Source organism: Chionomys nivalis, chromosome 3, assembly GCF_950005125.1.
Source record: "Chionomys nivalis chromosome 3, mChiNiv1.1, whole genome shotgun sequence".
Taxonomy (NCBI): Eukaryota; Metazoa; Chordata; class Mammalia; order Rodentia; family Cricetidae; genus Chionomys; species Chionomys nivalis.
The window spans coordinates 9,216,201-9,360,379 of NC_080088.1; the positions used below are offsets into that span (position 1 = coordinate 9,216,201).

General features: G+C 36.8%; 8 protein-coding genes across 8 annotated transcripts; 2 read left to right on the forward strand and 6 right to left on the reverse strand.

Moving 5' to 3' along the window:
* The first annotated feature begins 2,719 nt into the window (after positions 1–2,719).
* On the forward strand, positions 2,720–116,903 carry LOC130871708 (keratin-associated protein 20-2-like). The gene is made up of 5 exons (XM_057765269.1): positions 2,720–2,779; positions 29,045–29,159; positions 31,062–31,130; positions 115,481–115,564; positions 116,622–116,903. Exon 5 carries the CDS (start codon positions 116,718–116,720, stop codon positions 116,901–116,903), a length of 186 nt encoding a protein of 61 aa, XP_057621252.1. The 5' UTR covers positions 2,720–2,779; positions 29,045–29,159; positions 31,062–31,130; positions 115,481–115,564; positions 116,622–116,717.
* LOC130871706 (keratin-associated protein 20-1-like) lies at positions 85,892–86,083 on the reverse strand. The gene has a single exon (XM_057765267.1). It carries the CDS (start codon positions 86,081–86,083, stop codon positions 85,892–85,894), a length of 192 nt encoding a protein of 63 aa, XP_057621250.1.
* LOC130871705 (keratin-associated protein 20-2-like) lies at positions 93,354–93,545 on the reverse strand. The gene has a single exon (XM_057765266.1). The coding sequence runs from the start codon at positions 93,543–93,545 to the stop codon at positions 93,354–93,356; it is 192 nt and encodes a 63-aa protein (XP_057621249.1).
* On the reverse strand, positions 97,310–97,498 carry LOC130871707 (keratin-associated protein 20-2-like). The gene has a single exon (XM_057765268.1). The coding sequence runs from the start codon at positions 97,496–97,498 to the stop codon at positions 97,310–97,312; it is 189 nt and encodes a 62-aa protein (XP_057621251.1).
* Positions 106,167–106,328, reverse strand: LOC130871709 (keratin-associated protein 20-2-like). The gene has a single exon (XM_057765270.1). It carries the CDS (start codon positions 106,326–106,328, stop codon positions 106,167–106,169), a length of 162 nt encoding a protein of 53 aa, XP_057621253.1.
* LOC130871711 (keratin-associated protein 20-2-like) lies at positions 108,866–109,021 on the reverse strand. Its single transcript, XM_057765271.1, has one exon. It carries the CDS (start codon positions 109,019–109,021, stop codon positions 108,866–108,868), a length of 156 nt encoding a protein of 51 aa, XP_057621254.1.
* A 5,474-nt stretch (positions 116,904–122,377) lies between the features above and the next one.
* Positions 122,378–122,578, forward strand: LOC130870724 (keratin-associated protein 20-2-like). The gene has a single exon (XM_057763471.1). The coding sequence runs from the start codon at positions 122,378–122,380 to the stop codon at positions 122,576–122,578; it is 201 nt and encodes a 66-aa protein (XP_057619454.1).
* A 12,280-nt stretch (positions 122,579–134,858) lies between these two features.
* LOC130870725 (keratin-associated protein 20-2-like) lies at positions 134,859–135,014 on the reverse strand. The gene has a single exon (XM_057763472.1). It carries the CDS (start codon positions 135,012–135,014, stop codon positions 134,859–134,861), a length of 156 nt encoding a protein of 51 aa, XP_057619455.1.
* Between the last annotated feature and the right edge of the window lie 9,165 nt (positions 135,015–144,179).

A 144,179-nucleotide genomic window follows, 5' to 3' on the forward strand; every position in this document is an offset into this window, starting at 1 on the left:
TTTTCTTCTTGAAAGGGAAGAATTTAAACAAAGAAACAAAACAAAACAAAAAAAAGTGTGTGTGGGAGGAGTGTGAAGACAAAAGAGGAACCTGGTATTCAAGCTAAGGAAAATTCTTTGCTCCCTTCTAGGCAAGACACCCATGTTTCTCTTCAACACTCAGAAGGATCTTAGTCTGTATTTTTAATTATTATTTCAGTCCTCCAAGAAATGGGAAAATAAATTTCTATTACTTACAGTAACGTAATACCTAGAGGATTGGATGTTGTCAAAATACAGTGTTTTATTAAAATTTATCCATTTATAGAATTTTCCTGAAATCCATAAAAAGAAGTGGTTAAGAAATATTTGCAGCTTGAAGAGTAAAAGTGCTTACTAATTCCATTTGTATAAATTTTATTAAACTTAAGGCAGAAAAAATACCTCAGAAAGATATAAATTTTTCATAATGTTTGTTTTTTCTGGTTGTGACTCTAATGTTTCATCACATTACTTTTATAAACTACAGAAAATTTAAACAAATACCCAACCATAAGTTTTACCAACCAGAGGAAATTACCATTTCAATTTTCTTATCTATGTTTCCAGTATTTCTAGAATTAAAGATGTATATGTGCATATATTTCTTTTTGACATTTTTTTTGGGAGAAAGGATTCTGCTAATTTGCTTTCATTTTAAAAACATAAACTCACACAGTGCTACTGAGTTTCACGTTATTCTCCTATTTGATAGTATATTAATGTACCTATAACCAATAGCTTATATCTTAAAAACAAATGCATTTTATATTTTACGTCTGCCATTTGCCTTAAAGCAGATGTCTTTAAAGAGGAGAGCATGCTACCATTTCACTTAAAGCATTTTATGTGGCCTGGAACATAAAGCAGCCATCCAAATGTGCTTCATGTGAAGCCTCTAAGGCAGCCCTCCCTTGCAGGGGCTGTGGAGTGGTTTTTAAAAGCTTGACAAATGCTTCAAAACAAAGCTTTGGTTCATAAGCCTGTGGCTCCAGGCTGAAAGGTGACCTGATTGTAGTTGCCCTCTGAAGGCCAAGGGAAAGAACTGAAGACTCATTACTAAGACCTTTTGTTTTCCATGTAGTCCTCAGAATGAAATGTGCAAAATATACAAAAACCCACCCCAAAACAAACAAACAAACAAAAAACCTTTACCTGTTGCTAGTCATAAATACAGCAGCCCCCCCTCCCCCGACTTAATTGTGCTTCCTTTTAGGATTAACAGTCGTCAGAAGGATGTGACTATATGTGTTAACGGTATTTCAAATCTCTATTTACATAAAAGACTTCTAGATTTAGCAATAGAAATGCAGAGGCTCTTGTAGGAGGAGGGAGCTTGTTCTTCCCAGCTGCGCAGCTAGCTTAAACCTGAACTAATCACACAGAAACTGTATTAATTAAAACACTGCTTGGCCCATTTGCTCTAACTTCTTACTGACTAACTCTTACATCTTAATTTAACCCATTTCAAGTAATCTGTGCATCACCACAAGATCACGGCCTACCAGCAAAGTTTTAGCACATTTGTCTCTGGCTCCTTCCTCCCAGCATTCAGCCTAGCTTTCCCTGCCTACCTGAGTTCTGCTTTGTTCTAGGTCCAAAGCAGTTTCTTTTTCATTAATGGTAATCACAGCACACAGAGGGGACTGCTACATGAGGCTCTTTGTTAAATTACAATGTTGCATATAAAGAGAATAAAATGCACATGTATATCCCAAATATAGTATAAATAGATATCCAAATATGCTATAGGAAATATCCTTCTAGATCAAAGTTGGCATTCTGTATTCACATACCCCAAATTCCAGAGGAGCATGTACTTATGTGATCATTACTAGTTGAATTGAAGAATTAATTTTCTGTATAACCAGTTCACATCAATTAAGGAGAAAAATCTATCTTCTCTAGCATAGACTTTTTAGATAAGCTGAAGAGAATAGCAAAGAAGACATTTTTCTCGGTCTGGATATTATGTAAACTACAGTGTTCCTGTTTAAAAATATCAAGTCCCAAACCACTAATTCTACTTAATTGCTTATGAGAAAATATCCACCCCAAATAACAAAGAGAAAGTCTGAACATTCTTCAGAGCTTACCACGGCCACTCATGTGGTAACTAGAGACTGTATGGGCTAATGGTGACATTGATAGTAAAGAAATACACTGCACATTTCTGAGGAGCTTGGTTGCTCACTTTCTATCAAATAATTAAAATTTTAATGAAAATTATGTATAAAATTGATACAGACCCAGGGGTCATTGTGGTATTTTTTGGAAGTGGAGTCTTATTATTTTTGGAGGAAGACCCTGATAGAAAGGTTCTGGTTCGGTATCATGAAATTGAACCCTCATGACATATGTGGAAGATTAGGAATGACAAAACAGACCTGGAGGTTCACTGATGACAATGTAGTCAATGGGGGTTTTAATGACTGAATTCCTTGGAAAATAATAAGTGTGTTGGCATATGTTTCTAGATTCTAATCTTAGATACTTTTTTTACAACTTACAAATATTGGAATCTGATAAGTGTAAATGATATAAGTGCCTTTTAAAATATGAAGATATAGAGTGATGGAGGTGGGTCATCTTTCTATCTGTTATTTCATTGGTTAAGTAATAAAGAAACTGCCTTGGCCCATTTATAGGCCAGCCCTTAGGTGGGTGGAGTAAACAGACAGAATGCTGGGAGAAAGAAGCCGAGAAAAGGAGTCGCCATGATTCTCCCACTCCAGACAGACGCAGGTTAAGATCCTCCCTGGTAAGCCAACTCGTTGTGCTACACAGAATATTAGAAATGGGTTAGATCAATATGTAAGAGCTAGCCAATAAGAGGCTGTAGCTAATGGGCCAGGCAGTGATTAAAAGAATACAGTTTCCGTGTAATTATTTCGGGGCATAAGCTAGCCATGCGGGCGGCCGGGTGCCGGGGACGCAGCCCTGCCGCTCCTATTACAACAATAGAGATGAAATGAAAGTAAGAAATAGTAAATATTAAAGATTCCCGATTTTTCAGGCAAACGATTTGGAGGAGTGGGAGGGATGAGGCAGAAGGCATGGATGTACTAGGATTTCAACTTTGAGACTGAGGATAACACACAGATTAATTTAAAAATGAATTGGCTTTAAATCAACTGTGAGTAGAAAATGAATAATGAAGAGGCAAGAAGCCAACTTTTGGTTTAGGAGATACAGCAGTAAATTCAACACAGTTTAAACTTCAGTACAAGATATAATTATAGATTAGTGGAGAGAAAGGCAACGCGTTATTTAGAACCCTGACACTTGTGGAATATGTATTTGTGGTGTTGTTTCCTGAGAACACGGGCACGGATACTACAAGTCACTTCTGACAGTGTGCGGCTGTTTGGAGTAACTGAAAACCGAGGTTCATAAATTGAGAGGAACTTTTATGACAAAATGAAACAACAGCAAGCTTTTGTGAGATGAGTTTTTATGTGAGAACAGGAAGACAAAATGCGGGTGAACTGCCCAGTTCAGACCTCTGGTAACACAGAAAGCCCTAGATGGTGTGCTATGCTTCAGTCCTCAGAGGTTCTTTTATGAGCCAGCTGCCTCTTCATCTCCTGACCCTATACGTTCCCATCACTGTGGAAGTGTGTGTGGGAACTGTGGTTATGGCTCTTGTGATGGCAGTGGCTGTGTCATATTAATGATTTAGGCTGGGGCTAAGATGGTTTTATGGCTATGTGACTAACAAACATTTGATTATGGAAGATTTGGAGATTTGCTTCTGGAGTATCACCACTGATTATTGACTCTTATTTAGTTCCTTAAAGATCCATTGTATATCACCCTCAGTCCTAACAACACACCACCAAAGAAGTGGTAAATCATTGCATGGTACGAACCTCTTTGACTTTAAAGTCCCTGTAACTCCTGACTTTGATGTACTTCTCACAGAGACTGGACATATGATTGATGATTCTAAGATTTTGAAATGTGAAAAGTCAATAGGTGTGCTCTCATGTGAAATTACATCTCTTTTGAAATCCAGGTAATAGAGTTGAGCCAGATTCTTAGATATTGGCTTGTAAATGAAGTGATCACTGAAATGATCACTTTTGTCTTTGATACTGTACATGAAAATTTGAGTTAATTTTCATATTCAATATATTTTCTCTTTTAAATGAAGACCAATTGATTAGCTATATATTTTTAAATACAGAAAAATGAACAAAGGTGGTTTGGGAAATATCTCAGAGGATGTGTTAGTGTGCAAATGTGACCATGTTAGATCTCCAGAACCCACCATCCTGATCATGTCAGAGACAGAGACAGGAGAGCCTCTGGAAGCCCACAATCCACCTACCTCAGTTATACAGTGATGAAAAACAAAGATCTTTTCTCTAAGTGGAAGGGGAGGAATAACAGCTGAGGTGTCACTCTGACTTCCACACACATGTTGTGGCATGTACATCACATGTTTATACACTCACACATTTATACATACAAAAATTGATAAAGGATATATAATGGTGTCCATCTTACTGAGAGAAAGTAGATCATTGTTATATCTCACAAATAATGTTGTAATCAAAGGACCTATGGGTAAAATGAAAGTTCCTAAACCATGGTAAGGTTATGACATTAAACAATAGTTCTCAGTAAAATATTGTTCCTTTATAAAAACCTCAAAAATCTTCCATCCTTCAAAATGCTTGGTGATTGGAAGAAGGCTTCATAAACAGAACATAATGAAGATTACACTTAAGTTGGAGAGCTTTTAATTATAAGAAAATAAAACCTTCAGCAAAGTTAATACAACATGTAGTAATATGTAAGCTTGTAGCGTATTATACAACTGTGGTTCATTAAAAACAGATATTTCAGGTGTTTAATTAACCAAACAAGTTAATTATTTTTCTTTTTAATGTTTTTATAATCCAAAGTCTAGAGGTATAGCACCAACAAAAATTTAAAAATCAAGTAGAAATGCTGAGTGCAAATATTGATTTATCATTTACATAATATAAAATTGATTTGAGTTGGAATCCAGATTTATTTAAAAACTAATTCTTTTAAAAACTAATTCCTTTAAGTTGGAGCAGAGACTTGTTGGGAAATAAGGTTTACTGGATAGGCGAGTGGGTAGGGATTGTGAGTGGGTAAGGGTTGTGGGTGGGTAAGGGTTGTGGGTGGGTAGGGATTGTGAGTGGGTAAGGATTGTGAGTGGGTAAGGGTTGTGGGTGGGTAGCTGGGTGGACAAGAGAATAAGAGGGTATTGAGGGAGTGAAATGATCAAAATTATCTATCATCTATCTATCATCTATCTACTATAAAAGAATGAAAAAATTTAACTATGATGCCATGAGGTTTCTAGAAGAAATGATTTGTGAAGATTACTCATGCTAGAGGGCAGCATTAGATAAAAATTTTGAAACAATTAAATGCATAAAAAAGCAATTTTTTGAAGTAAACAAAGATTTTTTATTATAAAAAAATACAGCATGCACAATATTTGATGCTTGGATTCAAAGGTAAAAGTATCTGAGTATACTAAGTATTATTAAAAATGAAAGACAGTCATATACAGAAAGAAATGTGTTTTCATATATATCTGAAAAAAGTTACTTTAGAAAAGTTAGTGATTAAGACAAAATTTAGTTAAAAATGAAAAAGTACTTCTTTAGAAGATATGTTAATGGACAGAGGACATTTGAAAAAGTTTCCTGTATTGCTCATTATTATGGAAATGCAAATTTAAATGTTGTGATGAGGATCACACACTCACTAGGATGCTTAAAAATAATCAGAATTAACAATATCTGGCAGTGGAACAAATGTAAGAGCCATCAGATGATGCACATTTTGAGTGGGCATAAAAAATATCACTCTGGAGAACATTACAGTTCTTATTAAGCAAAACAGCTTAGGATTGAAAACGTTTGCTCCTAGGTATTTATTCAAACAATGTTGTAAACTATGTTTAAAAAATCTTGCATATCTCAGCTCTCTCATGTGGAAAGTTATTAAAAATATTAAAGAAGCAACCTACTAGAAGCAACTATTATCCAGAGGAAAATGAGAAAAAGGAGCACTTTGAGATACCAAGACACACGGAGAAGCTCAGCAGTGTCAAGGAATCTTGGAACAGCACAGGGATTAGTCACAATGGCCAGAAAAAAGTAAAACTATGTTTACATGATAGTCTAGATGTGCAAATACAGTTTCTGGGAATATCAGCAGAAAGTCATGGTCACTGTGGTACAAAGTGACCTGATAAAGGTCTGAGAGAACTCTCTAGGGCTTTAAAAAATTTATGTTTTGATGATTGTACATATTATTGGATTCAGGTGCTACTGACCTTCATCAAAAATGAATATTTAAGACATGGGCCTTTGTATGTATGTGATACTACATCAGTACAACCATAAAGAGGTTTAGATTGACTTAACTGTTCAAAGAGATCACCATTAAACTGATAATGCCCCTGAAATCAGTAAGGTCCTCCCGCTTGAAGCTCTCAGGGTCTTTCAGGGATCATTGCACTGATGTCTTAAGATGTGCTCCTTGGTGAATTACAGGGGAGGTCATTTAGGAGAGAGTTAAATCATCTTAAAAATAGCAATCTTTCCCATGATAAGAATGGGAAATATGATAAAGCAGGGAGTTAGGACTCTACATAATGGTACTATGGATGGCTTGAAAAAGAAAAAAAATAAATGAGGATATTAATGATTTAGCTGGGATTAATACAATGCCCATTGTGATTACTATCAGTTTGGTAATTCATATTTTATTCTTTATAAAGTGGGTTTAGAAATGTACAAAATATGAAAATTTAACTAATAATATATAAGCTTTAGAAAGACTTACTACTGATAATACACAAGCCTTAGAAAGATTTAATAAAGAAAATAATAAAAATACTCAGACACAGACAGAGTAATTCAGACAAGAACTTTTCACACCAATGCATGATAAAACTGAAGGGTGTAATCCAAAATTATTATAAAACCAACTTTACTTTATCCGGTTACTATATAAGAATGGCCAGCAGACAATAGGCACTCCCTGAGATTATGCAGAAATTAAATGGAATTCTATAGAAGTATTAGATTTGAGGAGATTTAAGGAAGTGGATCATTTCATATGGAATGCATTCACCCTATGTGAAGCATATGTTAAGTTCATGGGCAACTCAGAGCAGAATTATCCTCCAGATTAGAAAGATTTGGCTAGAGTAATATTGGAAGCTGGTCCTCTGTAACAATGGTAAACATGATAGACAGAGGAAGCTAGGGCCACATAACAATGAAATAAGGCTAGAGACATTACTATTCCCCAAGATCAGCTGCTAGGTGAAGGTCAATATACTGATTTGCAAAGACAGTTTGAATCTAATGATTGCACCTTGACCTTATGTCATTTAGCAGCCTTAAATATTTGAGACAAGGTTGAAGAATCAGGAAAGAAGTCTGAGTCATTTACTAAAATTATGTAAGGCCCAAAAGAAGCGTTCACTGTTTGTTTGTTTTTTTTTTTTAACAAGGATTTATTTCTGCTGTAAATAGAATAGTATCAGAACCATAAGTTAGATGAATATTACTTAAATCTTTGACTTTTGAAAATTCCAATTCAGAATGCAAAAGGGTGACTAGGTCTTTCTTTAAAGGCAAGATCAGCCCCAATAGATGAGTGGAATAGAACTGCAGCTGATGTTGGATCTCACAAAATGGAGCTGCTTTGATAGGAGAAGTAATTTCAAGACTTTTTAAGAAAAATCAAAATGTCAGATGTTTTTCATTGTGGTAAGCAATATCATTTGAAAAGGGATTGTAGGCAAGGTATTACTAGAAAAAAATGTTTTCTCTAGAAATAGCCTAAAAGAAGGTCTTAGCCTTCTGAAATATGCAGACTGTGTGACAAATAAATGCAGGTCATCAAGGGATAGGCAAGTTAACCCTTTGCCACTGGGGGTCATCCACAGGTCTGAATAACAAATTTGTTTCAGTCATTCTCTGCCATCATCAGAGAAACTCAAACATAGAGTTAATACTTGTTGCTAAAAACCATACTGCTCTGGATGTGATCAAGGATAGAACAGCTTCAGCAGATAAGACAGAGAGTTCAGGAGAGACAAGAAAGCAAGTATTTTGACAAATGCTATAAATTATCTGAGTCCAAAGCTAAAACTACAAATAAATGGCATTTAAATGGAACGTTTAGTAGGCAGAGGAGCTGATGTAACAATACTTTCACCCAAATCTTGAAATCTCAGATTGGCCTCTTCAGAAGACAAATGTTCAGCTTCTAGAGGTTGGAACTTTATCTTGAAAGACCCCCGTGCCCATGTACTATGTTAAACTCTGCTGAAAATTTAACTGGGCCCCCGGGCTCAGCTGATGCTAAAACTGGATATCTATGGGTTGCAGACTCACTGACTAGGCTAAGGAGAGAGACAGAGTGCTATATCTAGCTTTGTGGTTTTTCGGGACTAAGGAGAAGGGATACTCCACCCCCCCCCCCAAGATATCCTATCTAAACTGTCAACTCGCTGCAGGGTGTTTTATCTGTCTTTATGGTTTTTTGGGGAAATTTGAGAATAGACATGGGGCCATTCCCAGGATGAGCTAAGCCCACCAATTTGAGAGCCAATGAAATGCTTGTGCTATACTACCCTCTTATGTAATCATTTTCCCCTATAAATATGGCTGTTTGAATTTGCCCGGGGTGTGCAGTTGGTGTAAGCTACTGTTGCACCCACAGGTGCCTGTGTAATCAATAAAGACACCTCTTGCTGATTGCATCTGTTGACCTGAATTATTGAGACTGGGGGATTTCTCCTACCGCCCTTGAAAACGAGGGTCTTTCAATTTCAGATAAAGTTAAATGCAAGATGGGTCATGTGTTTAGTACCAGAAGGACAGGTAGGGAAAGTAAAGACATATGTGGCTAACATAGCAATGAATTTTGGGGACATGATTTGTTACAATAATGGAAAACATTCCTTCAATCTCAGAAACAACCCATAAAATAAATAACATTTAAATAAAATTTAAAATGTATTGTCAAGAACAGTCACAGACTATTCAGATACTCAAGCAGGACACAACTGTTTGGTAGGAAGCATCACCTCAGCTTCCTGGCACCCCTTTATACAAAGAGTCTGGAATAGTTAGCTGGGAGCTTCTCCCAGCTCATGCCATAAGCTCTCTCCCATGGGAATTGTCTCATTTCAAACTCCACCTCCGAGAAAGCCTGCCTAATAGTGACCCCTCCCCAAGGAGGATTAGGAAACCCCTCCTCAAGAGAGGTCAAGACCACTCTCACAGGCTGTTTAAACTGCCCCCCAGAGGATGAACATGTGGTCTCCTGGTTCCCCATGGTCTCCCCCTTTTCTTCTGTTTCTCTTAGTGTTTTCCCAGGGTCATCCAGGAGTGCTGGCAGCCATTAAACAAGGGTACCTTTTAATTAGGTCTGATTGGGATTATTTGCGTTGGTGGAGAGGTTGGTCGTTTAACAGCAGCTGTGGTCTTTCAAAGGTACCAGGCAGAACAGGAAGGTAACAGTAACAGACTGCAGAAAGTCACTTATTTTTCAGAATTTTTTCTATCTTTCATAGTTTCTTCCTTCTGTGTATTATACAAATATAGCGTGTTTATTCAGCCTTTCCTAGATTCTATCTGGGAACTTCATGGTAGAGAAAGAAATCTTAAAATGTCAACCCTGAATTGGATTCTGACCTCCTGTTTAATGTTATCATCTTAACTTTCATTTTCCTTTTATTTCCTGTATTTTGTTATAATGCCTTCAAGACAAATTCAGCATAAAACTCAAATGCTGTTGGCAAAGTAAATTATACAGAAAGTATTCACATCATTTCTGTTTTGTCCTTTACCAATACATAACCACAAAGAGCACTTTAGAAATCACTCTCAATAATAAAGAGCATACTAAGTTCCTGTACTCCACTGCAAAGAAATCAACTTGAGAGCATCTGATCACAACTGTTTTTTAATTTGATAAACACATATACTTGTATATAACATGATATGGAAATCACTGGAAATAAAAAAATGTGATGTTTTAGCTATGTACCTATAATCTATGAATTATGATATTCACTATTCTTTTGAAAATATTAGAAACAATAATGATAAAAACTTCCACTTTAAATAAAAATATAAGCAGTCTACAAATAACACCTTTACCAAATGATATTTACTATTCATCCAACTTAAATTACTAGTACAGAAATATTATTCTTCCTGTTCAATCACATATATTATTCTCTCTACTTATTTGGGAAGCCATATTATCAATGAAAGTTGATTGAAATACCAGATAAAATAAGGGACTTCTTATGTATAACCCAACCCATACACACTGTTTTCTAATGTAGTTCTGTACCCACATTTTTCATTGCATGGCAACAATCTAAACAAAATGAAGTTCTCCAAAGCAGAAATTGTTTAGGCCTTAACACAGAAATGCATTTGTGTTATTCATATTGAAAACTATAACTGTGACCTCTTTGTTATGAATCTTTTAATAAGATTGTAGAGGAAGCATTGTTGGAGAACAACAAAGTAAGACAGACAGTAATAAATAGGATCAGGGATGTCTCTGCTTTTTATTTACTTTGACTCTTCTCTGAGATTTTTATTTCACAAAGCAAAAATATCTTTCTTACTAAAACATGCTTCATCAGACATTTTATGAAAGAAAATTTTACACAGCTCCAAAGCTGTGCCTGGTGTCCAATTTCTTCTCTGCACCTCGGTGGCTCCCTATTTTCTTCTTTTCTCTCCATATGTAACTTCCTGGATAAGTGGAGTCACCACATAATACCATGCTGGGAAAAGATGGTACTTCCTCTACTCTCTGACACCTAAGAGCTCCAACCCTCTCTTAGCTAGAGGGCAGGAAAAATGGAAGCTATTTGGGAAAGAGGAAGTGTGTGGGAGGCGGAAGTGGAGAGCGAATATAACTGAAGTTCCTAATAAAGTTGAATGAAGATGTTTTTTATGAAACCCCTTCTCTGTGTACACTGAATATATGCTAATAAAAACTTGATGAAAGAAAAAAAAATCACTTCAAGGTACAAATAGGAACCCAAAGAAAAACATATAGGCATCCTCCTGAATATTAATCTTCATCAGGCGATGAAAGGAGACAGAGACAGAGACCCACATTTGAGCACCGGACTGAAATCTCAAGGTCCAAATCAGGAGCAGAAGGAGAGAGAGCACGAACAAGAAACTCAGGACAGCGAGGGGTGCACCCACACACTGAGACAATGGGGATGTTCTATTGGGAACTCATCAAGGCCAGCTGGCCTGGGTCAGAAAAAGCATGGGATAAAACCGGACTCGCTGAACATAGCAGGCAATGAGGACTACTGAGAACTCAAGAACAATGACAATGGGTGTAGTAGGGAGCTGTGGGCCTCTTCCCACAGCCCGGCTCATGGCTGCCTAGCTAGCTTATGACACGAAATAAAAACACACAAATTGTATTCTTTTAAACACTGCTTGACCCATTTCTGTTCATATGTGTAGCACCCAAGGTGCGCTTACCGGGAAGATTCTAGCCTACGTCCATCCTGGGTTGGAGTTTCATCGCGTCTGCTCTGGAGAGGAGAGCATGGCGTCTGTCTCTGAGAGGAGCTGCCTTGCATCTGAGCTCACTTCCTCTTCCTCCCAGCATTCTATTCTGTTTACTCCACACACCTATGTTTTAACCTATGAGGGCCAAGCAGTTTCTTTATTACTTAACCAATGAAATCAACAGATTGATATGACACTCCCACATCAAATGGGTTTTTGATCCTACTGCACGTACTGGCTTTGTGGGAGCCTAGGCAGTTTGGATGCTCAGCTTACTAGACCTGGATGGAGGTGGGTGGTCCTTGGACTTCCCACGGGGCAGGGAACCCTGATTGCCCTTAGGGCTGACTAGGGAGGGGGACTTGATGGGGGAGGGAGAGGGAAAAGGGAGGTGGTGGCGGGGAGGAGGCAGAAATCTTAAATAAATAAATAAATAAATATAAAAAAAGCCAAAATAAAGAATATGACTCAAAATAGGGAAAGACATGGCTTTAACAATCACAAAATATGAGTCAGAATCCAACAAGTTTACTTCCATCAACCCTAATAGATGTTAGGAGGACAGACTGTGTTTATAGCTTTTTCTCTCTCCTCCTGAAGGATTTGTTGCTTGAGGTACAACAAAATGGAGGATGTTGATTTGATATTTACTTTTTTTTTCAGACTTTAAGTATTCTATCCTGAATCACCTAACAGGTTGACTTAAGAGAACCATGAAGAAAATTACTGGGCCCTTCGATAGCTCAGTTGGAAGAAAATTACTTTAAAGGAAGATGTACCTTCAAATTTTAAAAGTTTTTAATAAACATGAATTTCTTAGAATAAACTTTTGGTGGTTTTAATATTATTACCTCAAAGTCTTCTTTAATACAAAATCTGAACTTGTTTATTCTTCTCAAGGATAAACAGTTGGTTAGCAGTAGTGTCTGGAAGGAAGAAGCATTAGTTCTCCAGTGCTAGTCAGATGAGAACTTCACAAAAGCTGCAGTGAGATTAAATGCTAAACACATATGCTGAGTGTGTATGTGGAGTACCAGGGAAACAGATGTATATAAAACATGTAATCCTCAGCCAGAAAAGTGCAGTCCTGCAGCGAGATTTAAACTTGAGCTGAGAAAGGAACACAAATTGTCACCAGTCCTCATAATATGCACATCCAGAGACCATGCAGGACAAGTTCACAGCCACAGAGTGCAAATAACACTTATTTTTTCAGAAGTATTTACCATCTTTCATAGTTCCCTCCTCTGTACGTTATATGAATATAGTGTGCTTATCTAAAACATGGCCAGAGCTATGAATTCTAGGGGCTCCTGTGAAAGCCCAATGCTATGAATTCTAGGGGCTCCCATGAAAATTTAATGCTATGATTTCTAGGGGTTTCTGTGAAAACCCAATCCAAACAAAGTACAAACTATAAACTTCTCAGTTAACATTTTACCCATATATAAATTAGTAGATAAGAATTAGTATTTTTATCTGGACGGTGTTGGTATACACCTTTAATCCCAGCAGGAAGATCTTGGTGAGTTTTAAGCCAGCCTGGCCTACAGAGCTAGTTCCAGAACAGCAAGGGCTATTTTACCCTCTCTTTAGAACACAACAAAAAATTAGTCTTTAGTCTTCTTAACAATTAAGGTGTATTAGAAAAACAGTTTGGATATTTGTTTTATATTGAGTAAGTATCCAAATCTTTACCCTTTGGGCTATTGGAAAATTCTACTATCTATGAAGATTCACACCTTTCTTATGCAACAATAATAGCAAGAAAATCTATGCATTTTGGAAAACAGTGATGATTGAAGACATCCTCATTGAGTGAAATCAACAGAGCCTTGATACCGATTGGCTAAATTATCTAGGACAATTGTAGAAGGCAGAGACCTTTGCTAAAGGTAGAATTCAGTGTTTATTCTGCCTTTGTTTTTAGAACTTACAGGTATCTTCAGTATTACTTGGGTGGTGCCCAGATTCTTGCTGCTCGAGAGACTCACAGAGCCCATGCACTTCTTTTTCAAGGACATGAAGTGAGACTTCTGTCTCTGATCTTCCCACTCTTTCTTCCTGTGTCACCCCCTTAGTAATGTTATGGTGCTTTATTCTTTTCTAATACTGAGACACATAGATTGCAATACTAAAATAGGAGATCTTGCTTAATGTACAGTCAATGTTCTCCTTCTGACTATTTTTAAAGAAAGAAATAACTCAAAGGTAAATTCCTGGTGACTTTTTTTTTTTTTTTTTTTTTTTTTGGTTTTTCGAGACAGGGTTTCTCTGTGGTTTTGGAGCCTGTCCTGGAACTAGCTCTTGTAGACCAGGCTGGTCTCGAACTCACAGAGATCCGCCTGCCTCTGCCTCCCAAGTGCTGGGATTAAAGGCGTGCGCCACCACCGCCCGGCTTCCTGGTGACTTTTTCCCCTTGCATCTTTCCTTCGACCATGTACAGTGTTCTTCCTACCTGGGATACTGTGGGAAATGGCACTAGGCAGGGTTTCTTCTTTCAAGTGAAGGTAGAGAGCTGATACTGGGGAATGCCTGACTGGGATAGGCCACTATGCAGAGCAGATTGTGGTTAATAGGAAGGTTCTTCATGATTTTTCAGACAGGCTCAGCCAGGTGGCTCCCTAAGTGCCAAATTACAGCCTTTACCTGTACCTTCTAGGCTCTCTGTCCATTTCTGTTGTCTGCTCTCACAACACATATGGCTGCACTTGACCTGTCAAAGTTCCTCAAAAAAGTATTTGGAGAAATAATACGTCTGAATTCCACCATTAATTTTTACAGACTTTACCACTCTTCTTCCTTCACTCAAAGAAACTCCCTCACCAAAGGAAACCTACACATCATCTGTGTATACATACTTCTTTCCTTTTCTTAGCTTTCACAGCATCCTGCCTGTGATGGTTAGTTGTTTTTTTTTTTTTTCCCAACATGACACATGGTGGTATCATTTGGGAAGAGGAAAAGAGGAAACTTTGAGAAAATTCTTGCATCAGCTTGGCCTGTACGCAAATGCGTATTTTTGGTTGGCGATCCAGGGGGAGGACTCAGCCCTCTCTTAGTAGTTCCACCCTGTTCAGGTAATCTTGTATTGTATAAAGAAGTAGGTTGAGTGAGCATTGGAGAGAATGCCAATGCACAATGCCCTCCTTGGCATCTGCCTCAGTTTCTGCTTCCAGGTTCCTGCATTGACTTTTCTTCATAATGGGCTATAAGATGAAACATGAAATAAATCCTTCCCTCCCCAAGTTGCTTTTAGACATGGTACTTATCACAGAAGTAGGAAGCAAACTAAAATACTGAACTTAAAATCCATATATTTATTTTCCTTCCATTGGTTTCTCTTTTCTCCCTTCCTTTTAAAATGTGGACCCATATATCCTTTGTATCAAATGGTAATCTTTGCAAGTATAGAGTCAAGAGCTTGAGAAAATATAGTTCTATCTGTTAAATAGGCCTTTGAATTAGAAGATTGATAAGTAGGCAAATAGCAAACCAAATGGTTTTTTGCTGAATGGTAATCTGAGTTATGTATTAAAATTTGAAATTTTAAAAATCCCTTAACTTGCTTGCATCTTTGTTCATCAGTTGGCTAGAAGCTCTCAATACAGAAAGTAAAATAGCAGAACAAAACTAGATCAATTTTCCTGTATTATCTTTGTTACTTTTTTTTTTAAAGCTTAATGTTAGGATCTTTTTTCTCTAAACAAAGTTATCTATGCAATCAAAATGAAACAAGTCCTTTTGGTTAAAACACATGAAGCTGACTAACAGCAGTAGAATGATAGAATATTAGCTAATTTTTGTTGTGATAAAATACTGTGGCAAAAAAAGCAACTTAAGCGGAAAAAAAGGGTTATTTTAGCTCATGGTCCAGAGGGATTGTAGTAGGAACTGTGGGCTTGCTTTTCGTCCTGCCCGACTCCTGCACGGCTAGCTTTATACTCGAAATAATTACACGGAAACTGTATTCTTTTAAACACTGCTTGGCCCTTTAGCTCTAGCCCTTACTGGCTAATTCTCATATCCCGATCAACCCATCTCGAATAATCTTGTAGCACCAGTCTTACCGGGAAAGATTCAGCATGTCTGACCTGGTGGCTTGCTTCATCGCTTTTGCTCTGGAGAGGAAAGCATGGCGTCTGTCCCTCAGAGGAGCTGCCCTGCATCTGAGCTCACTTCCTCTTCCTCCCAGCATTCTGTTCTGTTTACTCCACCCACCTAAAGGCTGGCCTATCAAATGGGCCAAAGCAGTTTCTTTATTAGCCAATGACCTTCCTCCATCATTTCCCCTTTTTCTGTTTAAACAAAAAGGAAAGGCTTTCACTTTAACATAGTAAAATTACATATAACAAAACAGTTATCAAGTAAGAATTACAGTTACAATATTTACATCTATCTTATCATTATCATAACAAAGGAAAACTATAACTACAACTAACTATTCTTCAACTCCATCAAAGACTCGAGAAGGATACAATATTACCCAAGCAAACAAGAAATAAGCAACTTTCAAACTCTAGAAATGACAGAGACATTTCGCTGCCTTGACAGTCACCCAAAGTTTCTCTGTACCATTGGGGCATCCATCTTCGGCCTACAGGCCCATAGTATCCAGAGACATTTCCATGAAGCAGGAAATTTCAAAGTCAGTTCAGTCACTATCTGCTGCATCCTGCAGAATGTCTCGCAGACTCCTTCATGAATCAGGAACCCCAAAAGGTCATCTCACCTTTAGGCAAGTTCAGTAGTCCTCTCTCTGTGGGTTCTCTGTGTCCAGTTTATGCAACAGTCCAGGCAAGAGCAGTTTCTTGCCCAAATGGCTATCAAACTCCATAAGCTGCCTCTTCAATGCCCATCTTCTTCTTGAAGTGGATTGGTGCTGCCAGGAGCAGAGTGTCTCATTGTCATGAAAAACCCTAAGTTATTAAAACATTTAAAATACCATATTCTCTAGCCTTTGAAAGATATGATGAATGCCTATCTGAAATATATGCATACACATCTGGAAAATCTAACTAACATGACTACAAACTTGACTATTATTGATAATTATCCATTAACAACCTATATACATTACATTTTTGAGTGAACTACACAATCACAATACCTTAATCAATATCAGAAATACATATACATATAATAAAATTGACCTTAAATTAATATCAGTAAACCAAGATTCATATCAATGCAAATTATTCACATCTATATCATCTCCCCCTTTAAATGTAAAAGAACATTTATAAACAATATATGGGAACATGGGCGCAGTTTTTTCTCTCCAAACTGCTTCCTGCTGAATGGGGGCACTGTTATTCGGGTCTTTTATGGGATAACCTGTCTGCTAGGTTCATCTCAGTTGGCAGTTGAGCGAAGCAATTTTTTAAGGGTGTTCACAGCAACCCTTCAGGAGGGCGTGGTCTATCATACCATATTGTGATCAAAGAAGCAATCCATAGAGTCTCATTCTCTGTGAAAACAAAAGAAGAATCTCTTTTCCAAAGTATCATATCCTTAGATCCAAATTCTGAAGTCAAGGTATTTTGAAAATATCTATCTTGGATTAGTTCAGCAACATTTATAAACAAATATCTTTTAGCATCTATTGCTCCTTCCTCAGCATTCAAACAATTCAAACAGAGCATAATAGCATATAGTATCAAGATTCTCATCGTATTTTCCATCTTCATATGGCTTTATTTTAACCTCTATTTCATTTACTTTTACTTTTATTTTATATTTTCTGTATATCTTCGTCCTGGAATAACTCTTTAGACCAGGCTGTCCTTGAACTCTCAGAGATCCATCTGTCTCTGCCTCCCAGGCATCGAGATTAAAGGCATGTGCTACCACACCTTGAAGTCACAGAGGTCAATCTCCCTCTGCCTCCAAGTGTTGGGATTAAAGGTGTGTACTACCACACCCAACTACTCTCTTTCTTCCTTATTTTTTTAAAGAACTTTAACATTTAGTCTGCATATATTTTTAAGTACATTGTAAATCATTTAAAGTTTTCTTTGTCTTTGAATCTCTCTTTACTGTATCTCTCTCTTTTTCTGACCACACGAGCCTTTAAATTACTGAACAATATGGCTAGGATTAAAGCCGTGGCTTTGCCGGCTAGATCCAGCCCATTCCTTAGCTTTCCAGCCTCATGGTGGAGGTACCGGCTGTAGCCATGTTTATCACCACAACTTTGTGGCGTTTCAAGGTCCTTGCCAGCAAACAAGCTACAACACTCAAATGCTCTCTCTGTAGCTGACCTCCTGCCTCAAACAGTCAGAGTTTGCCCTGGCAGGACGACCCAGAAAAACGGCATTCTTAAACAGCTCATTTTTTCCTGCTACGGCTGAAAACCGAAAAGCATGCGTTCAGCTTTTATCAATACCATTTAAGTGTTTTGTGGCAGGACCTCTTAAGAGAGCTGCATGTTTTTGCAGCTAAAGCTGAGTCAGGAAGCCTCTCTTAGATGAGAGCGCTTGCTTGCCTCTAGCAAGCAGAACAGAACCCAGAAATTGCTGCTACCAAGAAAATATGCTTTATTCTTTCCTAAGCTTTCTCAGGCTTTCTGTAGATTCAGTGCCCCATGTCTGGGCGCCATTCTGTAGTAGGAGCTGCGGGCCTGGTTTTCGTCCTGCCCGGCTCCTGCACGGCTAGCTTTATACCTGAAATAATTACACAGAAACTGTATTCTTTTAAACACTGCTTGGCCCTTTAGCTCTAGTCCTTATTGGCTAATTCTCATATCCCGATTAACCCATCTCGAATAATCTGTGTAGCACCAGTCTTACCAGGAAAGATTCAGCATGTCTGACCTGGTGGCTTGCTTCATTACTTCTGCTCTGGAGAGGAGTGCATGGCGTCTGTCCCTCAAAGGAGCTGCCCTGCATCTGAGCTCACTTCCTCTTCCTCCCAGCATTCTGTTCTGTTTACTCCACCCACCTAAAAGCTGGCCTATCAAATGGTCCAAAGCAGTTTCTTTATTAGCCAATGACCTTCCTCCATCAAGGGATAAAGTTCATTATGATAGCAAGAGTATGACAGGGTAACAGAAACAGGAAATTGGCTGATTACATATTCATTTACACAGTTGAAGCAGAGAGTGAGAACAGAAAGTACAGCAAGGCTACAACCTCCCATAGTCCTACCCTCTAGTGATATACTTCCTCCAACAAGGTTCTGCTTTCTAAAGATTCCACAATCTCTCTAAACAGCACCAACAACTGAGATCAATTGTTCAAATGCATGACCCCATGGTGGTGCTGGAGGTCATTCTATACATGTGTTGCTTTTATTGGTTAATGAATAAAGCTGCTTTCAACCAATGATTTAACAGAGTAAAGCTAAGCTGGAAATGTAAACTGAATGCTGGGAAAAAGAAGGTGGAGTCAGAGAGAAGTCATGTAGCCACTGATGGAGACATACCCTCCACTGGCGCCTGCCAGAACTTTGCTGGTAGGCCACAACATTGTGGTGGTGTACAGATTAATGGAGATGGGTTAGTTTAGGATATAAGAGCTAGCTAGAAATACACTTAAGTTATTGACCAAACAGTACTGCAGATAATATAGTTTCTATGTGATGATTTCATATCTGGGCAGCCAGAAATGAATGAACAGCCTTTCCCAACACCCATGGGGAAATTTCTCATTAAAACTATCATAAAGAGGAAAGTGTAACCCAATGAGATCAGACAGAAATAGAATTCCATGTCAATTTTAGATCAGAACAAGGAAGCCTAAAAACAGCATCCAAAAGGGAGATGAGTGACCAGGAGTTTCAAGATCAGTGAGAAGACACATTTATAAGTTTTAAAACAAACTACTGTATTTTCTTGTGATATCAACATATGACAAAATAATGAAGACTTCTAATAATGATTTGAGAGTTCTTTAAAAGTTTTTAATAAATGAATTGGTTCATAGACACTTTTGGAGATGTATTACTGCATGCTCACCATGCTATCACTCTGCATCCTTACCACCCCTCTTACCCACCTTTAACCACACAAGCATCTTTTTCATGTTTTTCTATGTTTGATTTTAAATTTTATAAAGGTTGGATGATTAGGTGGAGAACTTGGCTCACATAAAACATCCCTTGAACTTTATTCACTTTTTAATAGTCTAAGTTATAGTTAAGCAGCACTTCCAAAATAGCATGAAAATATCACAAATAATTCCCTAGGTACATAGTTAAGGAGAAAGCACCAGTAGCAGATGAAAGAAAAATTTCATGTGTTTAATTTTTTTAGTGTAATATTAATTAAGACCACTCCTGTGCTGATGGTTGTATTTAGTGCTCCACAGTAAAAATGGAACAGATGTGTCCTCGACCTTATGAATCACAGGACTAAAACATATGGCAGTGCTTCCTATTAGTCCAGAATGGCAAGGAAATAAAATGTAACGTGGTGCTTAAAAAACAATAATTACTCAGCAGAAAATGACTATTACCACCAATTACTTCCTATGTAGGCAATATGCTTCTTCTTACATACAACCGATTGGTATATTTATATCTACAGAATACAGAATTTCAGCTTTCTGTCCAAAAGCTTTGTGGTATTTTGGATCCCTTACAGCAGGGTCTAATGGTAATGGTTCTGGGAAGCCTTCTCTTTTTGAGCTCTGGATTCATAGGCATAGTTTACATTGTAGCAATTTGATGGGAAGAAAAGTGCCGTGAAGTGCCATGGTAGAGAGCTGTGTGTTATTGTTATGTAGCCATTAAAAAAATTCTTTTGCATTACATTAATACAAGAATGATATCAGGGGCATATAAAACAACTTTTTCAACTGACATATAAACCCTTTATTACTTTTAATTCTATGGGTGAACATGTTGGATCACCTTCTACTAAGAATGAACTTTTGATTCTTAATTGGAACAGTCCAAAACCAAATAAACCCCAAACCCCAAATAACAAAAGGAATAATCCAAGAACTACACAAGGAGAAAAATCAACATTTGTAATTTGTATTTTTACATTTTCAAATCCACAAATTCAAGGATTAATGAGTTTAATATAGTTCTATTTAAAATATGCTATCAAGCATCAATATATCAATCAAGAAGGCAAAATAAAAAATATACACTATCTTTAAAAAGCAACAAAATATTTGGAAACATGATTTTCACAGCAATAACAGAACAAATATTGGTTTAAAAATACCTAAATACTGCTATATGATTCTCTCTCTCTCTCTCTCTCTCTCTCTCTCTCTCTCTCTCACACACACACACACACACACACACACACACACACACACACACACACACACACATACTACAGAGTCAGTACAACACAGCCAGTACCTTAAACTTGGCCCAGATTTTGGAAATTTTAGAAAAGAAACACAATGGGTGGTGGTCTCAGATACCAGCTTGAGATAATACAAGTTCTCTATTCTGTTATAAAAACCTGAATAAAAGCTTGGAGGGTAATTAGAGCTGAATAGCTCCTAGACCGAGCTCCTAGACAATTCAGGTGAGATATCAGTTCTGAAACTATATTTTCATTTCCCATTTTATTTGTTCCCTATTATTTCATACATATTAAAAATTATCATAATTTTAAAACCTTTTATAAATAAGTTATGGAAAATCTAGAATTAAGTAGTTCATAATATTAACATGTTGAGTTGTAAGACAAGACATTATTATAATAAAAAAATCCAGATGTCTACCAGAAGATAACATACATAGAACCTCTGTACTTACCCGTTTTACCTTAGTACCTGTCTTAAGTATATTTTTTCTGTGTGTTGAAAAGCATTCAGAATCTTTAGCTTACCTAGAGGGCTTATCTTAAAGTATTCTCACTAGACCTTTCCCTGGTAGGAATCAATACAACTTTGCTCTCATTGTTTTGCTTGCTATGGATCAGAGGTGATACTGAGGCAGGAAGTGCCCTTGAACAATGCTCCTATGAGGGATAAGTGGTCATCAGAGTCCAGAGGAACAAAACTGGGTTTTCAGAGTGAAGTTGACAGCCTGATGATAATTGTAAAAAGTAAAACTTACATTTGGAAATTCATTGGAAAAACATATGTATTTTAAGAAGACAAGAACCACTTAGCCTCTTCATTAAAATTACCCAAAGAAGCAAAACTCAGCAGAAAATGAGATGCTATTGTATACAAAGACTGAATGTAGGCGGAGACTGTTTGTTCATTTCCCAGCCACTCAGACCCCAAATAAGTACACTGAAACTGTATTAATTTAAACACCACCTTACCAATCCCTTAAACATATTGATAACTAGCTCTTATATCTTAAATTAACCCATTTCTATTATTTTGTGTGTTGCCACATGGTTGTGACCTACTGGTAAAGTTCCGTTTGGCATCCAATGTCTGTCTCCTACTGCAGCTACATGGCTTCTCCTTGATTCCACCCACTCTCTCCTCCTTTATCTGCTTGGAATTCCCATGTTGTCCTGTTTTGCACTGCAGTAGGCCCAAAGCAGCTTCTTTATTAACCAATGGTATTCACAGCATACAGAGGGGAATCCCACATCACCTGAATAGTTGAGTGAAATGATTACTGGTCTATGACTTGTAACTCACCACAGTTAGTTTTTCCCTTTAGCACCCAGCTGATTGCATACTGCATTTCTGTCCTTGAGCTAAATCCCTAGATCTATATTCCACCCTCAGCTCACTTGCCCAGTCATCAATAATTAGTAGGCATTTTAGTTTCTTGTTGCTGTCTTTTTCCTTTAACTGCATGAATCCCATTCTTTGTCTTCCCCTACTTCATAGTTCATCTCTCCAAGACTCCCTTCTCGTGGCTCTGCCTTTTGCTGCCATTGTAGTGCCACCATCTCAGTTCTGGAGTCTCTTGACTCTTCTCAGTCTGGTTGCTTCTTGATCACAATGAGAGTTCATTTGATTCCTTAATGATACCCATCTTGTTTTATATGTAATTTTACTACATTAAAATTAAAACCTTCCCTTTTATTTAAATAGAAAAGGGGATGTGATGTGGGATTTCCCTCTGTATGCTGTAAATACCATTGATTAATAAAATAAAAACTGCTTTGGACCTATAACAAAGCAGAACTTAGATAGGTGGGGAAAACTAAACTGAATGCTGGGAGTGAGAAGGTGGAGTCAAGGAGAAGCCATGGAGCTGCCAAAGACAGACTTGCTGAAACCTTGCCAGTAGGCAATGAGCCTCTTAGTAAAATATAAAATAATGGGTTAAATTATATGTAAGAGTTAGCCAATAAGAAGCTAGAGCTAATAGGCCAAACAGTGATTTAATTAATACAATTTCTGTGTGGTTATTTTGGGACTGATCAGCTGGGAACTAACTAGTGGCCTCCTACAACTCTCAACTTCTTGAATAATTTACAAATCTAGATTACTTGAAATTTTGAAGTTCTAAGTATGTATTTTCCCAGTTTATGTAGCCAACTGCCTGTTTGAAATGTCCACAAGGCTCTGATCAATAAAAAAGAACTCATAATTTCTTTTCCCTAACCTTTTACTGCCTAATGTCATCTCTTTTTTAATTTATGTAACAAGCTGGTAAAATCATAATTCTCCTTCATGTCCAGTTTATCAGGAAACAATATTGACTGTATTTTTAGACTCTGTCTACTATTATTATTCATTGCTGTGTATCTTCCATCATCTAGGTGACTGTTAAGATCTGTACAAGGCCAGGAATCGCCTTCTACTCCATGCAGTCCAATTCTAACACAACAGTCAAAGTGAAATTCTAGAATATAAGTCAGTCCCCATGTCTTCTCAAAGCCCTGAAGCTTTTTCATCTAACTCTAAAAATGGAAGTTGTACAATTGCCTGCAAGGTCCTTATTTTGCTTATCTCCTAACTGTGCCTATTGCTTTTTCCAGCACTTTTTCTATGGTGGCCATGATGGGTCCTTTTACGTTTCAAGAACTTAAGGAGGATCTTCCTCAAGAATTCTCTCTTGCAGTTTTTCTGCTTACTGAAAACTTTCCCTGCAGATATAAGTATAGCTCACCCATTTTCTTCCTTCCTTAGGCTCAATGAAGACCACTCCAAGAAGGTATTCTAAATATTACTTTTGCTTTTTGTCCCCAACCCCTGGAACCATAGTCTATGGCCTACCACATCATTTATTATCTTCTAGTTTACTGTGCCTTGTATATATCACTAAGTGAATTGCCTGTTTCTAGTTTCATGTAGTAGATGGAATAACTATAGGAGGTTAAATAATAGTTCTCCAAAGAATTATGTTCAATATTTGGAGCCTGTCAATATCCCTTTATTTGTATAATAGTATTTTTAGATGTTAATCTAAGCTTGAGAAGATAAGATTGGTGTGTATTATGAGTATGGGTTGTAAACATGATCATTACTATTCTTTCAAAAGAGAAACAGAGGGCTTGGTGGGTAGAAGCAGAAAAGAGAATGTGCTCTATATGCAGATAGGCGTTTTTAAAGTCCCAAATTTAGAATTCTGTAGTCTTCAGAAAGTATAAGTGGCTAGACCCAGGCCTCACAGATTTAATTTCACCCCGTGCAAGAATATGAGACTTCTGGATTCTAGAACTATGATGAAATAAATGTGGTGATAATTCCTTAAAACACCCAGAGGACCTCAGACAATTCCATGGAAAGAATCAGCTTGTTATTCAGTAGCTGATTTCAAATGTCTGATACAATGCTTGCAGCCAGAAAGTATTAGCTGAACAGAATAATAATATCTGGGTTTTTTTTAATGTAACATTAACCATGACCACTTCATAGGGAAATTTCTAAAATCTATGATAATCAGTATACTTACAATTAACAGGCGGTTCTTTGACATTTCCTACTCAGCAGTAGACTTTGGCAAAAGGCAGTGTGGATGATTTTTAAATGTTGTCATACTTTCCAAACACTGTAGGCAAGAACCTCAGCATCCCTTATCAGAAAACCTTGTGATGAGAAGCATTTCAGGTATTTATTATAAAAATTAAATATATAGCTATAATAAGGTATCTTGGAGCTGAGGCTTGTCCAAACATTTATTTGGGTTTTATACACATCTTAAAGATAATTTTATACAGTGATTTTAGCAAACCATTATTGTGAAAAGTCACATAGAGTGAGGCATGAAAATTTGCACTTGTATTACCCGAAAATTTAAGGGTTTTGTGTGGCATTTCAGAGTTTTTAATTAGGGGATGTTAAACTTATAATTGTTTTGTACTGTAGGTTTATTATTCGGTAAATTTGTTAAAACATTGTTATATTGCTAAATTAAGAGTACAGGATTGCTGAAATTTCTTGATTGTCTTCTGAACTGAACAGCTGAGAAACTCACAGAGAGGTAATTTAAGCACCATTGTATTTTAGACAAAGATGGTATCCAATTTTGAGCAAGAATGAAGAAAACCTACAACCTATAAGGCAGAACTTTTCCTGCTAATTTTCAGCATTTGTTAATAATTGCTTTGAGTAGCCTCACATCGCTTTTGTCTGGGCTTGACCTCATCTTTCTTAGAGCTGAGGCTGTGATTGTCTTGGAGCTTGGAGATCTCTGTGAGCTATCTGCCTGAAGTCCTTTCACGGAGCTTCAAAGAAGACTTTTATCTTTTCCTAAGTAAGGAGATTCTGTCTGCCTACAACAAAGGAAAGTTCCATTTGTCATCTCAAGTTCTCTGATTATGTTTCTATCTCCTCTTGCAGACTCCTATTTCAAGTACCTGACAAAATTAAGAAATGAAGCTTCCAACACTGTGATCATGCATCATCTCCCTGATTTCCTGATTCAAAACAATGATTTCCCTGTGAGGTTCAGTTCTCCTCTGTGTGTGTCTATGCTCAAGTAATTCTTCCATCTGTATTGAACACTCTGTGGTCTAGTTACTCTCTTACTCTGGGATCTGAACACTTTATGGACTTACTCAGATTTATGGACATTTTCTCAAGGAATTTTGATTTTACCAAATGAATTTATAAGCTCTAGTATCTTTTAAATGCCAAATAAAATTGAAATGCTTTTACAAAAATGAAAGCACTACTATTTCCATATCACCCTTTTTTATTTTATATGTCCTTTTAATGCATATATAAATAAATGAAACTATAAGTCTATGCTTTATAATAATTATTATATAATTTAAAATAAAACTTGAGTGAACTAGAGCAGTTTTACTCCAGTTATTATTTATACAACCTCATCTTAATTTTTATCATTTATTATGCTGGTCCTGTGCAGTACCTATTGTCAAGATTCTTCTTGTCCCCAGTTATCTTCCTCATCACCTGTGCTTCTCCATTCCATCCTCCACAAAGTGCTAAGATGACCTCTCTAGGAGACCTAAAATCCTTGTTCCTCATTTGCGTGTGTGAATGTGTGTGTAGGTATATGGGCATGCATGTACTGTGGCATTGTATGGAAGCTAGAAGACAACTTGTAGGAGTCAATTTCCCTTCCATCATGTGGGCCCCAAGGAATTATAAACTTGAGTTTTCAGGTTTAGTGACAAACTTTTGATGAGCAATCTTGTTGGCCCCAAGAATGATCTTTTTGAAACATAAATTGGCAGCGTGAAGTCCCTTCATAGCTATAGAAATAAGCTCAACTCTTTAAGTTGGCATAGAACTCTAATTTCTTGACCCTTCCTATCATTCCTTCTCAGTAACCATCTATTTAACACACACTACTGTGTGCCAACCAGACATATGCACCTCTGGGGTACTGATGTATTTGCCTTAGCATACCCTTTGAGACTATGAAATTTATTTCGTTAGCTAACTGATAGTGAAAATCTCTCTGAGGGCACACATCATTTGATAGCTGAAGTCCTTCTTGACCCCCAGAGCATCCAAAATATCCATGTCCAAGGTTACATTTTCAGCGTAAGAGCTAGTGTCTTGCTCTGTTGCTCAAGCTGTCCTCCGGCTTCCAGGTTGTGTGATGCACTTGTTGTTACATCTAGAGTAACTGGTACTGTAGTAACATTCCATCTTACTAGGCTTCCAACATCACAAGGTTGGATTAGATTCACTTATCTGCCTTTCTGTATGTATATGAGTCATATTTTAAATTAAAATTTTAATTAACATGTAATTACATAATTTTCCCCATTCTTGTTCTTCTGTCATATCCCTCTCATGCTTTTTTCTTTGATTTCCTCCAATGTCCCCCACTCACTTCCTCTCAAATTGATAGCTTCATTTGCTTTATTATTGTTACACACTCACAAACACAAATATATAAATAAAACCTACTGAGTATGTTTAGTGTTTATGCTTGTATATGAATTTAGGTTTGACTGCTTTGTATTATATCACACACACATATATTATATAAACACACACAAACACACACACAACACACACACACACACACACACATATATAGTTTATCTCTGCACTGTTGCTTTCTTGTTATGGTAGTACTCTGTCTTGGTGTAGCAACATTAAGGAAGTAGATCTTGCTACAGTGTGAGAGCTCTGTTTGCTGCAAATTTGCAGATGAACATTCAGAATTATTCTATAACTTAACTATTTTGAACAGTTCTACAATAAACATCGATAATCAGGTTATCACTGCTGTATATTACTTTAGAGGAGTCTTTAAAATAATATAGGACACGAAGCAGTATATTGGGGCAATACTGTAGTTCTAGTTTTAGTCTGTGTTGAGGATTATAACGAAAATTGCATTGAATTCGGGAAAATTGAAGACATTTCTATTAAAATCAGGAATCAGACCAGGCCAGGGTGTGCATTTTATCTACCTGTATTCAATAGCAGCTTCGAATTCTTAGATAGACCAATGGGATAAGACTAAGAAATAAAAAGAATACAAAGGAAAAGGAAGAAGTGGAAGTTTTACTTTTGCAAAAGATATAATCTTGTACATAAGAGACCCTGAAGGCTTTACTACTCCTTTGTTAGCAAGTTTTATGCACCTTCAACACGCTCCCCGGGATTCAGTTGCTTTTCAAAACTTTTGCCAAGACAAAATATCTGTCTTTGTTGCTCTCACAAAAATAATTCATTACAAAAAAACTTTCTTCTTCCATGTCATCTACAGAAGATCCTCATAAAATATGGAATAAGGAGGTAGAAATTGTCTTTATGAACTTTAGGAAAACACACAATCTTTAAATTGAAACTCCAAGGAAAAGTCCTTATAATGCCCCTTTCTCTTCATTTTTCAGAGATTTATAAAACCAAGGACTTGCATTTTAGTGACAACTTTTGAGAAATATTAATTGTGGCTTATCATTTTAATGCTTTACTTAGATCTATTCAATTTTAATCATTTATTGGAAAATTAAAGTCACATCTTTTTATATGTGGAAATCCTCAATTGAAATAGGTTTGATATTAGGCAAAATTTGTTATAAAATTTGATTTTCAGTTGAATCAATTTTCTACCAAATCACACAATTTTTTGTTACTCTTTTTTGACTCAATGACACATACTGATATATCACATTGTTTTGCTCTGGTCATCTGTTGATAGACACAAAGTTGATTTCATAACGGATTGTGAACAGTGTTATATCAAAGATGAATGTGAATATATCTGTCATGTGTGTACTTAGAGTTCTTCAAGTACACACTGAAAAAACAGTGTAGGGCCTGCAAGGATGGCTCACTCATAGCACTGGCTGCTGTTTCAGATGAAACAGGTTCAATCCCCAGTATTGACACTGTGATTTGCAACTCTCTGTAACTACATTTCCCAGGGGGATTAAATGTCCTCTTCTGGCCTCTGTGGGTTCTGGGTGTGCATGTGATACACAGCAAAGCATTTGCACACAACATAAAATAATAATAATAATTTTTAATCTAGGAGGGCTCTGATGTAGGTAGTCCGTCTTCCTTTTCATCAATTAGAGACACATTTTAGGTAGGAGATAATAATGTTCCATGTTGCTTCAGTAGAGCGTGTTTTCTAATGTGGTATCTATGTGCAGGTAATTTAGAAAAAATTGACAGAGAATCAGCATCTAGTGACTCATTGGTCTCCTTGTTAATGTCTTACTATCTTATAATTTTTGTGAACATTAATTTGTCTCTGTATTTCTAGTTACAAAAAATAACACGATGCCTTTAATGAAATACAGCTAGTAGAATGATTTGATTTACAAGCAAAATAAAATTCTTGCATCTCTTTTGATTGTTCTGATGTAAAATTCTGTCCCTGGTATACAATTTGCCTGGTGATCTCTCCCTCAAGTACTTTATAAAGATGTAACATTGGCAATCAAAGATTTGACATTGATAAGCAGAAGATCTCAACGGATTTTCAACATCTTTAGAGTCTTTTTTTTTTTTCAAATGAGAAATTTTGTATTCAAGACCAAAAAGAAGAATGAGAGTACATTTATAAAAAGTTCTTGTTATATCATACTTGAGAGGGGACTGAACAACATTGGCCTCTGGGCAGCTTCTTTATTTTCTAATTGGTTGAATTGTCCAAAGGATGACTTAAGTCTCTTACAGGTCAAAGGAGTCTAAAGATCCTGAAATCATCTAAAGGAAATTCCATGCCTCCTGTAAAATGAACTGATTCATCTGAGGAAAGTGCCTGTGGATTTTTCAGCAAGTATATCAGGAAGTAAGAATGATGACTCTATTTTATAGACCTGATGATTTTGGAGGCAAATTACTGAAGACTATTAGAATAGTGGTAGTAATAGATTGCCAACCAAATAATTATCATGCACTATGCTTCCATAGAAACATATAACAAATGTGTTTAACTCTAATTACTGTATTTATTGTAAGTTATTTGTTTTGAAAATTAGTTTTCTACTGTAGTTATATTTGTTGCTTTAAAACAGAAAACTAATTTGCACCAGCTACATTTATCCATGGGAAATATATCTTTACTTACAATGACCATATTTTTTTCTAGTATAATATTTTTCTTCTTTGGGGTTTTTATATATGCATATGATGCATTTGAACATATCTATTCCCACTCCCACCTTTAAACCTTTACAGATGCACTTCTAAATCTCCACCTTCTCCAAATAGCACATGATTTTTTCTTGTAACCCACCAAGCCCAATTTGTCTTGTGTATACTCATGGAGCCATGCCTGAAGCTCAGTCAGACTACCAGGGACTGTACTCTAAAAAATCCTAACGATCTCTTTTAAATATTAAGTCATAATTTGCCTCACCTTATTGAGGCATTACTGGTAGTGGGTAGCTGCTGAGGGTGTGGTTACTAGTCAGTTCCCCTTACTCCAGTGAATGGATCCATAAACATGCACATATAAGCAGCACTAATTGGACATAGTGGGTTTTTACAAAATAAAAGAAGAAGAAATGAATTGGGGAGGGTGACATGTTTAGGAGACAGCAAAGTGGGGATTTGGTTAGTGGGGGGAGGAAATGGGAGAATGGCTATCATCATATTTTATCATATTTCTCTGTAAAATTCTTATGGGGTAAATATCTTAATGAAGAGAATATAATGTGTTATTATCATTTAGATAATATTTGCTTTTTAGGCAGGATTTTATTTAGCCCAGGCTCTTCTTTAACCTGTTATATAGTGGAGGATGGCCTTTAAGTCATTATCCTCCTTCCCGTACCTTTCCTATTCTCAATCCAGTAACATGCACTACTAAGCCTGGCTCGTTTAGACAATCTTTACACAATATTTTTGCAAACCTCATCTAGATAAGGACTATGTCTCATACATCCATGTGTTGTAAGCTTGGGCCTTTATAGGTCAATGATGTAGTGAAGTCATTAAATGTATGGACCTGGGAAGTCCTCTGCTATGAGATGATTTGATGTAGTTCTCGTTAGATTTGAATGTCTTGCCAGACAGTTAGGTGATGCGTAATTTCCCTCTGTATGCTGTGAATACGTTTTATTGCCATTGGTTAACAAAAATGTTGCTTTGGCTTATGGCAGGGCAGAATATATGCAGGCATGAAGTCAGAATAGAAATATATACAGAGAGAGTAGGTGTCAAAGAAAGTCAAAGAGACACCATGTAGCTGTTGAAGGAGAAAAACACCGGAACCTTACCAGTAAGCCACAACCTCGTGGTGATACACAGATTAATAGAAATGGATCAGTTTGTGATGTAAGAGCTAGCTAGAAATATACCTGAACCATTGGCTAAATAGTGTTGTAATTAATACAGTTTCTGTGTGATTATTCAGGTTTGGGTGGCCAGGAAACAAAAGTACTATCTCTGCTCACAGTTAGGTGAGAAAGAGAAAGCCTGACTCCTCATCTTTTTGGCTTGCCATTTTGTTATCTCATGATGTAGTCTTCCAAGAGGTGATGTAGGCTGCGTGGCCCTCACCAGATTTGGTTTCATGATACTTGGACCATCAGCTTCTACACTATAAGCTTAGTAACATACAATAATGAAAAGGTAGCTCAGTACACTTACTAAGACTAATCTTTTTGAGAGGATACAATTTTTAGAGCAGTTACACTTAAAATAATCCCCAGATCTTTCATCCAGATGCACTTTCTTTCTCCCCCAGTGTTAATCGGCAGGCCCCTGCACATGCTCATGAACCTGACAAGTTTTCCTACAGTGTACGCTCAAGCTGGTAAGCCAATACTTGCATGCATCTGATCACATTTCTTTACTGTAGATCTTCTTTAAAATGTTTGTCTTAAAAATATCACTTGGTGACTCTCAGTTGCTTATCATGTGTCTCCGTTTCTTCTATTGAATAATCTCTCAGTATGTTCTTGCTTGATGAGTGATGGAAATAATGAGTGCATGCAGAGAAACGCAGTTGGTTGAACAGCCAAGTATCCCGTATCAGAGTATTCATCATCTAGCCCTGGCAGTAGCACTAATTATCATGTCACTTGAAATAAGCCTCTATAATTGTTAATATTTTAACAAGGGGCTTCATGCTAAATCAGTGATTTCCAATCCTGGTTGCTCGTTACAATCCTCCGGAAAGCTGTTTTAAAAGCATTTAATTTTAGGCTGTATCCCAATTGAATTAGGTTCTTTTTGTGTGAGCACCTGGCGTGGCAGATACATAATTTAGCCATTCCAGGTGTTTCTGCTGAACATTCAGTTTGGATAGAAAGAATTTCTTTTGTTTCCAGATTGATTATGTTGCTTGTTTTCCTAGAAAGGAGAATGCTCTGCTTTATCTGAGTAGGTGGAATGTTCTCTGCTCAGAGGAGCTCTGGACATGTTTATGGTTACTGAGCATGAAATGGTTCTCAAATGTTGGAGATGGCTCTGGTTTCTGTATTGATACGTTAACCTCTCTCCTTTTATAGTATATTCAGATAAAAATACTTACCAAACTAAATGGAAACAAATGACTTTGCTCTAATAATGACCAGAAACTGGGTCTGAGACTGAAAGCAAAAGGCTCTCCTAAAAAAACTAGAAGTCACATATTAAATCCTCATACATACAAGGCAGGATTTCAAACATTTCTTACGTACAAAAATAAGTAAGTCCCAAGAAGACTTTACAATAGAAACCTTTATGACCTAGATGACTGACACATGAAGAATAAAGTATCTAGATAAAGATGGAACTATATTTGAGTCAATCAATTTGCGGGTACCAGTCTGCTCACCATTACTTTAGAGTGGTGGGATAGATTAATTCAGTTTGGACAAAGAAAAGTAACAGCCCCTGTGGGAAAGCTGCTTTGGGATATGTGGCCTCTAAAAGAAGTTGGCAATTACCCTCAAATAATTTAATTTTTGTTTTCAATCTGAAATTTGTGGACTTGTTATCATAGACTTTAACTACCAAGACATTTCAGTTACCTATCATATGATCAAACAAAACCTCAAAATGCAATGACTTAAAGCCACAAGGCTGTTATTATCATTCTATGATGTGGTCAAGAATTCTAATATGGATTTTCTGGGCTTTTTGCCTGAGAATTTCTTACAAGACTTCAGAAAGGGATTAACTGGGAACAGTTCCATAGGCATCTGAATTGGGTGAGGACTGTCCTCAAAACTTAATCACATGAGTGTGGAAAGAAGTCAAGTCTATGCTTCGTGTTGGATTGATTGCTGTAGGAATTCCTACCACCAATAGCCTTTATGTTCCCCACCCACTTGGGTTCGAGAAGAAGATTGTGACCTGTGAGTTTACCCCTAAATAAATAACCCTCTATTATACTCAATTCTGAGCTAGTGTGGGATTTCTTTCAAGCGTCCTTCTTCATTTGATGGCTTGCCTTCCCGGTAAAAGCCATTTCTTACAACTTGGGCCTTCCACCTAAGGGTGTATAAAAGGAGTCTAAGTGTTAGCAAGACAAACGATATACTCTTACAATTTGATTATGCAAATGACATTTTGTCACATTTTCCAATCCATTAGAGACAAGTGATAATTTTGGTTTAGATGAGAACCAAAACAAGAGTGTGAGATGCAGAAGATGTAGGTCATTTAGCATCTATTTCAGAAGAATGCTTGCCACTTATGAAATATGTATGGAAAACATACATCTGGTCATGGCTATTAATTTTCTTTTCCTTGTGCCCTGCGTGTCCATGAATTCCTTAGTTGTCTGGTTGTTGTTATGGCTCTAGCTCTGGCTATTATAGCATCTAAATTTCTTGAGGAGACAGATTATCATTTTCCTACTTTATAAATTATGTGGTCTTGTTTACATTCAGCTCATGATATACACTAATAAAACTTTCACAATGTAGGTGATGTTCCAATATTTCTTATCAGCTTTCTCTCTCCTTGACATCATTTTATCAGGTGTAAGGAGTTAGTCTATGACCATAATCTTTCACCCAGTCATACTTTGAAATCAGAACACTTGACGGCACTATTCTTAAATAAGGCATTTATAAATAATGACATTGGTTTTTATAACTTCTGGTGTTGTGTTGGTTATATAATTTATCTTCTATTACCTCCACAAGGAAGAAAATGCAAATGAGTTCTGTAATAAACTTACTTAGCTAAGCAAACCTGCTATTTTTCTTCATTAACACACATCACGAACTTTATAGTCTTTTATACTTTATTGGACCTTGTGATTCCCACAGGGATCTGGTCTTTTATGCCACATAAAAGAACCACACTGGATGATGAAACTTTATAGCTTCACACCACGCATGTCTTATTTATATAAATATGTACCACTGAATTAGGAGAGCCCTGAGAAAGTTCTGTGCTTTTCTTTCAACTCACAAGTAACAATACAATCATCACTCAGGCTGCTTTCAGATACAGCACAAGCTGATGATAAGGCAGGTTATCTTCAGCTTCACAAAGAGAAGTTGTCAGTGCTCAGATCATCCTTTCAGGAAATAGTTATTAGGTCAAAATTGTATTAAAATAAAGACCAATCAGTAGCAGCGTGTTGGTAAGTATTATTAGATTTGAATAATTTCATGATTTCCATTCACATAGTTAGAGATTTAAGGAAGGGGTTGTCATGTGTGAGTTATCAAGCAACATGCAAGGTCATATGCTGAAGTTATTTTACATAAACTTTATAAGCACATCGATAAGGTAGAAATAACAGTTTAATTTATAAATGAAAAATAAGGACATAAATCACAAAGTTAAGTTTTCAGTCCAAGGTGATAAGATTTTATAGTAGCTGCCATGTTGCTGAGGTTCTGACTGGGTTCCTTTTGCAGGATATTTGTACACTGTGTGAAGATGTATTACTGTTATTGATTTAATATAGCTACATGGGGGGAGGTTAGGCAGGACTTCTGGGCAGAGAGAAAGATCCAGTGGGATGAACGTAGGCACACAGGAAAAAACAGGGAGACACTGAGGAAGTCGGACATACATAATGGAGGAGAGGTAAAGAGCCATGTGGCAGAAAGTAGATTAATAGAAACACATTAGTTTAAGTTATAAGAGCTAGTGGGACAAGCCTAAGCTAAGGCCAAACTTTCGTAATTAATAATAAGTCTCCATGCCATTATTTGGACCTTGTTTAAAGTCTTTGCCATACCTTTCAGGCTTGTGTGAAATTTACTATTCTGGTATAACATAAGCCATTCTCAGAGTTTGTCTTTTCAGATTTTACAGACAGTGAGAGAGTCTGCAAACAGGCAATTAGCTCAGCATCCACACTCTGGGATTATGAATGACACATATCTATTTTGTCTTGTAGCTTTTCTGTTCCCTTGAATGAATTTTCATCTCCCCCTCTTTAAAAAAATTATTTTATGTATGAGTGTTTCACATGCATGTATGTGTGTCTACCACATGAGTATCTGCTGCCCATGGAAGTCAGAGGAATGCACAGATTCCTTGAACCTGGATTTATGTATGGATGGTTGTGAGCCACAATGTAGGTACTAAACCTAGGTTCTCTGAAAGAGCAACAGTGCTCTTAAGTGCTTAGCCATCTTCCTAGCTCCTAAGAATTTGCAGTTTATTTGCCCTGGATTTAAAACTGTGCTGCAAGATAGGAATCATATTCCTGAAGAATTCTTTAGTCTTTCTCATTATATTTTGAAATGCCAAAACCTCAGCTTCAAAGATTGAAAAAAATGTATGGTCTTTTTTTTTTCTATGCATTTTATCTTTCATTTTGACTTAGCTTTCTTCAAAGAGTAGAACACCTGCCTTTACAATTTGTTTGTTCTTAAATTTAATAATCCATAGAGAATGGATTATTTCCATTCTTTCGTTTCCTGGCTGCCCGGACCCAAATAATCGCACAGAAACTATATGAATTACAACACTGCATGGCCAATGGCTTAGGCATATTCCTAGCTAGCTCTTACATCTTAAATTAACTTAATCCTTTAAAATTTATGTATTGCCATGAGGCTGTGGCTTGTCAATAATGTTCTGGCAATCTGTGTTTGAACTTCCTGCCTAGCTTTACTCTGCTAAGCCATTGGCTGAAACAGCTTTATTCATCAACTAATAACAGCAACACACACAGATATATATATATATATATATATATATATATATATATATATATATATGAACATCCTACATCTCGACCCCATATGACCCCATATGTTAAGGCTGGGCAATGTGACTCAGTATGAAATGTAGGGTCTGAAAAGTCAGTATAAGAGTCAGGGACAGTCCTGCTCCCACTGTTAAGAGTCACACAAGATGACCAAGTTACACTACTGTCATATATATATATATATATATATATATATATATATATATATGTGCAGAGAGCCTTGGTCAGTCACATGCAAGATCCCTGGTTGTCAGTTTATTATCTGCCAACTCCTATTAACCTAGGTTGATTGATTCAGTGAGTTTTCTAGTGGTGTCCTTGACTCCTATGACTCCTACAATTCTTTCTCCCCTTCTTCTATAGGAATCCCTGAGGTCTGCCTAATGTTTCTCAGTAAGTCTGTATCTGTTTCCATCAGTTGCTGGATGGCCAGTTCCTGATGATAATTAAGATAGGCACCAATCTATGAGTATAGCAGGATATCATTAAGCATCAGTATACTAAGACTTTTTTTCCTCCAGTCAAGTTTGGTTCTATCCTTTGTTTCTGTGTCATCCAGTCTGTAAGTCCTAATGCTCCAGACAGTGTCAGTGGTGGGTTTACTCTCCTGGCATGGGTTTTAGCAATAACAGATATGTAGCTTGAATTACCTGTGACCAGGGAAGGCTTCAAGTAGAGGGAATGGAACACTATCCCAACCACATAACATTTGACCTGTGATGTGGGATTCCCCTCTGTACGCTGTGAATACCATGGGCTAATAAAGAAACTGTCTTGAGCCTGTGCAGGGAATAGAGGTGGTTAGGGAAAAATTAACTGAATGCTGGGAAAAAGAAGGGAAAGTCAAAGGAGAAGCCATGGAGCTGCCACAGAGACAGACAAGCTGAAACTTTGCTGGTAGGCCATGACCTCGTGGTGATGCACAGATTAATGGAGATGGATTAAATTAAAATGTAAGAGTTAGCTAATAAAAAACTCAAGTTGCATGGAAACCTTGTGGGAGGGCTGAAGGGGAGGGGAGGAGTAGGGAGGGAAGCAGAGAAAAATGTAGAGCTCAATAAAAATCAATAAAAAACAAAACAAAACAAACAAACAAACAAAAGCTAAAGTTAATGGACCAAGCAGTGATTTAAATAATATAGTTTCTGTGTGATTATTTCAGGGCTGAGCAGTTAGTAGCCTCCAGAAACTTACCTGTAATCTATTGTGTTTATGGGATATGCTGGTATAAGAGTAGCCTAGATATTGTGGGAGTGGCAAACCAATGACTGGTCTAGCCTAAAACCCATGATGAAGTTTCTTAATTACAGTGCACAGATAACTCAAATTGGAACCAAAATAAAAGCTTTTGGAGGAAAAGTGATGGTCTTACCTAGCTGTGAATACCTTGAACAACTTTCTAGGTAAGATAAGTTCAGTAGTGTCTCATCTATTAGGGAGCAGTTAATTGTTCTTCCTGGGTATATTAATACCTAGCACTGTAAATCCAGCCCAAACTCCATGGCTGAGGAGATCATAGGCCCTAGGGGTGAACATACTATTGTTGTTTAACTAAATTGTCATGGTGCCAACGTATCTTCTAAATATGTATGTTTTTACCTGCAAAAAAGTACAGCTCACAGACTTAATCAGAGACGCATCCCTTTGCAATGACGGGTGCTGATATAGAGATGCATGGTTGCTCAAAATGCTGAGAATAAGTCAATTCTTATAGAAAACATTAATACCACCATGTCTAAAGCATAGAGGTAGAATGAATGTAAGAGCCAGAAGACAGAGAAAAGACTGGAATGATGACTCCTGGGTATGACACAGTTAGTGCAGTGACGGTCCTTCAGTAGCCCGCAACAAACTTATGCAAGACTGAGTGCACCAATATTAATCAGTGATTGAGAAGGGACAAATAGAGCCCTGCTACTCCGTACCAAAATACTAGCTGCTGCTGGGTTTGGTGTGTGTATGTGGCAGTGTGTACATGTGTGTATGTGTGTGTGTCTGTATGGCAGTCTGTGTGTGTTTGTGTAGTCACTGTTCACTGTTCTCAGTTATATGCATACTAGGTACTCATCAAGCTGCAATGTGTAGATCCAAACCCATGCCTACACAGATGATTTTGCTTAAACTCAATAGGTCTCAAAACAAAACAAAAAACCCAAAACATGGAGATGTGAATGTTTGAACGGGAGCTGTAGGAAACAACAGGAAGGCTTAGAAAAGGCTGTGGGTTAATCAGAATGCACCACACTAAACAATATGTCTAAACTTCAGAACAAGTCTACTTTAGTCCAAAATCAATGATCTGATGTAGGAGACTAGAGAAAATGTTGTGTTCTTTGGAACCACAATGACTGAATATTCCTGTCATTTTATCTTAGCATTGTCATTTTTCAAAGCATATATAGAGAGTGTTCTTTTCTTTCTGATGTGTCAGAATCTGTATTTGTTGTTCATCAATGTAGACAAAAGTTTTTGTCCCACCTGGTCCCACAGCCGTTCAGTCCTAAAGAAACACACAGAAACTTTTATAAACTGGCCTCTTATCTCAGGCTTATTATTAACTAGCTCTTACAAATTAAATTAACCCATAATAGTTATCTATGTTTAGCCATGTGACTTGGTACTTAGTAAGGCATACTCATCTTGCTTCCTCTGAGTCTGGCTGATGATTGCATCTGTCTTTCATCTTCCCAGAATTCTCGTAGTCTTATTGCCCCACCTATACTTCCTGCTGGGCTACTGGCCAATCAGCATTTTATTAAACCAATATGAATAACAAATTTTTATACTGTATAAGAGCATTATCAGACAACAGATCAACAGGCAAAGGATTCTAAAACTTTAAAATAGTTACAAATAGAAACAGGGGTCACCTTATCTCTTATTATTAAATCATTAAAATCTGAATTTGTAAGTTGTTGTGGTTGTGTCCTAAAAGGGCATGTGGATGCCATAAATACTAGTACCTTAGAATATGAACTTATTTGAAATGAGTGCCCTGGTGTATATCAGTAGGTAAGATGAAGTCACCTAATGCTATGATGACTGATATCTTGATAAGAGGAAAAGAGATACAAAACTAATTAAGAGAAAATGTGGAAAGACAGAAGCACAGCTGGAGTTAAGAGTCCAAGAATCAACGGCTGCAAATGGCTGCCAGCAACAATAGTAACCAGCAGGGAAAGTAGGGAACAATTCTTCCCTGGAGATGCCATGGCCCAACCAACATCCTGACTTTGGTGACTTAGCTCCAAAATGAAGTGGATAGATTTTAAAACCATCCAAGTTATAATACTTTTGTCATGTCTGTCTTGTGAAATTAATAGATTACTATGCTTTTTATTTTGTTTTTCCTAGAATTATCTCTGGCTGTTTTGTTTTTAATTGAGCCTGAGTATCATGCAGCCAGGCTGGCCATCAGTTCACTAGGTGAATGACTTTGAACTTAGATCCTCCTGTTTCCACCACCCAAGTACTAGGATTACCGCTGTACAAAACCATGCCTCATTCATAGGATGTGGGGAGTTAAACCTGGGGCTTTGTGCATGCCAGGAAAGCACTCTAGCAACTGAGCTACAGCCCCATTCTTATCTCTGGTATTTAAGTTCTGTTCATACATTGTGTCTAGAAGTCAGGGTGAAAGGAAAATACATTTAATCATGAAAGGGAAAAAGTAAATAAAAATCGAGATCTTATTACTTATTTCATAAAAAGTTAGAATATATTAAGTGGCTCATTTTTTTCTCGTAAGCATATGTCCATTCCTATGGGATATATAAGCTATAGTACAGTAAAATTTACTTTTGGATTCTAAACGATGTACTTATAATATTTATAAACTTGAATGGAGGAATTAAAAATATGAACAATGTTTAAGAGGATTAATTAAGCAATTTTTTAAAAAACGGAAATGTAAACCTTCTAAAATTTGAAGTACCATAAAAGTCATTGATAACAGAGCTAAAAATAAATTTGACAAGAGGGGCTGGGATTTAAATGCTGAAATTTGCAATTTAAATTTTCAAATCTGAGGAGTTGTAGGCAGAAGCTGCCTCACCCATGGTGGTCAGCACAGAAGGGCTGCCGAGCAATGGAGACACTACCACTGGTTATAGGCAGTGGATGGCAAGAGTAGGCTCCTTATCTGTTGAAAGTGAGTTGACGAATCATGAATCGTTAGGTACCTGCTTTAACTTTAGCTTTTTAATAGAAGCCACAGGATAGTTCAACCATAGTAAAATGAGTGTCAGAAGAAATATCAGCCCCATGGTAACTGTTCATTAACTTGGTGCAGGCCTTAATAATCCCCACCATAAACATAGCCTGGATGTCCAGAGTTTTATCAGCTACAACCATTGCCTCCAGTGCAACATCAGTAATTGCTATGGTATAGAGTACTGAGGTATAAATACAGGCTATAAAATAATTCATAAATGTCCAAGTTTACTGTTACTATATCTATGAGTTGTCTATACCACCAAGACCTGGTGTGGAAAACTATAGGACTCCAATTTTTCTTTTCAGATTTATTTATTTAATGTATGTGAGTGCCCTGTGCATGCATATCAGCATTCCAGAAAGGGCACTGAATCCCATTGTAGATGGTTGTGAGTTACCATACATTTGCTGGGAATTTAACTCAGGACCCCTGGAAGAGTAACCAGTGCTCTTAACTGCTGACTCATGTCCCGTCCCAGGACTCTAATTTTTAATCTTACAATTTGTGTCAAAATAATAGTAAATTCTTCTACATGTAAATGAAGTTTTTAAACAAATGTATACTTATTTATTTGTATGCCTGCATGCATGCCACAGTATGGATATGGAGATCAAAGAGCAATTCATGGGAATTAGTCCTCTCATTCCATGCTGTGCTCCTGGGGATCAAGGTCAGGTCATCCAACTTGGTGCTAATCATGTTTACCAACTGCACCATGTCATTGGCCCTGAGTGCAAGCTTTTAAGGCAGTTGAAATACTTTTCTTAAAAATATAATTTCACAGTCAACTAAACACCTTTGTTTACTCAATGACTCCAAATGATAAATACACAGCCTACATGGGAGTACATAGTTTCATATAGGCATTGAACATATTCATTTTGGGGGATGAGGAATTGAGTTAACTACACGAATGTGCCATCAGTTTCCTTTATATTCTAAGCATATGCAATGTGTTTACTGTGGTTGAAAGATGGACATTTTCAGTATAGTTTTTCTCATGCGGCTTCGTGACACATCTTCATGACATCAGGCTGAAAGCAATCATCTGAAGATGCAGTATAATGTTTTTCTCTGAAGAGGTTTGGATTTCATTTTTGTTGAGATCCCATTCTCTAAAAATAATGATTCCAGCTCCACACAGCAGAATTCAAGTATGTAGCATTTTTAAAACTATACAGAAACATATGAAAAGAATACAAAATCAAGCATTTGCAAACAGGGATGTCGGGAACAAATGTTGTTCTGTAAATAAGCCTAAAACTGAATCTCAAGACAAAGTGATTTAACCTAAAACCCCTCAGATATACTTTGGATTGAGGGCACATCAAAGCCACGTTCATCACACGTTTACTAGGATCTTGGCAACTGATATGCAGAGTTGCAGCAACACTGGGCTTTGCAAAATGATAACTACCTATAAGCTTACAAGATGACAGGCCATGTCAGAGTTTATGTGAACTTTTCATCATCGCTTACATGACACATAGATAAATGGATAATAAAACTATTCTTCTGGGTGGAAAATAGTCAAGTATGTGACGAGAAAATAAGATTTGTTGTTGTTGCAGGAATCTGATTTAAAAAAAATGATGGGGAAGTTTTTGAGAATGAATTCCACGTGGAACTAGCATCTCTAATCTTCCAGAAAGCTCGGCAGAGCAGAGTGGAAGGGAGAGGAGCCAAAGTTGCTGTAAAATAAAGTGCTCAACACTGCAAATTTCTGTCATTAATGAGTCAGACAAGGTACAAGGCATTGGCCATCTTAGTGATAACTGACTGGAATAAATTTAAAAGAAATAACATGATGTTTTAAGAGGGAAGAAAGAAGAAGAGCAAGAAACGAATGAAGAAATCAGTGTGCAAAGACTGAGGGATGTGACTCATCCTACAATGAAATCTAATTATATTCATTTCTCAAAACAGAGCCTGCAGTTAATAATGGATCTCTTTACAATGCACTACTAATGATGGATCAGGATACAGTTAAGATTTCATTGTGTCTGTATTGAAAATCACTAACCAGAACAAAGCAATTGATTTTGTGCTACAAACTTTGCATCATATCCTGATTTTGATGTAAGACCAAGACAGGGACTATAATCAGCTGAAGCCAGTAACTGTTAAACTCCTTGTGACTATAGAAAAAAACTTAAGTCTGAAAGTCAGCTGAAATGGCTTATTAAATATGACCTATCTACATTTTTGGGTATGTGACTTGTACATACTCTCAAGTATGTAAGGGTCTTGGCCTTCCAACAGGAGCCTGTTGTGGCCAGATTCTGGGGTTTGGCTTAGGAAGACATTTTGTATATTTGCACAAAGATGTAACTCAAGTTTCTTTTAATTTTGTTTTGCTGTATGAGACACTTGCTCATATTCCACCTTAAAGAACAAAGATCTTTTATTTGACTCAGTTGTGCTCATCTATGCTCCACTAGGAGTTAGCTGACTGTTTGCCTCTTGGTGACTAGAGACCCTGGGAGCCTGCTTGCTCTTGCAGTGGTGGATGCAGGAGGGCACTGCCATGAGCAACTGTGACCTTGCTTGTAAAAAGGGTTGGAGTTTTTCTTTTGTTCTGACTGCTCTGTCCCAGATAAACACACAGGAACTTACATTAATTACAAAATGTTCCGCTTATTGCTCAGGCTTATTACTAACATGCTCTTAGAACTTAAATGAACCAATCTCTATTAATCTATATCTTGCTACATGGCTTGTGGTTTTGCCTTTCCTCTAACATCTTGCTTCTCCAGTGACAGGCTACTATCTCTCTCTTCCCCCACTCCCCTTTCTCTCCACTCCACCACCCTTCCTTCTGTATTTTCAGTTTGGTTTTCCCACCTAGCCTTATTCTGCTTTGCTGTAGGCCAAAACATCTTCTGTATTAATCAATGAGAATAAAACTTATTCTCAGCGTTCAGGATTAGCACACAGCATTTGCTATTGGTATATCTGTTCAGATTTGCAGACAAAGCTTCAGTAGTTGTGTTCTTCTGGGTATTTTTTCTGTTTTATCTTTATTATCTAACATGTTAGCATGCAGTTGTTCATGGCATTCCTCATAGTCCCTATACTTCTTTAAGTAAATTGTAAATGTCTCTTCCCTCAAGTATAATTTTAGTGGTTGCAGTTTTTTCTTTGTACTTTGTTTCTGCAACTAAACATTATGCCCATTTCAATGATTTCTTTCTCCCAGAGAGATAACCTTGGTTCCATCAATTTTCTCTGTTGATTCCTGTTTTTTTTTTTCTTTTCATGAGCAAATACTATTTATTTTAAGACATCTGCCTTCCTTGGATTGAGAAAACATAGTTTCAGGAGTGGAGATAAATTAAAAGAACATTACTTATACTTAAATGTTTTCAGAAGATTGCTGGTAACACAGACTGTGGCTGCAGATATGTTCTAAACACCAGTTCATGCAAAGGAAGAGTCATCATGGCAAGTAGCAACCTCAGTGATCCTAGAGATTCCTGTTTTGTATTTTATTTATTTCCATTAATTATTATTTTCTGTTATCAACATTATTCAGTTCATAATTTTTTCTTTTAGCTTTAGTTTCCTAATATTTTCTTTTAGAGTTCAAAATAGTATTAAAATACATGCTTTTGACTTTTGTAAATTTAAATCAAAGTTATTTGTTTTCTGGCAAGCATGTTATTGTATGTATTAATGGTTTAATATGTATTTCAATACATATATACATTAGGTAATGCTTAAGCAGTCGGTTGAAACAGTATCTCTCCAGTAATTTCTTTATGGTGAAACACTGAAACTGTTCCTTTTGGGGTTTTACACTACACCATCATATGCATTTGTTTGCAGTTACCTTTATGCAATATGTCAATGGAGCTTTCACCTATGGGTGACTTAGCAGTCACTAGTCACTCTCCCATCTACAGCCTCTGGAGACCACAATCCCATTCTCAGGTTCTTAGAGACCAACTTTTATATTCCACATAGGGACAGGATGTCTAGTATTGGCCTGTGCTTGGCTTCCCAGCCCCTCTCTTTTCCCACCTCTCTTTGCCTGATTCTTTCACCCTTCCTCTCATTCCTCTCTTTCCTTCTTTCCCAATCTTAATTTTTCCACTCTCACTTTCTCCGTTACTTTTGTTGTGTCTGTGGTAAATTCCTTTACATTATCATTGCTTCAAGCTGCTTCATATGGTTGCTGTTTTTCTCCTAGGCACAAAGTGCCTCTTTATTCACTGTATTGATATTTCCACCATATATATCTATCAAGAGACTAGTAACATCTCTGGGAAGAATTTTCTCACTTCATAGTCAAATATGTACAGGTGTTTTTATTTCTTTCCTTCTCTCTAGTGTTCTGATTACTTACTTTATGAAAGATGTATCAATCATAAATAGCTTAGTGCTATTTAATTTATATGAAGCACTCATGATTTCCTTATCTGAAGATGTCAAAGATCAGCAGGCAAGTACAAGTAACTTCCTGCTCTCTATTCTATACTATTGTTCTATATGTCTGTTCTTTCATTCATGCCTTACTAACTTGATACCTATGCCTTAGTTTTGAAGTTCATATGTCTTTACCACATAAATTTGTTCTTTGTCATTATTGTTCTAACTATTCTGAACTTTTGTGTCACAATCAGCTTGTTGCCTTAAAGAAAATAACTTGCTGGAATTGTATTGACTTTCTATTTGTGTAGACATTTTTCTTTCATCTGAGTTTTATTGTTTTCGTCCTTTAGATTCTGTGCATGTTTTGTTGTATTTCTACCTACTTGCTTCAGTTCTGAGAGATGCTAATGGAAGAAATATTGTACTTTCTATTTCAAATTTTCCCTGTTTCTAGTTGGTACATAGAATGACTATCGACTTTTGTATATTGACATTATATCTTATGACCTTTCCATAATAATTTATTTGTTTGAAGAATTTGTTTAGTCTTTTATATCTCCTATCTAAAGTTGACATAAAAGTCTATAAACAGACTTTTATTTTTTTCCTCTCTAATCATATGTGTTTTACTTTCATTTTTTGTCTCATTATTCTAGCTACAAATATAAATATGATATTGAAAAAAGTCATGTAAGAATCTTGTCAATTTATGCTGACTAAAGATCTTAGGTGGGTATTTGTTACTTTTTGTCCAGAATGTTCTCTTTCTCCTCCATTTATTACCAGCAGAGTTTACAGAAGCAACACAATACAGTGTGCATCCACTCTGGTTATTAGCCTTCCTCACTATGAAATCGAACAAATAAACAATTCTGCTCCTCCACCTTGATTGATGACATTGGAAACTTTTGGAAGGTTCTAAACAACATCACACTTTGTTTTGGCACAGCATAATATAAATTCAACTACTGTGGTGTGTTTTCTAAGATAATCTGTGTCTTCATTATATACCAGTGTGTGATGGTAGAAGCTTCTGATAACAAAGGAAAGAAATTTCTCCTGGAAATAGAATAGAGAATCCTTGTTAAAAAATAATGATAATGCTGCCATTACATTTTACATTACCTCATTAGATTGAATTTTATGTGCAATGTTAGCAGTGCTTTAGAGAACTCAGGATAAATATCATTTCTTCTCAGGATATGTAAACAAGGTAAACTTGATAAATATCAGAAATTAAGAACAGAGTATGAGCTCCTCACAATTTGAAAGCTCCCCCATAGTAAACACCATCAAATAAATCACAGACGAAGTTAGGGAAATTAAAGCATACTCCAGAGTGGCTCTTATCTCGTGTCTATGATTCAGATTTAGACTGTCTACTGAATTTACTCAATTTCTAAATGTTCCCTTCATTTTATCCTTCGTTACAAAACAGTGCATGCCTATAATAAGTAACCAATCTGTAGAGAAATGATGTCCTTCATCTTTGATCTGACTCCACACATTAACCTGTTTTTACTTCTATTTTCCTCATGGACAAAAGTAATTTATCTGTATTCATTTGTTAGACAGACATGGTGGGCTTGGAGTTCATGGTTTTAAACAAACAAACAAAACCATCATACTGGACCTTTAATATGTACTTCTGTTATCCAGTGAGTCAATAGTCAGTTTTTATGAATATTACATGTAGCAGAATTCTAAGCATTTATTTATGTTGTATGTAATATTGTATTTGCAATTGTCTTAGAGAGTTTCTTTTTTATTGCAAAGCTTTTTCTTATTCTTTTGTCTTCTGCATTTCAGCATAATGTATCAGATCCATCTCCAGGCAAGAGAAAAAAGGGGGGATGAAGAGAAATTGGTCTGTTGTTTCTTTACACATACACACAGACATATATATGTATGTGTATATATACACAAGTGCATATATGTGGATATAAAAATTTAATATGCAGGTATAAATGTTTCATTTAATGTATTGTAATATCTTTTGAGCCACAGAAATACTGGATTCTTTACAGAATTCTTGAATCTTTATAGGGAATTTGAATAAATCCCTTTGTTTAGAAATAGATTTGAGTCAAATCGAATGACATTGACTCACAAAACCTATTAAAAGGGATATCCAAAGTAAAAATGACCACAGAATGGTTAAAAGGAAAGAAGTAAGAAAAACCCTTTCCCCAAGCAGGCATCATTTGCTTTACAGACATTACGTCCACAGAAGGAATAAATTTCTGTAATTTAACATTCCTTTTAAAGCTTGAATTCTTTTGGACAGTCTCTCCTGCCAGTTGTGTTCATTCTAGGCTTACTCAGTTCTCACTGCTGGCGTCACCTCAGTCTTGCTTATCTTCTCCAATGCTTCTTTCCTTTTGGTTCCAAAGTTTCAGTCTGATTAACTTCAGTGGACCAGTCCCCTTGTCTTTAACGTGCACCGATGTTTTCCTTATTCACAAATCCATTCTGTGCTAAAATAAAATGGTCTTTGCCTTTATTTTGGCTTCATCTATGACTCCTTGCTTTGCAAAAGGTACCTGAAAGAATTGAATCTTCCAGGTGTCTCCAGGGCTTATTATTTCAGCTTTCAACATCGCACAGAGGAACTTTTGCAATTGCCTTTAGCTACCAAGCTAGACAGTTTGCTCTCAGTAATAATATGTTGGTGTAATTTTCTTCACAGAACTTTCTCAGAATGTCCTCGCTGCCACCACTTTGTGTGAGTGTCCCTTTGACATCTCATAATGCTCTATTTTTATAGCAGTGGAGTTTCCTTCAACAGGTTACCCTGGGGAATTTGTGAGGACTGAGGGCTATTTATATGCATTCATATAAAGGAAATCAGGTTGAAGGTTTGCAACTCTGAGATAAGTGAACAAGGAACCAATAAAGTGCAGATTCCATGGTCCATCAGCAGGCATAGACAGTGGTAGTCAGTTTCAACTTCACCCACTTGTTCAGCTTTAAGATTTTTCTTTTTGGTTCTGGAAATCAAACCCAGGGTCTCATGTATGCCAAGCAAATGCTTTGTAACTTACTCTGCTTATTTTACTTAACACTTAATTGTTTATTTTTCTTTTTAAAAAATTATTTGTTTTATTAGATCTACTCCTCCTCTGTTTCTCTTAAATCAAAAAGAAAACCCAGGCCTTCCAAGGATATCAACTGAGCACAACCTAGCACATTACAGATTGCTCTGGGGAGAATTCACTATTTGTGGTTTGTGTGGGAAGACTTTCCTTAGGAGTGGATACACACCTGAGGTTTACGTCATATTTTTGCACACTCCGTTTATGCAATTTTTTTTTATTTGTCAAAGTTTCTTTTTCAAGCGTTACATACAGAGTGATTTTTTTTTTGTTCCTTCCCTTGGCTCTTGAATTTGTCACTGTTCGCAAAAGGTTTTCTTTAGGCATTGCGTCATCTGCCAGGCTTTAGCACACATAGCAAATAGCTTTGTTTCTCCACTTAAGATCTATCTGTGGCAGAAATTCATGCTGGCCTGGCGCCAGAGAGTTAGCAAACCCTCATATCAGGACTGGATGAAGCCACCCAGTCGAATTTTTCAACTGTTTCTTTTTCTAATGATGACTAGGTCTTCATCATGACTATCTTTGAAATCATCTCTATTTGGTCGCCTCCACTCCTTATCAATCTGCCTTTAGTTTCACAGCCATGAGTTGCTGAACCCCAGTCCTGTCTTCAATGTTTGCTCCCTTTAAAATCTCTTTTTGTCCTACTGTTATGCCCAAATCCATGGGTTCCCACAAAAGCCAACAAAGGAGACCAAGTCCCATATGTAAAAGCAAAGACCTTTATTTTAATCAAGTTTGCAAACACAGTCTCTCCGCAGGTCCCACATATTGGAATGTCCCGAGAGCTCCGAGCTCAATTAGAATTGGGTTTTTATAGTAGTAAAGGTGGGGGTGAGGGGTCTCTGAGGTTCAGGACCCCTGATTGGCTGACATTTGTCTAGGGGGTGTCCTGGTGAAATGCTGGCAGGTGTTTCTATTTACAGTGCTTGAAATGCCAGGAATTTCTTTTGAATGGTCTGCTCTTGGATGGGGATCAGGTAATCTCAGCCTGCCAGGCATTGTCTCAGGGTAAACTATTGAGAGTCTAGACTCCATTTAAATTTATCGATGGCCAGAGTCCCAGGTGATAATGGTTGGAGGAAGTAAAGAACTTCCTTTCTGCCCAGACTTAGATTATCATGGCTGGCTCTCACACTAATAGATCACACATTACATAAACAAGACTTGTAAATGTTTTTCTTCACAATATCATTTTGATCTCAGTTGCTATACTTTGCCATTAAAACCTCACAGTGGTTGTGCAAAATTCCCCTTAATGATCTATGAGTCTGTGGTTACATTCTTTGGCTAACTTTGCTTTAGTTATTTTACATAATGGTTTTCTTTCTTTTCTTTCTTTCTTTCTTTCTTTCTTTCTTTCTTTCTTTCTTTCTTTTTCTTTTTAATTTTTTGAGACAGGGTTTCTCTGTAGCTTTGAAGGCTATCCTGGAACTAGCTCTTATAGACCAGGCTGGCCTTGAACTCACAGAGAGCCCCCTACTTCTGCCTCCCAAGTGCTGGGCTTAAAGGTGTGGGCCACCACTGTCTAGCCTACATAATGACTTTTAAAGAACAAAAGTTTCTAAACAATTTTTTTTCTTTTTGTACACACACTTTCCTCTGTACCATATTTTTATTTTTTTAAACTAGAAACATACTTTAAAACCCTTTTTTGGTGTGTGTATAGGATATGCAGGTGTCCTATAGCAAAACATGCAGAACTTATGTAGGTTAATCATAGGGTAACAAAATGGTGGGACTGTCCTAGATTAAAAGACACTAAAGAGCTATAACCATAAAGCACAATTTGCGAACTCTGAATAGATTTATAGTTGATTAAAGTAGCTATTAAGGGCATTTAGGGGTTAATTAGGCGACAATTTGAATATGAGTCTGATATGTAGTGGTTGAATTGTTTACTTTGACTCTCTGTCAACTTGGCTAACAACAGCAGTGAGTTCTCCACTATAGTCCCTCATCTCGTAGGTAACACCAGAACCTGTGTTAGTAAGACAGAGAAATGCAGCTGAAACTGAGCTGAAAACTTCCTTTGTGCTAGTGAGCTTTTATGGCCACAGAAGATGCTGTGCAGGAAATAAAAGACACCAATGGTCCCACCCAGCTGTAAACCCTCCAAACTACAGGGCCAACCGACAGGCTAGGTATATCCACTGGCATGATAGTGGCATGATTGCTCTGGGGAGAATTCACTATTTGTGGTTTGTATGGGAAGACTTTCCTTAGGAGTAGATACACACCTGAGGTTTATGTCATATTTTTGCATACTCCGTTTATGCAATTTTTTTTTTATTTGTCAAAGTTTCTTTTTCAAGCGTTACATACAGAGTGGATTTTTTTGTTCCTTCCCTTGGCTCTTTAATTTGTCACTGTTCACAAAAGGTTTTCTTTAGGCATTGTGTCATCTGCCAGGCTTTAGCACACATAGCAAGTAGCTTTGTTTCTCCACTTAAGATCTATCTGTGGCAGAAATTCATGCTGGCCTGGCGCCAGAGAGTTAGCAAGCAACTCTTGCTATCCACAGCTCCCCGCTAGACTAGACCTGGTCTAGCTCTGATGTTCTCAGTCAGACCCTAGTTCATCCTTTGTGTTACAGACACCTTTGTTGCCCTGTGTGAATCTTGACTGAGAGTTTCCCATGTAAAACTTGGTTTAGAGGAAACCAGGAAAACTGTGGCACCTCATGCATCAGGTATTTGCACCTAGCATTGTATTTTTAGTTTATTCAGTTTGTTTTAAGATATGGAAATCTACTCGCTAAAGTGTAAATACAGGAGAAAATAAAGATGCCAAGAGGCAAAGGGAAAGCACCGTTGTTCCCTGAGACTGAGCGCCACAGCCTCAGAGGCTAAATTCATTCTCCCGTGCCTCTGAGTCTTCCTTTCACCGACCACCGAGAATCCACACACCTGTTCTGAGTTACATGCCACAATATCAGTCTCCTTTGAGATTGTCAGGAATGTCTAAGCCACATGTTTCCAGATGTTTAGCTTTGTATCCAAAGAATTGAAGGGTTTACACAGATTTGCCAAATAATCAAACTCTTTTGGGGAGTAAAAGTATAGTTCTGGATCTAGAGGGATACATTGTCAAGATTGACAGCAGGCTAGGTGATGAGAGTACTCAGGAGCCCTGATTAGTATTCAGAGTAGGAGCTGATTCCTTAGGGGTGTTTTGAGGGTGTTTCTCTGTTTTGACTGATGATAAGGTCATTCATTCATTTTCCCTACTGTACACGTCCCTCAACAAAATGTTTCTGCTTTTAATCACATGCACAGTGACTAATGCGATAATGCAAACATATGAATAAGATGATGTTTTAGTTAGGGTTTTATTGCTATAAAGAAGCACCATGACCATGGCAGCTCATATAAAGGAAAACATTTAATTGGAGCTGTCTTACAGTTCAGAGGTTTAGTTCATTATCTTCATGGCAGGAGGCATGGTGGATTGCGAACAGACATGGTGCTGGAGAGGCAGCTGCTAGTTCTGTTAATCTGGATCCACAGTTAGTAGACAAGGCCGTGAGAATCTAAGCCTGGCTTGAGCTTCTGAAACCTCAAAGTCCCCCTCCAGTGACATACTTTCTTCAACAAGGCCACACCCACTTCAACAAGACCGTTCCTCCTAGTAGTGACACTCCTTGTGGGCCTATGTGGGCCTGTTTCATTCACACCACCCCGGATGACAAATAAGAGATACTCTCTAAAAGACTACCACAGTGGTCTTACTGAATGTGTATACCAAACCAGCTGAGGCTGGATCAACTCTTTCATTTTTCATACCAGGGTATGTGGGAAATATATTTGAACAGAAAATGTCTGCATTTGATTATTACAAGGGATGTGGAAACTTATACCATTGTTCATAGATTGAAGTAGTATGTGTGGTTCAATGTGGGTAGGGATAGAAGTAGTTCTGAATTTTTAGGTGCATTGTGTGGAGAGAGGTCGATGTATATTGTGCTTTCAGGTGAGGGAATTAAATACATTATAGCAATGAGTAGGTGTGCACAACCCAAATCTAAATTCAGGCCCCAACCTAAACTATCTCTTATACACATCTGCTTTGTTTTCGTACAAGTAACATCAAGACTACACAGAATGTCTTATGTGGGAATTACTCAACCATATGAATAAGCTAATAGCGATTCATTAAAAATCCTGTTAACATTGTTCAGCCTGCTTAATATTAGTAGAAATTAACCTAAAGCTCTCTACTTATTATAGGAGCCAGCCGTGATAAGCTATATATGAACAGATCACCCAAAGGAAGTTCTTTACTTCCAACCATTATCACCTGCCAGTGTAGGACTCAGCCATCGATAAGTTTAATAGAGACTGAGTCTCAGAAGTTTACCCTGAAGCAATACCTGGTTGCAGGAACAGACCATTCAAAGGAAATGCCTAAAGTTCCAGCTGCTATAGATAGGAACATCTGCCAGCACATACTCACCAGGACACCTCTAGACAAATGTCAGCCAATCAGGGGTCCTAAACCTCAGAAACTCCTCACCCTCACGTTTACTACTATAAAAACCCAACTCTAAATGAGCTCGGGGCTCTCCGTTTATTCCAGTACGTTGGACATGCGGAGAGACCAAGTTTGCAAACTTGCATAAAATAAGGGCTCTTTGCTTTTACATACGGGACTCTGTCTCCTTGTTGGCTTTTGGGGGACTTTGCAGATTTGGGCATAACACTTATGAAACATAATTTAGAGTAATATGTATGCTTTATAATTATTTATAAATGTAAAATGTAGTCAATATATGAATGTATGAAGCCTCTGTAAGTGTGATGCAAATTTAATACTACATACTTGTTTCTGCTCATTAATAATTCAAATTACATAAAACAGTCATAAAGAAAGTGTGATAAGACAATCACAAGAGAAGAATCAATAGACACTATGCCTAGGGATAAGAATTTACTGCAACAGTATCAGTGACAGTAAGTAAATCCATACACATCACCACTAAGTTATACTCATAGCCCTGCATTCTTAAATCAAAGGAACTATGACACAACTATATCTCAGATAGCTGTAACCCAGGATTCCATACTGGTATCTACATCACCACATTGTATAAGACTCTAGGTGAAATAATCAGTTTTAGCAAAAAGGAAAAGTTTTTTATGTAATCTCATTGTGGTTCTCACAAGCCATAGACAGTGTTTAATAACCTACTGTTCATATTTTACTAGATAAAGAAGACTGTATATAAAAAAACATAGTAAATTCTTGGAATGTTAAAACTGTCCCCCAAACGGATGAACCATAAATAAAAATATTGGCTTTATTCTCCCTCCCTTACCTTTTGTACCCTGCTATATGGCATCACAGAACAAAACCCTACCCATGACCATCTTGATAATAATACCCTTCATCTTATATGCAGATATAAAACAGAGCTCAAGCAGCTATAATGCCATCATATAAATCTTAAGAGTAAATGATATGCTTTCTGTATAAAATGCAACCTGTGCCAAATGCATATTCTTCTGTGGACTTTGTACTGTTTTCTTAAAGGTAATGTCACTTACATATATATTCCATGCTTTTTTAAAAAGTTATTTTATTATTCTTCCAGAAGTAGAGTATACATACATTTCTATATGAACAAGGGAAATATTGACAATCTTATTTGACTGTGAGGGCATAGAAACATAGAACGAACTTTTAGAGTCTAAATTTGACAGTGCTGATGGTTAATTTTTGGAGTAAATACTATTTACTGCTTATCTTCTGTAAATGACACATACAGGCTTCATTTTTCAAAGGCTTGGATGTTATCTGCATTGTCTGTAAGTGGTTGCTCCAAATATTATTAGCTTATAGGTTAATTTTCATTCACAAAGTAATTTTAATAATAGATATTAAGAATCGTCTGAAATTAGGGGGAAAAGAAGAATGTGATCTACATATCTTTATAATTTAGCTGAAAATGATAAAATAAGAAAACTGATTAGATGTGGTTTTTCTGCGTGGTATCTGGATATGTGACCCTGGAGAGTCCTATAGACATGAAGGGCAAAGAACCACCCAGCATGTAGCCACTAAGGGGCTGATTTCAGATGTTTTGACTTTGAACTGAAAAGGGTCACTCAGCAGCATGAGGATGACTCAAGAGCACAGCTTGAGACACTGACTGTAAAGTTCCTGGAATGAGGAAAAGTCTTACAGCCTAAGGAATCACCAGGAGCTAAGGAGAAAAGCTTCACTAAGTATCAGCCTTAACCTAATATGGTGTAGACAGAAGTAGCATCTTTGTATGCCCAAGGAATGGGGAAGAAACAGCTCACAGTGAATTTATTCAAAGAAGGAGGATAAAAAGTAGCAAAGTTTTATAAATAAAACTAAATGTTAGTATATGAGTATTTAAAAATAAATAGAAAATTTTCACATTGGGTCAAAACAGTAACAAAACCAGAATAGTATTATGGCAACAAAGTAAATTATCTCTAACATATTAGATAAGACAATGTTGTTGGTTGACTGAGATTGAAATCTGTCAGATCTGAGTTTATTGTTTCAGATATTGTAGTATTGTAGCCATAAATCATAATAGAACTGTCAGAATAAAGAACACTGGGAACAAAGACTGAATCAAAGGAAAAGACGTCAGACTGAGTTACTCAGAAAAATCCATATTGTAGCTCACAGGAACAGAACTTGCCTGTGAGCAATGAGTGAGTGATGGTAGAATAGATGAGTACAGACAAGTCTTCCCTACAGCCAAGGTCTGAGGAACCCTGTAAAATCTGTAGTAGTTAGAAAACAGGCGGGCTACAGGTTGTGGGCCTAAACAATGATGAATAATTTCAAGGAGTCTCAGAACTTCAAATTCAAATCTCTCATATGAATTAATATAAAGTTTATTAAGATAAACAAAAGACATTAGGTCATATTTAATATAATTTACTGGTTGGGAGATTGGCTCATCTTTTGGACTGTAAGTCTTGTGACTTAGACATCTGTGCCTTGGTTCTCAATTTCTGTATTTTTGGACCATGCCAAATGGGAACACCAACCTTGGGTGGACCCCTGGGTTTCCAGCAACCACCCACACCAAAAACACTAAAGAGAGGAGCTGTGTGTTTTCTTCTTGCCCCCACAGCTTGCTTGGTTTCCAGTTCTCTTCCACAGTCTCTCAGTTTCAGTGTCCCTCAGCCTTTCTTTCTCTGGTCCATTTTCTTCCTCTCTTATGGCCAGAAATACCATTGGTTTTACATATAGGATATACATAAAAGCTTTTTTTTTTTTCTTTTTTTTTTTTTTTTTTTTTTTTTTTGGTTTTTCGAGACAAGGTTTCTCTGTGGTTTTGGAGCCTGTCCTGGAACTAGCTCTTGTAGACCAGGCTGGTCTCGAACTCACAGAGATCCACCTGCCTCTGCCTCCCGAGTGCTGGGATTAAAGGCGTGCGCCACCACCGCCCGGCTACATAAAAGCTTTTTAAAACATAAAATATAATATGGAAATGTCTATGAAATATAAACTAAAATTTTCACATTCATGCATTTTAAACAAAAATTAAGGAATAAATGTGGTAGAAATGCAGTTTCAAAGAAACAATATTTTTTAAAATATATAATCTGAAGGATCTCAAAATTATTAATTAATAAAAATTTTAATATATCAAAACTGAGCTATGGTTTTCAGATCACCCTGGGAGAGTTTTTCCCTCAGTTAGCAAGTAATGGAAATGTCATACTTGGTAATAGTTGGATGACTTTAAACAGGATGAGTAGATCCTGGAGTTGCTCAGTAGAATATGAAGGACCAGTATCTCCGTCAGATATATGGGCAACAGCTGCCATATCCATATCTGCCATAGCCACAGCCATAACTCAGGCCTCCATAGCCACAACCTTAGCCAAGACCCCCATAGGAGTTTTCATAGGAGCACATGGTGTTAGGAGTAGAAGATGTAGTTGAGAAGTAGAAGATTTCCTACAGTTTAAGTGGCATCTCTGCAAGTCAAAGACCTTTTTATATACAAGGAGGGGGCGAGGCAAACCACAGACATCCTTGCACTCATAATTTAAAATAACTTCCACAAAAAATGTATCAAATATTTTGTGTACCTAGTAAAGGAGAGTTCCTTCCTCCTTTATTAGGTTGTTTGGCTGTTGTATAAAATACCCAAGTAAAGTCATGTGATTCTTTTAGACATTTCTTTGCTATTTTGAATGCCAAGAACTAAGCTATATTATTTTTCTCCACTCCTAAGAAAGAATAAGTATTCAAGCCCAAGGAGTACACTTCCTGAGAATAATTGAAAACTAAAATATTTCATAACATTTTTCCATTAAGAGAAACTCAAATGAGGGTCTAAAGATGTATGAAGCTTTAGAAGTTGCCTTTAGAATGTGACTGCATTCATTATCTTTATCTCATGTGACAAAATACCCATGAAATGAAAGAAACATCTCTAATGTAAGTGATGGAAAATTAATTTTGGTCTATATGTTTTTAGAGGCTTCCATCTGTGGTCAGCTGGTTTTATCGTTGTGGATTGGCATGATGGCAGAAGACCATGTCAGGAGGGTGTGGTGGAGCATTGCCACTTCCTTCATGACCACCAAAGAAAGAATGAGGAGAATGAGAGGAAACACCCGGGAAGAAGACAATTTCACAGGCAGAGACTCAATTCTTCCAACCACGGCACACATTCTTATATCAAATAAGAAACTCAGTGGATTAATTTATTGATGAGGCCAGATTCCTCGAGATCCTACCACTTCCTGATCTCCCATGATGAACTTACAACCAGCTGTTAGCACATAGTCTTTGGGGTATAATTCCAAACCATAATTTCTTCCTGTGAGCTCTTAAGTCTCATGACTTTTCCATAGTTCAAAATAAATTTAGCCATAACAAAATTCCCCAAATTCTTATCAATTACAGCACTGCTGAAAATTTTAAATTGGTCTCCTTTGCTTTGGCTCTAACTGTACCTTGAATTATCATTTATTAAATAATTGGATTTTTAGCTATTTTGGGTATATCTAGCCTTTTGATAGTGTGACATGATATTGTCGTCTACCAAGTTCACACTTGAGAATTATGAAAACAAAATTACAAAAAAGTCGATTAAGTTTTATTGAAAATTTTAAGTGAATATGTGATAATGGTTGGACTGTGTGATGGTTTGAATAAAAATGGGCCCCATAGGCCCCTAGGGAGGGCCACTCTTAGGAGGTGTAGCCTTGTTGTCATTGGTATGACTTTGTTTGGAAGAGGTATGTCACTAGGGAGTGGGTTTTGAGGTTTCAGAAGCCAAATCTAGGTCCATTGGCTCATAATCTCTTCCTGCTGTTTGCTGATCTGGCTGCAGATCACTCAGGCACCCCTCCACACATGTTTGCCTGAGTGCTACCAGGCTTCTTGCCATGATGAGAATGGACTAAACCTCTGAACTGTAAGCCAGCCCCAATTAAATGTTTTCCTTTGTAAGAGTTGCTGTGGTCATGGTGATTCTTTACAGCAATAGAAATCCTAACTTAGACAGAATGCATTCATAGCTGTTCTTAGCTATACTCAGCTAATTGTCTTAGAAGGCTCAGACTTCTTCAGTTGGTTAATCTGGTGACAATTTTTAGTTAGATTCCTAGGAAGTACTTCCTGTTTAGAGGATGTAAGTTACCGGATGTGCTCTTAGAGAGTATACCTTATCCTGGGTACCATTCTCTCTCTGCTTCCCAGCTGCCATGGGATAAGCAGTTGTCCCCTTCACCCCATCTGTTCTGATGCTCCATTTCACCACAGGACCATAGCAATTGTGTCAACAACCTATGGGTGGAAAATTCTGCCACCGTAATCCAAAGTAATTTTTCCTTTGTACAGTTGTTTTTCTGGGGTGTTTTGTCATACAAGTAGATGGCCATCAAAGAATTGAAAGGCTTTCTGCTACTTTGAAATTCTTATAGCTGGCTACATTTGTTATGACAAGGGCAAACTAAACATTCCCTACAGACAAAGGACAAAGGAGAGCTGGATGGGAGTAAAACAAGTCTACAACAATCACGGGAAATATTAAAACCTGTAATTTTGTGTCTAGCATCTAGGTTAGAGAGTGGTATTATGTGTACCCCAAAGGGTTTGGGCAGCCCACTGATGGCTTTGTTAGCTGCAGCACATGCATGGTCTTTCCCTCCACTTGAATCATTATGTCCTGTGGATTTCTTTGGTAGACATTCCAGTTTCCTAGAACTTCTGACTTCCTAGAATTTCTGCGGTAGCTTCAGCCTGCCTGTAATTACGTCACACATCATCTACCTAGGAGATCCTGACACTGTCATACATTGCTGGGAATCCAAGGTCTTATTTTGTAACAGCATTAGCTTTGTTCCTGTGTCTCTGCTATACCAGCCCTATGTAGAGAAGTGTCAGTGCCACTGAACTACAGATCCAGTGGCCCCTGGTCCCTGGAATGCCAGTTGTGGGGAAACACTTCTCTAGGTTGTTCTGGGTGAGCAAGCATACTAGGGTTCCAGTTTCAAGGTAAGTTCATGAAAATTAATTATAACTTTTATACTCTTGAACCAATAGTAGCTGAGGTCATCAATTCCTATCTATGACATTTTCTTCTTATCCCCTTGCAATGTCACTGTTTAACTTTCAGGGGCAATAGCTACTTCAACAACAAATTTTTTCTTGTCCCCAATTTCATATGGGCCTCTTCTCTGGCCAAACTATGAGTTGATTTTTACAAGTAATTATGTTTAATATTCTCTAAATCTGGCTAAAACAACGACTAATATTCATGTCTTGCCTTACAATTTCTCCTATCAGATTAATTAATTCTTCACCTTTTAAAATTTAAATTTCTATTTTATTTTATTTATAAGAAGACCTTCCTATTTTATTTTATATTATTTTGTTTTATTTTTCAGGCCTCTAAAATCAACCCCACATAGTCTTGGGTCATAGACAACAAGTAAACAGGTTCTTTGTCAGAATGTAGCGTGAATGGCATCTAGTCTAATTCTTTTTTTTTTAAATTTATTTATTTACTTATTTATTTATTTATTTATTAAAGATTTCTGCCTTCTCCCCGCCACCACCTCCCATTTCCCTCCCCTTCCCCCATCAAGTCCCCCTCCTTCATCATCCCTAAGAGTAATCCAGGTTCCCTGCCCTGTGGGAAGTCCAAGGACCACCCACCTCCATCCAGGTCTAGTAAGGTGAGCATCCAAACTGCCTAGGCTCCCACAAAGCCAGTACGTGCAGTAGGATCAAAAACCCATTGCCATTGTTCTTGAGTTCTCAGTAGTCCTCATTGTCCGTATGTATTCTAAAAGAGTTCCATTTCCACTTGTAACTTTGTAAGCAGTCTTCTCTGTCCTCATTACTGCAGCTTCCACTCTCCTGGGATCACACAAGAATTCCCCATCAACCTCCACGTCACATCTTAGAACCTCTCCATTCTGCATCTCTCAACCTTCCCAAACTGTTTTCACTACATCCTCAGATGTGCTCATGCTGAGTATCGCATTTCACATGCCAGTTTCCATATTGTTCATCTTTTTATTTATGTGACAGAACCTTCAAGATTAAGCAACACAAACAAGGAAAGATTTACTTGACTATTGGTCCCAGAGATTTGAGTGCATAACTGACTGTTAATAATAAAATCTGTTTTCTTTGCTACAGGGATTTTGGCTTGGTAAAGAGGGAAGGAGGGAAGGAGGGGGGAGAAAGAGAGATGAAATAATAGAAAGGAGAAGAGGAGGGATAAGAGAGATGATATGAGAGAGAGAGAGAGAAAGAGAGAGAGAGAGAGAGAGAGAGAGAGAGAGAGAGAGAGAGAGAGAGAAAGTTAAGGGGTTTTAGAACAAGTTATGTTTTCCAAAAGCAAGTCTCCAGTGACTCCCTTAAAATATGCACTTTCTCTTAACAGCCCATCATAACAGGAGCCCTTCAAGGTCCAGTGATTTTCCCATCAACTGACAAGTCTCCCACATATGACCTCTGAGGAACACTTTCAAACCCTTACCTAGCTTACTTTGTGTTTATTTATCTATTTTACTAGAGTGACCTACAAATCATGATTTAATGGCTGCTGAGTTTTCTTTCTGTGACAGGCTCTGAGAGGCACACATGTCCCAGAAGATGGTTCTGTGTTTCTGTACAGACTAGCAGCATTAAGTAGACTCAGTAGATTTAAATAAATAGGAAGTTAAGTTGGGAGGGAACAATTTCAGGGGAGGCAATGTAGGTAGATTTGATAAATGCAAATTGCATAGATGTATGAAATTTTCAAGGAATGAAATCTATTAAAATAAAATTTAAAAGTCTTCCTAGAGAATCACAGGAATATGGAATATTTGTACACTGTAGGAAAATGTATTGCTGTGATTGGTGCAATGAAGAGCTGAATGGCCAATAGCAGGAGGTATAGGCAGGACTTTTGGGCAGAGAGGAAGTAGGACGAGTCATCTAGGCATATGACACAGATGCGAGGAGACACAGAAGAAGCAAATTGGACGGTGTGCAACAGAACATAGATTAATGGGAATGGGTTAATTTAATTTACAAGAGCTAGTTGGAAACAAACTAAACTAAGGCCACGCTTTCATAATTAATAAGTTTCTATGTCATTATTTGTGGGCTGGTGACCCATAGAAGAGTCTGATAACATAGTACCTTAACACTTTATTTTGTTTAATATAATTTAATATGGAAAGACTCGGGTGTTTGTGAAAAAATAATCAAGAAAATAAGGAAAAGTCCAACTATATGAATATTTTGCTTAGAGGGTTATGCACAGAATACTTAACACAGAGTTTGATACACACACACACACACACACACTAATATCTATAGCAAGCACTAAACATGGTAAATCATTTAGTTTGGTTTTTCCTGAAGAATATCTGGGCAAATAGAGAGGTCTAGGTGTTTCACAAACCTTCGCCTTACTGAGAGTGAAGGAGAGAATGATTAAGGACAGAGTGTGTCAGATATTGCACTTGATACTTCTGATGAATGTAGTTTTCCTGTTCCCTGGCTTACAGCACCACTGAATACAGCGCTGTCATCAGATCATTCAGACTCTACAGGTGTCCGTGTGTGTCTGCAAAAACCCTGGGTATCCGCTACATGTATCCCTACGTAATACACAAATACCTCAACATACAAATATATAAATGAGGGAAAATGTTGTCTAATAGAATATTTGTTTAACTTTGTAAAGATGTGTTGCATTTGTTTGTGTTACAGAATAAGTGTTTAACTGGGAGCTGGTTTTGCTGTCTAAAGAAAATCCCCACTACAGAGAAGCTAATATAAAAGCAAGGTATAATTTTTTCAATCAAAAATAGACTTTATTGAAAAGGAAGCATAATTCTTACATATCAAAGTTAAGCTGCGCTATTGTTGAAATAGTCTTCTAGGTCGTGATAAGGGCTCTTTCTTTTGTCGAACTGTGACAAATGTGGTGAGGCATGTTGAATTTAATAATTCCACGTGTAGGTGAGATAATCTTTGAAAAACTTGGGACTGTTCAAAAACAATAAATATGTTACCCCTCAGAAATTTCATTGGAGCACATTCACATCAAGTGTTTTGGAGTTCTCTTGCCTGTATGACCCCAAAAATCTTTTAATAGAATTCATATGACCAATACTTACCACGATAATGTGGATAGCAATAGCCATATCCTAGCCCACCACAACCATAATTATAGCCACATCCCAGGCTACCACAGCCATAGCCCAGGCCTCCAGAATATTTGCTGTAGTAGCTCATAGTGTCAGCTATAGAAGCTGAGGTTCAGAACCAGGGAAATCCCTTAGCTTCTATCATCATCAGCAGCACACACAGGGCCTCTTACACATGACATATGGTATTCAGGACAAGCCACAAGCTTTCCTTGGCCTCATGACTTGGAACACATTCTATTTGAAAATTTTACTGACTCCTTTGTTTTCTCAAGAAAAAATGTTCTGTGTGGATAAGGCAGCTTTGCCATTGTTTTAAGTCTCAAAAGGTTAAGCCAAGTGAGTCAATAAAACATGTCTATTCTGTTTTGAAAGGTGATGGTTTTCTGTGTGGTTAGGTGGAGAATTAACTCATCAATTTATTCAGTCTCAAATATCTTTACTTGTACAAGCCCAGGAATCGCATCATTTAAGATAAGGTTCTGTGTAAAATCCTACCAATAAGATATTTGACTGCAATTTGCATACATTATACATATTAGAGGTCCTCTACTTTCTTGAATTTTCTCAGAAGAAGTGAGAACATCATTATCAAGCATGCTTGAGTTTTACATACTAATACCATCTTTGATATCATGTATCGAAGATATTTTATTTATGTACTTTGTACCCCATGGAAACTCAACTTATAATTAGTTAAAGTTGTAAATTATCAATGATAAATCCTGATTACTTGCTATAACATAAAGCACACAGTATTTTTCTGTAGTCGTGTTTGTTACTTTTCTTGTTTTCTAAAATGAATTCAGTTTCTTAAAGCACAGTAGAAGGTGGCCCAGCTGATCAGAGCTCTTGCTGAGCCAGTGAGATGGTCTGAGTTTAGATCCCGTGGACGAATATAAAAAGTGGATTGTGATGGCATGTGCCTATAACCCCAGTGCTGAGAAAGGGCAGAGAAAGGAGGAACCGTGGAGCTTGTTGGCCACCAGCTTAGCTCCTGAATCAGTGGGGACCCTGGATCATGGGAATAGGGAAGAGCATGATGGAACCTACCCTGGTCTTCTTTTGCTTGTAGGCTATATAGCATGCACACCTCCCTTCTCTCAGATACCAAGGCACATGCATGTACCCAGACGAATAACTATTCTGAATAAGTTTTAAAACAAATCTATTCAAAAACAAAGGCAGTATAAAAAGTATGTTTGCATATATTAGTTTGTTAGTATTGATGGAACAGAAGTCTTAACTGGATAGATAAACACTGTAATATAGAAATTCTAGGTTTAGATATTTGTCTGTGGTTTATATTTTGGGTTGATGCCATGATGTTTCTCCAGGGTTCTGTAAATCACATGCCTATTAGGGCCCTTATAAGGGCCATGTTTGGAATGTTCTCAAAGTCACCTGCCACCTTTAGTGCCTAATTTCAGACATTTTAGGTTTTAATTCATATTCTTTTGTTCTAGTGAAGAAGCTATTTTTTTGTATTTTAATGTAAAATGCAAAATCATGCTTGTGCAAGTTTTTTGTTATTAAAAGTTTTTCTTTATTTTTATTTCTACTTACCCCAAATTCCTATTCCTTTCTACACATATGTTACATTGCATTTGTTAAATTTCTGAGGATTGCTGCGAGGAAATTAGAAAATTAAATTGTGCTTTTCAAAATTAATTATTACAGCAGAATGGTTTTAGATGCCAATGTTACATATCTGTTAAAAAACATAGAGGGATTTTTAATTGCTTTTTTTCAACAAGAGATGTTCAATATCTGAGAATATTACCCTTGTCTGAATACTGTATAATCTATAACTTTGACACATTTTGTGATATACTTTAAAAATATACATTTTTCTTATTTTTTAAACTTTTAAGTAGCTTCAGTTCTGATATATCTAGCTTGTCAACTTATTGCTTCTAGTTAGAACCCTTTGTTTTTTATTTCAGGAATAGGTTAATAACAACACTGTTGCCTTATTTGGGCCAAGTTATGAGTCAAGTTTGCTTGTTGGTGTGATTATCAAATTAAACAGATGCCGTTTGCTGTAGTGCAGCCTTTTCTCACTGGTGCTCTATAGTGATGGCTTGGTATTGTGTGCCTGCTTGATTCCTTTTATCTCTCCTTTGGTGTACACTTATTTTTGAGCCGAGACCAACCATATTTTATATGTGCATGACATACCATCAGTTAATAACGTCATTCCCTTTACTTCCATTTTCCCCTATTTATTTCAGTGGCTAAGCTGTGCGGCACGCAGTGAAATGGGCATTGTTAGTGGTTAGCTTTGCCTTGTTCCTAAGCTTGAGGGAAGGAATGCGTACTTTAGAATTGATTATGGCTTAGAAACTGTATGCTTTATGCAGATTCTGTGTATCAAACTGGGCAAGTGGCATTCCAGCTCGTTCTACTTGCATGTCTTAAAGTTGAAGGATGGGTGTTGACTGTTACCATGTTTTATCTTACTCTATTGAAAAACCTATATGACATTCATTAGCATTTCTTCGATAACATGATTTGCAGTGTCTGTATCTTCAGGTATTAAACTAGCACAGAACTTGATTGTTGTGGATACTGTGCTCTGGGATTAGTTTTCTAATGTATATACCTTCTCAATATATACATATGTGCTCATAACACATATTTGCTCATTTATAGTTCTTTCTGGCTGTTGTATTTGCTGTATGTTTTATCCTTGCTCTAATATGTAACATAATATTTGTTTGATTGATAGTGTGCTTTTCGTAGGTTCTTCAAAGTTTTTATTATTAGAAACACCTGGGGCTGGAATTGTCTTTGCATGCGTGTTGTAGACAGAGATTTGTTTCTTTTCATCAGTGTTGGGCTATGTATGATTTCTATTTCTTGGCTGTGTAAACTAGATGATATTTGCCCACCTAAGTTCATATTCTCTAATGTTCCTCTGTAGGTGGAGAGAGGAGATCAACATCATGCAAATAAAAGTTGGGAACATCAAAGGAAGGTTAGACATGGGACCACAAGTAAGATTCACTGTTGTTTTCGCTGTGTGAAACTGACAAGAGTACTTTCTGGAACACTTTTGGGAAACGCTGACAGAGCTCGCATAATTTTATGTTACTATTTTGTGCTATATCTGCAGCCATGGATTCAGCCATGGAAGTTATTTTGTGTTATATCTACAGCCACATATTCAGCCATAGACGTTATTTTATGTTATGTTTATCTCGAAGTTTAGGGACAGTGGGAAGAGTGGGATGTAGAGGGGAACAAAACGCCATTGCACAGAACCACAGTTTCCATTCTAAGGAGGCGTGTCCATGTACGTAGTGGTGGGTTTAGGTAGGCACTGTTTAACACAGGTGGTCAGGAACACACCCAAGCCAGATACAAGGAATGGGAGAGACTACAGGGGTCTTTGGAGAGACGTGTGATCACTAGAAGGCATTTTACATGAGAAATTTAGATAGAACAGGAGACTTTTGTATTTTAGTTTAAATATTTGCTTAATTTATGCTCAAATATGTGTGTCAGAGTGAAATTTTAAGATTGGCAAAAACAATTTGTAAACCCGTTTCACTCACACCGTTCCCCTAATCCCATTGCTCCTCCTGGTCTCCTATCCTCCTCCTTCCCCTTATGCAATCCACTCTTTTCTTCCTTTCTGCCCCATCCTGCTTCTCCTTCCTGCCTGTCCCTTCCTTTCCCCCTTTATGATCTCTCCCTCTTCTCTTATTTTCACAGTGCTTTCTTTGATCATCAGCACACATGGCTTACACTTTCACGCATCTCAGCACCGTAAAACTCTTAGCTGTTCATGTGTGTTTTAGCTCAATTCTAAGGCAGAGGTTGCTCTGACCGGCAACCGTACTCACTAACGCACCAGTAAGGGACTATTCTGAATAAAATTCTGCTCCATCACTGACTTATCCTGTCTTTAAGGTGCTCTGATCCTGCTGCAGATGCATTTTAGCAGCAGCAGAAGGGAAGGAACCTCTTTCATTTTCATCCACTATACGTATGAAAAATGGCATATTGTACAGATGTAGGATTTAGTACTCATGGGAGGTCTGGACCAGTCTTTAGAAAAAGTTCTCCTTAGGATGTGTTTAGGTGAAATGTAGTATTTTACCATGTTTCTTTGAGATAGGTGGAGGAAACACATGTGTAGGTTTATTATATGATCATTTCGACTCTCTTAAGTGTGCGAACGTATCCTACTACTTTATCCTGTCCCTTCAAATTGAATATACACACTTCAGAAAATGTATTAAAATGACAGAGAAAAAGGAGCACAAATAAAACTTGTTTGTAGTATAGGGAACATTTACTGAAATAAATGTAAAATTGTCCACGCCAAATATTATTTACATCAAAGTCCTCATAATTACAGTCAACACAGATGTAAGTCAATATCCAACTCAGACATCTTAGGGATTCTGAGGTTTTACATGTGATATTAGTCGTTTGAGCCGAGACTGTAATATTCCAACTAAAGACAAAATGTCCAATGCTACAACTTTTAGTCAGGAAACAAATTATTATTTTTTTCTCTTCTATCCACTGTCCCTTTTAAAATTGATTTTATTGAGCTATACATTTTTCTCTGCTCTCCTCCCTTAAACCACCTCTTATGGTTCCCATGCTTCCAATTTTCTCAGGGGATCTTGTCTTTTTCTACTTCTCTTGTAGATTAGATCCATGTATGTCTCTCTGAGGATCCATATTGTTGTCTTGTGGTTTGTAGGTTGGTTTTCTTTGTTTTATATTTAAAAACCATTTATGAGTGAGCACATATGATAATTGTCTTCCTAGCTCCAGTTACCTCTCTTAATATGTTTTCTAGCTCCATCCATTTGCCTGCAAATTTCAAGATGTCATTATTTTTTTCTCCTGTGTAGTACTCCATTGTGTAAATGTACCACATTTTCCTTATCCATTCTTTAGTCAAGGGACATTTTGGTTGTTTCCACATTCTGGCTATGACAAACATTGCTGCTATGAACATAGCTGAGTACATTTCCTTGTGGTACGATTGAGCATCCTTTGGATATATACCCCAAAGTGGTATTGCTGGGTCTTGAGAAAGATTGTTTTCTGATTTTCGGAGAAATTGCCATACTGATATCCAAAGGGGCTGTACCAGCTTCCACTCCCACTAGCAATGCAGGAGTGTTCCCTTTCCCGCACATCCTCTCCAGCATAAGTTGTCATCAGTGCTTCAGATCTTGGCCATTCTTACAGGTCTAAGACGGACTCCCAGAGTTGTTTTGATTTGCATTTCTCTGATGACTAAGGATATTTAGTATTTCCTTAAGTGTCTTTCAACCATTTTAGATTCTTCTGTTGAGAGTCCTCTGTTTAGGTCTGTACCCAATTTTTTTATTGGATGATTTGTTCTCTTGATGACCAATTTCTTGATTTTTTTGCATATTTTGGAGATCAGACCTCTTTCTGATGTGGGGTTAGTGAAGATCTTTTCCCATTCTGTAGGCTGTTGTTTTGTCTTGTTAACCATGTCCTTTGCTTTATAGAAGCTTTTCAGTTGAGGTCTCATGTATTAACTGTTTCTCTCTCAGTGTTTGTGCTACTGGGGTTATATTTAGGAAGTGTTCTCCTGTGCAAGATCGTTCAAGTGTGCTTCCCACTTTCTCTTCTATGAATTTCAGTGTGGCTGGCTTTATGTTGAGGTTGTTGATCCACTTGGACTTGAGTTTTGTGCATGGCGATAGATACGGATCTATTTTCATTCTTCTACATGTTGATATCCAGTTATGCCAGCACTGTTTTTTTAAATATGCCTTTTTTTCCAATTAATTTTTTTGTTTCTTTGTTAAAATTCAGGAGTTCTTAGGTGTGTGGATTAATATATGGGTCTTCGATTCGGTTCCACTGCTCCTTCTGTCTGGTATGCAAATTCCAGACTGTTTTCAGTACTGTAGCTCTGTAGTAGAGTTTGAATTCAGGGATTGTGCTGTCTCTAGAAGTTCCTTTATTGTACAGGATTGTTTTGGCCATCCTGGGTGTTTTGCTTTTCCATATGAAGTTGAGTATTGTTCTTTCAAAGTCTGTGAAGAATTTTTCTGGGAATTTGGTGGACATTGCATTGAATCTGTAAATTGCTTTTGGTAAGATTGCCGTTTTTACTATGTTACCTCTACCTACCCAAGAGCATGTGAGATCTTTCCACTTTCTGGTGTCTTCTTCAATTTCTTTCTTCTTTAAAGACCTTGTCATACAAGTCTTCCACTTCTTTCATTAGAATTACTCAAAGTTATTTTATGCTATTTGTGGCTATTGTAAAGGGAGATGAAAGAAATTATTTTTAAGAGTAATACTGAAAGATATTTATGAAGTATAGGGGATTTTTTTTTTAATTGATGAGTGGTTCTAGAAGTTTCTCTGTAAAGCCACAGGACTGGCCTTTTCTATAATAATTTGGATGATAGAATCCATATGCATATCCACCACAACCTTAGACAACCATAGCCCAGAGCACTATAATAGCTTCCACAGAGGCTTCTGGTGTCAGGGAAGAAGAGGTGTTCAACAGACAAATAGGAAATCACTCTTTTTAGTCTGAGTGCCATCTTTCTCACACAATGTTTCCTTTTATACACTGTCAAATCACTGCCAACCTGTCTCCACACACAGTTTATTTTCTTCTAAATAAACTTTGCTGGATCCTTTGCTCATAGGAAAATGATTCCATGAAAGGTATGCTTCAACTGTAGAGAAATTGCCTGTTTATTATTGCTTCTGCTGTGTCAAATAACACTAGATCTCCAAGTTCATGGAATTTATTTTTTTTTTAAGGAGCTGACAAAGACAAAAAAAGCACGAATCTCCTAGACTGAGTATGTTGTGTTGTTTCCTCCAAATAGCTTTAACTTCTCAAAATACAGTATAAGAGTAACATTTGTATCTCTGTCTTTCTGAATACAAGACTGGACAAAGAAAATGCATCTTAGAATCTGCAGATGCTGCATAAATTTCACAAGGGTTGTGCTAATCACAGGTTATCTGGGAATGTTTAAGTTCCAGGTTCTGAACATTCTCAATATCACCTGGTATTTTTGGTCTCTAATTTTAACCACTCAGATGAGTGGGCAGTGCTGTTTCCTGGGGATAATAATTTGAACTTTCTTGCTCTAATGAAACTGGCCACTTTTGTTTTCATACCTGTAAAGTGATTACTGTGTTTTTGGGCTCTCTTTAATTGTGTTTTGTGGATTTCTCCACTGTTTTATAAGTACTTTAATGTTAATGTGATTTTTATTTTGGTACATATATCCTAAATACTTTCTCCTAGGGATGACCTCTTTTGTCTTCAAAATGGAACTTTAATTTCAATTACATACTGTTTATGTCCTTTATGGATTCTGTTGTTTTTGTTTTTAAAGGAAATTATTACTTCAACTAGTAAGCATCTTATCTTGTTTTGGTAATGATGTGAATCATCAAATTATTAATGTAACACTGCATATAGTTTTGTCTTTTGTCTGCAGTAACAATTCGGTGTTTGAATCTGTTTATCCTAGATATTAGAGTATTAGTGCAGGATCCTCTTCTTTTTGTTTGTCTATCTGCTTCCTTTTGAAATCCATCTTCCCCATGATTACAATATTTTAACAGTGCAAGGCTATATTTTTATAGTTTCTTCCATAATAAATCAAGTAATTAACACTTGTTAATTTCAGTAACTATGATCTGTGGTACAAAGCAGAATGGATATTTGGTAATACTTATATTTACCTTCTCTAATGTCTCATGGAGAAATTATCTGACATTTCTGTATCAGCTATGACATGTAACCTATAGATTATATGCAGGTGCCATTTGCCACATTGAGGAAGTCTTTGCTTGTCTTACTTTACTGATTTTTGAAGATTCATGAATAAGAATTAAAATCATCATACTTTATTTTGTTCTATCCAGTTATCCACACAGATGTATTTCTTTTCCTGTTAATATGATGAATTACACCGACTAAGTTTCTAAGTATAAAGCCATTCTAGGATGTTGAAAATTTGAAGTGTATATAGCTCATTGGATTTGAATTGATATAATGTGCTTTTTTAAAAAGAGTTTTATGAGTTTCCCTTTTTGTGTGTATGAATCCATCACAAAATGTCAACTTTTTGAATAGCTTTTTCTTTTTTAAATGCTGAAAATTCATATCAACTTTTAGTATTTTCTACTTATAGAATTTAAAGATGTCATCAGTGAAAGCATCCCCGCTGCTCTGACCCAAAATAATCACATAGAAACTGTATGATTTGCAATACTGTTTAGCCAATATCTTAAGTGTATTTCTAACTAGCTCTTATATCCTAAACTAACCCATTTTTATTAATCTGTGCATTACCATGAGGTTGTGGCCTACTGGCAAAGTTTTGGCAGGTTCCAGCTGAGGTGTCTATCTCCTCTGGTGACTACATGGCTCCTCTTGACTCCGCATTTGTTTTCCCACCTAGCTTTATTCTGTTAAGCCATTGGCCGAAGGCAGCTTCTTTATTAAATACTGGCATTAAAACATATATATAGCATGCAGAGGGGGATTCCACATCAGGCCACCTTTGTTTTCATATCTGTGAAATGATTGCTGGTGTTCTGGGAGTATCTTTATATAATATAACTTTATATGAGTAGATTAGATAATATTAGATATTTTGTTTCTTTTTAAAAAAAGTTTTTGCCATCTGATGAGGTATTTTGGAAGAAGTTTAATTTCAATACAAAAAAAATCTCTCTTCTTAACTAAAATTCTGTACAAGTACATTCACTAATATACTCTTTTTCATGTCTTACTCTCTCGTGCTCCTCATTCTCCATGTGAAATACAAATCCTTATATCCCGAAATCCACTGTCCCTGATCTGGGTTCTACTGAATAGTGTTTTGACACATCAATTGCTGAATCAAGTCTCCTCCAAAGACAATTATGACAGTTTTATTTAATTTTTTTGGATTCATCTGTGATTTTAAAGCAGCCATTCTTCAGAATTAGGAGGTGTGTTTTTTCTTTTATTTTATCCTTTAGATAAGAACAGGTATTTTTGTGGAAATGGACAGTTTTGTATATGGTAAGTCTAAATCGGCACATAGAGAAGGGAGATATTGCTTAAAATGTTATTAAAGATTTGATTAGTGGGTGCTCTGTATATCCCGTGAAATATTAAGTTGTACCTCATAAATGTGGACTATGTTTAAACATTAAAATTTCACCAGGGAATGTCTAATTCTCATGTCTTATATTGATACACTCAGGTATATAACTTCTCTCTATCAGTGCTATGAATTTCACTATTTGAAAGACCAGAAGTTAAACCAGTGGGAAATTTTACAACCATAGGATATTATTCTTATAGAAGCATATTAGTATGACTTGTAGTGTTGTTTTTAATGTGTTTTAAATAATTCATTAGTAAAGACATCTGGGCCTGAGTTTCTTTTGCATGAGATTTTGTAGGATATGATTTTTTTTGACAGCTGCCATTTAAATTTTCTAAATATTCTAGCCTGTGTTACATGAATGGCAATTGCTCAGATGAAATTCTATTTCGCAGTTGCTTCATATGTAAATGGAGTTCGAGGAAGTCTTGAATCAAACAGAGTGCTGCAACATCTAAGATCTAGTTTGCATCGCTAGTTCCAAAAGAATCAAAGAGACAAGAGCAACTCCAATCCATACACACACAGCAATGGTAGCAGGTTCTTTTTTTTTTTTTTTATTGAAAAAAAATTTTCCGCCTCCTCCCCGCCTCCCGTTTCCCTCCCCCTCCTTCCGCCCCTCTCCCCCTCCCCCCTCCTCTTCTCCTCCCTCTCCAGCCCCAAGAGCAGTGCCGGACTGGTGGCAGGTTCTTAATGGCCATCCTTGTATGCTTTTTCATTTTGTTTTCAGTTTCAGTCTTGAACATTTGGCCTTACAGATGCTTGGCAAATACTCTAAGTACTCAGCCCAAACATAATATCTTCCTGCACTGATACACATATATTTGTATTTTCTTACTAGTTTATACATTTAACACTATCAAATTAGCTACAACCTTGGTCCTTTTGCAGGTATTTTATATAAAATTGAGAGATATAGAACCAGCAATGAGGAGACATTGCAGGCTCTCTTCTCTTTTGTTTCCTCCTTGAATTGTAGAGAACTTGTTCTGAGAATGTGATGTGGAAGAAACAAATTGCTATTGCCAAAAGCACAGCAGTGTCAGGAAATTAAAAACAGTATGTGCAGGGGTATAGTGCTCTTTGTGTTGACAATACAACACTTAAAATTTAATATATGAGGGTAACAACATAGCTAGATCACTTCCAGATAGATAATGAGTAATACAGAAGCAGAAAAAAATATTGTCTATGAGCCATTTAGAAAGAGTCCATCCACTAGGCATTTGCCATGGTGTTTTGTTTCTAAAATGTTTAATATAATTTATATTGAAAGGATTCAAAGATGCAAATATCAGATAAACATACACACATTCACATAACAAAGTCCTTTTTACACATATATTGTTAATATTTCAAATCATCTGAATTTAATCATTTCCTCTGTCTTCCTCCTCAATTATCTTACTCTTGACATTTATTTTTGACGTATTTTAATGTGTGTTGTGAGGCTTGTAAATTCTATACATCCTGTTGTATTTCTAGAGGTATCTCCATAGCTTCACACTTCTAGGAATGGGGTTTTCCCAAATAGCATTTTAACACATTTTGGTGGTCACCTATTGCTTTATAGATGATTGACATTGCTGCAGATACGTCCCATCAGCATCAGAGGCATAGAAATACTTTTTGATTTAATTTCCTTTTTATGGGAAGAAATGTGCTTTTTACAGTGCATAATGTTTTGTATCCATGAAAAGTTGAAACCAGCGGTTAGGGATGGCTGGGGCTTAAGATTTGTCCATAAGAATCAAATATCACATTGTGCATCTGATTGACTATTCATTGTGGAGTCACGTGGGAACATGGTGCATAGGGAGGACTCATGAAGAACACACAGTGAGAAACTGGAGTTAAGCTTGGTCATGAAATGAGCTGCGCAGAGCATTTCTGAAGTTACCTGTTATGTAGGTATACACTGGAGGATCACATTAGTGTTTTTATTTGTTCTTAAAAGTACTGAATTGCCTTCTCTAGCCTTGACATGAGGGCTCGTGCCTAGTCTGCTTGCCTGGTTGCATCTTGTTTTCACCGTGTTTGGTTGCTATCCTTGGGAGGACTGCTCTTTCTCAATAGAAACAGAGAAACAGTGGATCTAGGAGAAAGGTGAGGGGGTGGAATGGGAAAATGGAGGGAGGGGAGGCTGTGGTCAGGGTTCTTTGTATGAGAGAAGAATAAAAGAAAAGGAAAAAAGAGAACTTTATTCATTAATATAGTATTAAATAAAAGAAATCCCCCCAAATAGTCACTTATTTAATTTGTGTCTTTACTTTTCTTTGTATAATCTCCAAGCTAGGTGGATGGGGCATGTTTGCTTTGCTGTTTACATTGTTGTTGAATAGAGTTCTCTCTCTTGGCCTTGACAACAGTACCTCTTCATACTGTCATCTGACCTGGCAGCCACTCTAGATAAGTGGGTTCATTTCTGTTAAGTTTTCTGTTTCATCCATATACCACTGAAAAAAATATCCACACCTCAACACCCATATAAAATAACACAGAGAAGTCAATATAAGTACAAGTGTTCTGCAATGGTAGACAAGCTTTATTGGAAAAGATGACATTTTCCACATCAAAGCTCTTAAGCTACAACAGATGAAGAAGCAATACAATATCTAGCCTATAAACAAGTTCTTGAGTGGTGAGGGGTTATGTGTGATCTTGGAAAATCTAGGTGAAACATGCTGAAATCAAAATAACAATCCAGAAGCTGAAATAGTTTGGAATGCATTTTAAATATGGGTCAAAGGGTCACTTATAGGAAGAATGGTAGAAAGATAACTGAGAAGTAGAGGAAGAGATCTACAGATGTTTTTTAGAAGAATCCATAGGATCAGTATCTCCCACAGCAATGTGAACAGCAGCCACCATATCTGTACCTGCCATAGCCATAGCCTAGGCCACCTCAGTCATAACCCAGCCCATATATTAGTTGTTGTAGCAACTCATGGTTCTGAGGGTGGTTCCACTGAGGAGATTATTACTTTTCTTTTTTAGAATGTTGCCAAGTCCCCATGACTTGGGCTTGGCTTTTATACACTTTTTTTTCCATAGTGGGAAGGGCAAACCCCAGGCAGTTGTTAGCCTCATGACTTACAGTAATTTACATTTTAAAGATTTAGGGTGACCAGTTTGTTAGGGACACAGAAACCTTTCTAGCTAAGAGTCCTTTAGTATTATGTCATAGTCCCAATAATCCAAAGCAATAACTTCAATAGGGCACTCTCATTATTTATGAATGCACACACATTAAACACTATGTTTTTATTAGTTTAATGCCCATGAAGAGTTTGTAGAGGGGACACACTCTTCTCCTGCCCTTGTTATCATTTTGTTATTATATTTTCATTTCCCAATATTATGTATCTCTAGGATTTATGAATACCTCTATGTAGACTTTCAAGTTCATGGCTGGAGTAGTAATGAACTTACAATATCATCAAATTTCTTATCTGACTTAAATATGTTGCTAGTAGTTATCCTAGAACAGAGGTTGCAGTGATTATTACAGTGTGGCTATGCATCTGTCCCTTTGCTATTTTGATGCTGTCACTTATTTCACTTTGTTTATGGTGACTTTTGTAGTGTACTTATCACATTTTTTATAGTGAAATTAGAGTTTATTCTTTTTAACATAATATTTTTATTAATTATTTGGGAATTTTATATAACAATCCTTGTTACTTCCCAATCCTACCAGGTCTGCCTCCCAACCTTTGGGACCTACACCACAGAAACAGATACAAACAAACAAACAAATAAACCCCCCAAAACCCAAAAAGTGTTCTTTGTGTTGTTCATATAGTCAGTGGAGCATGGTCAAACTCTCTGTGGCCAGCCCCTTAAAGAAAACCGAATCCTTCCCCACTCATACTCTTTTGCCAATAGCCCTTTGTTGTGGAGAGAGCTACACTTCAGCATCCTTATCATATTTTTGAAGAGTTTTCTTTAATGACTTCCTGTCTAGGAACTTTGAGGGGATGTGGCCACAGAAATCTTCCATGCCTCTCTTGTATACGATTGTTTTAGCTATCCTGGGTTTTTTGTTTTTTTCCATATAAAGTTGATTATTGTCTTCTCCAGATCTGTGAAGAATTTTGATGGGATTTTGATAGGGATTGCATTGACTCTATAGATTGCTTTTGGTAGAATTGCCATTTTTACTATGTTGATCCTCCCAATCCAAGAGCAAGGGAGATCCTTCCATTTTCTGGTGTCCTCTTCAATTTCTTTTTTCAAGGACTTAAAGTTCTTGTCAAATAGATCTTTCACTTCCTTGGTTAGAGTTGCCTCTCATTCTCAACTGTGTCTTTCTTTTATCTTGATTTTTACCTTTCCTTATTTTTAATTTTAATTCTTTTAAAAAACTATTTTTTTTCCTCATTTTACATGGGTCCTGAGGTAGGTTGATTCCCAATTTTCTGAGAATCGGCTATACTGATTTTCAGAGTGGTTGAACAAGTTTTCATCCCCTCCCCCCAGCAATGGAGGAGTGTTCCCCTTACTCCACATCCTCTCCAGAATAATCTATCACTGGTGTTTTTGATCTTAGCCATTCTGACAGGTATAAGATGGTATCGTAGAGTTGTTTTGATTTGCATTTCCCTGATAGTTAAGGATGTTGAACATTTCCTTAATTATCTTTCAGCCATTTGAAATTATTCTGTTGAGAATTCTCTGGTTAGATCTGTACCCCATTCTTTAATTGGATTATTTAATATTTTGATGTCTAATTTCTTGAGTTTTCTTTATATAATTTGGAGATCAGTCCTCTGTCTGATGTGGGGTTGGTAAAAACATTTCCCCATTCAGTAGGCTGCATTTTTGTCTTTTTTACATTGTCCTTTCCTTTACAGAAGCGTCTCAGTTTCAGGAGGTCCCATTTATTTATTGTTGTTCTCAGTGTCTGTGCTACTGGGGTTAGATTTAGGAGGTGGTCTCTTGTGCCCATGAATTGAAGGCTACTTCCCACTTTCTCTTCTATCAGATTCAGTGTGGTCGGATTTTTATTTAGGTCTTTAATCCATTTGGAGTTGAGTTTTGTGCTTACGGATAAATATGGATCTATTTGCATTATTCTACATGCTGACATCCAGTTTTGTCAGCACCATTAGTTGAAGATGCTTTTTTTTTTTCATTTTGTAATTTTCGTTTCTTTGTCAAAAATCAGGTGTTCATAGGTGTGTGGATTAATGTCCAGGTCTTCAATTTGATTCCATAGGTCAATCTGTCTGTTTTTATGCCAATACCAAGCTGTTTTCATTACTGTAGCTCAATAAAAGAGCTTGATGTCAAGGATGGTGATGCCTCCATAAGTTCTTTTTATTGTACATGATTGTTTTGGCTATCCTGTTTTTTTTCCCCACATGAAGTTGACTATTGTTCTTTCAAGGTCTGTGAATAATTGTGTTGGGATTTTGAGGCTGCTTCTTCTGGGTTAGGCTGATCAGGTCTTCCTGTTGTATAACACTAGGTTCTGGTGTTGCTTTTTAGGTTGTTGAATAAATTTTTGCATTGATAACTACTCATCTCTTCCTCCAATTGGTGCTGGAAGTATCTTTGCTCTTGGTCCAATTCTTGCCGTTGCTGTCTGTTTCTTGGGGCACTGCTCCTAGTCTACTCTGTGCAGTCATTGTCTGTGTCTCAGAGTGCTGCCGAGGTCTTTCTTAGCCTGCTCTCTTGGTTTGCTCTGGGCAGTTGCAGCCGGTGTTTCAAAGTTCTTCTGAGGTCACAGGAAGTGAGTGGATTTGGGGGAGGAGTGGACTTTGTAGCTTACAGGGTCAGATCATTGGGGAGATTTTTGGAGCAGCTTACCTGCAGGAAGCTTGCTTGCTGGCTAGCTAGTGAAGCTGAGGCAGGTGTGGGAGGTGCCTGGGGTTTTGTCCTGGTACCCAGACCCTAGAGAGTGGGGTGCCTATCCGGTTGGCTGATCACTCACCTCCTGGTCCACTGTGTGCCAAACATAACTTTTTGTGAATTATGATTACTGTAAAGGGGATAGCAGCACATTGGTGGTTGCCACAGAGGCTGGGAACATTTTGTAGAGCAGAACATGGTTCACCTAGGTTTATGTAGCATGACTGAGCAGCAGCTGAATGTAAATTGGGATTGTTTGTGGAAAGGAATAAGGTGAAATAACAATTTGGGTTATCACCCAGCGTCAACCAAATGGCTTGCAAATGTTTTCTCCAGAATATATGTTATCTCTTCCCTATTTTGGATATTTTGTTTGATATTTAGAAACTTTCAGTAGACTACAGTCCCATTTGTATATTTTTGCTTCTGTTGCCAGAGATTCTGTAGCTTTAGTAAAAGCATCATTTCTAACAGCACAGCTATGTAGTTTTGTCCATGATTACAACTGTAGCTTTTATAGTTTCAGGGCGATGTTTAGGTCTTATATATTAGAGTTGATTTTTATATGTGATATACAGATCTCATTTCAGTCTTTTTCATGTGGATATTTGGTTATTGTAACACCACATTTAAGGCCATTGTCCTTTCACTATTGTATGTTTGTGACATTTTTGTCAAAATAAAGATGAACAATACATGATGAAAATTGTGGGAGCTCTGAATTACACTTTTTAGGTCTATCTTCCTTTGTTTCTTCTGTGCTTGACACTACGTCTTTCTCACACATTTTACAACCAGGCAGTTAGATGCTTCTAGCTTAATTGGTCATTTTCAGGATTTCTTTGCCTTTCAAGTTCTTCACTGGGTTTTGGATGAATTTTAGGGTTGTTTTTTTATATTGCTGTAAAGAATGTCTTTGAGATTTTGATAAAGATTCCATAGCATACTTTGAAGACTACAGAATAATGTTAATTCTTCCAAAAATAAATGTAGAACCATTTTTTACCTGTTAATTAATTTTCTTCATTACAATTTGTTCTGTGAAGTCTTGCACATGTTGGATTGTTTTTATTCCCAATGATGTCATTTTATCACTGTTGTAAGTGGAGTTTTCTTAATTTTTCATATAGCATATTAATTGTGCTTAGAAATGTCACTGATATAACTGTGCTCTTTTCATGTTTTGTGATGTAAAATTTTAATAGTTTATAAGTTTGTTTTTCCTCCTTAAAGTTTTCTGCATATTTGATTCTAGACCATCAGCAAACAGAGTTGATTCTCCTTTTCCAATTTTTACTTGCATATTTTACTTACTTGTTCTTGTCCTTTACAAGGTATTCTTTGTGCCTCTAGATGTAGAATGGAGTCTTATTATAGTCGAAACTTACATACGACTTTATTTTCTTTGCCATCATTAGACAGGGATTTCAGTCTAAAATAAGAAATATGAACAGAGCCTCATAATGGACCATGAGACGTGTATACACATGAAAAGAAGAAAAACATTTTTTTTTAAATTGAGAGTCCTATGTCATAAGATGTCTTTTTCACTCTTTACTTTCTATATGTTTCATTTATTACAAGAATTGAACATTAAAGTTCTTGGGGTCTTTTCTTTGAAGTATTTTTAGAGAAATAATTTCAGTGCTAGTCTCTTGACCAAAATTGAGCAAGATTAGTTAATAAGAAGGAAAAGTCATATTATCAGATGATAGCAGAGGGATCATATATAGCACTGGTAAATGTGAATTTCTATGTGAACTGATGGCTACTCTCCCGAGAATTCCCTGCTCCCTGTGGCTCCTGCATGCTTCCACCCCCTGGGGTAGAAGCATATGCTGAACAGAGGAGAAAAAATGCCCCATTCTGTACTTCCACTGGTTTAAACAGCTACTATTCTTTGAAGTAAGTCTTTCCTTGTCTTAAAAAAAAAATAAGGAAAGCATTCTATTTTTACTGAAATTTACATTTAAATGTTCAACATAGTCTTGATATTCATAGGATATCATAAGAGATGTAGTTTTTCAGATTATATACAATTTAAAATGCCTACGTGTTAATTATGTGGCAAAATCAAATCTTGATTTCTTTCTTACATATAATGGCATTTTAAAGTGCTTAATTAGCTCTCAGTGAAAATATTTACAGCCTAAGAAATATTATTACAACTCTTTTGAAAATAATGGCATGAAAAAATATCCCTCTAAAGGTTATCACATGAAGAACGTTAAAGGGAATGCTTTAGGCCGAAGAAAATTTATGTCATTTGGAAACACAAAACATAGGAGAAACAAGAAACAACAGAATATTTTATAACGTTCCCATGTGTAGGAGCAAATACAAATGGTTACTGTGTACACATATTGCAATTATTGTCATCATCATATAGGTAGATTATGAAATTTATATGAAATCTCCATGCTTTAAATTATGCTAAAGATGTGCTAATATGCTAGTACAATTTTGTTTGCAGCTTCTGCTCCATGAGTAGTCCAAATGGAAACTTACAATGGAATACAATAAGTAAAAGTAAGCCCAATTCTCAAAGAACCCACTGCAAGAGTAACAAAGGGGTGAATAATTCTCTAGTCCAGAGAGAGAGAAAGTGGAACAAATTATTTTGTTAACTGGAAGAAGTTAATAAAACTGAGAAATGAGAAAAAAATTAAATATTATACAAATACAGAAATGGTAAGATAAATACCAAAGAGGACAGATTGAATGATCCAATGGGAACAGAGAAATTATAAAACCAGATAAAGTAACATATGTAACGACTTAGTGGTAAAATAGTTGTAACTCTATTATCAAGTAACAGGATGTTTGAAAGCCAAACCCTAGGAGAATTATACATTAAATGTTAGACAAAAGGAAAACAATATAGCTACATTAATGTCAAACATGGAGAATTTTAGGTGATAAAAGTTGCTAGAAATAAAAAACAAATCATTATAACCATATAGAGAACATTTCTCTTGGAAAACCAAAAAAATAAAAAACCTTTTATTTCATATAACATAAAAATCTCTATAAATGAAATATGCTTAGCAAAAATATTTCCAAAATTTTAATGGGACAAAATAAAACATATCTTACAACTTAAAGAGTGAGCTAAGGGATTAAAAATAAACAAATATGTAGAAAACCTAATAATGCAGGTAGTGAGCTTCACAAAAGGATAAAAGTTGGGGAAAAAACTGAAGCCAGAGAATGATCAAATGAAAAGAAACCTCTCCTGGAATACATGAGCTGTTATGAAATTGAGCACAAGCTGAGATGAGCTCATATCTCACAATACTAAAAAGATATCCTTGAATGTTTCAAACTCAGTGAGAAATTTGACCTTAAGAACATCAAAGACAAAGAACACAGTGGAAATTAGGAAGTTTTGAGAGTAAGTGATGTTGAAGATATGCTGTATTAAAATATGTCAGGGTAGATAGAAATGTGCACATGAAAACACAAATATTTTTATGTATGTGGTCTGCCTTTCATGGAAACCACATATAGCTTCATGGAGTCAACATCCTGAACTGGAAATGTTCTGGGGAAAATATCCTTATTTAGCGAACATGCACCTGTCTTTCTTGCCATTGTTTGTTAAATACTGCAACTGTGAACAGCATATATATTGCATTAGGTGTTAGAAGTAAATTAAAAATGTCTTAAAGTTTAAGGGATGATGTGGGTAGATTATATGCTATGTGATTTTATTTAAAGTGTTGCTGGTTTACGGATTTTTAATATATGTAAATGGTTTTTAAATTGATCCTCTGTGGGTATGGGTACATGGCTGCACTCAATAAGACTAAGAAAAATACAATACAAATGTAAAATTAAAGTTTTTGTAGCTATGAGTCTCTTCTCAGTAAATAGTTTTAGGTTGATTGCTTAATCATGTATAAAGAGACACCTCTACATCAAATCACATAAAAATCATTAAAATTGATTATAAATATTATTGTAAAGGATTAACAAAACACTTAGCACTGATAACCATACACTAGCTAACTATTTCTTAAGAAGGTAAGTTCTAGCTGTGGCGTCTCCATGGGGCCGAAATAGGCCCTCCATATGTGGGAGACAGTAGGTCCAGGATCCACCCCTGGTGCATGAGCTAGCTTGTTGGAGCCTATTCCCTATGGTGGAATTCCATGCTCAGCCTTAATGCAGGGGCCAGGGGCTTGGTCCTCCCCAACGTAATGTGCCAGGCTTTGTTGACTCCCCATGGGAGACCTTACCTGTTGGGAGGAGTTGATGGGAGTGGGCTGGAGGAGACGGGAGGGGGGCAGGATGAGGGATGGCAGGGAAAACTGTGTTTGGAATGTAAAATAAAGTTTAAAAAAATTAAAAAAACAAAGAAAAAATAAATAAACCTTAACAAATAAAAAAATACAAGAAGCTCTAACAACCAAACAGAAAAAAGTGATGAATGTAACCATACTATTTTTTGTAAAGCTGTCAAGAAAACATAGACTAACTAACATACATACATTTCATAATTCCATAATATAAAAAGAACTCTCTCATATAAATGAAAGATCACCAAATAACCCTAAGTACTGCTCTTACTTTCCTAAATGGACATGTTATTCATCGCTTTTTGCCTTCCTTGGGGAAGTTTTTTTCTTCCCAGTCTAATGCAGACTCAAAATTGGCTACTGTATTAAAAACAAATGTTGAGAGATCAATACTAAATGATCAATCGTAATGTCTTTACCTACAGATCTCTGGGAACAGAGATACCTGCTAAAGAGGTACCTGAGAAAGTGTAAGAACCATCTGGTGAGGAGAGCTATGATATGGCCATGTGACACAGTCATTGCATTAAGAAATGCGAGGTGGCTGTAGTAACTTGCATAAGACCTGCACAAGATTCAGCCTACAGATATGGGTAGAGCTGCTGAGCACCGGTCCCTCCATCAGGGATTATGGGCAGTCATGGTTGATAGGAAAGGGCTTGCCATTTGCTTCAGTGGTGTAACCACTAATAAATGCCCGTCCTCTATAAAATAACCTCCCACCGAAGCTGGTGCCAGCAATCCCAACTCACCTCTGTGGGTTACAGCCAAAGAGATGCATGGAAGTAGAGACCATTTGGGAAGAAGAGAGCCATAGGGAGACTGATGGGAGAGGATGATAGGGCTGAAAAGAATGCCAAAATTTCTCAAAGACTTTAAAATCAGTAAAAGATTTAGGTAGACACTAATATTTTAATGGATATTTTAAAAAGAACAGTAAACAAAGGGTGTCATATTTTTGTTTCTTATGCAAAGTAAATACAAAAAGTAACTGAAAAGCAATGGAGTATTTTAAAGGAACCCTTAAACAGGAAAGCATTATATGAGAAAACATCCAAGCTAATCATTCCTATGTCACATATGGTTGTCAACACTACAGTTAGGTACTGGAGTTAGGTACCAAGGACAAACTACAAGGCCTGCAGAATACAAACTATTGCCTCTGGATCACTTTATGGAAAGTGCACATTTTCTCCTTGGTCTATCAAAATAGGCATGGAAGCTGATATAAACCTAGACCCAGAATTGCTGGGCGACAGATGAGAGGGCATGACCTCCTAATGTCAGGTTATCATCATCACTGAACTTTATGCTTTCTAGCTTTTGACTTTTCCAGACTTGTTAACTTGTTGTAGCCTGGTGCAATGTATTATATGTCACGTTTTTCTAGTAAGTTTATGACCTTGACATAGCCACCCTTATACTATGTTCTTTCTTGTATGCGTGAGTGACATATAGACCATTTTCAAATACTTATCTAAAAATGTTTTGTTTACTATTCATGCAAAATCATTATTTACAAATATTTAAAAATGAATTTCTTTTCTGTGACTCTTTATGTTCTTCTCTGGATCTCTTTTTCATTGCCTAAAGTAGACTATACCATTTTTTTTTATTTTTACCAAAATCTTGGCAAAAATCACTTTTTTTTACAATATGCTAGAAGCTTTTATTTTTATCTATTATTTCTTTGGTTATATTTATTAGCATATTTGTTTTATTATACAGGCACTTTTGACTATAAGGCATTCTAAACTGGCAGTTATTTATAATTCAGCCTTAAAACATCATCGTATCTTCTCCCAACTCCCTTTGCCTCTGTTGTAGTATTTATCATCACCTCTTCTTTGTTCTTACCAGATAACGAGTTTGTATTGTCAGGCTAAATTAAGATTTGGGGTTTGAATTTAATCTTCAGTGATTATATTATTCTTGCTTAAGTCTTTAATTGGATTTCTCTCTCTTAACAATGCATAGGAATTCTTTTAGTAATTTTGAAAAAAAACAAAGTATTTAAACAAATGGCTCTGCTGTATGTCTTTGTCCCCTGATGAATTATGATTGCACATGTGTTTCTTATCCATGAGGGCTGAGATTTCCTTTATGCTGTCTTCGGTGTTTTGTATCCCATTTTGAAATCATTTTGCTTTAACTTAATATCTGCAGAAATTTAAGTTTGAGTTGGTAAGTCTACTATTTACTTGTTTTAATGATTTTGAACCTAACTTTGTTTTTATGGTGAATTTTCACAGTTTTCACATAGACTTTGTAAAACCCCTTGCTGATCTGCATAACTAATTTGAAATTACTAACCTGAAAGCTCCAATCTGTGGCTGATATTTTTGTTAGCTTTTAAAATCTGTTCTTTCTTTTGTATCCTTCTGTAAGGTTCTACAAGTTCAACGTTTTGAATTTAAATTATGGAGGATACAGAACAACAGCAGCAGCAACAATGCACACATGGAGAGAGAGAAATTAGGCAGGGAGGGAGAATATTGCCCTAATTTCAACAAAAGCTAAAATCAAATACAATTGCTGATATTCCAGCAAGAATCGGTCCCATTTCTCAGTCTATAGTAGATATTCCCTAATTTCTTTTAATTAAAGATTATGCTTACTAGATTTTGAATTTTGTTAATTAATTCTCCTTACATTGATATGAGATTTTTTTTTAATTTTCAAGTAATTCAGTTTTTTCTCATAGGAAACTAATCTTGAAAACCTCTGAAGTGAAAAAATACCAACCTTAGAGTAGCCAGGTTCTGTGCTCAGCTCTGCATCCATTAGCATAGCATTAGCACAGATGTGTGCACTTGTTTCTCCAAATGTGGTTTGATAGTTCTGGAAAACAAAGTAAAACAAAGGGCAAAGAAATCCCATTTCTCTTTTTCATAATGTTCTCCAGAATGGCGATCCTTTAGTTTTTCATGTTTTATACCATGCTGATGTGGGATTCCTCTCTGTATGCTGTGATTAGCATTGGTTAATAAAGGACTGTCTTGGGCCTGTGCAGGGCAGAATAGAGGTAGGTGGGGAAAAGTAAATTGAATTCTGGAAGAAGGAAGACAGAGTTTAGAGACATCATATAACCACCACCAAAAACAGACAAGTCAGAACCTTGCCAATAAACCACAGCCACATGGCAATATATAGAGTGATAGAAATGGGTTAGATTAAGATGTAAGAACTAGCCAATGAAAAGCTAGAGCTAATAGGTCAAGCAGTGATTTAATTAATACAGTTTTCTGTATAGTTATTTCAGGAGTATGGGTGGCTGGGAAACAAACAAACAACCTCATACAACACCATGCATTTCATTTATTGCAGTATTTCACTACCTTTCATCTTATCAGCTTAATGGCGAGGCACAGTAAAAATGGAAATAATTTTTATTTTGGAGAAAATTAATATATATAGGGTTAACACACATATACATCCCTATATATGTATCTATAAATGACAACTCATATACCCAATGCTTGGGAATCATTGCAAAAGTAGGACAAGAAAGACTTTAAAACCAGGGGGCAGGGACTTCACTGTGAAATTATGTGAAATTACTAGAAACCTCAGAATCCATGCCCATAAACTCTCACCAACATGATTATCTAAAATAAGTTGAATAAAGACAGCACAAATGGACATGCTAATGTAGAATGGGGAAGCTCATGAGGCCTCAACCCTAGGCAACTAAGGAATGCTGAGAGTGGAAATATTTTTTAATGAGCTGTTAGTAAGAAAGGATATACTTCCCTATTAAATTTAGGTAGCTAAATACGATAAATCTCTCTATATACATCTATGCCTGCTTCCTTCTTTCCTTCTTTCTTTCCTTCCTTCCTCCTTTCCTTCCATGTATCATTTAAAAAAGCCTACACATATCTGAAATATTATACAGAAATACATAAAAATGTGAAAAACTGAGAGACTATTTACTAAAACTATACAAAGTCAAAATCTACAATGAAATGCATTTTAATATTAATATATACAGCTTAATAAAAAGGTAGAGAGTTTACAATGAATCACATTTCACAGATCCTTACAAAGGCACTAATAAAATTATCTGCAGGCTAACACATTTTCCAAATGAAAATGACAAAGAAGATGGTCATACATTGTTGATTTTTCTCAGATAGTTTAGCATAAAGTTGGAAATTATGTAGATATTTAAGAATTCCTTATGTGAAGAATCTTGAGGCTATTTCTAGTAAGACAGCAGATGATGTCACAATTCTAGGCAGCTGTAGAACTCCTCAGTAGAAGCCATAACACAAGTTATCTTCTATAGCACAGTGGACGCCAGCAGCCATAACCATGGCCACCATAGCCACCAGAGCCACCACCATAACCATAGCCTAGGCCACCATAGCCATAGCCCAGGACTCCACAGTGGCTGCCTTTATTAACACATGACCTCAGAAGTGGACTCTCAGAGATAGAAGTAGGATCCCTCAGTCTGGATGACATCGTCTTCCAAGAACCGTTTATACAGCTGACTGGTGGGGAAAACCACAGGTATTAGAATGTCATACTTGTTTCCACTCTGCTTCCAGAAACATCAGCATGCCCTGGCTTACTGGACAGACAAAGCTGCATAACTTTAGATAATTGTGCTCATAGGTTAGAATCCCATGGTCAAATCATGGGACTCTAACATAAAATTCTGATACTGTTGTCAAGATTCTGCCTCATTCTATATCTTGTTTATTTAATACTTACGAAACTCTTCTGTGCTTCTACACCAATCATTGAAATAGTGCATTCTCTTTTTATGTCTGTTGGGTTTGTGATACTCCACAGGTAAAAGATCTTTGTATTTTATTTTCTTTGTTATTGCTCAGTAATTCTATCTGTAAGAATCTACTTCCACATCTTCCTAATGAAGAATGATCTGGTTATTGGTTGTTGTAATCTGATGGCCTTGCCTGTCACCTGGGTACCCTGCCCCTTTAAGAGACAAGCCCCACCCACTCCCAAATGCCCTCTCCCACTGCCAAGGCAAGTGTATCTCCTGCCGCCTCTCCATCCCACTATCTGTCGGACCAAGTGTAGTAGGGAGCTGTGGGCCTCTTCCCACAGCTCGGCTCATGACTGCCTGGCTAGCTTATGCCCCAAAATAATGACACACAAACTGTATTCTTTTAAACACTGCTTGGCCCATTTCTATTCATGTGTGTAGCACCCCAAGGTGTGCTTACCGGGAAGATTCTAGCCTACGTCCATCCTGGGTTGGAGCTTTATTGCGTCTGCCGGGGAGAGGGGAGCATGGCGTCTGCTCCAGAGAGCAGAACTGTCGAGTCTGAGCTCACTTCCTCTTCCTCCCAGCATTCTGTTCTGTTTACTCCACCCACCTATGTTTTAACCTATGAGGGCCAAGCAATTTCTTTATTACTTAACCAATGAAATCAACAGATTGATATATGACACTCCCACATCAACCAAGTAGATACAAAAGCAGAAAACCTGAAGATATTAAATTGTATTGTTTAATCATTTAGTTATTGGATAATATAAATCTTTTTACACAACAGTTGAGAGTCAATCTTGAAAACATTTTACAGAGCATTATGAAGATATCATAAACATAATCATAGTCTAACTGAAGATGAGGAGTTAGATGACTATACTCCATTTCAGTTTTGTTTCAGATATTTTGTTGTAAAGTTAGAATTTTTGAAGGTATTTTTGAGTTGCTGGCATGAAAATACTTGGAAACACTTTCAGGAAGATGCATAAACTCTTCAGTAGAAACCATAAGACCAATATCTTCTACAGCACAGTGGGCGGCAGTAACCATAACCATAGCCACCATAGCCACCATAGCCACCGTAGCCACCATAGCCACCGTAGCCACCATAGCCACAGCCATAACCACAGCCTAGACCACCATAGCCATATCCCAGGCCTCCATAGTAGCTTCCATAGTAACACATGCTGTCAAAAGAGGACTGCTTAGCTTAGGACCAGCTGCAGGTTTCTTGAGTCTGAATGTCACCATCTCCTAACAGCCTTTTATATACCCGGGTGTGTGGTGGGGAAAACCACAGGTATTATATTGTTTCCACTGTGCTTCCAAAAATATCAGCATGCCATGGTTTACTGGACAAACAAATCAGCATAGCTGAGAAAATTGTGTTCATTTGTTAGGTTACCATGGTCAAATCATAAGACTTTGACATGAAATTCTGGTTCTATTTTCAAGACTCTGCCTCATTCTATTTTTAGTTTGTTTAATACTTATGAAACTCCATTGTGACACAATACAAATAATTAAATAGTTATCTCTTCTTTTTATGCTTGTTTTGCAGTACTCTAATACATAAAAGGTATGTCTGTCTTCTTTGCTTTGCTTTGTTATTATAAAATAAATATAACTGGAGGCATGTATTTCTTAAGTTCCCTCATGAAGAATGGTCTGGTTATTGTTATATTATTGTTAACTTGGTGACACAATATATAAATAAGCATATTTTGGTTTTATTTTAAATGTATTCTACTCATATATATTCGGTCGCATATTTTTTACTATGTTTTGCTAATCCTACTTGTTCACGAGCATAGGAGATCTATCTATCTTTTGATAACTTCTTCAATTTCTTTCTTAAATGTCTATTTTGTTATTTTGTTTTTATTACTATGGCTTTGTGGTATAATTTGAAATTAGATTCTGTGATAGGTCCAGCATCTTCCTTTATGTTTATTGTTGTTTGCGCTCTTAGGATCACCTTATGCCTTCATATTTCCTTTAGGATTGTGTTGTCTATCTCCGTTAAAAATATAGTTGGTGTTTTGATGGAGATTGAATGAAATCTGTGTATTGTTTCAGCAAACATAGCCATTTTCATGTTGTTAATTCTCCCAATCCATAGGGATGTCATTCCATAGCCTAGTTTCTTCTTCAGATTATTTTCTTCACAGAAAATGAATGCTGCTGATAATTATGTTAAGAAACATGAACCAAACTGAGAAAGACAAATGCTGGGCTGGTTAGATGGCTCGGTAGATAGCAGCACACACCATTGTGGCTTGAAGTCCTGTGTTGGACTTGAAGGTCCCAAGGAGTAAAGCCAGTCTCACATATTTTTCTCTGATTTCCAGATGTGTAATATAGCAAATGTATGCCCTCCATCCAACACAAGTGAAAAAAGAAAATGAATACACTTTAATAAAAAAGTCACAGATTTTCATGTCCCCAGGGAGAACCCAGTGCTAATCATTCAGTTAAATAAACATACTATTAAAATGACTCCTAAAGACTTATTTTTATCTCCATAGACTAGTATATTTCTCAGTTCCCATCAGAGAAATTTCTTGCAATACATAGCACCTAACAAAAAGATATTCCCCATAACTGGTAAATTTCCAGATAGCAAAAAAATTAAAATAAAATAAAAAAAATGGAGTTTTAAATCTTAAATTGAACATTCATACCACACCTCTCAAACAGCCTCAGAGATCTTTTAGGAGAGGAGACAGGAAGATTGAAACCTAAGAGCTGGTGAATGACTTCAAGGGACTGTTTTCTAGACAACAGGGCAGACAGATATTTGAACACACAGTGATTGTGACATTATGCATAAAACACAAGCATGCTCCAATTATACGAATTTCCAGCATGGCAGAAGGAGCGAGGTAGACCACTAGTAACTGAGGTGCTATTAGCATTTTATACTTGCTCAGGGATCAGTTTTTGTTAATGATGTGACCTCTGGCTAGCTGACCACACATTAGAGAGGGATTACTTTTTCAGGAAAGCTGGGTGATACAAACTGGACAACATGAGGGGAATCAGAAGAAAAATAGTAAACTCAAAGTTGAGTGGGAAGAGAGATGATGTCTTAGTTAGGGTCCCATTGCTGTGGTAAAACAAGTTGATGAGGATAGGGTTATTTGGGTCAGACTTATATATCATTGTTCATCACCAATGGAAGTCAAGACAGAAACTCAGACAGGGACCTGAAGGCAGAAGCTGATTCAGAGGCTATGGTAGGGGTGCTGTTTACTGGCTTGCTCATAATGGCTTACTCCATGTTCACCATTGAAACTGAGAACCAGCTTCCAATATTGCTTTAATTAAATCTGTCCATTTTGGGGGATAATTATATCCTGAGTTGTCCCTGAATTTACTATCTGCTTCTCATGGGGGAGGGGAATGAATACCATATGAAATGAACACTTCCTTAAAGCTTCTCAAATCTAATCTTTCTATAGGATTCTATTTCACTTCTTCATAATCTTGTGGGTTACTATCATCTCCTAGTCATTCTTGTATAGTAACTGGAAAAACTAAGATTGTTCTAATAATCTTGGACTGACCCTCTTCAGTTTCTTCATGCAGAGGCACAGCAGATTCTTGTCTAAATTCTTCTGTCTGCATCTGAATATTTTTCTTATTTTAATTAATAAGTCTCTCTGAGGCTTGTATCTTACCAGTCAGCTTTTCCAATTTTACACAATTTTCAAGCAACTTTTTAAGGATAAAATATGAATTACAAGACTCACAGCAATTACGATCAGCATTATGTCAATCCCAGCTAGGCCATTTACCCTCTCATGTACCACTGCCATTTTCAAGCCGTACAAAGCGGCACTATCTATGCTATCCTAATGCCTTGCACTGCGATATTTCCCATCCTTAACATGGGAAAAAATTTATTTTTAATACTAGTTAGCGTTATCCTTAAGAACTTCCCAGATGTCTCACCAAATCTGCTGACTTTTCAGTTTGTCGGCAGTAGCACCAGCAGACATCATCTCTGTCTATGTGGTCCTGCCACATATTGGAACACCAAATGTTTTAAACTAAATTTTAATCTTACAACTTTACTAATGGATTTGGGAGTCAGATCTGGGATGAAAACCTGCCACCAAAGAAGGGCCAAAGAGTAACCAGTTGACCTTCCTCCTTAGCTGGCATCTCAGAGAGTTTCTCTGATGGAGGAAGGTCATTTGTCAATAAACAAACTGCCTTGGCCCATTTGATAGGCTACCCCTTAGGTGGGTGGAGTAAACAGAATAGAATGCTGGGAGGAAGAGGAAGTGAGCTCAGACTCGACAGCTCTGCTCTCTGGAGCAGACGCCATGCACCATGCTCCCCTCTCCCCGGCAGATGCGATGAAGCTCTGACCCAGGATGGACGTAGGCTAGAATCTTCCCGGTAAGCGCTCCTTGGGGTGCTACATACATGAACAGAAATGGGCCAAGCAGTGTTTAAAAGAATAGAGTTTGTGTGTCGTTATTTTGGGGCATAAGCTAGCCAGGCAACCATGAGCCGGGCTGTGGGAAGAGGCCCGCAGCTCCCCACTACAGATGGCGCCCACGTGGATAACTGCATCCACAGAAAGCCTGAGAAAGCTTGGGAAAGAATAGAGTAAAGCGTGTTTTCTTGGTAGCAGCAATTTCTCGGGTCTGCTCTGCTTGCTAGAGGCAAGCAAGCGCTCTCATCTAAGAGAGGCTTCCTGACTCAGCTTCAGCTGTGAAACCTTGCAGCTCATTTAAGAGGTCCTGCCACGAAATACTTAAAACGGTGTTGGTGGAAAGCTGAAGGCATGCTTTTCGGTTTTCAGCCGTAGCAGGAAAAAAATTGTGCTGTTTTAAAATGCCGGCTTTCTGGGCCATCCTGCCAGGGCAAACTCTGACTGTCTGAGGCAGGAGGTCAGCTACAGAGAGAGTATTTGAGTGTTGTAGCTTGTTTGCTGACAAGGACCTTGAAACGCCACAGAGTTGTGGTGATAAACATGGCTACAGCCGGTACCTCAGCCATGAGGCTGGAAAGCTAAGGAATGTGCTGGATCCAGCCGTCAAAGCCACGGCTTTCGTCCTACTGATATTGCTTGGTAAATTAAAGACTCATGTGGTCAGAAAAAGAGAGATATACAGTAAAGAGAGATTCAAAGACAAAGAAAATTTCTAAATTGTGTGTTAAAAGTATATGCAGGCTAAAAGTTCTTAAAAAAAAATAAGGAAGAAAGCAGTTGGGTGTGGTAGTACACACCTTTAATCCCAACACTTAGGAGACAGAGGGAGATTGACCTCTGTGACTTCAAGGTGTGGTAGCACACGCCTTTAATCCCAATGCCTGGGAGGCAGAGACAGACAGATCTCTGAGAGTTCAAGGACAGCCTGGTCTAAAGAGTTATTCCAGGACAAAGATATACAGAAAATATAAAACAAAAGTAAAAATAAACAAAATAGAGTTAAAATAAAGCTGCACAAAGATGGAAAATACACAGAGAATCTTGATACTGTATGCTATTATGCTCTCTTTGAATTGTTTGAATGCTGAGGAAGGAGCAACAGATGCTAAAAGATATTTGTTTATAAATGCTGCTGAACTAATCCAAGATAGATATTTTCAAAATACCTTGACTTTAAAATTTGAATCTAAGGACATGATGCTTTGGAAAAGAGTTTCTTCTTTTGTTTTCACAGACAATGAGATCCTGTGTATTGCTTCTATCCCAATATGGTATGATAGACCACGTCCTCCTGAAAGGTTGCTGTGAACACCCTCAAAAAATTACTTTGCTCAACTGCAGACTGAGATGAACCTAGCACACAGGTTATACCCTGAAATATCTGATTAACAGCGCCCCCATTCAGCAGGAAGCAGTTTGGAGAGAAATAACTGCGCCCATATTCCCAAATATTGTTTATAAATGTTCTTTTACATTTCAAGAGGGAGATGATATAGATGTGAATAATTTGCATTGATATGAATCTTGGTTTACTGATATTAATTTAAGGTCAATTTTATTATATGTATATGTATTTCTGATATTGATTAAGGTATTGTGATTGTGTAGTTCACTTAAAAATGTAATGTCTATAGGTTGTTAATGGATAATTATCAATAATAGTCAAGTTTGTAGTCATGTTAGTTAGATTTTCTAGATGTGCATGCATATATTTCAGATAGGCATTCATCATATCTTTCAAAGGCTAGAGAATATGGTATTTTAAATGTTTTAATAACTTAGGGCTTTTCATGACAATGAGACACTCTGCTCCTGGCAGCACCAATCTACTTCAAGAAGAAGATGGGCATCGAAGAGGATCCTTATGGAGTTTGATAGCCATTTGGGCAAGAAACTGCTCTTGCCTGGACTATTTTATAAACTGGACACAAAGAACCCGCAGAGAGAGGACTGCTGAACTTGCCTACAGGTGAGATGATCTTTCGGGGTTCCTGATTCATGAAAGAGTCTGCGAGACATTCTGCAGGACACAGCAGATAGTGACTGAACTGCCTTTAAATTTCCTGCTTCATGGAAACGTCTCTGGATACTATGGACCTTTAGGCCGAAGATGGATGCCCCAACGGTACAGAGGAACTTTGGGTGACTGTCCAGGCAGTGAGATGTCTCTGTCATTTCTAGAGTTTAGAAGTTGCTTACTTTTTGTTTGCTTAGGTAATATTGTATTCTTCTGGAGTCTTTGATGGAGTTGAATGATAGATAGTTATAGTTATAGTTTTCCTTAGTTATGATAAAGATAAAAGAGATGTAAATATTGTAATTTTTACTTGATAACTGTTTTGTTATATGTAATTTTGCTATGTTAAAGTTAAAGCCTTCCTTTTTTTTTTTAAACAGAAAAAAGGGAAATGATGGAGGAAGGTCATTTGTCAATAAACAAACTGCCTTGGCCCATTTGATAGGCTACCCCTTAGGTGGGTGGAGTAAACAGAATAGAATGCTGGGAGGAAGAGGAAGTGAGCTCAGACTCGACAGCTCTGCTCTCTGGAGCAGACGCCATGCACCATGCTCCCCTCTCCCCGGCAGATGCGATGAAGCTCTGACCCAGGATGGACGTAGGCTAGAATCTTCCCGGTAAGCGCTCCTTGGGGTGCTACATACATGAACAGAAATGGGCCAAGCAGTGTTTAAAAGAATAGAGTTTGTGTGTCGTTATTTTGGGGCATAAGCTAGCCAGGCAACCATGAGCCGGGCTGTGGGAAGAGGCCCGCAGCTCCCCACTACATTTCTCTTCTGCTGTTCCAGACCAAAAAGGCTCCCTTCACTGCTTCATTTGTGTTGCTCTATCAATTTTCTGGACTCATTTATTCTCTATGGCTACTTTCTGTCGACTAGTTCCTGGCTCTGCCTCTTGATAATCAATATTACAAAATGGAAGATGGATGTTACAGATCATGTGAATAAAAGGGAACCCTTCTCCCTTGTTGATGGGAATGTAACTTGGTGCAGCCATGACAGTAAATAGAATGTGGCATGCTTGCAAATACATAGGAAAGCGACAGAAGATCTAGAAGTTATGCTACTGCTATTATAATTAAATTAAATTATTGGATTGATGTGGGAGAGTCTTCTGTTTTGTGTTGATTTCATTGGTTAAATAAAGAAACTGCCTTGGCTCTTTGATAGGACAGAAAATTAGGTAGGTGGAGTAAACAGAACAGAATGCTGGGAGAAAGAAAGCCGACTCAGACAGTTGCCATGATTCTCCCACTCCAGATGGACGCAGGTTAAGATCTTTCCTGGTAAGCCAGCTCGTGGTGCTACACAGAATATTAAAAATGGGTTAGATCAATATGTAAGAGCTAGCCAATAAGAGGCTGTAACTAATGGGCCAGGAAGTGTTCAAAAGAATACAGTTTCCATGCAATTATTTCGGGCATAAGCTAGCCATGTGGTAGCTGGGGTGGCTGGAACGCAGCCCACCACAGCTCATACAACATTGGATCTTAAAGAAATAGGTGCACTACCAAGTTTATTGTTGCATTGCTTACAATAATCAAGTTATAAGAACAACCAAGTGTCCATTTGTATATGACTTCTGAAAGGATATGTCTCTCTCCAATGTCCTATACTTCATCCTTATTTTCTTCCTTTTTCTTCTCCCTCTCCATCTTTCTCTACTTCACTCCCCTTCCACTTTTCCACAACCACCCCACATGTGACCAGAGAGATACAAAAGCCCAAGACATATGGAAATTGGTTGGATTGTTTAATCATTTAGTTATTTGATAGTACATACATTTTAACACAAAAGTTGAGAGTCAATCTTGAAAACATTTTACAGAGCATGATGAATATAACATAAAACATTATGATGGCCATGTAGTATTTCAATTATTTTTCAGATATTTTAGTAGAAAGGTAGAATTTTGTGACGATATTTTGGACTGTCTTTGAAATACTCAGAAGCATTTTCAGTAAGGAAAGCTGGGACTCTGTAGAAACTTCAGTAGAAGCCATAAGACCAGTACCTTCTACAGCACAGTGGGCGGCAGCAACCATAACCATAGCCACCATAACCACCATATCCACCATAACCACCATATCCACCATAGCCTCCATAGCCACAGCCATAACCACAGCCTAGACTACCATAGCCATATCCCAGGCCTCCATAGTAGCTTCCATAGTAACACATTGTGTCAGGAGTAGACTGCTTAGCTTAGGACCAGCTGAAGGTTTCTTGAGTATGGATGTTACCATCTGCCAATGGCCTTTTATACACCTGGCTGTTTGTTGGGGAAACCACAGGCATTATAATGTCATGCATGCTTTCTCTGTGCTCAGAAAACATCAGCATGCCATGGTTTATTGGACAAACAAATCAACATAACTGAGATAATTGTGCTCATATGTCGGGAACCCATGGTCAAATCATGAGGTTTTAACATGATATTCTATTACTGTTTTCAAGACTCTTCCTCATTCTGTACTTAGTTTATTTAATGCTTAGAAAACTCTACTGTGTCTCTAAGGCAGTCACTGAAACATTACTCTCTGTTTTTATGTCTGTTTGTTTTATAATACTCCGCAGGTCTTTGTCTTCTTTTTCCTTTCCTTTCCTTTCCTTTCCTTTCCTTTCCTTTTCTTTCCTTTCTTTAATTATAGAGTAATTCTATCAGTAGGAATGTATTCCCCTAGTCTCCCTAATAAAAATGATCTGGTTATTGGTGACTTAGTGATAGTTAATATCTACACAAATTCATTTTGGTTTTATTTTGAATGTATTCCTTTTATACATGTCTTTCAAATTTTGTATGTTTTTTCTTGTGCTATTGTCAATTAGCTTTCATGACTATGGCTCTGTATTTAACATGAGATCAGGTTTGGTGGTAGGTCCAGCATCTTCCTTTCAGCTTTGTATTATTTAGTATACTAGGTTTATTTTGTGCTTTCACATGATCTTTAGGATTGTATTGTCTAATAATTCTGTTAGAATATGATTGAAATGTTGATGAAGATTGCATGACTGGGCTGATGAGAAGACTCATTACCTAAAGGCACATGACACCCATGCTTGAATCTGTGTTTATCTAAGTGTCCTATAAGGTGGAAGAAGAGGACCCAGTCTCATATTTTCCTCTGACTTCCAGGTTCATGATATGCTATATGCATATCTCCCATCCCTACATATTCAGAAAGAATTAAATTATAATAAAAATAAAAAGCCACAGTTTTACAGGTCCTAGTAGAGAACCCAATACTGATTATTCTGTTAAATGGAAATACCATCAAGATGATTACTAATGACTTATTGTCACACCCTTAGATCAGTACATCCCTCAACCTCCTCCTTCTTGGAAGGAGGAGGGAGTTGGACTCCCAATAACTGAAAGGTCATTAGGGTTTGGCAGCTTCTGGAAGATTAATTTTCATTAGTGATGTAACCTCTGATAGTCTGGCTGCACACGAAAGCAGGCCTCAATTCCAATTCCAAGACAAGCTGGACAACACAAACTGGACTTCATGGAAGAAAGTAAAACAAAAATAATAATCTCAAAATTGGGTTGAAATAAAGATAATAAGGGTAAAAATTGAGGGGATGACTATCTTTAAATCACATTGTATTGATTTTTATAATTAATGCATTTTTAAATTAGAAAATATCTTTATAGTAAAAGTTTAAAAAGAAAGTCAAATGCTGCATAACTTGTGCCATGTACAGAACCTATATTTAAATTGTTTGTGTGTGTGTTCATGTGTGTATTTCCTTGCACACTCTGACATAATAAATCATTCAACCAGAAAGGGCTCCATGAGACAAGAACATATCAGAGGGATGGGAAAACAAGGGACTATTGCAATAATGAACCATGAAAGCAAAAAAGAGGTAGGGGAAGGCAGGTAATAGTGGGATGAATGAGAACTAAATGAAATGGCCAGTGAGTATGAAATATCAGCATGAAACCAAGTATAGACTTCTCAAGGTCAGCTGAGTGTAGCAGTTCACCTGTTAACCTTGTGTATCATTTGAAGCAAGTCTGATTGCCAGACTAGCTAGAATGCGAGATTCCTGCTCTAATGACTTTACCTCAATATGTAAATTGGAAAGCAACTGAGAAAGACCTGAACTTCAAACCTTTCCATGTTAGCACACTCATACACATGTACCTGTGTACACACATTCACATGAACACCTCTGAAACACACAGAGTTGTCACATACATAAGAAAATAAAATGAAAACAGACAACTTTTCATGTATCAACTAAGAAAGTTCTGAAGAACGGAACCATTAACTGTATCAAAGAAACTCCATGCAGAGGAAGAAAACAAGAATATCAGGCAAGGGATGAATAAACAAAATTAATATAGGATATGTATAGCTAAGGTAAACAGCCAAAAGAATATAAACTAATGCCAAAATGAGACAAGAATTAGAACAGACATTTTGCAAATGAAAAGCTACAGATGGACAAGTGAACCCAGTAATGTTCTACTAATAGTGCAGAATGTAAATCAAGATCAAGATGAGATTGCACCCAACAACTGTTAGGTAACCCTTGTTTAAAAAGATGAATGTTATGCTGGCAAGGTTGTGGGGTAAAGGGAACACTCTTGCATTGCTGGTGGGAATGCAAGCTGGTACAGCCACTTTGGATGTCAGTGTGGCAATTTCTCAGAAAATTAGGAAACAACCTTCCTCAAGACCCAGCAATACCACTTTTGGGTATATATCCAAAGGATGCTCAATTGTGCCACAAGGACATGTGCTCAACTATGTTCATAGCAGCATTGTTTGTCATAGCCCGAACCTGGGAACAACCTAAATGCCCATTGTTCAAAGAATGAATAAGGAAAATGTGGTACATTTACACAATGGAATACTACACAGGAGAAAAAAATAACGACATCTTGAAATTTGCAGGCAAATGTATTGGGCTAGAAAACATCATTTTGAGTGAGGTAACCCAGACACAAAGACAATTATCAGACGAGCTCACTCGTAAGTGGTTTTTAAACATAAAGCAAAAAAAAAACCCAGCTCACAAATCCCAATTCCAAAGAACGGAGACTACAATTAGGACCCTAAAAGAGACATACATAGATCTAATCTACATGGGAATTAAAAAAAGACAAGATTTCCTGAGTAAATTGAGAGCATGAGGATGTTGGAAGAGGGTTGAAGGGGAGGGGAGAGGCAGGGAGGGGAGCAGAGAAAAATGTAGAGCTCAATCAATAAAAGAGAAATAAAAGAAAAAATGAATGTTACAGAGCACATGGATAAAACTTTTCCATTGTTGATGGGAATATAACTTGGTACAACCATGACAGAAAATAATATCCATCATGCTTGCAAACATAGAGGGAAGTGACAGAATATCTAGAGGTTACACTACTGTTATTATAACTAGATTAAATTATTGAATCCTAATGATATAATGTACTGCCAACTTTATTATTCCATTGTTTATAATATTCAAGTTATAAAAACAACCAAATACCCATCTAAGACCCCTGAAAGGATATGTTTCTCTCTCTCTGATGTCCTCTTCTCCAACCTTATTTTCTTCCTTTGTTCTTCTCCCACTCCATCTTCCTCTCCTTCACTCCCCTCTGACCTTTCCACAACCGCCCCCACATGTGACAAACAGATACAAAAGCACAAAGTATACAGAAATTATTTTGCACTGTTTAATCTTTTAGTTGCTTGAGAATACAAACATTTTTACACAAAGATTGAGAGTTAAATTTGAAAACAATTTGCAGATCATGATGAAGATAAAACATTTTTGCAGAAATTAGTCTGACTGAAGAGGAGGAATTAGATGTTCAGATTGTGTTTCAATGATTTTTCAGGTATTTTGGTCTAAAGTTAGAAGTTTTGAAAATATGTATGTGTCCCTAATGTGAAAATACTTGGAAGCTTTTCTAGTCAGGAAGACTGGGCATCAGAAACTCTTCAGTAGAAGCCGTAAGACCAGTATCTTCTATAGCACAGCGGGCGGTAGCAGCCATAACCATAGCCACCATATCTACCACATCCACCATAGCCACCATAGCCACCATAGCCACAGCCATAGCCATAGCCATAGCCTAGGCCACCATAGCCATAGCCCAGGCCTCCGTAGTATCCGCCATAGTAACACATGGTGTCAGGAGTGTTCAGAGAAGTTAGGCAGTAGGCTTTTCAAGTCTGTGTGTTCCCATCTGCCAGAGGCCCTTATATACCTGTGTGTCTTTGGGGAAAACCACAAGTATTGCAGTGTTATCCATCTCTCCACTGTGCTTCAGAAAAACATCACAAGTGCATATTTTACTGTATTTACCAAGCTGTATACCTGAAATAATTATGTTCTGTGTCCTGAACCCGTGATCAAATCATGGGTGTCAAAATGAGGGTCTGGGTATATTTCCAAGACTCTAGCTTAATATATATTTAGCTTATTGTGTATAAATGGCCTGACCCTGTTATATAATGCACATAAAATAATTGTCTACTTTTGATATCTGTTTTCTTTAAGGATTTCATAGGTAAATTTCTTTCTGATTTCTTTGTTTTTGCTTGTTTTGTTATTATAGAATATATTGTATCTCAGTGAATAAATTTCCTGGAACTCGCTAATGAAGCACGATCTGGTTGTTGTTGGTGATCTACATCTTATATAAACATGTCATCAGTTGTTGTTAGTGTATTTCTTATACATGTTGATTTTAATTTTCTGGAAAAAATCAATGACCATTTAATAATTGTCAGACATGCTTCTCTTTGTCTCATGTCTCATATGGTAGTATTTTAGACTTTATTCTTAAACATATATCAATGAGTTTGGTTTCCAACATCAACTTTTAGATACAGTTTTTTTTTGTTGTTAATTAGAAGTCACATTGTCTTTCAAAATGGCACTGCAGCTATAGCAGTATCATGTCCCTTGAATAATTTTTTAGAAGTTCTGGGATTATATCAGTGCTGGAGATTTTGTCTAGCATGAACAAAATAATAGGTGCTACCAACAGTATTGTTCTCCCTAAAAATGTGCCTGAATTCATTAAAAGGGAACAATCTAAGGATTCTTTCTTTGTGTGTCAGTTTGTAGCTGGTGGAACAAGAGGTGGTGTAAACAATGAAACCAAATCACCAAGAAACATATAATAACATTCCTTAAAATACATTTAAACAAAACACAATAACCTTCTTAAGATACATACAAGTAATATTATACAGTCTGAGTAAGTTGTATGTTTAAATACATATGCATATACCAATAGTTATATTCATATAACAACAATTAATGAAACATAAGTTATAAATTGGAAGGAGAGCAAGGATGGGTATATGGGATGTTTGGAGTGATAATAGAGAATGAGGAAATGCTGTAGTCATACAATCTCAAAAATGAAAGAAATAGCAAAAGAAAAATAAATTTTGGAAAAAATATAAAATCAGAGAATGAGTTTGACAGTCAAACAAACACATCTATAGGAAAGGTACCAGACCTCTAAGTGTAGGAACTGAGTAATTCCAGGAGAAGAGGTTTCCATTCTTAATTTACGGGGGCTAGCTCTATAAATAACTACCTATTAAGTAGAAAAGAAAGAGGTCAAAGAGGTATATATTTAGAGGCCATAGTGCTGTGTTTAAGGAAACTAAAAGAAACCACAAGAAACTCTGAAAATTGGTAAACACTTTGAGCCTTAAGAAACAGGCTACAAAAATCAACATATAAAAATCTTTAGAATAGTTACATAGCCCTAATGAGCCTGTCAAGAAACCAAAGAAGGCACAATTATCAGAGCTCCACATGTTGACACACTCAGGATTCCCATAAAAACACTAAACTGGAAGTCACAATACACACACACACACACACACACACACACACACACACACACACACACCCTCATGCAGACTTGTGCAGGCCCTGAGCATACTGGTTCAGTTTCTATGTGTTTGTATGAGCTTTTCTCAGTCGGTTTAGAGAGACGTTTTCTACTGGTGTCCTCCATCCCCTCTGGTTCTTACACTATTTCTGCCTTCTCTTCTGTGAGTTTCCCTGAACCCTCAAGGGAAGGATTTGATGCCACTACTTTGTGCCACCACTGCCCTAGCTTGTCATGCAGGCAGTACATGAATGTAGTTAAAGGGTTGTAGATGGGCTGCTGTTTACATTTCTCTTTTGAGAGTATGTAGAGTGTGTTCCTGCACCAAAGATGATGTAGTGTAGGAGTGAAGGCTCCATGGGAGCACTGACTTGACAGCTCCATCTTTAATGAGTTGTTTGATGTGGGATTCCCCTCTGTATGCTGTGAATACCATTGGTGAATAATGAAACTGTTTTGGCCCATTGATAGGGAAGAACTTAGGGAAAACTAAACTGAATGCTGGGAGAAAGGAGTTAGTGTTGTAATATGAATGGCAGGGCTGCGTCCCCAGCACCCGGCCATCCGCATGGCTTTTCCCAAAATAATTACACGGAAACTGTATTCTTTTAATCACTGCCTGGCCCATTAGTTTTAGCCTCTTATTGGCTAGCTCTTACATATTGATCTAACCCATTTTTAATATTTTGTGTAGTACCATGAGCTGGCTTACCAGGAAAGATCTTAACCTGCATCTGTCTGGAGTGGGAGAATCATGGCGACTCACTGACTCGGCTTCTTTCTCCCAGCATTTTGTTCTGTCTACTCCGCCTACCTAATTTTCTCTTCTATTAAAGGGCTAAGGCAGTTTCTTTATTTAACCAATGAAATTAACTCCTCCATCAAGTTAGAGTCAGAGAGAAACCCACTGGAGACAGATGCTGAAATCTTTATTCAGTAAGCAACAGCCACATGACAATACTTAGATTACTGGAAATAGGTTAAATTAAGATATAAGTGTTAGCCAATAAGAAGCTAGAGCTAATGTGCCAAGCAGTAATCATATAGTTTCTATGCGATTATTTTGGGTCTGAGCTGCCGGGTGGCTAGAAAACAAGTGGTCTTCTTACAACAGTTTTGTAGGTATTGTCTTCAGCAATGAGGCTCTGCTGTCAGTTTGTGGAGAGCTTTCTCTTTCTTTTGGTTTGTCATAGTCAATTTTGATGTGACAGTTTTTGTTTTATTTTATTATATTTCATGTTATATTTTTTTAAAAAATGAATGATTGAATGAATGAAATCCTAGCTACTATGATAAAGTTTAACAACGAAACTACCACATCTACCTGCCTGGAAGGAAAATCAGTTTTTTCTAATAGAGTGACACTGAGTATATCAACTAGGACAGGGCTTATAGTCAGGAATAGATGACCAATGATTAACTGGATTCCACTGGATTTTGTTTTGTTTTGTTTTGTGTGTGTATGATTGTGTGTGTGTATGTATGTTTCTTTTTAATGTGATTTTGTTTTGTTTTCTTTGTTTGGAGGAGTTTTGTTATTGTATTGGGTTTTTGTTTGTTTTATTGAAAAAGAACTTAATGTTGGATTGGATAGAGAATCTGGAAGTTTTGGGAGAGGGGAAGTATATGATGAAAATGTTTAAATTTAAAAATTGTTTTTAATAATGAAAAATAAAGATAAATCTTCAAAAAAACTCAAAAAAGAAACCAAAGAACAATTTCACTCATAATAGTTTATAAATTATCTTGGTCTAAATCTAATGAGTAGTTAAAGAACCTCTATAATGAAAACTTTAAAGAACTGAAGAAAAGCTGAAGAAGACAGTAAATAATTGAATGAAATCCATGGTTGCAGATTGTCAGAATTAGTAATGTAAGAATTATATTTACTAAATTAATAGATGAATTTAATGTGGCCTTTATCAGAATCTTAATTACATTCTTAACAGAAATGGACAACACAATACAAAAAGGAATGTGAAAACTAAGAGCACTCTAATACTCAAAAAATAGAATGCTAAGAAAAGAGCAATGTTGAAGGCAATGTAATAGCTGATCTCAGATTGTTCTACAGAACCACAGCTAATGATACTAAATGCTGCTAGCACTAAAGCAGGCATGAGGTTCAATGGAAAAATACAGGAAGTCTGGGACTAAATCCACAGCACGCTCCTTACTTAATTTTTAACAAAGGTATCAAAAAGCTATGTTTCAAAAAAATAAATTTCCCTTGAATAAATAGTGATGGGAAAGTATAACATCTATGTGTACAAGGAAGGAACTAGAAGATAACTTCAAATGGACTTACATTCTTAATTTTGGTCAAATTTGAGAAATTTAGCAGAAAACACAAGTAAAATTCTCTAAAATATATTTTCAGGAAATAGCTGCAATGATCCAGAAGATAATACTGAGCATGACAGCATGGTAATACATGATAGCATGTAAACAAAGCCAAACAATTGCACATGCACACACGAACACATGCACACACACATACACACACACACACAAACTAAATAAACCCTGTTGCAAGTCATTACAAGAGTAATGAAATGTGGAGGAATTCTTTACTAACTATTCATCATATTAGTGATTAATATCTTGAATAAATTAAAGTTTATAAATCTATACACTTGACACTAAGAAGAGTGGTCAGGGGCAAGAAGCTGGGAAAATTAATTATTACAAAAATACAACTCTATAGCATATATTTGGGTTTCCTCTAGCCAAGTATGGTGTGGGCAGTCCTTTTGTATATGTGTTGCTTTTATTGATTAATAAATTAAGCTGCTTTTGGCCAATGGCTTAGCGGAATAAAATCAGGTGGAAAATCCAAACAGGGATGTAGAGAGAGATTATGGTGAGTCAGTGAGAAGCCATGTAGCTATCACAAGAGACAGATAGCTTCATTAGAGCCTGCTAAAACTTTGCCAGTAGGCCACGACCTCATGGTGATACACAGATTAATGCAGATGGGTTAGTTTAGAATATAAGAACTAGCTAGAAATATGCTTAAGCTATTGGCTGAACATTATTATTTTTTTATTTTTTAATTAATTAATTAATTAATTTATTAAAGATTTCTGCCTCCTCCCCGCCACCACCTCCCATTTCCCTCCCCCTCCCCCGATCAAGTCCCCCTCCCTCGTCAGCCCAAAGAGCAATCAGGGTTCCCTGCCCTGTGGGAAGTCCAAGGACCACCCACCTCCATCCCGGTCTAGTAAGGTGAGCATCCAAACTGCCTAGGCTCCCACAAAGCCTTGGCTGAACATTATTGAAGATAATATAGCTTCTATGTGATTATTTCAGGTCTGCAAGGCAGAAAACAAACAAGTAGCATATGACAACAGATTGAGTGGCCAGGAACAAACAGCCTTCACCAACACAAGTAGTGTGACTTTGGGTTTAGATAATACTATACTTATATTTATATTTATATTGAAATACTACTTCAAGGGAACAGGAGATGGCTTAGTTGGTGATGGGCATGCTACACATACAAGAGGAAAAACCATGAACAGACAAAACCATGAATAGACAACTTTTAATTCATCCAACTATGGATCCTTTGTCCAACAGATAATTCACTGTACTAAAGTATCTACACAAGGGAAAAAAACAAATACATCAGATAAGTTATTAATAAACAAAATATTTGCATATTTGTAATATGCACAGTGCTAAACAGCCAAAAAAAAATAAAGCGGTGTTAAAATGAACAGAGAATTATAAAAGATCATTACTGAAAGACAACATACAAAAGCCCAGAAAGGCACAATCGTGTTCTATTCCACTAATATCTTAGAGAAGCAAATACAGATCGAGACAAAATGGCAGTCCTCAATTGTAAAATGACTAATATAGAAAGAAGAAAGTTGGGTGTCACAGAGTATGTAGAGAAAAGAGAACCCTTCTCCACTGTTGGTGGGAATGTGAGTTGGCAGAGCCGTGGCAGAAAATATCATACCATGAACTACTCCCTGCTCTCTCTCTCTCTCTCTCTCTCTCTCTCTCTCTCTCTCTTTCCCTTTCATTCTTCTCTCTCCCTCACTTCCTCCCCATTTTACTCCTTTATTCCTCCTCCCACTCTGTCTCTTACCTCTCCTCTTTATTTCACTCATCCCTCTCCTATGTGACTACACACATGGGACTAAACAGATACAAATGTGCCAACATATGGAGGCTAATTATGTTTAATAAACTACAATAAATCAATATGCACAGGGGAATCTTTATTTGATAATTATTATATTTGTATACCTAAGTTGAGAGTCATAATTTATCATATGACACAACATTTTGAAGATGGTACCAAACCAAAAATGCTCATACAGTTCAGTTGAAGGTGTGGGGACGAGCTGGGCATGCTAAATTTCATTTATTTTCCTCACACATTTGGTTATAAAGCTAGACTGTTTGAAGTTGTTTGAGTTCTTGAAGTGAAAAACTTACAGGCACTTTAGTAAGATAGCAGATTACAGTGAACATTCTGGGCAGCTGTAGAATCTCAGTAGAAACCATAAATCCAGTAACTTCTATAGAACAGTGGGCAGCAGCAGCCATAACCATAGTCACCATAGGCACCATAGCCACAACAGCTCCCATAGCCACAGGCATAGCCCCAGCCTAGGCTGCCATAGCCATAGCCCAGGCTTCCATAGTAGCTGGCAGAGTAAGACATTGTTTCAGGCAAGGACCGTTCATCTGAAGGCTAGTGGTATGTTTCTTCATTCTGCATGTCACCATCTGCCAAGGACTTTTATATACCCGAGTAGCTGTTGTTGAGGAAAACCATATGCATTGCACTGTCATACATCTCTGCCCTGTGTTTCGGAAAATATGAATGTCATAATCTACTGGACATAAAGGGCTGAATAACTGAGTTAACTGTGCTCCTGTAGGGTCCTTTAGTGAAATCATGGAATCTGATTTCATTTTCTACTCTCCACACTGTTCTTCATTGTAGATTAGTGAATATGTGACATGATTCTGTCAGATGATTTAAATTATCACATAGTTGTATCCTGTTTGCATTTTTTTTTTAGTTTGGGAAAGAAGGTGGATTATTTTTCTTCTGTTTCCTACTTTGGAATAAATCTTATCTTGAGGGACATACTTCTTGAGTCTTTCTTCTGAACCAATGCTTATATTATTTACAACATGGTTGATAGTTGCCATCTTCTGTTAATGTATTTGGTTTATTCCTAAGCACTTTGTTTTATTACACGCTCCTTTAAGATCATCTAAAAATACAAGACCATTTAGTGTTCATAAACTGTAGGTACTACTGTATGTTTCCCTTAGAGACCCCATCTAGAGGTCTTAAAGTTTAATGGAAGGCATTATTGTTTTGTACGTGAACCAAGGTCATATTTATGAACTTCTTTTGAAATCATGGTCATGTGATCATTGCAGAGAAAGTAGGCAGGTAACTTTATGAGTTTCTCTCACAGCTGTGGAGATGTGTCTGTGGATAGGAATACTTACTGTGCAAACATGGAAGTGTGGTTTAAAATCCCCAGAAGCCATAGAAAAAGGAGGGAGGGGGTGTACTCACATTCCTAGACTCCAGTGCTGGAGGTCTAGAAAACAGGCAGATCACTATGGTATACAGATTGCCAGCCTAGCACTATGTTCCATGACATGAAAATAATAAGAGAATTATCATAAATATTTTCCAAAGGAAAATCTATGGATGATCAATGGTGAATTTTCAAAATTCTAAGTCAAAGTCACAATAAAATATTTCCACATAGTTGTTAATAAAAAGGATATTAGGAAGAAAATGGGCTTTAGAAAACAGGGGAAGTAAAGGGATGTAACATTTTGGCCTTGCTTGTGGGGGTTTCTGTCCTACCTGGTTCCCATAGTCATTAGGTCACAAAGAATCACACAGAAGGTCTACATAAGTTACAAAACGGATTGGCCCATTAGCTCAGGCTTTGTATTAGCTCTTATAACTTATCTTAATCCATTATTCTTATCTATGTTAGCCACATGGCTCAGTACCCTTTCAGCAGGGCAGGTCACATCTTGCTTTTTAGGTGGTTGAGACAGCACTGGGGAAAGAGCTTCCTTCTTCCCAGAATATTCCTGTTCTCATTGCTACACCTCTACTTCCTGTCTGGTTTTCCTGCCTATGCTTCCTGCCTGGCTATTGGCCAATCAGTGTTTATTTAAGATATAATTGACAGAATATGGAATTGTCCCACACCATTGGGAACCTTGTAAACCATTAAATGTGAGTGGTTACAGTCATTCTAGAAGATACTGTGGACACTACACCCAAGACAGTCAGACAATTATCTTGTTTTCATTCTCAAAATTTAACTAGCAGTCAAAAAGATTCAATCTCAAAGAAATATTTGCACTAACAAATTCATTGTGGTGTCACAATAGCATGAATATGAACGTAGTAAAATGTCTACAACTAGAGGAATGTTTAAAGAGAACGTTTCCTTCTATTTGCTCCATCCTCTTCCTTCTTCCTTCTTTCTTTTCCTTCTTTCCCTCCTTCCTCCCCCATTCTTTCCCTTCCATAGTCTCTCACATTCTTTTTTTGTTTATCTTCCATTTATACACAATCACACAATTGTGACTATATATATATATATATGTATATATATACACTAATGCACAATTCACATTTTGAAAGACTTTAGGAAAACTGTTTTTTTTTAAAAAAAATACTTTATTTAAAAGCATTTATTCTCATAGAATGATAAAAGACTCAAAGAGCTACATTTTACATTATGATGACAAGATCGCTGCTGCACATGTGCAAGAAAATCAAAGAATAATAATATGTAGAATTGTATTTCATTTGTTATTCTTCAGATAGTTTGAACTGTGAATTTCATAATTCATAATAATGGGATTTATGAAGATTTAAATGCATCTGAAGTGAAGAAAGAGTGAGCAGCTATAGAATCTTCTCAGTAGAAGCCACAGGACCAGTACCTTCTATAGCACAGTGGGCGACAGCAGCCATAACCATAGCCACCATAGCCACCATAACCACCATAGCCACCATAGCCATAGCCTAGGCCACCATAGCCATAGCCCAGGCCTCCATAGTATCCGCCATAGTAACACATGGTGTTAGGAGTGGGTTATTTAGAGGATAATAAGCAGTAGGGTCCTTGAGTCTGTGTGTCCCCATCTGCCCAGGGACCTTTTATATACCTGGGTTGTTCCTGGGGAAAACCACAGGCATTATAGAGTCACATGTCTGCACTGTGCTTCAGAAACATCACGAGTTCCAAGATTTACTGGCCAGACAAGGCTGCATAGCTAAGATTATTGTGCTCTTAACTCAGGTCCCATAGTCAAATATTAGATATAATGTAATTTTCAAGTCTCGAAGTCATAATTCTTCACACAGTTTAATGGAACATCATGGGGTTCTCTCAGATGATATAAATAAATAGTTTTCTACTTTTTACATATGCTGCATTTTTATTATTCCATAGAAAGATCAGTTTTCCCCTTCTGTTTTGTTATTTTGGAATGAATCTTACCTGGAGGAATATGTTCTTTGAGTCTTTCACCTGAACCCTAACTAAGAATTGGTTATGTTATTTTTACTTGGTGGATATCTGCCATCTTACATTGATGTATTGGGAGTCCCAATGTTATACTCATAGATTTGTGCACCTCTCAACTTGTCTCAGAGCCATGCCTTGTTGTGGTAGATCATTATTAATTCTGAGATTGAAAACTGGACCAAGTACACATAATGAGAGTCACACATTTACACACACACACACCACATACACAACAGTGGTAGGGATAGATTAGATATAGTTGTGGGACAATACATGACTATAAGTAAACAAATTTTTCCCAAACAGAAAGCAGTTCAATGTATGAACTCACAGAAGTTGTAAGTGCTTGCATAAGATCTCAAACCAGATGAAGTTCCAATTTGGAGTTGTGAGGCAGGTATGCATTTCTACTTTTAGCTAAGGAGCTGCTGTCATTTGATATCTGCCAGTCAGTGAAGAGTCAGCTTCTTTTGGGGTTGTGGCCCCGAGTAAGTCAACCACACTCCAGGAGATGGTTACCCATCCTTGAGGGTATAGGCATCCTAAATTGGACTAGACTAGTTTAAGAGAAAAAAGAACCCAATGATGGTTGGACATAAATTAGGAGGTCTGAGAAGAGATGTGGAAAGACATTACTTTTATCCAAATATATCATATGAGGTTTGCCAAGAACTGGTAGCAAAAAGGAATACATAGTGGAAGCGATTCTTTTCTTAGTCTCATAAGTGATTGGCTGTGACTTTAAAAGCACAAGCAACAGAAAGAAAATAGAATTGTCTGCTTGTACCCATCTAAGAGGTTTGGCACAGCAGGGCAATCCATGCACTGCTCTATACAAAGAATGGGAATTCAATAACTGAAATTGCATGGAACATCTACAAATACACCAATGTTATAATTGTTAGAGAATTATTACCAACACAGTTCAGAAGAAAATCTACAGATGGCCAAGGGGGCATTTTCAAAATTGTAAGTCAAAATTGCAATGAGATTGCTCTTTATAGTTGTTAATAAAATGAACATTAGAAAGAAGACTGGTGTTAGAGAACTTGTGCAGTTAAGGGAAGCCTGTGTACTGTGAGGATGGATACTATGACAGCCATGGAAGGCATTTTGGATATTCCAAACATATTTGGAGAAGTAACATTTAACTAGCAAACAAAGGGGTTTGTTATTAGAGACATTCTGCATTAGCGAAACTATGAAGATATTAAAAAAATCTACCAGTAGAAGAATGCTTAAAGAGAACATCTCTCTCTCTCTCTCTCTCTCTCTTTCTTTCTTTCTTTCTTTCTCTCACTCTTCTCTCTCTCCTTCCTTTCTCTCTCTTTCATTTTTTCTCTTCCTTCCTTCTCTCCCTCCCTCCTCATTCTCTCCCTCTCCTTCCTTCTTGCTTCCTCCCTTTCTCTCCCTCTTGTTTTCTCCCCTTCCCTCCCTCTCCCTCTCTTCCTTCCCTCCCTCTCTTTTGGCCTTCCATCCTTTCTTTCTGTCTTTCTCTATTTTTCTTTCTCTCTCTCTTTCTTCCTTCCTCTCTTTCATTCTTTTCCCTACCTCCCTCCCTCCCTCTCTCCCTCACTACCTCCCTTCCTTCTTTCTCTCCCTCCCTCCCCATTCTCTCTCTCCTTTCGTCTTGCCTCCTCCCCTTCCCTCCCTCTCTCTCCTTTCCCTTCCCTCCTTTTCCCTCTCTCCCCTTCCTTCCTTCCTTCCCTTTTTTCTCTCTCTTTCTTTCTCTCAACCCCTCTCCCATTTATACACAATTACACATATGTAACACATAAGATATAAATGAATAAACATAATTCAACATTTATTAAAACAATATTTCAAGGAAAAAGTTTATTTAAATGCATATATGTTCAAGGAAAAGGTAAGAATGCAAGGGGAACACTCTTTCTCAGGTATTATGATGACAAGAAATAGCTTTCTGCAAATATTCATGCCTTCAAATTGAAAATAAGTAATTTGGTAGCAACGTTGTATTTCATTTCTTTTTTTTATCAAATAGCTAATCATGATGTTGGAATTTATGAAGATGCTTAAGAACATCTGAGGTGAAGAAATTTGGAATGAGCAGATATAGAATCTCCTCAGTAGAAGCCGCAGGACCAGTACCTTCTATAGCACAGTGGGCGGTAACAACCATAACCATAGCCACCATAGCCACCATAGCCACAGCCATAGCCATAGCCTAGGCCACCATAGCCGTAGCCCAGTCCTCCATAGTAGCTGCCATAGTAACACATGGTGCCAGAAGTGGACTGTTCAGAGAAGATAAGCAGTAGGTCCCGCGGGTCTGGGTGTTCCTATCTGCCCAGGGCCTTTTATAAACCTAAGTTGTTGCTGGGGTAAACCACAGGCATTGTGGCATCATACATCTCTTTACCATACTTGAGAAAATATCACACTGTCATGATATACTGGACAGACAAGACTGCATAACTAAGATAATTGTGCTCCTATGTCAGGGTTCCAAGGTCAAACCATGGGACTCTAATTCTATCCTGGTTCTATTTTTAAGACTGTCTCATTTTATATGTACCTTATTAAATATTTATAAATGTACTCTGTGATACAATTTAAATAAGTAAAATATTTTTATGTTTTTAATATTCATTTATTTTTTAATATTCTATAGGAAAAGAGTATTGTTTTGTTAATGTAGTGTAAATATATCTTGAAGAACTTATTTTCTGAATTTTATGTTTGTTATTGTTAACTCAGTGGCTGTGTACATCTTACATATGCATAATTCAGAATTATCCTGAACTCAATGATTATTGTTGACTATTTGAGGGCCAGTCCCCAGAAGTCAGGACTGGAGTATGTGAGAAAATCCACAAAGGCAGCAGGGACTAGACTTTTCTATCTGAGGGATAAACAAGGAAACTCACGCTTTCTGATGGTAACCTAAAAAACAAGGAACAAGCACACACTTTTCTGATGGTTATTTTCTCCTTTACTTTAACCTAAATAGTCTCTCTTTCTTGACAATATCTCTTAACATAGAACCCTTCCTTTCCTGCCCAGTTACATATTTCAATATTCAATTATAATGTATCTTTCCACATGACAGCACATCTTTCTATTCCATAGATTTCTCCTTTGTATCTCTTTTCTATACAGTTTCATCTTCCTTGCCTACACACAGTCACAGAACCCCCACACCGCCACAGCTATCCATCTCATTTACATGTCCTCTCACCGTATAACACTTTACACAGTTCTTAGGCACAGCTCCTCTGGTAGCAGCAGCTCTTTCACACAGCTCTTTCTCACACTCATTCATACACTCATGTTTCTTTGATCTCAATCATTCATTGTTTACCCACTCTCTCTCACTCATTCATTCTCCCTTCCTTCTCCCACGTGCCTTCATCACCTCTCACACCTCCCTCTCCCACAGCAGCCTCCTCTCAACACTGCTGCTCCTCTCTGCTTTGCCTTCAGGAGGCTGAGGCGAGAGCTGCTGCTAGATGATTTGAGACTGTCCTGAGTTCTTGGCCAAGCTGAGATACAGAGTGATACCATCTCATAAAAATGTAGTATAATAAGTTTAACAGCAAAATGGAGATATCTATACAGATGAGGTATAATTTACATAAGGGTAGATGTCAGAGGACTTCTTAAGCAGCCCCTCTCCCTCTTACTTTACAGTGGCTGAGTATCACATTTCTCCAGATACCATCTCTGTCAGTGGTAGACTTTGTTTTCTTTGAATATGAAATTAGTCACAAATGCATATATATGATGAAGCACTCTCTCCCTCTTATTTACTTTTGCTCTTGTAGGCATTGAGCACATAGTTATGACAATGAATTGAGTGAAATGTGCATATATCTTTCTATCATCTATCTATAATCTATGTATCTATCAATCATCTATCTATCTATCTATCTATCTATCTATCTATCTATCTCTTATATACCCATATACTTATATCATATATATCTCTGGTGATAATTATCAGTTGTGTATCATTTAAAACCTTAGTATATGGAACCATCATAGATGTTTTGATATGAGATGTCCAGAGTTACAAAGGGTATTTTATACAAGCTATTAAGATAGAGCTTATTAATAGATATTGACTTTAGTCTTTTCCTTTAAAATGTTTGGCTCAGTTTAAGTTTATGTTAAGATGTATATATCAACAAAGAAAGGTTCAGATATATAAAATAATTTACAAGTTCTCTTTGTCACGATTCTCCAGTTTTTTCAGTTATAGCATCTACTGTTCATTTCACTGTTATATCTCTCCCCATTCTACTTCTTCCATCATGTGACTGAGGTAACCATGTATCACAAAACTATAAATGTGACTGTACCTCATGTGAATTTCATAGAGGCATCACATTGACTTTCTAATTGTGTGGTTGGGGACTCCTCCAACACAGCCTCATTCTCTGAAGTCCCCTTTTGTTTTTGGTTGCTTTTGTGTAGCTGTAATTACTTTCTAAGAAGAGAGAATTGGTCTACTTTTTATTTTTTCTTCTCTCATTTGATAACAAAGATACATGATTCAGGTACTGAAAGATACTTATTCACAGAAAATCTAAAGCAACAATTAGAAAAAAGTGTGTTTAAAGTTGTTCCTTTAAAAAACTATATTTTTTTGTTTTTTTATTAAAACATTCACTTTTTATTTTACATATCAACTCAATTCCCCCTCCCCTTCTCCTGCCCTTCCCCACTTTCCCCTTCTCATTCTCCATCCACTCCTCAAAGTCCTTCTTTGGGGAGTTAACAAGGTCTGGCATACCAACTTGAGGCAAGACCAAGCCCCTCCCCTCAGTATCAAGGCTGAGCATCACCATAGGGAATGAGCTCTAAAAAACCAGTTTATGCACATGGGATAGATGCTGCTCTTACTGCCGTTACCCTCCCCTAACAGATTTAGGCACATAACTGATACCCACATTCAGAGGGTCTAGTTTGATCCCATGTAGGTTCCCAGCTGTCAGTCCACAGTCTGTGAATTCCCTCTAGGTTGGGTCATGTGGAGTATGGGAAACACTCCTCCATTGCTAATGGGAGTGCAAACTTATACAGCCACTTTGAAATCAGTATGGCTGTTTCTCAGAAAACTGAGTATCAATCTACTTCAAGACCTAGTAATACCACTCTTGGGAATTTACCCAAAGAATGCACAATCATACCACAAGGATATTTGCTCAGCTATGTTCATAGCAGCATTATTTGTAATAGCCAGAACTTGGAAACAACCTAGATGCCCATTAACTGAACAATGGATAAAGAAAATGTGGTACATTTACACAATGGAGTATTATTCAGCAGTAAAACAAGAACATCTTGAAATTTTCAGGCAAATGGATAAAACTAGAAAAATTCATCCTGAGTGAGGGAACCCAGACCCAGAAAGACAAGCATAGCGTGTATTCAACTACAGTAATTTGCATGTTATTCTGCCTGACTTGTGATCAGGTGGTTGAAGAAGAAATGATTGAAATATAAAGGTCATAATGAGTAAGGCTGAGTTACAATGAGGGCACATGCAAAATATCCTGCAGGTAGTCTTTTTCTATCTTAGTGAAAAGATATAAGTGTTTTCATATTATACTCAGGATAATTTATTCATTAATCTACTTTTAACTGAAGGGAGTTATCTAAAGTGATGTATATAAATCAAACAACATCACTTTTTTTAGAGTGACAGGAAGGTTTAATGAAGGACAGGCCATGCTTGAGCTGAGCCTTCTGCTATGTGGTGATGAATTGAGTTCACCTCATTACCTGTCACACAAATTGATTCCATACATTAGAATAAAATATGCATTCTCTAAATGTGTGCACTTACTTCTAGAAAATCTGCTTCTGAGTGCTGTGACTTGCAAGGCTTAGGATTGGTTTAACTGAGGTGACAAGATTGAAGCCATGAAAGGCTTTCAGAGTCACACATACAGAAGATCTGGAATCAGGTGGGACATGTTCTCTGAAACTCAACAACAGGTGCTGAGATAGCATGGAAGAGGAGGAGGCAGCTTAGGTCATCTTGGTGGGGACCAGTCTCCAGCTGCAGGCATCAGAGAAATCATGAGAAAGGAGGTAGGTTAGACAATCTTAGTGGGGAACGGTGTCCAGCAGCAGGCAATAGAGATGCTTTCTGCACACACTATCAGTATCTGTTCTTGTGGCAATGGAAGTTCTTATTATTTCTCTGAGCTTGACCCAGGGAGCCTTTGCCATTCCTATGGGTCTGAAGCATTGGTATCCTTGACTTGTGTATGCTCATGTGCTTAATACATATTCACCCAAGACTTCAACCAGTCCCTTCACATAATCATGAAAAAACACATAAAGAGAAATGGGCCTTAAACAACAGAGAAAACTGGACACACAAGTTGCATGTTTTGCAAAAAAAAGTTAAGTGATGGAAAGAGAATTTTCTCTTTGAAGCTATGTATTTTTAACAAATGCCAAAGTAATAACTCCTCAAATAAAACATGCTTTATGCATGCTTAAATCTCATATGTGAAGCTTGCTAAGTGTGACACATTGAAAGATTAAGCAGCAGCGTGATGTTTTTATTTTTACTGTTCTTCAAGACAAATAAATTATTTATGTCATGGACAAACATTTTGAAAATGTAGGAGATAGTAGAAGAAGGAGTTCTACAGGCCGATCAGCTCCAGACTCAGTAGAATCTGTAGGCCTAGTAACTCCAGCAGCAACATGGGGACAGCAGCTGTATCCATACTTGCCATAGCCATAATACAGGACACCACAATAGCAGCCATAAATAGCTCATGGCTTTGAAAGTGGAAGGGTTCAATTGAGCAGATTGCATTTTCCTCTTTGTGAATGTCACCAGCTGCCCACAATTTTTCAACAATTTACATGGTGGGAAGGGCAAGCCACAGGAAGGTGTTAGCTTCATGCTTGACATTAATTCATATTTTAAACTTTTAGGACGCACAGTTTATCAGGGACACAGATGCTTTCATAGTTAAGAATCCTTTTGACATTATGTCAGGATCCCAAAAACCTGCAGATAACTTTAACAGGAAAGTTTGTGATATATGAATGTCCAACCATGAAACACTATGTTTTTGTTAGTTTAATGTCTATGACAAGTATTCATGGGAGGCACTTTGTCCTGAGCTTTTTACTCTATTTTGTTATACACTTTTCATTCCACAGCAGTATGAGCATTTAGGATTTATTAGTGTCTCTGTGAAGAGTTCATGACCAGAGACATTAGAGTAGCTACAAAGCTAACAAAAAACCTATTCATCATTAATATGTAAATAATTATGTCCTCTAGATAAGCACTACCCATGAATATTTAATGTAGAATGTCTGTAAATCCTTTGTTGTTTTACTGCCATCACTTTTTTCACCTTGAAATTTGTTAGGCAGTACCTTGCTAGTTGGTATCTTGGTGACTTTATTTTGAACCATGGAATTTTCCATGTACTTGTTTGTTAATGATCCCTTAAATGGGTGTCTTCCCTTGTGTAAATATATAATTTTTTAAATTTGAAATCCACATTGTTGTCTGCTCTGTTCAAGACTGAGATATTGATCATGTCTCAATTCTAATACAAATAACTGATAAGAGATTTCCCCAGCAACCCCGGCATGGGTCTGGTGCCTTTATTGGCCTGTTCAGATATCTTCGGCAGTGGTGTGTTAAAGGAAGAGAACAAGGGTCAAGCTATGACCTGGTGCAAGCGTAGATAGACTGTCGTTTCTGTGAGTAAGCAATATCTATTTAGAGATGTAAGTTTCCTATTATGCAAGGTCTGGTGTCTCCTAAGTAATATTATTTTCCATATTCTTCTTTTAGTGCATATACTTTCTTTTCAGGATGAATATAGAAGTATTTATTTTATGTTGTACATTAACAGTGGATAACCTGTATATGAATTTAATGCAAAAATAATAAAGAAGACATTTAATGAGAGAAGTAAAAAGTATAAAATAATGCTGAAAGAGATTCAATCTTTTGCTTTTATATGGCAAAGTTTAATATTGGTAAGCTGCAGGAGTCCTCAGATGATCAGCAGTTTCAGTAAATCTTTTCTATAATCTTTGCTGGTATTGCAGGAATGTTGAATATGACTTTAAATTTTTTTGAATATTTAAGATAAACAACAGCTGAGACAATGGTGAAAAGTAGTAAAGTCTGAGGCTTTGCAGCTCTAGGCTATAAAACAGTACAAACTACAAGGGTTGACATCTTGCAAGTTTAGAATCAGAACAATACACATACTACTGTCTTAGAATTCAATCCCGTGTGTGTGTAAATATTGTAAATCCAGTAATTTATGATTAATTGATTTTCATGAAGAAAATCTGTTGAAGAAAGAGTATAATATTTTAAACATATAGTTCTGTTATAATTGGATATTATAATAGAAAAAAATCATTAGTATTATTTTTTACATTTATGCCTTTGATTCCTCTCTAGTTAAATATTTGTTAGGATAGAAAAAATGTTACCATTAGTGAGTTTTATATGTGCATATCTAATTTGAGTAATGTCATAATGTCACAAACATTTTAAATTCAGTCACGAAATGTTCCAAGCCTAAGTTTCATATGCCCAGAAATCAAAAGCATTCTGCTTTGTGAAACAAAAGTAGTAATATGATGTGTTTGAAGTGTCTAAATACTGTATTCTCTGTTGACAGTTTCCACTTCCCCTCCTTTTCCTTTCTCCCTTGTGTGCCTACTGACAGGTAGCTGCAGCCCCAATACCTGCTGGGAGTATCTGTGGATGATTCTTCCGTGACAGGTTTCTGAGAGAGACTCAGAGCTACAAGGTTGGCAGATGCTAAATTACTTCATTTCTATTAGTAAACATTACATGAACTTTGGCAACTGTTCCTTTTTAAATATGTTACAAAAATCACTTTGTTTGTATATTTCTAATAGCTATGTATTTCGATTCCCGTGGAAGTTATAATTCCCAAAGCTTCCTTAGTCAATTTAAACAACAGTAGATTTGATAAATCAAATAAGTCACCCCACACACGTTTGCATATGCATTTGTTTATATGGATTAGGCCATTATCTTCCAAAAATAGACAAAATAATCTCTTTTTTAACCAGTTTTTTAAAAACTCTATTAACAATGTATTCATATGTGTGAGGAATCACTGAAAGTCTTCTACACAGAAAAATGAGTGGCAGCCCAACATATTCTGTTGTATGAAGCAACAGAATAAATGTTAGATGGGAGAGTGATACCCAAATTGATCATAGAACATATACATCTATGACTTATGGAAGCATATATGAACAAATTACAGCAACAAACAATTTCATTATATTAAAATTTAATTTCTTGTTCTTAAAAGACAAGCCTCTTTCATTGCAATTAGGGAAGAGATATCCCAAAGGATAGGTCTATATTTAATGAAAGTATTTTTTTTTCAAAGTGCAGTAATGGAACTGCCCTTCCGTATATCAAAAAAGGGTTAAAAGGAGTTAATTATCTTAGCTCCTCATAAGTTGATTTGTATCACATAATAAAATCAGGCCACACAAATTCACTTGAATAAATACAGAATAGAGTGCTGAGAAATCAACAAGGACTTTATTTCTTTAGAATAAATTTAAATCATTTGTCTTTTGAGAATTTCATAAGTAGATACTGTATTTACCTCATTCCCACCTCTCTCCCCCCTGCAACTCTGATTTCTCCCATGTCCACTTCCACCTTAAAGTCCCATGATTTGACTGTGGAATTCTAATATAGGAGCACAGTCATCTCACCTATGCAGCCTTGTATATCCAGTAAATCATGGAACTCCTGATGTTTCTGAAGCACATTGCACAGACATGTGACTCTATAATTCCTGTGGTTTTTTTCCCCAGGAACAACCCAGGTGTATAAAAGGTCTGGCAGATGGGGACACGCAGACTGAAGGACCCTACTGCTTATTATCCTCTAAATACCCCACTCCTAACACCATGTGTTACTATGGCGGATACTATGGAGGCCTGGGGTATGGCTATGGAGGCCTGGGCTATGGCTATGGTGGCCTAGGCTATGGCTATGGTGGCCTAGGCTATGGCTGTGGTGGCTATGGTGGCTATGGTTATGGCTGCTGTCGCCCACTGTGCTATAGAAGGTACTGGTCCCGTGGTTTCTACTGAGGAGAATCTACAGCTGCTCACTCCAACTTTCTTCACATCAGAAGTTCTTAAAAATTTGTCATAAAATCCGTCCTTATTCTAAACTATCTGAGGAAAAGTAAACAAAATACAGCATGAACATCATATTCCTCATCTGCATGTCAACAGTGTGCCAGCTTCCAGGATAGCCAAAACAATCCTGTACAACAGAAGAACTTCTGGAGGCATCACAATTTCTGACTACAAACTCTACTACAGAGCCACAGTACTGAAAACAGACATAAAAACATACAGGAGGACCAATGGAACCAAATCAAAGACCAGGATATTAATTCACACACCTATGGGCACCTGATTTTTGACAAAGAAAATTGTTTTCATAACATCTTTGAAAAATGAGACTTAGTTAAATTATTACCTATTGTATTAAAATAATTTCCTTTTAAATAAACTAGTCACTAAAAATATTGATTTCTTTGGCTCTGTTTAGTGGTCTCCATCAATATTGGATGTATGTCTGTGTACTCCTATCTGCTGGTCACAACTGTGTGGGTTTTTGTGGGTAAATAGGAAGAAATCAAAAGAGTAAGAAAGAAAAGGAGAGAGGGAATGAAATGTTTTCTTTGAACATTCATCTATTATTGATAGACATTTGGGTTGTTCCCACATCTTTGCAATTTGAGTAATGTCCCAATGAATTTGGTAGTTCTGATATTTTTCTGGGGTCAAATCCTTTGTCTTCTAGTTAAGATGTCAGAAGTATCACAAGTTATTTTTATGAATATCTTAGGAAGAGCCTACAGTGTTTTCTATAATGGCTGCCATCACACACGCTCTCGCAGAAGAGAGGGTTTGCTTCCCTTCACATGTCCTCTGATACCCATGTGCTTTCTAAGAGTCATTTTATTAGCAGCTACAGTCTTATTGTGACTTGGATTTGAAATTTTGAGATTTTAGTGAAATGGACCCTAATTTCTCCCTCTGGCCATCTAAGATTTCCTTTGGAAAATTGTCTCTTCCAGTCCCTGACATTGTGAACATTGTTTGCTGTCTTCCTGTTGCTCAGTTGGAGATACTATCTCATTTTGATTATTAATCCCCTATTTCTTGTGTATATTGATTTTCTTTTCAGTTATGGATTGTTCTGCTGTGTAAAGAGTCTTAGTTGGATACAATGTGACTTTTCATTTTTGCTGTCTGTTTTGAAAGTCATAACCAAATTGGTTCTGAGACTAAACATTAATTCTGTGAGAATTTCATAAACTGTCTTTTGATCATATTTACCCTTCTTCCCAATTCTCTCCCAGAGCACCCCTCCCCCACTTCTTTCCCTGAGCATACTACTTTGAGTCTCTTTTATGTTGATCTAGCATTTTCAGAAAAAAAAAATCTCTCCTTTCTTTGTGGTATAGTAATAAAATTTTATTAAACATACTTATTTGAATTGTGCTGCCTATACACCCTGTGATGTAGGGCTATCTATGGGACCTACCCAGGGTTACCTGCCTAAAGAAACTATCTTTTAGCAGCTATCAGTTTCCAGTGTCTCCTTAGCTAGTAGTGGGATTTTGTGCCTGCCTCCTTCCTTCAAGTTGGGATTTTGTGTGGTATGAGCTTGCACAGATATTGTGTATGTTGTCACAACTGTTGTGAGTTCACATGTTCACATTTTCTGCTGTGTCTGGAAAGCAGTGTTTACTTGCATTTATTCCCTCACTCTTGCTTTTACAATCTTCTCCCTCCTCTGAAACAATGATACCAGATCTTTGTGAGAATAGGATATGATGTAGATGTCTCACTTATGGCTGAGTGTTCTGCAATCTCCTATACTCTGCTCATTGACCAGCCATGGGCCTTTGCAAAGAATCAACATCTACTGCAAAAGTAAGCTTTTTTGAAGAAGATTTAGTGATACACCAACCAATGGGCATAATGGCAAGATATTGTCAGTCTTTAATATTGTGTCTACTAGTAGCACAGTAACAACAAGTTTCCTCTTGGTCCAAACACATGTCCAACCATAAGTTCTTGTCCTGAGAATAGTGGCAAGTATCGATTTTATATTATGAAGTATGCCCTACTTAGAAACTGGTCGTTTATTCCCATGCTGTTCCTACAACTATTGAACCAGTGGGTGAGTCTTGCCAGGTGAGATGTTTTTGTGGCTTGCAAGGTTTATGTGGCTGCATAAGACCCATGGCCACTTTCCCCCTTATATATCATACAAAGAAGTTTCCAGAAAGAAGAAATCTAGCTAACTGGGCCAAAGCTTCCATGTAATTACTTGATTGATTTTCTTCATGTTCTGTGACTCACAAGTTTCTCATCTTCAATAATAAGGTCTTACCATCAAGTCTTGAAGCTAAATAAGAGGAGTTGCCAAAGTCTTCCATTTTGAGGGCGCCTATGAGATCTTTGTAACCAACAGTTTTAGAAAGGGTAGCCTGTTCTTGGCAACAGTCCTTTTATTTCTTATCCTATAGTATCTTGCCTTTAGTTCCACCCTTACTCTCTTCAAAACTCTGCCCGTCACATGTCCCCTTAGTAATTTCCTGACCTGTACGAATCTGTAATAATAAAAATGTCTTGGTGCCAGCATAATAATAGACACAGTGGTTATGGATCCTGATAGATAAGAAAGCAGGAAAAGCTCTAGAACCCGTTAGCACAGGGCGAGACTATTAGACTAGAAATTCAGAAGTACAGTTGTTAAGACCAACAACTGATAAATGGGAACTCATAAAACCAGAGCTTCTGTACAGCAAAGGATGTCATCATTTGAGTAACCAAACATGATGTGTGATTCCCCTCTGTATGCTGTGGATACCATTGGTTAATAAAGTAACTGCTTTGGCTAGTTGATAGGGTAGAGCAGAGCTAGGCAGAGAAAACTAAGCTGAATGCTGGGGGAAAGGAGGTGTAGAAAGAGAGAAGCCATGCAGGCCTACCAGAGACAGATGCCAGAAATCTAGCCGGTAAGCATTGATATGTAAGAGTTAGCCAATAAGAAGCTAGAGCAAATGGACCAGCAATGATTTAAATAATACAGTTTCTGTGTGATTATTTCAGAGCTGAGCAGCCAGGAACCAAACAAGCAGCCCCATTTTTAACAAAAACATTTTATGTAATAGAAAAATATTTCAAGGTTATAATTCGAATAGAAGCCTAGCATCTAAAATACACAAATGACTCAAAAAACTAAACATCAAGAAAACAAGCAATTTTAAAACAGGACATGGAACTAAACAAACATATCTCAAATGATGAACTATAAACACATGAGAAACATATAAAACTGTTCAGCACTATTAACCATCAGAGAAATGCAAATGAAAAGTACCTTGATATTTCTTCTTACCCTAATGAGAGTGGCTAAGATGAAAAACACCACTGACTACTAAAGTCAGAGACTGAGCCTTCATTTCCCAGCCACCCAGATCTGAATAATCTGAATATAGAAACTATGTTAATTACAACACTGCTTGGCCAACAGCTTAGGCGTATTCTACCTAGCTCTTATATCTTAAATTAGCCCATTTCTATTAATCTGCATATCGCCCCAAGACTTTGGCTAACTAGTAAGGTTATGGCATCTTTCTCCTTGGGCAGCTACATGGCGTCTCCCTGACTCCACCATCTTTCCTACACCATCTCTGCTTGAATTCCCCTCTTTGCTGTATTCTGCTCTACCATAGGCCAACACAGCTTGTCTATTAACCAATGGTAATTAAGCATATTCACAGCATACTCATCAATGTTTGCTTTGATTCTTCATACATGTGAGTTTAATTTGGAATATCCCAGGCATTTTTATACAAATTTTATTGTTGAAGTTTACATATATTCCTTGCTTTTAAAATTTTATTTCTATACATTGCTTGGTTTCATATATAGGCTCTTTCTATATATGCAAGACTAGTTTTAATATATAATTATTATAATTATATTACTGGAGGTATTTGTGGATTCAAAGAATTTCAGGTTAGGCATTGTGAAACCAGAGAGAAAATATCTACTTATGAAATCATCCAGTAGATATATTTACCATGATGTGATCTCATTTACATATATTTGTTTCTATGATTGTTATACTCCCTGAACTCAATGTGTTTAGTAGATATGTTTTGTTTTTATAGAACATATATTTTGATACATTTCTGAAAAGTTCAGACGAAACAAAGCCATGCCTTCCAATGATTGCTTTGTACCGTAAATATGAATACTCCAGTCTTCACCTACAAACTGAGCCCAAAGAAAGTGTATGAGGTTTCTTTGACTAATTATAAGGAGTCTGTACAGTTGTTCTTTAGAGGGGACAATGCTCAGGTATATATCTGATGTATTGTGCATAGAAGGCGTAGGTCCCATCACTGGAACTATACACAGAAATTGATGTTCCTGTGTGTGTGTGTGTGTGTGTGTGTGTGCATGTGTGTGTGTGTATCTGCATGTTATGTTTGTAGTAGGCACACATATGTAAATGGGTGGTTGGGTGAATAGTCATAGAGTGCAGGGAAGAAATTATTGGTCCTGTTCTCTCTCAACAAACTTTATTCCCAATAGACAGGTTCTCTCACTGCAAATGGAGTTGGCCTGGCAACAGCAACCCTTGGAAGTCCCCCTGTTTCTTAACCCTAACAGCACTGATGTGACAACATGAAGCTTCTATATGGGTTTATGGGATCTGAATAAGGAGCATATGTTTTCACAGCTGGTACTCTTATCTACTGAGACATCTCTCCAGATGCCTGGGACACTGATATCACTGCTCTCCTGCTAAACCATGTGTGAGAGCACGTGTATGCCCTGTGAACACAACAATAACACATTAATCAGAGCTGAATTTAGATTACTCACACAATCATAGTGCATTTCAAAGTGACATCATCCTCAGCATCATCACCTGGGTTCACAAAGAGAAACATGAAGCATATGCAGTTTCTGCACAAATGGTATTTTATTTTCTGAGGATTTTAAAACAACATGCAGGGAGACAATGCTAGTTAACTTCCTGTTCACGGGGAAAATGACAGAAATGTACTTTTCCAGGAAAGACTGATTTCAGACAACAAAACAAAATAACAGGAAAGAAAACACAAAGACCTCCTTTCTGTGGGGTAATGAAAACCAAACAAGTGTAAGAGGGAGAAGAACAGAAAACTATCTAATGGTTTATATCATCTGTCAGAATTATATTATGTAGTCACTCCACTGCATAGAGCAGCTCAGAGTTTTGAATCAGGATGCACAATTTGGCTATGGGATCCTGATGTAGAAACATAGTTATGTCAGTTATGCAGCTTCATGTACTAAGAAATCACAATTCGTGATGCTTCTGAAGCACAGAGGAGACATGTGATGCTATAATGCCTGTGGCTCTGCCGACAACTACCCAGCTGTATAAAAGGCTGCCAATGAATGGTGACACCCAGACTCAAGGGACCTACTGTTGTCTTCAACAGAACACCAGGAATTTATTTCAACCTCCTGACACCATGTGCTGCTGTGGAAGATACTGTGGAGGCCTGGGCTATGGCTATGGAGGCCTGGGCTATGGCTATGGTGGCCTAGGCTATGGATATGGCAGTGGATATGGCTGTGGCTATGGCTGTGGCTATGGTGGATATGGTGGCTATGGTTATGGCTGCTGCCGCCCACTGTGCTACACAAGATGCTGGTCTTACGGCTTCTATTAATGAATTTCTACAGCTGCCCAGCCTGTTGACTGTAATCTGCTGTTTTAATGGAAGTGTCTATGATGTTCCCACATCAGAAATTCCTAACCTCACAGTTCCCATTTTATTAAAGTGCCTGAGTAAATCAAAGGAAATACAACACTTTCATCTTACTTCTCACCTTCAGTTGGATTAGATGACAATTTGTAGAGAGTTCTTCCCTGTCTACACAATGCCTTACAAAATGTGAGCCTGCTGGACTCTCAGCTTTTGTGTAAAAATTCATGTTTTTCAATAAACTCTTTAATTAAGAATATTTTTCTTATATTTAAATTCTTCATCACTTTTCGATATATGCTTGTGTGCCTATACTTACTTTGCTGAGGCTGTTTGTGGGTAAATGGAAAAGGACTAGGAGAAGGAGAGGGAGGAAGTACAGAAAGCAGGAGAAGGAGACATTTCTTTTAAACATTCATATATTGATACACATTTGGGTTGTTCTCATGGTCTTTTTTATTAAACAATATCAAATTGGCTTTCATTTCAATTAAATCAGTTTGATTTTGATATTAAATTGAACTGAGGTTGATCAAGTATCATCTTCTCCACTTTTTAAAATTCAGGTTTGTTCCCATTTTCATTCGATGTTTTCCAGTATTCCATATGATATAATTTGATCATATCTACCGCTAACCCTTCTGTTCTTCAGTCCACACCCCTTTCACTATTCACCCAATTTTGTGTGCTCTTTTCAACCAAACCAAAGAAAATAAAGACAAAACCCTAATGGCTTTGTGGGAGCCCAGGTAGTTTGGATGCTCACCTTAATAGACCTGGATGGAGGTGGGTGGTCCTTGGACCTCCCACAGGGCAGAGAAACCTGCTTGCTCTTTGGGCTGAGGAGGAAGGAAGACTTGATTGGGGGAGGGGGAGGGAATGGGAGGTGGTGGCGGGAAAGAGGCAGAAATCTTTAATAATTAAATAAATTAATTAATAAAAAAAATGCAATTTGTGCTGCCCACGCACTCTTGACAAAACCCAAATAAATTGTTGAAAAGCCTAGGGAAACTGTCTAATATCCACAACTGATATAGAAATGCAAATTAAATTTCCTTTGAAATTTCATCCTGCCCATTAAGAATACATAAGATCAGAAAGAACAAATAATGTCAATTGACAGTTTGGATGTGGTAAGTGAAGAACATTCATTCATTGCTGGTGGAAGTGTATTCTAGTGTGGCCAACATGGAACTCAGGATGGAGATTTCTCAAGTGGTAGAAACAGATCTACTACATGATCCGGTTATGTGATTCTTGGGCATATACTGGAAGGTCTCTATATCATAAGAGCCACACTTGCTCATCCAAGTTGATTGCATCTCTTCTCTCAATGGCTAGAAAATGGAAATAAATTAGACATCCATTAGCTGATTAATATACTGGGAAATGTGTTATATTTACAGAACAGAGTATTATTCAGATATTACAACACAAAATTACGAAAATTTCAGAAAATGGAAAGAATTATTCTGAATGAGATAATTTAGAGCGGGAAAGATAGATGTTTATGTTTACTCCCATTTGCAGAGGTTAACCTCGAACCCTGGGAACATGTCTTCTATTTTTATGTTTTCTTTGATGAATAAATATCTAATTCTTTGCTCACTTTAATTCAGGTTCTTTTAAATTTATCTTTTACTTATAGTGTTCCATATACGTTTAATTAATAATTGTGTAACTGATGTATCTATATTTTTCTTTGTATAGATTTTCTTCTCATTCTGAATTATTTTGCTGTATTATTTATATATTAGTTGTTTGCAGAAATAGAAAAAGCATGGGGATTTATATGGAACCATGAAATCATAAATGCGCAAATAACTTTTAGTAGTATGACATTTTAGTGAGGTTAATTCAGTACTTAAAAATAAGATAGGTTTTTTCCTATGTCTTTAATTTTCTTTAGCAATATCTCATAATTTCATCATTTCTGCTTGGGTAAATGTTCCTGAAAATGACATTTTAGATAATGATATACTTTGTTGCATATTCTTGTGTATCTATAGGTACATTTAAAGTTTTTAAGTTTCTTATGATATAAACATATGCATATCTTTAAAATCTTATATTATAAAAAGACGAAGACTTATCTAAACAAGGACTGAGATGTGTTTCTGAAAGGTTACATTTTTTGTGTCTCCAAATGAAACTTGTTACACAGACTTTTCAGAAAACAACTCCATATTATTTTTTCTGTTTCTACTTTCTTTCATTTAACACAGGAACTAGAAATTACATTTCTTAGGGTCTTTTCTTAGAAGCATTTCATGATACATATTCCAATAAAAGGCTCTTGGCCAAAATTGAACAAGATTGGCTAAAGGAGGAGAAAGCTATAATATCCCAGAGCAGTACAGGGACCACATGTGACTCTGTGATGTGTTAGCTTTTACCTAAATCACTGTCTACTCCTGAGAGTCCCTGTGGCTCTTCCATCTTCTCAAGCACTGAGGTGGAAGATTTTTGACCAGGGAAGGAGACATATTTTACTTTTTTCCCCTCCAGAATTTCTTGTAATCGAAGCATTTTTTCCCAGGATTACTGAAAATGGTTTTACTATTTTCTTCTAAGTTCAATTAACATCATTTTAACATGCGCACAATAGTTTTGTGGATATACAATTTATAAAACTGTGGAAATTAATGCCGAAATTTTAATTATGCTGAAAAGCCAAATTTGTTTGATTCCTTTAGAGATGGCCTTTAAAAGAGCTCAGTTAAATAGTTGTCAATGAAAATATTTATGTGGTAAAAGGAATTAACAGTCAAGCCAGGTGGACAAATACAAGGGATTTGTTGACATTAGACATATCAAAGGCTATTCTCTAAGGAATTTGTCACATGAACAAAAAATATTTGTTTTGAAAACACAATTAAGATTAAGTAATAAGAGGGTAGTGACTATCACAGTAAATACTGAGCATCATCATCATTATCCTCTTTCATATTTGTGAAATACCAAGCTATGTATAGAATCAACTGCCTAAAATAACAGAACTAAAGATGAAATTTTATAGTATTAGTTAATACTTTAAGGTTTTAGGATTACATAAATTATAAGATACCAATATAATTTAAGATGTAATCTTTAAAAACTATTTTATTTGATATGGGATTCCCTCTGTATGATATGAATTCCATTGCTTAATGAAGAAACTGGCTTGACCTGATAGGGTAGAATAGAGGTAGACGGTGAAAACTAAACTGGATGCTGGGAGAAAGAAGGGTGGAGTGAAAAGAAGTCATGTAGCCCCTCTAGAGACAAACGCCGATAAGCCACAGCCACATGGAGATACACAGATTAATAGAAATGGATTAAATGAAGATGTAAGAGTTAGCTAATAAGAAGCTAGAGCTAATGGGACAAGCACTGTTAAATAATACAGTTTCTGTGTGATTATTTGGGGGCTGAGCATCTCAGGACAAACAAATGGCCTCCTCCAATATTTATTATTTATAGAATGACAAAATCTATAATAAAAGAATATATAATTTTCAAGTCAAGGGAGAGAAAAATAAAAACCAGCGTAACGGCCATGTGTGTCAAGAAACTTACTACCATGCCTGACAACCTGAGTTTGATTCCTGGGGATTCACATAGTGGAAACAGGTAACTCATTGCTACATGTTGTCTTCTGACCCCCGTGTGTGTGTGTGTGTGTGTGTGTGTGTGCGCGCCGCAGTTATATTCTGGCAACATACACAAACAAAACACACATATGTATCAAATAAATGAAATCAAAAATTCTTTTTTTTTTCTTTTGCAACTGAAAGTCTTTACTTTTGCAGATTGGGATTACATTTGGGTATTCAGACCTAAATGTAGCACTGAGTATCCAGGACATGGGATTTTTGAAGGCTAACATCACATTTAACCTTTGAAATCCACAAAACCTGGCATTTTGTTCTCCATCCTGGGTGGTGGTGGTGGGATTCACACAAGCAAACAGTGTAACAAAAGCTAAGACAAGTGGTTAGCTAGAGGAGGAAGTTTGCACAAACAGGCGGCTTAACAGAAGCTACGAGAAATTAACTTGACTTCAAGTTCCTGGAATAGTATTAGGTAAATTTCCAGGGAATTTTCCATCGAGAAGATCAAATTCTAGTTAAACCTGAAATGACCTCAGGAAGAATACAAGATGGACTGCACTGTCTTTTCCCATCACATTAGGACTATCTACATTTCTATATTTTTCAGGAAGTAGTTTTATAAAAATAAAGGAATCAGTAAGAACTGAAAGAAAAATTCTCAAGTACAAAATCTATGCTCTACTTTACAAATTAATCAGGTCTCTATCAACCCCTAAAATTTCTTACATACAGACAACTGTTTGACAAGGTATAAAAACTGTCTATAATAAGTCTCCAGGGACACAGGTAAGAATGGCAGCATGCCTTTTTTTCTTCGAAACTGAATTTCCCTAAATCCCATATTTATTCTCATTCACAGGTTGAGCTTTCGCTAACTCAGGTTGTTTTCTTTGACAATCTGCGAATCCATTTCCGTCTGAGTCCCTGATAGCATCCATGTCTGGTTGAGTCTCTCACCTAGGTCTCTAGGGGTCAGCAGATTCTACCAGCAACATCCATCTCCATCTTTATCTTTTCTTATAAAGCAACTGAAAAGCCACCAATAGTTGCTAAGTTTTCAACATTTGTAGTTGAGACAAAGCAGAAAGTGTTTAACGCCGACTTTCACTATTTAAATCAGTATTAAATATGTGTGATATTTGTTTCTTTTATTAATATGAATACTTAAGGGATATGTATTTCTGGTAGAACTAGCCACTTATGCTGTTTAGTCCCATTTTCTGATTTCCAAGTTCACCATACTTTTTGCAAAATAAGTGCATAAAATTCAGGTGTCATGAGAACTCCAAGCTGATTGAGAGACATGGAAATTCGGCATGTTGTAGTTGGGTGTTACTCCTTAAAACAGAAAGAAAACCCAAACTGTGGTTTTTCATCTCTTGGAAGAAGTCTGTTGGATTAGGATAGAGATATATTCTGTCCCCAAATCAGAAACTCCAGGGCACCTACAAATACCTTGATCTAAAATGAACATCACTTCAGACTTAACTGAAGAAAGTTTTAGAACATGAATATGTGATTAAATGAAAATCTCAGAGTGTTACACTAAATCTTACTTTAAATCTATTTAAAATAATGTTTTTATAAATTTTTGAGCATTTTGTGCAGTGTATATTGACCCTATCATCCGCTTTCCCCTCTCTCTTTCTCTAACTCTCGCTCTGTGTATGTTGTGTTTGTGTGTGTAATTCAGAGAATAATTTTCCTGACTTGTATTTTTTTTCCCCTCTACCATGGGCATCCCAGGGATCAAACTTGGGTCCTGAAGCTTATCAGCAAGTATATTTACCCGCTAAACCTTCTTACTGGTCCACATTTGACTTTTTAAATAACAAAGATGCTTTCCCACTTGGCCCTTGTATCATAATATGCAGGTTCTAAATAAGAATGGGGTTTGGGAAATTAATAAATATATCGATGAAAATTGTAAAAATTAGATTTAAGTGATTAAGAAGTTGTAGCTGAGCCTCAACAAGGGCAGAGTACAACATTTATGAGATTAACTATGAAATCTCTGTTAGATGGCTATATGAACAGTATAACTATACAATCAATGTGGCAAATTAAATACAGGACAGATATTGTTCTTATTAGGAGTTTTGATAATAAATCAATTTGGGGATCCAAAGCAGTAATTTTCAAAATGCTACATGTTCCATAATCAATGCTATACTTGATAAATATAGATGTTTTAATATCATTATACAGAAAACAGATTTAGGGTAGGCCCAGGAATCACTATTTTAACAAGAGATATATAATTATATAGCTAGTTCAGTCCAGGTTACTTTTTGGCAAACAAGATGCAACATATATTTTCTTTCTTCTTTAAAGATTTTTATTGATTTTATTGAGCTCCCCTCCCTTTCTTTCTCCCCTGCTTCTACCCTCTCCCAAAGTCCCCATGCTCTCAATTTACTCAGGAGATCTTGTCTTTTTCTACATCCCATGTAGATTAGATCCATGTTTGTTGTCTTAGGGTCTTCATTGTTGTCTAGCTTCTCTGGGACTGTGAATTGTAGGCTGGTTTTCTTTGCTTTATGTCTAAAAGCCACTTATGAGTGAGTATATATGATATTTGTCTTTTGAGTATTAAGTTACCTCACTTAATACAATGTTTTATTAATAGCTTTTTTCATTTATTTTACATTCCAACCAGTTTCCCCTTCCTCCTCTTCTCCACTCTCCTTCCCTTTCCCTTTCCCAGCTACACCCCCTCCCCATTCCACTCCTCCTCCATCTCCATTCAGACAGGTCTCCCTTGGGCTTTTGCAAAGCATGACTATCAAGTTGAGGCAGGACTGAGCTCCTCCACTTATGCTGAGGCGGGGTCAGGTAATCCATCATGGGGAACAGGTTACCAAAAGCCAGCTAAGTGCCTGGGAGGGGTCCTGCTCTCCTGTTAGAAGCCTTACTTGTGTGTTCCTGAAAGTTTCCCTGGCAACAAGTTTCTCCCTAACCCCATAATTGCTCCTTCTATAAAGAAGTCTCTTTTGTTACTCTCCCTCTCCATCCTGCCTCCAACCTGTCAGACGCCAGCCCCCCCCTCTAGTTTCCATCTTTCCATCCTTCCAGCCCTCTTCCCCAGTTTACCCTGCAGATCCCTTCTACTTCCCTTTTGCAGGGAAATCCATGCATTCGTTTTTGTGTCTTCCTTGTTGGCTAGCCTCTTAGGCTATGCATTGTAGGGTAGAGAGAGAAAAGTAGGATATTAAATATCTGATTAAACAAAAAAATGCAATAGGAAAATTCTTGAAAAAAGACAAAACAGTGATGATATGATAACCCATACATATATATTACATATCCATATATTGATAAATAGTGTAAACAAGCTAAATATGACAATGAAAATTCAGAAAATCAAAGCCTGGATAAACATAGTGTTAAGTACATGTTGCTAAAAGAGACACTTTTCTAATATGTCAAAGGTATATGAAAGTTAACTATTAATCAAATATAATCTGCTAACATTAATATGAAGATAGTAAGCATCACATTAATAACAGGTAGGGTAGACTTTAAGGCGATAAAACTCTACAAGTAAAGGATGCAATATAACCATGCATAGATAAAACTATTAAAAATAATCTAATAACTTTCAACATTATGTAGATAATGTAGTTATCAAATTAAGTCAATGTTCTTGCCATATTAATAAAATTAAATACATATGAATATTAGTAGATGTATGAATAGGTAATCCAAATATAGGTAAACAAGGATATAAAGAGTTTAAAAATGTAGCACATGAAATTTGACAGAAAGTTGAAAATAACTGAATCCAAAGTCAGCAGCTATAGTTTTCAAGTGAACTAGAAGTAGTTCTAAAGTTGAGGAAAAGCTGCAATAAGCAAGCTTCCAAACACTATAATGCACTTAAAGGTGTAGTTTGGATTTTACACACAAAGAATTAATTTTAGAAAGCTATACAAATAAAACAAGAAAGTCTCCACATCTTCAAATTGAGAGAGTTACCTTGGGACAGATAAAACACAAAGTCATAATGTAAGTTATCAAACTTTTAAAACTTAATAATGTTGTTGATATTGTATGTAGGGTAAAAAGGAGTGTGAGTGTGTGCATGTATGTATTGTGAGTGTGTGAGTGTGTGAGAATGAGTGTGTATGAGAGTGTGAGTGAGTGTGAGCGTGTGTGAGTGAGTGTATTTCTGTTGTGAGATAGTGAGTGTAAATGTGAATGTGTATGACAGAGAGAGAGAGACAGAGAGAGAGAGAGAGAGAGAGAGAGAGAGAGAGAGAGAGAGAGAGATAGAAAGAGTGAGAGCACATGCATGTATAAGTGTGTGTGTGTTGAGCCTAAAACACTCAGAGGAGAATGCGGAGTGCCGAGTCTGTCTCCTCTCTCCACCTTATTCTGTGATGCAGCATCTCTCACTGAACCTGGAACTAGGATGGTAGGTGCCAGTGATCCCTTGTTTCTAGCCCTGCTGGGGCTGGAGACCACACACAGCTTTGTATGTGGGTGGTGGCCTCCAAACTCAGGTCCTCTTACTAAGTTATTTCTTCAGTGCCCCACAAAGCAATGTTTATAGAGATATGTAGGCTTCTAAATTGTATATATTGGATAAAAGAAAATTAATAGGATTATCTTGTGACTAAATGAGACTATATTCATCAATAATTTATAAAATGTCTGTTTACATTAAACCACGTAAAATTAATTCAACATGAACTGTAAAGAGTACATTGATAGAACGTCAAGAAGAGAATGAGGTGAATATAATCTATACATATTTTAATTCAAGAGTATCTAAATAGATCTAGCAAATAAATTAGAGACAACTAGTTAAAAGTCATCTGAAGAAAAAAACACACACTTTCTAAATTTCATTCTTAATGAACAAGAAGTGTGAGAAATGCTTTTTATCCTTGTTCCTTATCAGAGAAATGCTGAATCAAGCCATGGGAAGATGACAATCACATGGAAGAGTCAAGCTCCACAAATGAAGCTTACGCAATAGAATGTAACATCATTTTCTAAGCTTAGTTCTTTGAACCTGAGACTACATATCCAAGTACAAAAGGAGAAAAGTATAAGCAAACACACTCATGAGAATGTGGACAGAAATGTTGCAGCAGCCTTGGTCATGATAACTGAAAGGCAGCCACCGCAAATGGCTGAATATGAGACAAGTGCCTCATGGGAAATTCGCAGAGGAGAACAATAGGCAGCATGTTCCTAATGGAACCTTTAACCAAAGTTATTTCAATACAAATTTTATCAATATCTACATGCCATAGTATTTGCATTACTTATATTAAACCTAAGAAGTTGTTTTTCTTTAGCGAGTGATATAAAATTTGCATGTATTTGGATGATATATTTTTCCAGTCTGCTTATTGCTATCCCTTAATTGGTGAATTTATAGCATTTATGTTTTAAGTAATTATTTATATCTGAGAATCTAAGTATGTAAGTTTGCTATCTGATTTCTATTTATTTTATCTTTATCTGTATATTGTGCTTCTGTTTCACTGATTATTAATATAACCGTTTTACTAATCCATATCACAAAAGACTGGAGATCAAAGGGGATATTGGGAAAGTATCTAGGAATTTAGAGAAAGCAGAAACACAATTATTTTATTTCATTAATGAGGTTATAACACATAACTTTTCATAATGTCTGGTAAACTTGGATCTTTACTCTATTGATGGTATTTTTTAAATGAATATAAACTTTATGTAGCTAAAATATCATTTGGGAAAAATGTTTCTCACAATAAAGGTCTCCACATGACACTCTATATTTTTATTTTATGTGCAATATATTGAAAGTAAAATAGAAATAAATTAATTTTTTTTAGTAAAAATTAGTATGAATTCTCTGGAATATTACCAAATGAAAAGTTCCCAATGATTGCATATTTAACCTCAATAGAAAATATTTGAAACAGACCATAATAAAATAGGGTACTCAGAAACAAAGAAATACATTTCTGTTTGGATGTTCAGAGTCCAAGAAGAAGCTTAGAACAGAGACAACAGCTGGATGTGGTGATAGACGTTCATCCTCAGCTACACAGCAAGCGCAAGGCCACCCCGGGCTCTGTGGGAGCCTGTCTAAACCAGTCCAGCATCAAACAAAAGGCAAAGACAGCAAAGAGGAGCAGGAAAAATGAGGCTCACATTGTGAAAGTATTGTACTACAGAGTAATCAAGGCACTTATCTGTTATGACAGATGGTAGGGTTTTAGTATTTTGAATATTTTATCAGTGGGTGTAGGTTTACTTGCATGCACGCATTTGCATTCGTGTTACCTCGTAATGCTTTCTTTCCCTGTTTGACTTTGGGAGGGACTAAGTGGTGTTCCACTATGACTAATCAAAATTCAGAGGAGCGCTGAAATCATTGGCACCATTCTGTAAATTTCTCAACAGAATTCATAGGACTGCGGTGTTCAGTAGCAGAAAAAGACAGCAGCATAGCCACTGACACCTCAGGCACGGTCCAGGGTCCATGATTGTAACCCCGGCCACTCTAGAGTTTCTGGAATGGCACACCGTGTGTGTTGAAGAAGCGCTGCTATAGAGGCACAGTAGAGGAGGGGGAGTTGGCACCAACAGACTGCAGCTCTCTCTGCTGGACCTTCTTAGGACTAGCAAGACTGAATGGAAGATTGTTGAGTCAGTAACAGGCCTGGCATACAAGTGTGAGAAACTTCTGCATGTGTGGCATGTTTATGCAAGTGTGAGAAACTTCTGCATGTTTATGTCTTTCTGGGTCAGTTGGATTTGGCCAATATAATCAGGTTTAGCCCAATAAATATTCAGGCTGAATTTTTTTTTTTTTTTTGGTTTTTCTCTGTAGCTTTGGTGCCTGTCCTGGAACTAGCTCTTGTAGACCAGGCTGGCCTCGAACTCCCAGAGATCCGCCTGCCTCTGCCTCCCGAGTTCTGGGATTAAAGGCGTGTGCCACCACCGCCCGGCCAGGCTGATTTTTTTAAAAAAATCATTCTCGATGAGTTTATGATTTTCCACAGATTGACATCTCTTGGGGGTTTGTCAAGCAGGTAAAAAGAATGAGAGGTTAATTGGGAAAAACTGATGATGTGTATATCAATATCCACTCACGGCATCCTTATCAACAGTCCTGTGGGTGATGCACACAGCATGTTGAATCTCCACTTTCCCTATAAAACACAACTATTTATAAAAGATAAAAATGATTGGATTTTAGAGAAAATTTGTACACACAGACTGCATATTCAAAAAATGATAGACTTCTGTGAAAAAAGCAAAACAGTCTAATGTTGATTTGAAACTGATAAACTATCTCATGATTTTAAGACACTTATTTCTCTGGACAACGCATATGTTTTTCTAAATATTTGACATAAAATGGCATATTGAGAAGGCATACTTTTAGCTTCCTTGGTAAGCCAGAATGCTATCAGTAGTGTCGATCTTGTCAATATGATGAAGCAAATGGCCGTACTCTGGTTGAGATATTTTAAAAGGTGAGAAACATTTTATAATATAGGGCTCTAGCTTACGCATTCCCAATACAGGTGCTGTGAAAGGTACAATGCACACAAGCACATGTAATGAAATGGAAGCTCAATGTTGTGAAGTAAGTCATTGTAGAAAATATTTATTTATTTATTTATTTTTATTCTTTTTTAATTAAAATTTCCACCTGCTCCCCATTTCCCATTTCCCTCCCCCTCCTCCCCCATATTGCCCCCTCCCCCCACTCCACTCCCCCCATTTTAATTTAAAAATATTTGAGATTATGGCTTTCCTCCCTTTCCTCCCTTCAAAGTCTCTCACACACCCCTCCTAACTCTCCTGCAATTTTATGCCCTCTTTTTCATTAATTGTCATTGCACACACACACATATATATATATATACACACACACACACGTATAATTCTAGATAAAATCTGCTCATCCATTATAATGTTGCTTGTATGTATGCTTCAGAGCTGCCCAATTTGCACTTTCCTCGGGAGGACAACCTGTCCCTCTTCCAGCTTTCTTTCCTCCTTGCCGTGTAGTATTTATATAAGAGAACCCATGGGCCTTTTCTTGCCTACTTTAACATATCCATCAGTGTCATCCTTGCTCAATAACTACTCCCATAAAGTCTCACTAATATGATTGCTCAAGGAACAGTGGTGGATATCGAAAGACATGTAAATACAATCTGTTAGGGTTTGTTAAAAAGAATTGATGTTTTTGACCCAATAATTTTCAGAATCCTAATGATCACAAAATGACAGTTAATTTTTCTCTTTTCTTTCTCATTTCCAGAGGTAAACAAATACAAAATATATTTGGAAGACTGCTGTAGATAATTATTAAGACAAGAACAAGGCAATGCTTGAAATAAATATGGTTTATTTAACAATGTAAATCTATTTTACATATAAGTTGGGAATCAAGTTTGATGTAGTTTACATATGATTAAGTACATTTTCAGAAGAAAGTTTTTGCAGACTGTCATACTATCTTATTGATAAAGATGAAACAATACAAATTGAATTTCATTTATTTTCTACAGATAATTGAAAATATAATAATGCTTTTGAACCCATTAAAATCTTTCTGGTTTTAAGACTTGGAGATATTTCAACTCAGAGAGCTGGTTATAATTTGTAGGCTGAGCAGCTATAGAATCTTCTCAGTAGAAGCCATAGGACCAGTACCTTCTACAGCACAGTGGGCGACAGCAGCCATAACCATAGCCACCATAGCCACCATAGCCACCACCATAGCCACAGCCTAGGCCACCATAGCCATAACCCAGGCCTCCAATGTAGCTGCTGTAGTAACACATGTTGCTAGAGTGGATTGTTCAGTTATGAACGACAGGTAGGTTGAGTCTTGGTGTCACCATCTGCCCAGAGCCTTTTATACACCGGGGTTGTTGTTGGGGAAACCACAGGCACCTCTCCACTGTTACACCTCTCCACTGTGCTTCACAGACATCACGAGTTCCATGATTTATTGGATACTCAAGGCTTCATACCTGAGATGAATGTGCTCCTACATTAGCATCCAATGGTGAAAATGTGGAATCCTTTCATTTTTCAAGACTCTAGATTGTTCTTCATTTAGAGCAGAGAATGTATCACATGATTTTGTCAGATGATATGTCATTAAATAGTTTTCTCCATTTTACAGTTGTTTATTAGTATCAACTACTCCACAGAAAGGTCTTTGTGCTTGCTTTCATGTTTTTGTTATTGTTGTTGTTACGTTTCATGAGCTTATTTCTAGGAGAACATTTCTGAATTCTTGTTCATGAAGAAGACGTTGTTTATTGCTTACAGCATCAGTAATGGTGCAAGTTGTCACCTTATATTAATTTATCTAGATCTATTCCTAAGCACATTGTTGTCCTGAATGTTGTTTTAAAACCATTGGAACATAAAACACCATTTTATTTGTGCAAATCCAAAAAAAAAAAATTGTACAAGATCCAAGTTTTTCTTTGTGAGCCTATGCAAAGGTATTGTAGGTATAACTGTAAAACTCATTCTTGTTGAGTCAGTCATCCAAAATCTACTTTGATGAACCTTAATTTTAAAAATTATTTTATTATTTTTATGTATACAGGTTTTTGCTCCATATATGCCTGTGTGCTATGAGGATTAGTGCCTGACAATGTCAGATGTGAGTTATGGATCTCTTAAACCTGGAGTTATAGATGGTTGTGAACTGCTGTGTGTGTGCTGGGAATTGTACCTGGGTACTCCAGTAAGAGCATCCATAACTCTTAGTCACTGAGCGCTGTTTCTAACTCTAACTTTATATATATATATATTTTTTTCACAAAGCCATTTAAAATATCAAGCTATGTATTAAAATAATTTAATTAAAAATATGCAAAATTAAGGAAAAGAATGGATGCCACCAATATATTTGCATTAGGAAAACAGAATCTTAGTTCCCTTAGAACCTGAAATGCATAAAGGGGTTAGAAACCAACAATAAAGAGCTTGTATTCTTCATGAGATATTTGAAGTAGAAACTATTAATTGCTAAATTTCTCTCTTTTATTTTTGACCAAATACCTAACAGAACAACTTAATGAAGGGAACTCATTGTGTTGAGGATGTGTTTTTTCCTAACTTTTATTCTGTGTACAATTGTGTGGTTTTGTGAATGTCTGTCACTATGCGAATTTGCCTGCAGGGTTTGGAAGGGAACATAGGACCCCATGGAACTGGAGGTACAGGTAGTTGAGAGCTGCCCAATGTGGGTGGTGGGAACTAACTATTAACTGCTCCATACGGTTGTGGTAATAAACATGGCTCCCACCAGTACCTCCACCATGAAGCTAGACACTCAGGAAGCTAAGGAATGTGGTGAATCCAGCCAGAAAAGCCATGACTTAAATCCTAGCAATATCACTTAACAAATTAAAGACTCATAGGGTTAGAAAAAGAGAGATATACAGTAAAGATAAATTTAGACAAAAACCTCTAAAACCTCTAGACAGTTTACAGTGTGTTTAAAAATAAGTGTAGGTTTGGGAGAGAAAAGAAAAAGGAAAAAGTCCTGAGAGAGAGAAAGAGAGAGAGAGAGAGAGAGAGAGAGAGAGAGAGAGAGAGAGAGAGAGAGAGAGAGAGTAGATGGGTGTGGTGGCACACACCTTTTATTCCCAGCACCTGAAAGGTAGAGGCAGGTGGACCTCTGTGAGCTCAAGGCTAGCCTGGTCTACAGAGTGAGCCAAAGATACACAGAGAAACCCTGTCTCAAAAAAGCCAAGAATTAAAAATAAAAATAAAAGAAATAGATTTAAAATAAAGCCACATAAAAATGGAAAACACACAGAGAATCTGGATACTATATTTTATTGTGTTGTCTCTGAATTATTTGATGACTTAGGAAGGAGAAACAGCTGCTAAAAAGACATTTGATTATATGTGCTGCTGGACTAATCCAACATATATATTTCAAAAAATTCAAAAGATATTTTGCTTTGGAGAAGAGGTTTTGCTTTTGTTTCCACAGGAAATGAGAGGCTGTAGATTCATTCTGGGTTAAGAAAAATCAGGTTTGATCAAGGAAGAGGAACCCCCCCAAAAAAAATTTCCAGAAGACATAACATTTCAGAGGACCTCTGTTGGAGTTTTCTCTGAGTTCTACATCCAGAACAGCCTCAAGACTGCTGGCTGAGATTATTATGTCTCACAGAACATTCCAGTCTGGACTTGAACATAATCCTAAATTTTCATTAGGTTTCCATACAATTATTACTGCCCCCCAATCAGGAGGAAATAGACTAGAAACTTATGCCTACATTCTCAAAAAAAAAAAAAATGAAATGAGGATGTTTGTCTTTGTTTAGAGTGTTGGTTACAAGTTTTTATGGATAAAGGTCAGGAAAAAAGTTAAACAACGGAGATTATATTCAGAATATAAAATGGGGGAAAGTGCTGTGGGACAATGGTCTTGTAACTTGTAAAGATTTGTCACTTGTATTGGTTTAATAAAATGCTGATTGGCCAGTAGTCAGGCAGGAAGTATAGGCAGGGTGACCAGAATAGGAGAATTCTGGGAAGAGGAAAGACTCAGTCTGCAGTTGTCACTCAGACACAGAGGAAGCAAGTGAGACAGAGGAATGTCTCACTGAAAAAGGTACCAAACAAACCACAGACAAGAATTATGGGTTAATGTAAGATGTAAGTGTTAGTTAATAAGAAAGCCTGAATAATAGGCCAACCAGTTTATAATGTAGGTCTCTTTGTGTATCTTTGGGACTCAACAGCTGTGGGACTGTGAGCAACAGACCTCTGTGCACAAAACTATGCTCCAGATTCTGTGCCAGATGAATCCACTCTAGACAACCTCTGTGGAAACCTCTCTAGATCTATACATCAAAGGCAAGGCATGCCATGAACAAAAAGGGTACACCAAAGTATTTTTGTGAAATCTTGAATTAGGTGTATAAATAAAACAGACACACAATATCATCAAATGTATACATCAAATGGATACATTTCATTGTGTGTTACAGTAAAATTCTGTTCTGGTTTTGTAAGCATATAAAGGACGCTTACATCAATGAAATCTAATTCACCCATCATCTGAACCCAAAAAGTTTTCATTGTGATTAACCATAATTTATTCAATTAGTGTTAATTATTGAATTCATATTATATTGTTTATTATATCACATAAGGATTAAAATTTTAGGGAATTTATTAATATTTTTATTGTGAGCCCACTATCTTCACAGGATTAGATTGCGTATCTTTGAAAGAAAGGATTTTCAGAAAGTTACTGCTAAAAGGCCTTGAGATAAAAGAGAAAATAAACACTACATATATTAGTTTTAATATTTCTCATTGAATTATATATGTGTATGCACAAACATGCACATATACTTATACACTGCAAACTTTTGTGTACCATTATTTATTTTATTAAAAACTCTTTCATGCATGCATAACAGTATATTAAACTGTGGAGCTTCACAAACATAACCTAAGGATTTAATAAGTGTCAATATTCTGCCATATGCTTTCCATATACATGTATAAATTTTTAAAATCAATGCTTTTCATGGCAGAATTTTTATGAGTGTTTTATTACAGAAGTTTCATATATATGTATAGTCATAATTCCATTTTTACACAAATCTTGGCATCCTATACAATTTAATTCATGTTCAACTTTCTTCAAATGCTTCAAAAACATATTTTTGTAGGGCTTTTATATTGGATAGGACTCATTGCATTTAGATATATCTTTATATTCTTTATAGAGTTGTAATAGATGCTTATTCCCTGATGAACCATTGGCTACTGATGGATCCTAGAGGAATGATGGCTATTGTCTCCCTTTCTGTATTTAATATTGAGTCCACCAAGTTCAGGCAGATAGTTCCTAAAGCCTTGTGACATAGATAAACTTCATTAAAATCAAATTGACAATGAGAGAGAGAGAGAGAGAGAGAGAGAGAGAGAGAGAGAGAGAGGTGAGAAAGGGCCTTGTAGGAAAGAGAGGTGGTGCAGAAGTTGGAGGGAAATGAGACAAGGTAGGGACTACCTGACCCAAAATAATTGTTTCCAGCTCCATTCATTTCTCTGCAAATTTTATTTCTCTTGGCATCTGAATAATATGCTACTGGGTGAACACACCAAATGTTTGATGTCCGTGTATCAGTGGATAGATAGACATCTAGATTTCTTTCCCTATTTCCTGGCTATTGTGAATAGACTGGCAATCGGCATGGATAAGCAGGTTTATTTGTGGTTGGATATAGAATCTTTAGGGTATATCTGTTTCATATGGTAGATCTACTTTAAAGTTTTAGGAGCCTCTAGACATGCTAATTCCCATACTTGCGGCATCAGTTTGCAACCCACCGACAGTGAATGTGTGCTTCTTTCCCCCACCTGTCTCAGCATCTGTTGTTATTTATCTGTTAATATTAGTCATTCTTACTGAGATAAGATGCAATCTGAAATTGGTATTTGTATTTTTCTAATGGCTAGGGTTTTTGAACATTTAAAAACATTTATTTATTTTATGTATTTTTGCATGTGTGTGTGTGTGCATGGTGTGTGTATGTATGTGTCTGACTGAATGTATGTGGACCACGTGCTTACAAGACAGCAGAAGTCATAGCTAGAAGATGGTATAGGGGCTGCCAGATCTGTGATTTTAGGCAGTTGTAAGTCATCATGTCATTGTTTAGACCTCAGCCTGAGTCCATTCCAAGATCAGCAAGAATTCTTAAGTACTGAGCCACTTTCTCAGCCATAGATGTTGAGCATTTTGAAAAATATTTCTGACCATTTGTATTTATTCTTTTGAGAACTCTCTGTTTAGTTCCACACAACAATTTTTTATTATGTTATCAGCGAGATAACCAAGACCCAGAAAGAAATATGCTCTTTTACACATGTCGATTCTAACTTGGTGGGGTCCATTGAATCCTGGCCTTCAGCTGCCCTTCCCTGTCTAGAGCCTTCTAATTGAAGTTACTAAAAGCTGTGCCTTGCCTAGGGGATCAGAGAATGGGATTTTCACCTGTTGGCCATTGACTGCAGGGTATTTAAGCCTCCATGGTGCTATTAAAAAAGAGCTTTTGTAGCAGCAATTAGAGTTCCGTGTGTTGGTCTGTCTCTGCGTGTGTTTCCTCAACCTCCACCCCCTTGCCTGAAGCTCGCGAACTTGATTCTAGAGCATAGAGCACAGACGGGGGACTGGGGGTGCGGAGCGTGGCACTAACTTTTGGGTATTTTTTTTTTTTTAACATGTGCTTAAATAGGAGTAACCATAGAAGTCATTCAGCAGTTTGGCAATGTGACCTTTGTGTAAAAACAGTAATGATTTGTTCTTTAGTGCCTTGAATTTCCAGTTCTGAGTACTTCATCAGGTTGTATGGAACTAGGTAAAGAGTGGGCCTTGAGTCAATACAAAAGTGGGTGGTTACCACTATAAAAGTTATACCACTGTGGTGCTCCAGGGCATATCCTCTGGCAGATTTTTTTTTTTTTTTTTTTTTTTTTTTTAGCTCTCAGGAGCCATACCTGAATGAGTGTTTTAAAGGCTTTTCATTTCATATAGCCTAAAGTCTCTTCTGGTGTTGTGAAGCCTAGTCCATAGAAGGGAAGCTTCTAGGGTAGCTGCGTATTCTGATTTTAAGAATCTTGCCACTGTTTCAGCTTGCATCAGAAACAGACAGCAATGATAGAATTAGTCAGAAAGAGGCATGCAAATGCAAAGCAGTTATGAGTGCCATGCCACCATTTGGCTTGTCTGACTTGGCAGTCACCTGGAGATGCAAGAGGAATTTCATGGAGACAAAGGAGAGTTCCTCACACGTGGGAACTGTATAGCATTCTTAAGAAGATAGAATGATAAGTAATAAATGTCTGATCAATCATTTTAATATATGAGACATTCTTTACTGGTGCCATTCACATGCAGATTTTGTGTAGAGAAGGTGAAATGCATTGTGGATTTGACTAAAACTGAGTGGTCTTGTTTCTGGCTGCCCAGTACTATTTCTTCCCTTTCCTAAGCATTTTCCAGGAAGAAATTCTTAGAACATCTTTGCCTCTGGGTTATGTGTTTCTCTTCAACCAATGAGAGACGATCATAAAAAATTTAACTGCAGAAGAGGCCAAACACATATTATAGTTGCTGCAAAAGTCTAGAGGATTCATGACTTTTAGAAGTTGTAAGGTTTTACGGCATCTTTGGGATATTTTCCTAAAACCACTCACCAAGGAAAGATATATACCAACAAAAGCAAATCATGATTAATCCTGATTCCTGCAAATTATTGATTGTAAAGTATAGTGAAAGTATGAAGTGGAGTGGATATTTTCAAACATTTTTCTATAGCCTTTCTAATGGCTATAGTTTCATCTTAATGTTCAGTTTGTAGGGTGCAGCTTACTGATTAAACATAGTAGGATAATATGATGATAAACATTCCATTTTCTAAGGTTAGTGTACATAAATAATGTATGAATTGATGAATTAATTTTTATGTTGAGTTACATAATTGGCAAGTTTGGTTAATACAATTTTCTTTTTCTTTTTATCCATGGTTTATTTTACTTTTGATAATCAACTTGATCTTTATGAAGTTCTTATGAGTTGCTCCAGATATTATGTTTTTTTAAAATATTTATTTATTTATTTAGTATGTATAGAATATTCTGTGTTATGCCTGTAGGCCAGAAGAGGGCACCAAATCCCATTATAGATGGTTGTGAGCCACCATGTGGTTGCTGGGAATTGAACTCAGGACCTTTGGAAGAGCAGACAATGCTCTTAACCTCTTCTAAGCCCTCCAGATATTATGTTAAGAGCTACATATACCCCCTTTGGAAGACTGTTTATTGAAATTGCTTAGGTCTTTATTATTTCTTATATTTATTCACCTTTTAGCATGGTTTTGCAGAGTTTCCTAACCAGAAGACGAACTTTCTCCCACTGCTTATGTCTGTATTGGTTTTAGACATGTTCACTCAGTGAAAGCAGTCATAATATGTCTTGTCTCTGAAGATCAAGTTCCCAAAATGTAAATTCCCCAAAAATACTATTCAGAAAAATTAAAATTACAAATTCTGGCTTCCTAACAGTTGAAATGTTAATGTCCATTCCCACTGGTTTCCAGTAGGGAATATAAGAAGTAAATAAAATCCAATGCTGGATCAGAAAGTAGCTACATGACAAAACAAGAACTAGAGTTTAGTTACATGCCATTTGTGAGCATTAGTATTCCTTCAAGTCAATAAAATTGTTGGAAGTTTTAAGGAATTATAGCCATGGTTTTGTGAAACCACTGCAGAAGTATTCTGATTCACAAAGCATTATTTCATGGTAGGATATGAATCTCACATGAGTATTGCGGGCATTACTAGTATTATTTCAGTTAGTTTTGTACATGAATATGAATGTATGTAAAATGCTATTCCATATACCTAATCAACATATAAGTATGGTAGAATGGGTAAAGTGTTTTAGGAAGATTCTTTGTGGTTTAGACTACAGAACTGGAAAATTTCTTAAAGAGCAATGCTATACAGAAAATGAATATGAAAATGTTTTATGATCTTAGCCATGTCTTAATTGAAAAATGTGTGAATAAATAAGTAATAAATATACAGCTATTCATCACACTGCAAGACTTCAAATAAAATGAAATCTCCTGAGTGCTGGCCAGTTTTCATGATGTACCTCTGTGCAACTGCACATGGTTTAGTCCTGTGATACTCTCTTCTGTAGGTTAATTTGTTTTATTTTTGTTCTTTTATATTCTCTTTTAGGTTTCTTTTCCCACCCTATATTTTCAGCAGCAGTTTTCTTGCAATTTTTTAATGTCACATACGTTACCTTCAGTATATTCCAAATTGGAGTTCAAAGTCATGCACAGACTTTCATACAGTTTTCATGTTGCTAATGCATTTTGCACTATCAGTCCCCTAACATTATCACAACCTTAAAGAGCTGAGAGCAAGTGAAACTGTTGATAATTTCTCAACAAATAAATATATGTCTCTATTTGAGACATACAAAATTGCTATTTCATTTACTTAGGAAACTTCAAGTGCAGTTATGGTGGCATCCAACCATGTTTATTAATAATTCCATGGAAAGTCTCAAGCTATATGTACAGTCCCTCAGCTGGCCAAAGTTATGAGGCTCAGTGAACACCGTTGACACCCACAAGAATATGTGGTCATATAGGTCATATAGTCATATTGCTTCCTGAGCTCTAACTGTTTTATCAGTCATATCCCTTTGATCACCAGCATATCAAGAGTTATTCCTGGAATATAGGTATTCATTTTAATTTTATTATATAAAGTGACACACAAAGTATCCTATAATAGTTTTCCTTTTTTCATTTCTTCTTTTAATTTGGAGATTAGTATAATTATATCATATATCTCTTTTTTTAAAATCTCCTTCCAAACTTTCCCACATAGGTCTCTTGTTCTCTTTCATTAATTGTTGTTAGATGCATATGTATTACATGCATAATTCATATATGCATTTCTGAATATATTCTGCCCAGTCTGTGCAGCAGTGGTATTTTGCTTAACAAATAAAGTTTGCTTGAAGATCAGAGGGTAGAGCTAAGCCACTAGAAACCAGGCAGAGATGGCACACAACTTAAATCCAAGGATTTGGGGAGACAGAGGCAGATGGATATCCATTAGTTCAAAGCCACACTGAGCTACACAAAATTTATTCACTATGAAAGAGAAACTAAGTCAGGTGTTGGTAGCTAACACCTTTAATTCCAGTATTTTGGAAGCACATGCCTCTAATTCCAGCACTAGGGAAGTGGAGACAGGAAGAGATATGGCTTCTGGGAAGAGCATAGCAAATGGTGATTTCTTTTGCTCTCAGCATTCCTTAGTTCTGTGTGTAGGGTTGAGAATCCATTTTGACATGTTTTATAACACTTTAGTGGTCTGTTAAGTGAATCCCTTTTCAAAAATGTAAATAATTGTGTTTA

Excerpts from the sequence above, each read along its gene's own strand:
- LOC130871709 (XM_057765270.1), bottom strand. The coding sequence starts at position 106,328 with ATGTGTTACTATGGCGGATACTATGGAGGCCTGGGCTATGGCTATGGT.
- LOC130871707 (XM_057765268.1), bottom strand. The coding sequence starts at position 97,498 with ATGTGTTACTATGGCGGATACTACGGAGGCCTGGGCTATGGCTATGGT.
- LOC130871711 (XM_057765271.1), bottom strand. The coding sequence starts at position 109,021 with ATGTGTTACTATGGCAGCTACTATGGAGGACTGGGCTACGGCTATGGT.
- LOC130871705 (XM_057765266.1), bottom strand. The coding sequence starts at position 93,545 with ATGTGTTACTATGGAAGCTACTATGGAGGCCTGGGATATGGCTATGGT.
- LOC130871708 (XM_057765269.1), top strand. The coding sequence starts at position 116,718 with ATGTGTTACTATGGCGGATACTATGGAGGCCTGGGGTATGGCTATGGA.
- LOC130870725 (XM_057763472.1), bottom strand. The coding sequence starts at position 135,014 with ATGTGTTACTACAGCAGCTACATTGGAGGCCTGGGTTATGGCTATGGT.
- LOC130870724 (XM_057763471.1), top strand. The coding sequence starts at position 122,378 with ATGTGCTGCTGTGGAAGATACTGTGGAGGCCTGGGCTATGGCTATGGA.
- LOC130871706 (XM_057765267.1), bottom strand. The coding sequence starts at position 86,083 with ATGTGTTACTATGGAAGCTACTATGGAGGCCTGGGATATGGCTATGGT.